Below are 144179 nucleotides of genomic sequence, written 5' to 3'. Positions count from 1 at the left end.
ATATTGTCACCACTATTTTGCCAACTATGGGACAATATGTATCCTATTTTTAGCATAATACTTGATTAAAACTGGCCATGGTTAAAACATAACAGTAACAGTACATTTATGTCAGGCCATTTCAGTGTTTTTCCTTGGGGAAAAAATGTTTAACCCAACTGGTCATTGAACCACCTTTTCCAATCATATTAAATAGAACATAATTTATGATTAATTGAGCCATCAATGAATTTTTGTGAAGGAAAGTGAGTGCTCTCATATTTGTATACATTGTATTGAAAGTGTTATTTACATAGTAACTGTTTTAGCAGTAAGTCACAAGTAAATAATTAATTAAATTAATTAATTTGTCTACTGGAATGTGATGAATGGGATGAACTTTTTTAGGTCCCATGTACTCAGCACAAACTGGAAGTTGTGTCTGTCTGTCTGTCTGTCTGTCTGTCTGTCTGTCTGTCTGTCTGTCTGTCTGTCTGTCTGTCTGTCTGTCTGTCTGTCTGTCTGTCTGTCTGTCTGTCTGTCTGTCTGTCTGTCTGTCTGTCTGTCTGTCTGTCTGTCTGTCTGTCTGTCTGTCTGTCTGTATGCCTATCTACTGTATGTCTGTCTCTGTTTATATGTGTATATTTCTGTGTATATGTCTATCTAGGAATGTGTTGGTCTATCTGGGAATATTGTACAGTAACACTGAAAATATACTTATTATACTACAGTACACATACTACAGTATAGTATGTTCAGTAAAACACAGAAAAATATGTTGCATATGAAACTGAATCATGGCAAATAATAGTGTGCAAATTCTTTTACAGTTTCAGGTGACCAAACACAAGAAAAGTCGCTCTTGGCAAAAGTCCAGTCATTTGAAACGTTCAAACGAGAGAAAACATCAACTGCTTTCCGGAAAATATCATCCAAAAGCAAGAAGAAGAAATATGATGATGAAAAAGAACAAGTCAGTATTAATGTTGGTATCATGTATTTTGATCAGAAAAAGTGTGAGCTGAGACCAAAGTGGGGAAAACGGTTACCACTGAAGATAGAGAGTAATGCATCTTATCATTCAGTTCTGGAACATGGGCTGAATAAATGGAAAGCCTTCAGAAAAAGTGACATACAGGAAGATGGTGTGTATTTACTATTATTAGAAGATGGGTCACAGGCTACCTTCATACCAAGTCATGAAGGGAAGGAATTCTTTACTGATTGTCGTTATAGGGAGGAGCTTGGGAAGAGTTATCAGAGAATTTGCTTGTATCTTTGCACAGAAGAAGATTACAATGTTTCCGTGGGATTGTGTGATATTGCTGAGAAAAATAGTGAAAGTGAATCAGAAGACCAACAGATGCCACAAGTGGTTGAAACTACAAACATTATTAAGAGTGGTATGAAAAACGGAAGGCCACACTTTATTAGAACTGAAGAAGAAACCAGTTGCCATACACTTGAGTCTGAAAATATTCCTAAACCAACAACGTCAGAAAGTGAAAGGGGTATCAAGTCATTATGTGTGGAATATGCGAATGCAAATGATCCTAGGCCCTCTGGCACCAGTGCTGAACAGAATGCTGATGGTGTATATGCTGCCTTATTCGATGATCAAATTGCTTGTTGCTTATCTGATACTGAAGAAGATTTCCCACGGTCTCCAAAATTGGTTGAAGACATACCCCTTGAAGATATATTGAGTAATTTAGCCGAGCAAATCAAACATGATGCAATATCCAAGTTTAACATTTCCAGAAACCAGCTCTTTGAATGTGTTAAAAGAGGTCTTAAGCGGAAATCGTTCAATCCACTCAACAAAATTTCTGTAAAATTCACAGATGATGAAGGTTGTTCTGAAGGTGCCGTTGATGAAGGTGGGCCAGTGTGAGAAATGTTGACTTTAGCAATAGATCATATCATTGGTTCTCATCTGGTTGATGGTGATACAAATGCCAGGTTTCTTTCCTGTATCAGCAATGCTGTGGATGAAAATGAATACTATTTTTCTGGTCAACTTGTTGCATTGTCCATGGTTCACGGGGGTCCATCACCCCACTGTTTTGCAGACCATTTTTATAATGTGCTGGTGTCTGGAACAGAGTCAGTGAGGCCAACTTTAGAGGATCTTCCTGAGAGTTGTTCTGTAAAACAGGATTTGATTAAATTGAAGAGCGTTAAAGTAGAAGAAGCCAATGGTGTTGTTACTGGCAGTCTTGAAAATCTTGTGGAACTTGCTGGTACTTGGAAATACATTCAAAATGAGGATGACAAAGCGAAAATGATTCAAGACACTATTAAATGGTTTCTTTATGGAAGAACCAAAACAGCTCTAGATCAATTCAAGACTGGCCTTGCGACACTAGGTGTTCTATCAGCAATGCAAGATTATCCTTCTGTCTTCAAACCAGCATTCTGTCATAAAGTCAAACCTCTCACAGCTGAGATGTTCACAGAGAAGGTTACAGTTACAAGAAGTGAAAAAGGCTCGAATGCATACAACCTAGAAAGTAAAGTATTGGCCCATTGGGCAGATCTTTTACAAGATGTGGAAGAAGGTGATTCTCAGTTGACCCTGGCACAGATTCTTACATTGTATGTTCAGCACAGGGTGCAGTGAGTTTGTCTTTGGTGTCCAATTGCAATTGCAGTTTCTCCATGAGAAGGAAGAAGATAACAAGCAGTCATCATTTCCAAAGGCCAATACTTGTGCAGGTATTCTCAGCTTACCTGTAGTTCACCATACATATGCTGAATTCAAACATGCTATGGAGTTTGGTATTGCAAATGCTAAGGGTTTTGGCTATGCATAATATGTTTGAATTACATGATACTTTTATTCATTGTTGGTATTGATATTCAGTATTTACATATAATCTCAAGATATTTTCTATTTGTTTTATGCCAGCAGACACAAGTGATTACCACAGAGTTTGTATCAATCCAAGCTGCAGACGAGGGTTTATGCTACTCCAGCGGTAATCATGAGTGTCTGCTGACATCAAACAAAGAAAAAATATCAAGAGATTATATATTTATTACATGCATTTTCCTACAATCAGAAAAAATGAAACAATTGTTTGTTAAATTGTGATCTATTGCCGAAATAACTTTGGATACAAAGGTATCACTCCAAGACATTTGTATGTGTTCCATTTCATGTGATCGCCCAGTTGAAGTGTGTCATTTCTGCTTGGTCGATAAATTAATATTCCACAAAATAAATGCATTAATACATTTGTTTGTTGATAGTGACAATTAGTGTGTTGCATTTTGTGGTTGTTCGGCAATAGTCAAACCTGGAAGCTAGACAAAACTTTTTAGTGTCACTACCAGTAAAAGACGTTTGACCTCTGATGTGGAACAGGTTGGATAAAAAAAGCTGTATTACCCCTACGTCACAGCTAGGGGATACACACGTTATGCTTGTGATAATGTTGCCTGCATATCCATGAGTATATTAATTCCATGCTAAGTCAGCATTGATGGTCTAAAACTAGGCTCTGCAACAACGATGATATAAGGAAACACTTAAGACACAACAACAACAGTGTTTGCTCAGCTTGCAATGGACTACCATGATGAGTTTTTCTGGATGGAGGATGGCAAACAGGTCAATTGTTAGAACTTTTTAGGTTGCATAAATAGGAACAATAAGCTTGGCTATGCTTAATAGTGAAATTGATCTGAATATGGGCGAGGCACTGTCAAGGCTGTTATTCTATTGTTGATAAGCAATAATTGTACATTTTGCTGTTCTTTTGTTAAAAGATGTTAAAAGTTTGAGTTAAGTATACCTCCTGAATTGTAATTGAACCTTTGTCTTTATCATCAGTGTACCTGAGCATATCCCTAGCTATTGGTCCGCTTGTCTGATTAGAATTTTGTGAAAGACCATGGATGATTTACATAATAATTAATGTCTGCATACTCTTTATGTATGGACTAAAATCAGTTTGCAGTTGTACTGCATCATTGACTAGTGCTTATCTGTCTGAACCTCTATCTCAAAACCTAGTTTTATTGCAATAACTATGTACCTTGTCTTCATAAGTAATACAAAATGCACTTCACAAAATGCAACTTTCAAGCAATCAAATCACGTGGTGATAATGTTTACATATTTCAGCAACACACAGGAGCACATAAAGTGTGTCGTGGTACGACTGTAAGAAGGATATTTGTCATACTATTATCTTTTGTTATGTAATAGTAATTGTGGTTACATCATTTGTAAATTTTGGAACACATGTTTTTCCAGCAATGTCGTAAAGCATGTGTGTCTCGTAAGTCTCATTTGAACAGTCATACATTATGAAAAACGAAGTACAAACGCATATATGATACTTGGGTATTTTTTATTGAGTCAGGTAATATAATCTGTGCAAACAAACGTACTTCAAGATTATTTTCGTTTTTCATACATCACATTCATATACAGTTTATGTGGTATTGTTTAAAATAGTGTTCCACTTGCTTTTGAATGAGAGTGAGATAACATTAAACATATGCATTGCACAAAGTGGCTTAATGTTTAAACCCAGCTCGGCAACTTCTACTTAAATATATAGTTTTAAGCTGAAAATGTGAGATTGTATATTAAAACTCTACATACACGAAGACTAGGTGACGTTACGTAATTGTTAATACAAATTCAGATTACTCAGGAGTGATTGTTCAGTAGAAGTGAGATTTTGTTTCTTAACTTAATTTGTTCACAGAACTGCTATATTCATATGTCACAAGTTGAAGTAGTTAGGAACAAATTCTGAAATAAAGGTTGTACGATTTTAACTTGGTATTGTCTCTTACTAATAGGGCAGTTATTATTCTCAAGTCTGTCAGAACTGGCAATAAAGCTGACAAAGTTACATCGGTGTAAATATCAATTTCAAAACAATATGAATTATATTTGACAATCATAAATATTCGGTATACTGAACAGAATGTATAAACAAATTTTGTATCAGCAACTCGTAATAACGACTTGGAACTTGAAATGAGGACTATTAAACTCGTAACAACGACTATTAAACTCGTAACAACGACTATTAAACTCGTAACAACGACTATTAAACTCGTAACAACGACTATTAAACTCGCAATGACTTTCAAACGACTATTGAGACTCGTTATTACGACTTTAAAACTAGTAATAACGACTTTATTTCGAGTTTGAAAGTCGTTATTACGAGTCACAAATTTGCGAGATTCATAGTCGTTATTATGAGTTTGAAAGTCGTTATTACGAGTTTGAAAGACGTAATAACGAGTTTCATAGTCGTAATAACGAGTTTCACATAAATTTGTATGAATATCCCTAACAAGCCTTTGTAGTATACCTAGGTCGATACTTGCAGTAGCAATACTGCTGAAGCGAATATATTTCTGACCGTGTATGTTTTAAATACGTGACACTACACTTCGTTGTTTGCACTGTGAATTAAATTGTCATACAATTCCAGTGCTCCTTTCCAGTCATTAGGTTTTTCTAGATTACACTCGTTTACCACATACTGGAAATATTCCTGGTATTCATTGCTGTCCTCTACGTCAATTATTTGGGTATTTGCAAATTCAATCTCATTATCAGGAACAGGTAGTAACAAATGTTCTACTCCCAAATGATACTCTGGCAAATAATATAGTGAATCAGGTCGGCCGCACACAGTATCATGCCTGGATCTTCTGATGTAGTGAGTGTTCCAGTGATGTAATACATGATCTAAATCAGTTTGTAACAATCCTGCAAAGCAAAACCACAAACATTCTTTATGCAACGTGCTACTTGTTTCTAAACGTCGCTGGGCCTCCATGTCCTTAAATAAATTGATCCACCACGTAGACCGATTGCGTCTGAGGAATGACCACCACCCCTCAATTCTTTGATTTCGTTGTGATGTGACGTACCTATGTGAATCTATGTCATCACGGAAGAAACAATGAATTGCTGCCATTGTGCCATTTTCGGTGCCAAGATCACTGTCTAGTTGTATGGGACATCCACCAAACTTCTGAACGGCATTCACATAATACCTGGCAATATTGTCTGGGAATTATTGGAACGTGTTACATGCAACCATAGAATCTTTCTACTGAACCCGTCTATGCATCCATGTATAGGGAAACCAAATGGCTTCAATTTATCGTAACCATTGACGTGCCAAGAATAGTTGGGTCCAGGCGAAATGTATACTCTTCTTTTCAGACGGTGTGCTTTTCGCATCTCAGTCCCTTCTGGGTCCAACTCACGTAACAGTTCCTGTACAACGATTCTAGGAACTCGGATACCCTGCAATTGAAGCGTATGCCAAATAGTTCGGTATCCTCCTATACAGCTAACAGTCGTATAATGGTTTCCCTTATAAGATTAATATCATAATCCGGGGTTCTCCTCTTCAATCCGTATTGTCGGAGTCTTCTCAGTAGTGTACTTCTACTTATATGGACGTTATAATATTTAGAGAGAAATCGAAGGATTTCGTCATATTGGTAACCACTGAAGAAGAAGTATCTTATCAAGCTCTCCTCGTCAATCTCATCACAAATCTCGTCACCAGTGGGACTCATGTTACCTGTGTTTGCTACAGCCATAACGATACTATGTTTGAGATGTACTTGCTAGAAAATGGCTGCCCGATCAGGGAATCATGGGATACATTGATTGCTTCCGTTGTGTTTTTAAGAAAATTAAGTTTTGTTGTGAGAAATTAAATTTGTGTTCTGATGATTTAAAAAAGTTGTTGCGAGAAATAAAAGTTGTGTTGTGAGAAATTAAATTTGTGTTGCGAGAAAATAAAATTGTGTGGTGTAAATTAAAGTTGTGTTGTGAGAAATTAAAGTTGTGAGAAATTAAATTTGTGTTGTGAAAATTAAAGTTGTGTTGTGAAAATTAAATTTGTGTTGTTGGACATTAAAATTAATGTGACACTTGTGGGCCACCGTAGAATGGTACCTCGATAACATTTGTGGCATATTGCTGACTTCATGAAAGTTGTCATGAAACCTCGTGCTTTACATAAGAATCTTAGAATAGTCCATGCTTAATAAAATGCGTCATCTTATTTCAACATATTAGAAAACGGGGAATCATTCATATGCGTATTTCATTACACCAGCTCATCACATTTCTCTTGGTAATTTATATAAGTAGTCGGAATAATTCAATAGCGTATCAGTCGTGTGAAGCACGTGTGGAATCTTGGGTAAAAGGCATTGATAACGTCACTCATCGAACACGACGCAAAGCGGCAACTTTGAGAATTTCACATTCAACATGGATTAGATAATTCATGTGATATACTGAAAGTTGTTATAGCAATGTTGTATACAAGGGGCATGTAAATAACACCGAATACATGGCACTATGTTAAGGTAGCAGCAGACTTAAAACCTGTGGATGCTACAAATTCTACTAGGACAACCTATACAAATACGGTAGTGTATAATAATAATAATAATAATAATAATAATAATAACAATAATAATAATAACTTTATTGACACTATTCATTTTGAATAGAACATAGTCAAACACTATTCTAAGAAAAAGAAAAAAAAAAGAAGAGATGAAAATGGTTTAGAAAATGGCACTTCCGTTAATATAAACTGCCAGTTCTATATGTATGTTGCCCATAATATATATAAACTTTGCTTCATTATCTAACAATTTGAAATCATGATTTGAGGTTTGTGCTGATTGAAATAACCTCATTCTTGCTTCTTTGTGTTGTGGACAATCAATCAGAAAGTGAAATTCATCCTCAACTTTATTAGTACCACACCTTTCACACATTCTATCATCCGCTTTTGTTTTGGGTCTTGTATGACGTCCTTTCTCTATCATTAAATTATGATCACTAATTCTGAGTTTGCATATATATTTTCTATAAATTGGATTTTTAATTTTTGTCAAGTACTGCTCTGTTTCAAATCCTTTCTTGAATTTACGTAAGTTCTTAATTTATTATTTTCCTCAGATTTAGATTTTTCTGAATTAATTGCACTTCTCCACAAATCTACATAACTGGCTTCTATTTGATCACTTATGTGATGTGTGATAGGTATTTTTGATGTTAAAAACCTTTCACTTAGGTAACCGGGATTCGGTCGTTCCCCACGCTGGACTCACAAAAAACACACACAAACTCCATTCATGTTCCAAACGATTCTCCGCCAAGTTCCTGGTTTTCACCCGAGACAGCATTAAATCACTCTTTATTTCTTGTCACTCCTTAACCAATTACAATCAGTATAAGAGACTCCAAGGCCTTTCCTTCCAACAAACAACCAATCACATGAAAGTTTTACACATCATAATCAATTAATTACTCGTCAAGCTGTCTAGAGAAAACCACTATTATATTGTCAACACTAACTAATATTTATGGGGTAATAGTCTTGCAATAACATAATTGAATAATCAAGAATTGAGCGACATTAAAGACAAGAAGATGAAAAAGAACGACTTGGACTAACGCGATGAAAGAGAAGAGATGCTTAGACTTTGAATTAGAACTTTAGCTATCTGTGTATTGCTTAGAGAACTGCTCACTGGACACTGTAACAGACACTGTGTAACTCAAGACGTTGATCTCTTTTTTCCAGAATCCCAACACTATTGTTCAGTATGTAATGTATTGCTTGCTTTTCCCATCGTTTTTTTGAACATTTTTTTGTGGTGTTGAATTGTATGTTACGTAGGCGCCCAGATCTTTCTTTTAAACTGATATTTAGTGACGTGCGAGGTCCTTTATAACGATTTAAGAGCATTTCAGTGGACAAGTAATTGCAACACAGTGTTATGAGTTTTGTGAAGTTTTATGGTGTTTTAATGAGTTTATGAGTACGGGATATGATGGGAGGAATGATGCCCCACGTGTTTTTAAGAGTTTTGAGATTTGTCGATGTACAGAGATATCGACGTTATAAGAGTTGTTTTTGTTTACGTGTTGTTTCGGAATACTTCTGACGCTTTTTGAGTTGAGAGCACCTTTGTAACGTTTTTAAATGTCTTTTTGAAATGAGAGTATGGTGCGCCCATATACTTATTGTTTGATATCGCACGCTTTTGTTCATGATTGACAGGATTATATGTAACTTAGTAATGTCTATCGTCTAGCTTTTCCCTGTCTTTTTTGCCAGAGGAGTAATGTGTTATGATAGCTTTGTCTTTGCATTCCGTTTCCACGCCGTTTGACTTTTGTTTAGATTAACGACTTGCGAGTTCAGTTGAAGTTTATTAGCGTAGATGACAGGAGTTTGATTAATAGCTTGTTTATTCATTGTTTATTAGTTACCGCTTTGCAATGCTTTAACGGAGAGACGCATTCCTGCTAACCACGTGATCATGCTGTCGACTGCAGTGATTGGCTGATCGCTTGGTTACACTGCCACGCCTTCGCCACTATGTGTGTTTATTGTATTTACGATCATGTTAACGCCCTCTTTTGTTCGCTTTACATTTTGCTACGCATGCTCTGTTCTCTCGTTGTGTTTTCCCCGCCATGTTGGTTCTGTTTTCCCGTTGAGAAATAAACGGAGTTACTCGCTCATTAGCGCTCCAACTGAAGTGTCTGGTTGTAGTCCAAGCTCTGTATACAACAGGTCTGTGTCCATACTGGCGCTTAGTTTTATTGACCTTTTGATATAGAGTTTGTAACCTTAGTAACGGCGAACCGTTTTGAGAAAAGTGAGTCGATTGGTAGCCTTTCCCTTGTTTTTTGAAAATATAACCATTGTATTTAGACTTTATAATCAGTTTATTAATCAGTGTGTTTTATTCTTTTGATTTATACCTGTTATTAGTATTGTATTTAACCCGTATGACGACAAGTAGACGACGGTATCTTTGATTTATGAACGTGTTATTCCAGGAGGCATGGTTCAGTTTGAGTGAAGGGATGTGTGATGAATTTGTTTTCCCGTATCTGTTGACCGACTTATTTAGTTGATTACTGGCGAATTGCTGTGTTATGTCTGTCATCGTTTAGGCCCATTTGAGGTTCTGGACGGAACTTGGCTCAGTGATTAGCAACTAATTACGAGATAACCGTCGCTATTCGGACTACTATTTCTGACAGTTAGTATTCGCAGTTATTAATGTAGTGAACGATTAATCAAAAGATATGACGTGTTCAGACTTAGTGTGATTGGCTGTATGATTGAAGGTTATGCCTTAGAGTCTTTTAACTGCTTTGTAATTGGTTAAGGTTTTGAAAATGAATAAAGTTGTTTTAGTTGGTCTTGGCGAATACACCAGGACAGACGCAGTTCAGTCCTGGAGAGTCTTGGGGCGAGTCTTGGAGAGTCTAAGGCAGTCTAAGGGCAGTCTTGGGCGAGTCTTGGGTCAGCCTTGCGATATTCTTGGGGACTTTTCCCCCAGGGCGCTGTGTCTTATAGAGTGCTCGACTGACCGACTAAGACGAGAGTTGAAACGTATGTTAAGACTTCAAAAGTGTCCTTGACTTCAAAAGTGTCCCAGAGCATAAATGCAGTAAGATAGGGGGTTATGCTCAGTGTGTATCCCATGTGACGATGTAGTCAGTCAGCATAGTGAAATGACAGCAAAGCTAGCAGACACTAAACACCGAAGAGATATATAGTTTATTATATAAATATTAGTTTATATATAAATGATATATACATATATTCGTTGTGTGTGTCTTATTTGACTGTAAAGCTTAAGTATCCCGTATCTCAAGGGGACGCGATATAGAGCCGAGACGAAATTCCCCCCTGACACGTGTGGAGAACCCCAGAGGCCGAAGAATTTCCCCAGTCATACTTATTGTGACGTTAAATGCGAGGGGGCCTTTATGGGGCTACACCGTATTCAGGATCGGGGAGCTTGTCTTTAATACCGGTCTAATAGTCTTTGTCTTTGGTAGCGTGCTTATCTTATAAGTCTCCTCCCTCTCAGCTCGTCCGCTGTCACAGGGTGGGGATCGTTTGGTAAATGTATATCACCACAACTGAGACTGTGCAAAGAAATATACCAGTAACGATTATAACAAATCAACACAACACAATATATACGGTTTCCTGTACTTTAATAAACAAATAACAGGGATGCTGGTCACTGGAACCAGCAAGGAGGGGAATACACTGTAAAATAAAATAAATTAGAGACTTGATCGATGCTGCAGGGAACACTCCACTCTCCATTGGACAGCAATGTGCAATGTTGCGTTCCTTCGTATCTGGCACACTGTCGAAGCAGCTGCACTACAATTTAAACTTGTGTTCTGTGTCCAGGGAGTATCGGCAACTGCACTGCTATCTGCTGCTACTGGTAGCACTGGTACAACAGGAGTAGTTCAGGCAGTGACCTTCAGTGGTTCCTGTTGATCAGCAGGAACCACTACACAGCGTGTCTACATATGTACCCTTGTATAGGGTACAGCTCACTGGAGTAAGGAATCAGCATCACAAGATGTTACAGGATCAAGTCAGGTCACCTTCCTGACTAAAGATTTTCCCTTATGTCTCAACTTAAATACCCTAGCTAATTTATGGCCATGCAAATAATAAAATGTATATAACGAAATGATTGGTTATCTCGAAATAGCCGACAAATCAGTGTACAGAGGATGCCAATTTTGGTAGTGGAATAAACCACTCCTAATCCAAGCTCTACCAATTTAAAGTAGGAGACTCGGGTCAATGATGTCATATCTATTTTCATTGCCAACAACACTGGGTTCAGCACATTCCAAGGTATTTCACAATCACCATGTCACTGTCTGAGACATACCATTATGCCACAGGGAGAGACAGGATGTATGTATCTCAACTTCTGCTGACAACACAATCCAGTGACTGTATCAGCAGTCTTAAAAATAATCATGTGCAATGGGTTGTTGCAAAGTATCCAAACATGTGCGCTTTTATTTCACACAGCCAGGGCTCTGTACTTTTCACTTACAATTTATGTCACAATATTTTATACCAATATCTGACCATCATTTTTTTTAATGAAAACTGAGATTGGGTATGGTGTGTCATTGGGGCCAAAATTAAAATCGTAGTACATTGAAACATGACAATTTTAATTTAAAATATGAGAAATGAATGTTAAAATATGAGAAATTAAATTTAAAATCTGAAAAATTAAACTCAAAATATGAGACATGAATGTTAAAATATGAGAACTTAAATTTAAATAATGAGGAATTAAATTAAAAATATGAGGAATGAATGGTAAAATATGAGAATTTAAATTTAAAATTATGAGAAACTTATGAACATTAATTACGTTAAAACGGCAATTTTAATTTATATTTTAACATCGCTAGTTTGAACGTAGCGGATTTGAACATAGCGAATTTGAACATAACGAATTTGAACATGAAAAGTTGGTGGCGCCCTCATGCACATATATGCAAATACGCGATGGAAACCAAACTTGATCATGGCGGCTGACAATCCTTCGAACGTGCTACTGAAAGCCACAGAAGTACTACAAAAAGCTGCTGGCAGCGTAGTCAAACTACTTGAAGACGAGGAACGATCCTCACGTAAGTTCGATGAGAAGTCTAATTCGATTTCAAGTCATTTAACAAAATCATCGTTCAACCGCGAGCCGAATTGCGTCGGCCATGCTGGCCACGCTGCACAAGAGTTTGTTGTGGACCTCTTCCCGTCTTTAGTGAAGCAGAGGGAACAACGTGCGAAGGGTAGAGGAAAACGTGGTCAAATTAATGGCAAGAGAAAACCAACTGGTTTATCCCCTTTTATGAACTTCGCGCATGTAAATACGTGGACGCATCGATTCTGTCTATTGAGCGGGGTTGAAAACGAATCGACGCCAACTATAAAAGAAAAGCAGCTATTACTAGAAAGCGGCATGGGTGAAAAAAAGATAACTTTCAAACGTAAGGACGGCGACTACGATTACCTTGTATCAGTTATTGAAAAAGAATTTCCCAAACTTAAGGACGGTGGAGGATTTACTCTATGGCGGTGTGGTGGCAGGAATTCTAAAGATTTGGTGCAAATTTACCTTCCAAATGAAGGTTACACTGTCAAGTATCTCAAAGAAGAGTCCGTTCTTGGATCGGCCGTATGTTATATAAAGCCTTTACAGAGAGATCTACCTTTCGACACTTGCAAAGACAAGACCTCTGAAGTCAAGGTGAGTGCAACATGTAGTTATCATTGTGTCTTGGGGTTGACCATTTGAAATTATAGGAGATGGCGGGAAGATTTGTTGAAAAAAGGTTACACCCATAAGGCATAATGCCTAGAATCTACTCACTATACTATACACTGCTCTAATGATGCATAGAATGTATGGTGTTCAACTCACTATACACTGCTCTAATAATGCATAGAATGTATGGTGTTCAACTCACTAAACACTGCTCTAATGATGCATAGAATGTATGGTGTTCAACTCACTATACACTGCTCTAATGATGCATAGAATGTATGGTGTTCAACTCACTATACACTGCTCTAATGATGCATAGAATGTATGGTGTTCAACTCACTATACACTGCTCTAATGATGCATAGAATTTATGGTGTTCAACTCACTATACACTGCTCTAATGATGCATAGAATGTATGGTGTTCTACTCACTATACACTGCTCTAATGATGCATAGAATGTATGGTGTTCAACTCACTATACACTGCTCTAATGATGCATAGAATGTATGGTGTTCAACTCACTATACACTGCTCTAATGATGCATAGAATGTATGGTGTTCAACTCACTATACACTGCTCTAATGATGCATAGAATGTATGGTGTTCAACTCACTATACACTGCTCTAATGATGCATAGAATGTATGGTGTTCTACTCACTATACACTGCTCTAATGATGCATAGAATGTATGGTGTTCTACTCACTATACACTGCTCTAATGATGCATAGAATGTATGGTGTTCAACTCACTATACACTGCTCTAATGATGCATAGAATGTACGGTGTTCAACTCACAATACACTGCTCTTATGATGCATAGAATATATGGTGTTCAACTCACTATACACTGCTCTAATGATGCATAGAATGTATGCAGTGTTCCACTTCCTTTATAAAAAAAATGTTTGTAGAATCTTCTGCATTGACTCAAAATTATGACTTGTCTGTTCTGCCACGCCCTCTATAGTCATCACCACATTTTCGTGATGATAAATATGCTAATGAGTAGCATGACTTGTCAACCAATAAGAAAAGCATCTTTTGCACAAATGCACGCCTACTTTCCTCATTTGAATGAAGTGTTCCACTTCTGTGTTCCATAATGATAACGTCACTGGATATCATGAATAATTATATGCAATGAATACGCCTCAGAATAAATAAGTCGTGGTAATTTGTGTCAAACCTTGATTTAAGACTAAGAGAGAAAAAATTATAAAATTGCCACTACTGGGCCTGTCTGGTCATACGTCTGCATTACTACATGTCTGAGCCATGCATAGTTGCATGAGTTGTAAATAGTTACATTCAATCCAAGTTAGCTGACTAGTTTATGAAATTGGCTGAAACTGTAGTTATATTCTGTCAACAGCAATCCTCAGGAGTGAAAATAAAGTGCATTTACTGTGCACAAACTGTTGCTATGAATAGTATTCAAGATCACCATAAAATATGCAACTTAGATATTTTAAGTGACACAGATGATGATGATGATGACGACGACCTCTGTGTTGTGAATACAAGTATGGCTCCTCCTACAAAAGTGTGTAAAATAAATGATGACCAGAAGGAAACAACTGAGAAGGAAGTAAGTTAATTATATGTGTGGTGTTGTCTACCATCTGTGTTGTCAGCACAAGTCTCCTGCTATACCACAACTATGCCTAGTTGATCCTTGGCCTAACCCATTCAAACTTGGTATTGACATTTCTCACTGTGGTTTCTGATATGCACTTCAGTTTGTTTTTGTAGTTTGATATCAAAGTGAATGGTTGATTGACTGATTGATTGTATTTCATGTGACTTTAGTCTTTAGTGTCTGTAACTGTTTCCTTGGCATGCTTTGACCAAGACTTAATTGTTTACATACATTGTATTCATATTGAAAGCTAGTTGTTCAACATATCAAACCCTGCCTTACAAGTTATTGGGTACTACCAAGTTAATTAAAATTGTTTTTATTTTGTATTTGCTTCAGTTCAACAATAAAGTTGATGCATTAATAAGTATCTTCAGTGGTAAAAAAACTAAAGACGAAATCCTAAGGTGTATGTGTTTCTGTAATGGTGATTCCAACGAAGCATATTATATGTTGCTTGATGAAGATAAACATACCAGTAAGTACTACTTTTAATTAATGCGTCATAGTTCTGTGTGTCTCTCCATGTGTCTGATGTAATTTATAGGACATACTTGGGCAGACACAGACATATGGCCGACATCATAGACATGTTAATTTGTTCTGACAGACTGTTGGCCATTTCGTTCTATTTTTCAACTGTATTCCCACTTTTCTCTGAGACACTTAACTGTTTTTGTTTGAATTTTGTACAAAGGTAACAAATCGTTATTAGAGTATGTATACTACAATATGCTATCAACTTTCCAGAATTCTGTATTTGTACATTGGCATATATTGACATTTATTACGGTGTGATGAAGATGACATTTTCTTATGTGTGTATATATTGACAGAAACAGGTTGTATTTAAATGATCCAATGTACATTTAATTTAGTGTTTACATGTGCTTTATATTACAGATACACTTCTAATACTAATAGGGCTTTTGCGATATATTTCTTCATTTTCAGGAGAGCCTCAGTCACCTGTACCTTCCAAAGACCATATGTCAACTGCTGAAACAAGTACATCTGTACATAATGATAGCATGCCTTCTACTAGTACAGCTACAACTACTCAACTCATAAAGAATTGCAAGGATTTCACCGCATTGCAGCATGTGGTAAAATCTATGGAGGTACAAGAAAAACTTTATGTTATTCGAGAAGAAATTGAGTTTGAATCTGCTAAACCACAGACCCTATATATAGAACGTGATATTTTGTTGCAAAAAAATATTGCATTCTTCAAAAAAAAAATCTGACTCTTCTTCGTCCAATAAGTGTGGTGTTTGAGAATGAAGATGCAGCAGATGCCGGTGGTCCTATCAGAGAGAATTTTTCGCTTTTATTTGAAAAATTCTTGGAAGCTAAATTAGATATGTTTATAACCACTGCAACTGGGTATTTACTACCAACCAACAACCAAAGAAATGTGTATGGGGGACTGTATGAAATTGTAGGTACTGCTGTAGCTGCAGCAGCCATGAATGAAGCATTATCACCTTTACCCTTGCATCCAGCTATGTGGACAAGATTCAGCTTCTATTGTAGAGGATCTTCAAGTTGATGATATTGTGGATGTCAAATTGCATGGTTTCATTCTCAAGGTAAGGATGATGCTGGTATTTCAATTGATGAAGACTAGATTGTGAGTAGTGTAGCTTACAAATTAGTGTTAGCAAATATTATTCCTAAATCTTTGTGCACTTAGCCTTGGATCCAGCCATTCAGTGGGCCTTCCCTGTGCACTCAAGAATGGCCTGGTTAATCACTACATGAATACGTAAACAGCACAGAATTCTGTGTCATCACTGATCGGCTATTTCCTCTAGTTCAGTACATCACCATGGGAACTCGCATGCTCGCACTGACCAAAGTCTCATGATAATAGACTGCATTTAGTCTATTGTGCACACAGAACATAATGTACGTTTTATAACTATATTGCGTATGTACAAATACAGTAATTGTAACTAAATGTACCATGAAATAACATTGTTTTCTTTCACAATTTTAGATTTTAGAATGCACTGCTCAGGACAGTCTGAATGAACTCCTTAATGATGACAGTTACCCAATTTATTATGTGGATATGTGTGGCTGGGACAATACCTGTCAGATCACAGTGAGTGATGTTAATTTGTCACTCTTGATCTCCTTTGTGATTTAGTAAATTGGAGGCAAGAATTGTTGTGTATATGACACCATTGATATATGGTATAGCTTGGCTGCATTTCTTTGTTGAATTCTGTAGCTATGAATCAAGCTATTGCTATCTGCAATGAATATTACCATGACAAATCTAAAATTTCAACCACATTTAAATAATTAATTATGAAAACTATCATGTTTTAAAACACTGTTGACAAAGTTAATGATTGTCTATCTTTGTCAACTTTACATTTTTGACTTAAAAACTATCAGCTGTATGGTTTCATATTCACTACAGATGTATCTTTGGTGGTTCTGTTCATTTTGTGACTGGTCAAATTTTCAAAGTAAAAATGCTTAAAAAAAATTCAAAAACAGATTACGGCAATGTTTAGCACAATAGGAAAGACTTGCAATTTATATTATGAGTTGGTATAATACATTTCATCTGTTTAAACATTATAAAATCTGTTAACACTTTCAATACTCAATTACATGTATGTTTGAAAATAATACAGCGAAATCAATAGGTCGGGCTGATTTCAGAAATAATGGAAGGTTAGCTGCGGTTCCGTAGCGCTTTGGTGCGACATACAATCTAATTTTGCCCTACCAATTTCATTCGGACGTCTTGTTTTTATTTTTGTTGTTGTATGTCGAACATGGGCCGGCCAGTGTCTGTCACGTAAATAATGCGGTCGGCAACATAGGGCTATTATTCCACAGCTAATGGAAGGTGAGACAATGTTAGCGAATCGATCGAAAAATACTATAATTTGTGTAACATTCTTACCGGGCATTCTTAGCATTGAGATCGAGTTACAAGACCGAAAGTTACTTTAGTTACTTTTTCACTTTAATTCAATTCAGAAATTTCGATGAAAATAAATAGTCATTTTGTGTCGTCATAAACGTCAACATGCGGGTTTGCATGATGAGCACGGGAGATTACTTCATAATAATATTGATTGGCATAGAGTTTTTTTCTGAGAAATTTCCCGTGAAAATTTATTCACAGACTTGTGTTCTAGGCAGTGAACTTTTGAATGATGACTATTTTCCCCACTATTAACAATGTGAGCTTATCATGAATATGTTTAATTAATACTGAGTTATTCAAATAAAGGTTCTGGTGTCTACATTTTATATTTTGTTGTGATGTTTTGTTGTACCATCATAAATGGTACATTTTGTGGAGCAGACTGCCTAATTTGATGTCATGAAATTACACACAAAATTAGAGCTCAGGTTGCACTAGCAAGCACCATTTTCAGCATGCTGTTCTTGTTTTTAGCTAACGACAGAGGGGACACCTCCCTCTCCTTCTCTCTTCCCCGTTGTGCTCGGTCGCGGGAAAATGCTCCGCAGTTTCCAGACAAAGTTTACTAATACTTTTTTTTCTTGATTAGTAAATTTACTATTACCTAGCAAATTCCAGAGAGAGCCCAGAGGTAGTATGACATGGTTGGTTAATGACATTCTTGACCTATCAGGTTAAAGCGACAATAGATGTGACTGTTAATTATTTTTCTCTAACTTTTATTAGTTCTGTTCAAACGAAGTTAGAATCTGGGACTTATATTCAGTCTCTCTGCCCGCCCTGAGTCGTATTTCAAAACCCTGTTGACCAAGTCTGTTCATGGGAAATATGCACATGCAGTGGTTTACTGATTCAATACAAGATGGCTGACTGGCCATTATACATGTTAGATACATGGATATATGTCTACAACGATTCAGATCAAAAATGGCCAACTGGCAGCCATCTTGTTGTATCATGGACTTCTGTTGTCGTTTTCATTCAAATTTGTTATATACATTGTACATTTTAGATTACATGTCCATTACAATTTGCTTTACAATCGGATCAAAGATGGCCGTCTGGAGACCATCTTGCTTTTTGATCATACTACAATATCTCCAAGGCTTATGGACCATGTTCATTCATATTTGGCATATACATAATACATATTAGAATACATATCCATATCAGTTTGTTTCATAATCAGATGAAAGATGGCCGTCTTGTGGCCATTCTGCTTTTTAGCTTCGCTGTCGACTTTGTCGAGCGGAGCTTATCATATGAGTGATTGCCGTCGTCCGTGTCAATGTTTTACTTTTTCGACTTCTTCTTGAAAACTACAAGCCTGAATGTTTTGATACTTAGTGTATATGTACCTTAGATAGACCTCTCTTAGGTTTGTTCATTTCATGATGATATATTCAATTCTCTAATTTTGATGAATATTTTTGTCATTTTTCGTAAAAAGTGATATTTTCAACTTCTTGTTAAAAACTGCAATTCCGATTGCTTTGATATTACATATATAGGTACTACATGTGGACCTCTCTCAGATTTGTTCATTTTGTAATGATATCTTTAATTCTCTAATTTTGGTGAATATTTTTGGTAAAAAGTTATATTTTTGAATTCTTGTTGAAAACAAGTCCGATTGCTTTGATACTATACATATTAATCATTTTCTAATGATATCTTCAGTTCTTTAATTGAAATGTGCATTGCTAACATAGGAGCTATCTCAGCTGACAGGTTGCTTGTTGACCATTCTACTATATCTCCAAGGCTTCCACATTTCCCCTATTTTCAATGGGGACTATGTCATTAATAAAAATGGTCAAATCTCATGGATTCTGGTACAAGATGACAACTTACTCAGGCCCTGGGCGGAATCATGTCAAATACATTAACATCTTGGGAGGCTAAACCTCTCTTATACTGTCTGTCATTTTATGTGTCCCTTCCCATAAAAGTATGTGTTGTGCATTCTAGGATTTCAACAATTGCAACTACTTTTGTCCATGTAATGGTATCTAAAATAATATTTTGGTGGGATTTGGTCATCTCTTATGTGATTATATTTAAACAAAAAATATTCAAAATCAAAGCTATTGCCACTTTAAAATACATCAAGAAGAGTCAACTTGTGCCTAAGCAAACATGGTGGATCTCACCTTTGTATGAAAACATTGGTTCATGATAAAACTAAGTTAAAGTTCACATATAATCCAAAGCACACCAATGAAATAACATTTTTTTTGTTTACTTTTAGATGGTAAATCGCCATGAACTAGTAGTGTATATGATGCAGCACTACCTTGTTGGACAAAGGGAAGAATCAGTTTTACCGATTAGTAAAGGATTATCACGGGAAGGATTCCTATCATGTTTCACAAAGAAATGTATGAAGTCTTTGATGCATATACACAGTGTGACATCTAAAAAGCTAAAAGAAATGCTCGTCAACCAAATCACTACACTCAAAAAGACACATACTGGAAATGATGTGTATTATCGTACAGTTGTATATTTTGATCAACTGCTGAGTGAAATAGGTAGGTAAATTATGCCTGTCTTTAACCTTTTCATCACCAGTTCCCTCTTTACATCATAAATCCACAAAATAGTCCTGTTTTTATAGTCTGCACTTTTCTTCAGAAGATTAGGACAAAAATAGCCAATTTTTTTTTTTAGTAAAAACTGAAAATTGATTCAAATTTTATCTATTGGTTTCAAAATTAAGGTTCATTTCCAGAAATATTGAAGAATACAATGTATGAGAAAAAAGTGAAGAAAATTTAGGCGAGAAAGTCTGGTGGTGAAATGGTTAATACGGTTCTAATCAATGTACCAAAACAATCCAGTGGCATCCAGGCATCAAGGAGTTTTTCATACCCTAGTTCTTTAGATCCAGCTTAAACAAAATCCTATAACGAGACTTTCTATCTATGTGTCAGTTCACATCTGTATTTTTGATATGCCTGGAATGATCACTTTCAAACCACACATATACATCATACCTCTTGGGATGTACCTGGTATACGTCTTCAAGATGACTGAATGGTGGCCATTTTGTCGCCTGAAATATTTTAAAAGTATTCCTGTCATTCCAGAAGCAGATCTGTCGTGTATGCATGAACTTGGTTACATGCATTGAATATAATAGTACCTTGGTGAATGCCATTTTGTTTTTAGATCAGATTTTAATGAATGCTGTTTCAGAGACATGTGTCCTGACATTTATCATGAGATGTATGTGCACTTTAGTGAAAACTACATTGCACTTAAAATAGACAAGGAGTGTGTCATGTCACGACTTGTATAGCAACTATTGTTATTCTTTTTGAGGTGGATTCTGTGCATATCTGCCCTAGTGCATGGTCAGACATCATCATGGACTGATTTTGTGTACAACATTTCAAAGTGGCATCAACTGTTCTCAGGCATGCTTGGGTCAATTTCATTCATACTTTGTTTGAACATCATAATTGTTTTCTTATGGACAGAACCAGATTTTCAATCTTGTAGTTTTTAAAATCACTTACAATCGGGCATTTCAAAATGTCTGGATTCACATCTTGCACAAGTGCTATCTCATTTTCAAAATCACAAGTATGAAATGTTAACCAAAAGGACTGCCGTGCATAGCTTTATATCACATTGTTTTTATGCTTTTCTCAGTATTCTATGACAAATTTTGTTTAAAATTGGTACAAATGTAAGACATTGTCTTGACAACTTTACCTATATCAGTTATGTTCTTGGTGAAATAGATGACAATTTTTTGTTAAAAATCATGCATATTGATTATCTAATTTTTCACTAGCCAGTTTCTAACATCCCCAAAAAATCAGATTTAAATTTAACTTGTTGCATAGGTTCACTGGATTAAATGTACAATCTTCTGTGAGTATTATAAACATTATGAATAATGTGATCCAGATTCATTTGCATCTCAAACAGCAAACCAATATTAGTCGTCAAGCTTGTTTGAAAGAATAATCTTAATTTTTAAATATGCCTCCAATACACTCAGCACACAGGAGTACTTCCTAAGCTTACTTTGATTTTTTTTTCAGGTGACCAAGAAGCAGAAGATATAGTGAGATTTTCTACAGGAGCACTAAGTATCCTGCCTAACAGACCTGCAATTGAAGTGTTAGTGAATAAATCTGTTGTTGAAACATCACCCATTGCACAAACATGCAATTGTACATTAACACTACCTTCAACCTATACTCATTTCACATATTTCAAGAAGAATGTAATAGAACGCATTCAAAATGCATTAAATCATTTTGGAATGCCATAGCCTCATGCAGCCACAAGTAAAACTTCCCATTAAAAACCTCTGTAACTTTATATATTGTAGTATGTTACACATTTGCAGAGATTACAGTGGGTGCTCAATTAAACTGATCACGAAAACCACCATCTCCCGATCAGTTTCCCTTGTAATGTTTTCCAATTTTCACTTTATGGTATGTTGAGAAGGAAAATCCAATTATGAATGGTAGATATGGTTGTATATTGTGAGATGTTTGGAATGGTCTCGTTCATATTCAAATTACAACCATTACTGTGGACTTGGCCTGTAAACTGATACAGATTTAAATAACGTTGCCAATGGTTTCCTGTGGGTATTTCTAAGTGGTGGACTACCTTCCTATCTTTTTCTGTTTTGTTATTTTTAAATGTTAATAACCAATATGTGAGGTTTGCCAAGACAGGTTTACAACTGTAGACAACAAATACAATTTATAGGCAATGCGTAACTAGTCATAAAAATGCAGCTCAGATTAAAAAATGATGGATAGAACCAGTTTCAAGTGTGAATTTGGATTAAAAATATAGCCTGATTGTATATTGATGGTGAATTATTAGATCCTACATTTTATTTCCAAAAGTTTGAAGAACCCCCATCAAATACAATGGAAATTTCAATAAAGCAAATAAGTGTCAAGACAAAATTACATTACACTATAGTTGGCCAACAGTTATTAGTGTTGTAAGGGCAATTGATAGTGATATTCATGATCAGTTTATATTGACATGTGCCATATAGTTACTTGAGCCTAAGAAATAAATGCCTGGCAGGTATGTTAAATCATGTTTGATATGGGTCCAATGTGACATGTACAACGCTTTTCACAAAATATGACTGTTGCATAATACAGTGAAATATATTGATGTAAAACAAATCTTAGTTGATGTGACTAAGAAAGTACATCAGGGGTTCCCTGTAGCTTTAATAAAAACAGTACAACAGAATGTATTGATACAACAAATAATGAAGAGGTTATGTTTTGACAGTGGTATGTCAATGCGTATTGAGTCGTTTCTTTGACATTTTTGTTGAGTTTCATACAAAGCTTGAGAATTAGGTCATTAATGAGACATGATCTGATAAAGAACATTTTATAGTTCAATGTTATTAAAGTTTCAGTGATCGAGGGGTAAAATACATGATTGTCCAGTGGGGTAACCACTCTGAAAAACATGTCAATTTGTTTCACGATCTGATTCAAGATGGCCGAATGGTGGCCATTTTTGTGATAAAAATCAAGCATTTCTCGGCTGTTTACAGATGGATTTTGTTCAAACTTGATATATATGTTAGACATTATAGGACCTTGATGCACATCATTTTGTTTTACAATCTGATTCAAGATGGCCGACTGGCGGCCATTTTGTTTTAATGAATGTGGTTCTTGTGCCATATGTCTGACTTGCTTTCACTGATTATGTTCAAATTTTAAATATTCATTATACATCATGTCATATACCAATATATTGGTTTGACGATCCTTTTCAAAGTGGCCAAATGGTGGCTATTTTTGTGCTAGAAAAATCCTCAAATATCAAGCATTTCTTGCATTTATGAATGGATTTTGTTCAAACTTAAAACATACATTAGACATTACAGGTTCCTGATGCACGTCATTTTATTTTTCAGATTGGATTCGAAACAGCTGACTGGCGGCCATTTTGTTTTAATGATTGGGCTTCGAGAGCCATATCTCTTAAATGCTTTGACTGATTATATTCAAATTTTATATATTCGTTATACATCATGTTATATATACATGTATGTATACATGTATTCAAAATGGCTGATTTTGAATGCTGTTCCAGAGCAATATCTCTCAATATGGACAAGTACTTGTTTGACGATCAGATACAAATGTCAATCATGTCAATGTTAAAAAAAATCATATTCCTGACATGGTTATATTCCAGCTATATTACTATAAACAAAACTATATATCTTAAATTTGATAACTAATGGGGACTGTGCCATGCATGGCTTGTTTTTGTTTGTTTGCCTTACTACATTGGACTATGCAATATTGTCAGATTTCAAGTTGTTCCCAATGGGAAACTGTTTGCCCCTTGACAAAAGTTGTCCGGTTCGATTGCCGGTTCAAAAAGTGTTTACTATTAAAAACTGTTAAATTTCTAGCCATGTTTAATAAACCATACATTGTGTGGGTTAGTTGAAGGCTAATGTTGGTATTGTTTACTAAGTTACTGGCATTTGTCACTTCAAGCATATAATTACTGTTTTGTTCAGTGTTTTCGTATAATAAAAAGAAAATCACAATTTGCGTTTTGATTGTAATTACCTGAGTGAGTGTGACAAAATGTGTAATTGAATTTTGAACAGTACATGCATTCCAGGTTAGTAAGTTTAGTGACCACCCAAATACATCTATACATGAAAGGGGTGCCAAATTTTGATCAAGATCTGAAGCTAATAGAAAATCTGTTTAATTCAAAGTTATCAAATCAAAAACAATACAAAAAGCATGACGTTGCATCCACATTTTGAAATGAAAATTGTACTAAAAAATATGTATTCTGTATTTGAGGAACAGTTCATTCGTCAAATGAAAATTCGCAGGAATTTGTTTCAGCTATTAGAACAGAATGATAGAGCTTTTATAATACTAATTTAAAAACAAAGATTGCAGTGTTTGAAGATGTAGATTCTCAGGAGACAACAGTACTGTCGAATTCTCTCTCCACTGGATGCCTATTTGCATACAAAGCAGAGCTTGCAACATAATAGCTATTCATAGAGGGCGTTTTTTTAGCTCCGCTGTTAGTCGAGAGGAGCTTATCACATGAGTGATTGTCAACTTTTTACATTTTTGAACTTCTTGAAAACTACAATTGTTATTGCTTTGATACTTGGTGTATATGTACCTTGGGCAGACCTCTCAGATTTGTTCATTTCGTAATGTTATCTTCGAATCTAATTTTGATGAATATTTTTGGTAAAAAGTGATATTTTCGACTTCCTGTTGAGAACCACAAGTCTGATTGCTTTGATACTATACATATAGGTTCCTCAGGTAGACCTCTCTTGGATTTGTTCATTTCGTGATGATATCTTCAATTATCAAATAAATATTTTTGGTAAAGAGTGATTAAATGTGCATTGCTAGCAACGGAGCTATCTCAGCCGACAGGCTGCTTGTTACTTTTCGTATAATACAGTAGTCACACAATGAATATAATATTTGTTTATATTTGTCTCAGTGAATCATTAATTTTTGACAGACACCTGTACAAAATACTTGGACAAAAGCCAGCTGAGATTTTCTGGTATCTTGCATGTTTTATGAATCTATTCACGTCTGAATGCAGCACATTTTTTCTGAGATGAGGCATTTGTTTGTATAGTAAAATATGTGAATTACTTTTAATAAAGCTGGAAATTATGTCCCTTAAAATAATTAAACAAATTAGGCACCAATGTTTTTGTAAGATATTTACATCCTTTAAGGACATTTTGTAGACTGATTCCCCACTGTGGGTTCAACCCCAAAACTTGTTTGTATTCAAAATTAATTATGACAATGCATATTCATATTGAAACAAACTATGATAAAGGGAATAATATTATATAACAAAAGGCAAGGTCACCAGAGTTCAACTATGTTGTTCATATTTATTTGGTGGACGATGGTAAAGGATTTCACAGTTCAGATTCAAGAAGTATTTGTAATGATTCTTGGTACAAGTCTGCTCCAAAACAGCAACTATGATCAAGCAGATTTATTCTTGATTTCAGTTCAGCCATCTGTTCTTCAGTAATACCGCACTCAAGCTCTGGTACCTCAATGCAGCTCTCGTCACTAGGAGCTGGCGACGGACCATCATAATCAGTTCCGTAATTTGTAAGCTCTGCCTAGAAAGTAATACAGTTTTATGAGTTCAAATATCATAGTGCACATGCACCAAAATTGCATTTAATGTAAGCATGCTTTCGGATAAAAGTAGTAGTATGAAAAGTATGAGGTTATTAAGAGAATAGTAGTATTGTATTGATCAACGCGTAGTGGAGGTCAATTCATTATCCTACTGTCAAGAGTACAAACTTTACAGTAAACCTTCCAACTTGCGCTTCTTCAACTGAAGTTAACTACGGGAAGTGTTTGAATGTAGCATAAATGATGCACAATTACCAAATGAGGAAGATATCCATAACACATTATACGGATGGGAAAATACTATTGTTTTTTATGTCAGATGTAAAATTTATTATGAACAAAATTATGATTTAATATAATACCTGATTTTTGAAGTCAAATATTTCTTCCGCTTCTGTAGTCCCGGAATTTCTAATTTTGAGTAAGCCAGATATCCAAAGCTGATTGGGTGATAGGTTTTGCTCTGCTGTTCGGATAGGATGATTGTCCCAGCTCTCGGCAAACAATTCTAAGTGCCTATTAATTCTTGGAATGTAGACAAAGTGAAGACAAAACATATGGATATCATTGTTTATATCAAGAAGACCTCTATCTTCAAGTGTGTAGAAGGTGTTGTAGAATAAATAGATGCTGCCACAAAACACATCCCGCCATAGGCGTTCAATACGCTGATTATGCGTACTCTTTCCAGTAATATGGCTCCCTCTTCCTGGTCCTCGATAAGGATGTGAGATCATGTATCTTGCAACTTCAACATTCTCAAGGCCTTGATCTGACCGTACACGAGATGGCAGCCCATTTTCTGCTACTGCTGATTTAAAAGCCTCACATACAGTTATGGCTCGGTTGTTACTACTACATTGTAGATACATTATTTTACGTGAGTAGCCATCAATTCCACCATGCACCACCAATTTCCATCTGAAAAAGCAAACATCAAAATTTGTGGGGAGTAGAGTAGCCTAGTACACCTAGTACATAGTGCTTGATGACAGGATAAACAACAGTCAAATGTAGATGCAAAAAACACAGTGTGGTTTATTGCTTAACAAACTGGCGTAGAAACACATGTTACACATAAACAATCAAACGTGAAAGAAAATGTGTAAGCTGGAAATACAAATGTAAATTACGCACGAGAAAAAAGATACAATAATGAGTAAAATGATTGGCTGAAATTAAATGATTCCCATTGGTCCAAAATTACTCAGGAGAATCCTTTGTACGAAAAGATAAACAAATTACTACAATAACTGAATATTAAACGAATACAAATATATTCTATGAAGCTCTGACAAAATTAGCTTGGAAATGATAGCGTCTAATTGAACATGGTGAAAACAAGTAGTACTAATGATTGCTTGTTTTGATTAGCAGGTGGAAAGCAGCAGATCCAGCAGTTTGGTATGAGGAGACTGTGTATACAAGTAGCTCTCTAGAAGATGCACAAAATATTTAACCAAATCGTACACGGGCTATGGTAATGAATCTACATTAACATACCAGTTGCCACAATACTTGGATTTACAATCAATTTCCCCTAATACATAAATCTCGCACAAGTATGAAAACCGCATATGGTTTGATTCACGTATGATTCATGATACACATGTACCTATAATTTACACAAATGTTTATATATAGCAATTTTTTGTAGGAAAAATAGGGATCAACCTATTTCTTATTATTAATTATTATTGTTAAATTATAGGCATTTCAATTGCAGTATCAATATTACGCGACTCAAACCATACGCTATCTTTACACTCTAACTCTACCTATGATAGGAATTGTACTTTTAAAAATTGTCTATAACTTAAATTTGTTATGCAAATGTAATGTATGTAATTGAGATTATTGAGATACATGTTTTCTTCTATTTAATCAGTATTGATGTCAATATCTACTTTTTATTGCTGTTCTTTTAAATTGGTATTTACTTAGCAATCACTCTTCTATCTCGTGTGCATATTAGATTGCTTATACTGACAATAATCCCATAACATTTTGATGTTTGCAATTTAAACATGTGATTATACAACCCAAGCCTAAATTGCACAAAGCATTGTATGGTCGTCGCGGAGTTGAATAAATTTCAAGTGACCTCAGCAATACCCCCACAGGGTCAACTCTGTGCATACTCCTCCTCAACCTTCGTTGTTGAAGCCTTACTCCCTTGTTTATCAGAAAACCTGTCATTCTTCGGTATCCACAATTTGGAAAGTCTTTCAGTACACTATCAACCAAACCATCAAGCTCAGTGTCAGTTATGGTGGAATATGTGTCTCTAGTACGAATATCAATTCTCTCATGCGTTTCTTCACAGTTCTGGTACTCACACCAATTAACTCTCCTATATATTTCGTAGAAAAACCTGAATCAACCAAGTAACGCAACTGTTCTTGGCTTATCAAGTATGGCGGTCTCCCTCTAGTATTTGACAAAGGACGAGTTTCAACCATGTAACCTTCGTAAATATCGCTGTATAATAATGCAAATAAATCCACTACAGCAATTACATTATCCAACACGCCTGTAAAACCTTCAATGCCGGCATCGATCATGTGTCCATTAACAACGGAGCATAGACGTCTTAGACTTTCAAGTCTAAAATAGATACTACCAGTGTCACATGGTGTATCGTGGATGGTGGCTGTTCGCAAAGATGATAATATGCTATCAATTGATGAGCTTGCACACCGAAGAACATATGATACGGAACCGTGTTCAGCCATTTTATTTTCTTTGGTATGAGGTCAAAGGTTAATATTTGCACATAAGTGCACAAGAGCGCCACCAACTTTTCATGTTCAAATTTACCATGTTCAAACTGCCGATGTTAAAATATAAATTAAAATTGTCGTTTTAACGTAATTAATGTTCATAAGTTTCTCATAATTTTAAATTTAAATTCTCATATTTTACCATTCATTCCTCATATTTTTAATTTAATTCCTCATTATTTAAATTTAAGTTCTCATATTTTAACATTCATGTCTCATATTTTGAGTTTAATTTTTCAGATTTTAAATTTAATTTCTCATATTTTAACATTCATTTCTCATATTTTAAATTAAAATTGTCATGTTTCAATGTATTACGATTTTAATTTTGGCCCCAATGACACACCATAATTGGGTATCTGCCCAATTCTCCACGAACTTCTAGATTTGATGCTGACTGGTTAACTTGTAGAAGCATTTTAAACAATTTCAAATTTAATTTTTTAGCTCCGCTGTTTACTTTGTCGAGCGGAGCTTATCATATGAGTGATTGTCCGTCGTCCGTGTCAATGTTTTACTTTTTAGACTTCTTCTTGAAAACTACAAGCCTGAATGCTTTGATACTTGGTGTATATGTACCTTGGGTAGACCTCTCTCAGATTTGTGCATTTTATGATGATATCTTCAATTCTCTAATTTTGGTGAATATTTTTGTCATTTTTGGTAAAAAGTGATATTTTTGACTTCTTGTTGAAAACCACAAGTCTGATTGCTTTTATATTACATATATAGGTACTACATGTGGACCTCTTTCAGATTTGTTGATGTCGTGGTGATATCTTCAATTATCTAATTTTGATGATTATTTTTGGTGAAAAGTGATATTTTTGAATTCTTATTGAAAACAGTGAGTCCTGTTGCTTTGATACTATACATATTGTTCATTTTCTAATGATATCTTCTGTTCTTTATTTGCAATGTGCATTGCTAAAAGCTAACAGCTATCTCAGCCAACAGGCTGCCTGTCTATGTATGTTTTATCTGTATACTTCTCTGAACCCCATATTTCACATCCATAAGTTAGTATTGGTCTTATTATATGGTCAAAAATGTTGATCCAAGTTGCTATGTTGATATTTGTTGATGTGCTATTTATTTTTTGATATAGTTAAATGCTTTTTTTATATAAATGTTCTTTTGCTAGATCAAACTTTCCACTTGGTTTAAATTCTATTCCTAAATATTTATAATTTTGAACTATATCTAGTTCTTCATTTTCATAACAAACACTATACTTATGATTTATTAATTTGCCATTTTTATTAAAAATTATAATTTTTGTTTTAGATTCCACATACTGCAGTAGGATGCCAACTTATTGAAACAATTTTGAAAACCTGCTTCAGTTTCTGACACAAAGGCCTGAGAAATATCTAATCCATTCCTCTACTGTAATAATATCTCTAATGCTATTATTTGTTGGTAATGTGTATAACTCTGTTATTGTTTTCCAAAATTTTGATGGATCTGTTTTTTCTACCTGATCCAACTCGTTTAAAAGGTTCTCCTTATATAATCTTTTTTCAGTCTGATTATTTTTTTATAATCTTTCTTCAGTTGAAAAAATCTGGCTCTAGCATATGGGTCTTATGGGTATTTACATAAAAGATTAGCCATTCTTTTAAATTCTCTTTTCATAATATAGCATGGCTTATCAAACCATTTCTCGCTTTGTTTTTACTTTGTTGGTTTTTTACTGATTTTTAATTTATTCGAGCAAGTCTTAAGTGACATATCTGCAGCATTGCAGATGATGTTACTTAATCCTTGCACAGCATCATTTATAGTCCCTGCCTTATAATTTTTCTGTTGAGTATGACTCCCACAGATATCTTTCAGGCATTGGATCTAACTCTGTATCAGTGCTATCACTTTCAAACTCTTGTTGTATAGAAATTGAAAATGATATTGGACAATGGTCTGATAACTGGGATATTGAATGCACTTTTAGAAACTTAAATAGTCTTGTTACAATTAGATAGTCAACTAAACTTGAACCATTATAGGAGTGACTGTAAAATTACCATACAAGTCACCAATTTTTCACCCATTAATTATTTTCATATCTGTTGATAAACAAAGGTCAATTAATTTATGTCCATAGGAATTTATATTTGTATCTTTTGTTCAGTCTGTTCGTCGTATTATCAATTTCATAATAATTTGGATGTGGTATATGCTCCACTGTGTCATTCACAATAAAATCCTCCAGTTTTCCTGTTCGTGCATTCAAATCTCCCATAAGAATTACATCTCCATTAATTGAATGATTTGTTATTTCTTTCTCCAATTCTTCAATGATATTATTTGTTTTGTTTTTGAAAATAGACTAGTTTTCTGGTGGTAAATATGCCACATAGATATAAATATAATTTTCCAAATTGAAGAACTTGTTATCTAACTTAACCCTTATAACATCATTAATGGTGGTATGCAGCTTTGAAATTCCACTTTTAAACCTATGTTTGAAAAACAGTGCAACACCACCAGAATTTCGCCTTGCTGCTTTACTTCTATTTTTATCATTACGAATATAACTAAACTCTGCTAAAGAAAAATCGTCTACTGCATCGAACCATGTTTCTTCTAATGCTACAAAATCATAGGGATCAATAGTGTTCATAAAATCACTATGGTGGAACTTTTGTTTAATACCTTGAATGTTCCATGTCATAAATGACAAGACCATTGTTCAGGTTTTTTCTCACATTATTTCTTGCTATGCACATTAAATTTCTGATTTAGCTCTACCTGTTACGTTACATTTGCTGCCTTTTCTCTAAAAAACCTCTAAATATAACTTCTTAAAAAGTCAATTAATGTATGCGCTAACTAACCATCATAGTTTTTTAAAGTGCCATATCTAGGTTTCTGGTACGTGGGTTGCTGTTCAATTCCCTCTGGTTGTCTGTATTGTTGGTTATTGTGTTGATTTCCTCTGTTGTCATCTCTGTAAGAACGTTAACTGCGTGTGTGTCGGTAGATGGGTCTGTTCCGTGTATCATTCTCTCTCATCAATCCGGGTTTTCCATTATTCATTGACCTCTTTATATCTGCTACTGTAAAATCTGTATTAGAAGCCGCGGCTTCTATTAAAATGGTACAATGCAACAGAGGGGATGCGGCTTCTATTAGAGCATGTACACATATGAGAAATGATGAATTTTTTATTCTAAATTATTCAAAAAGAATGGGTGCGACTTCTATTAGGGATGCGGCTTCTAATACAGATTTTACGGTACTAGCAATTTGACTCCAACGGCATTAATATGTATCCCATCTTCAGCAAATAACTGTTTGCTGAGTGATAATTTATGATGGGCAATAAATACACAGCCTTCTTTGTGACAGAATTCTTTTATTTCTTTGTTTATGCACTTGACACTTTGTCAACTAAAAATTGGCATTCCAGCACAGCAGCCAATCAGCGACGGCCTAACGCTTAGATGACAATTTCGGTTTCAAATACCCCGGCTTAGTGTTCTATGTTTTTCGCGTAATTAGGTGTTCGTATGCAAGGGATTTTTCCACACAAAAACGACGAATTCGGCCGAATTTTGTTATCGGTTGGCTTAATATAACCCCAACGGACCGTATTTTTGTGAAAGATTGGTATTTTTGTCCTGATTTGTAGGAATCTGAAAAACGCGTTTCACAACTTGTCTCTTATTTAGTTTTATGCGTCATTCAAGATGGCGGCCCCATATAGTAAATATCGCATTTATTTTATTATATCAGATGTGCGCCAGCTGACTGTGGCTGTACGCTCTACTACAGCGACCCGATCAGTGTGGAAGCGTGTACACTGAGCTTGGTTGTCATTTTGGGAATGAGAAAGTTGGATATATTTGATCACGTGCATAATGTTCACACCCAAAGGTCGCCGCAGAGGGTGCTTAGCCCTGGGCTAAGCGTTCGCACACACTTCTTTGCCCGTGCTAAGGGTCTAGACCGCGTCTTAAATTCGGATCAGATTTAACCCGTACTTAGCATTCCTTAGCCCGTGCTAAGCGTTCACGCACGTTTGCCTAGCACGGGCTAAGGCATTTGACCTCTTAGCCCATGCTAAGGAGCTGTACGTGAACGCAACTATTGTGAGCTGTATTAAAATCCCATTATTAATTGTTCAGAATTGATGTGTTACAATTTTAGGGGGGTGGGGTAAAAAAAAATATTCATTTGGCTTTTCTGAGACAATTTTTAACTTGTTAAACATATAATGCGATGTGCACTTGTAAACAATTATTACCTGTCCCTGTATCAACTTTGAACAAAACTGGATGATGCATATCTGAGAAAAAGCTTGTTTTTTTTTTAGATTTTTAAGGAAAAAAATGGCCTCCAAACCGTAAAAATGTTTTCAATCTAACAGGTCATGAATGACACTGCCTTCACTTGTTGTCATTTGAAAGTTGCAACATATAATTTGTCCAGTTTTTGGCATGGACATAAATTGGCAAACATGATTTCTATGGCATTTTCAAGTTTGTAGCACTCTCCATCCTGGTCTCAGGAAGAACACCAGAGAGCAACAAACAAGTACAACAGGTAAAATGACATGTAAGTATGCAAATCACATCTGCAAATATGTTAAAGAGTCAGTGTTGTGTCTGTTTGGATAAACTTACTTGTACAACTGTATTCCTAATACAAGGAAACTGTCAATCACAGAACTGTTCCAGTGAAAAACTTCTGATATTTTAGACAGTAACAGGGCAAAGATACTGTTTGTCATACAAGTACTAGCACCAGATGAGGAACTAAGAAACTGCAATGATCCTTGGTGTACATTACGTGTGTCAACAACTTTACTTCCCATGTACTTCATATGTACAGATCTACATGTAGTTTGTGGCCCTAAATAAGGACAAGAATACTGCTCATATGACAATGATACAAATAAAGTGCAAGAATCCAGAAAAATATTATCTAGTTTTTATTTTCATACATTAATATTAACAAATCGTGTGAAATTGAACTTTTATTTACAGAGAAACACATATTTATGCTTTGGTTGACAGCACTTCTCAAAGTAAAAAAAAGAGGACCTGCGAAACTTTATACAATTGTCAGACATGCAGCGAATAGTATGCTTTTGTAATATATGCAATTCCAGTGGCTTTGCTTTCTGAGAAAAAAAGTCTGGCTCTGCACCTGAAAAAAACAAAAAAAAACATTTAGTCAAAAGTAAGCAGATGTTGTAGCATATGTGCTCCCATTAGCTGTTAAATTTAATTAAAAAAGTTATTTGTGCATCGTCTTTTCAGTATGAAAACATATTACTTAATATATTTATACCAGCCAGAAAGAAATTGCATTAGGAATATAAATGGACAACAATTGATGCAATGTCTAGCAATATACTGTTTGAAAGGCCGCAAGATGTAATGAAATAGAAAACCAATCACTACTCGAGTTGAACTGGCTGGGAAACTGCACAATACATACAAAAATGTAAGCAAATGATATATGAGCAGCTCCACCAAATTTAAAAATATTCTTTCCATAGTTATAACTCTAATGTGAATGTGATTTTCCACTCCTTAGCAATACTAGTTTGTGTATTGTATTGTACTATCAGGGGGAAAATCTTCTCTCTGGGTTCTCCACACTTGTCAGGGGGGACTCTCGTCTCGTCTCTATATCTCGTCCCCTTGAGGTACGGGATCAGGAAAGTCACTTAAGCTTTACAGTCAAATAAAACACACACAACGAAATACGTTTCAACTTTCGTCTTAGTCAATCAGTCGAGCACTCTATAAGACACAACGCCCTGGGGAAAAGTCCCCAAGACTATCGCAAGGCTGACCCAAGACTCTCCAGGACTCTCCAAGAGTGCGTCTCTCGTGGTGTACTCGCCAAGACCAACTCAAAACTCTCTTTATTCATTTTCAAAACTCTAACCAATTACAATACAGTTTTAAGACTCTAAGGCGTGGCCTTCAATCATAAAGCCAATCACACTAAGTACTGAATACGTCATATCTTTTGATTAATCGTTCACTACATTGATAACTACGAATACCAACTGTCAGAATTAATAGTCCAAATAGCGACGGTTATCTCGTAATTAGTTCCAAATCACTGAGCCAAGTTCCGTCCAAAACTTCATATGGCCTAAACGGTGCCACACATAACACAGCCATTCAGCTAGTAATCAGCTAATTAAGTCGATTAACAGATACGCAAAAACAATTTCATCATAGTACTGTATCATACAAGTTTATTGTAATTCTGAATGTGTTTGTAATATTATTTAGCTTTATTTAGGATTCTGTTTAGTTGGTTAACTTTACTGTATCTTAATGTAGTTTATTTTATTTTTATACGACCATAGAACAACTCACTGTAGTTTGTTTTAATGTTGAATAAATATCATAATATTATTATTATTATTATTAAAATCAGTCACAGTACAATAGTGACGTATTGCGCGAAATTGTTGCAAGGACAATACTTTTCTCGATTTGCGTGCCATCGTGCGTCGATAAAAAATGCACGGAATGGTCGGCAGTATCGATCAAGTTCATCTACTAGTGTGACCTTCATGGCTGACGAAAAGCAAGATGCCGTATAATCTTTTAAATAGGCGTCAAGGAGGAGTGAAAGGCCTTATTTTGGTTCTACAATGGGCGTCATGAAATGTTGGAAAATTACAGGCAATCAAAAAAACTGTTCACATGACAATAAAAAATATTCACTATATTTAATATGCATTATTTTTTTGTTAGTAGCAAATGATCATGGTACGGTAACTTACTTGTTTTCGAAGTGTTGCAATTGTTGATTAGTACTCAGTGGTGATTAGTTTTATTGTAAGCAAATGATTTCGATTACATGCTAACGCTACATGCCATACGATATCCGCCATGTTATCCATGCTGACGAGGTTAGTTGTGTTTATTGACCAGATAGGTCAAGTCGCTAATCAACCAATCAAAATGCTGGATGGTTCTCATGTGCTCAAATTACCATAAACATTTAAATATGTTAATGACAGTTCAACGACCTCATGGTGAAAGCGACACGGAAGATATTTACCGATGTTTTAGTGCGATCTTTTGGCTTTGTTTTTCATGGGAAAAAAGGCATGATTTTTTGTAATCTGCCTGATTTAGAAAAATGACTAAACGTACCTTCCCAAATAACAATGTACCGGGTGGAATTTTTCGGGAAAAAAAATAAACGTACCGGTACGTTTATTTGGGACAAGTAGCGTTCTGGGCAAGCTCTCCGAGTAGCGACATATTTTTAACTTCGCATTGGCGTGATCAGTGGATAAACCAACAGTTTCAATGAGTACATGCCAACCCAACTAAACTTGAGGATGCATCTCGTAGAACAATAGCTGTGGAAATCATAAACAAATATAAATGTTGCGGAAATCTTGAACTGTCAGAAATGACAGTTACTTGTAGAGCTATGTCTTTCACGCTACATGTGCAATAGCGGCCATGTTTATATTACCAATGTTTGGCTAAGGTATTACATGACAGAAAAATTTGTTATTGTGCTTTTTTTCTATTTCAACTATTGAAAACGTGGTGAAAAGTCCTTTTTGAAAACTTTCAGTCAAGCATATTACATGTGAATTGTCAATCGCTCCTCAGGTTTTCTGCCATTTTTTTCTTGCTACAGTCAAATTAACTGTCACAGGAGCGGGGTTAGCCATGATGAGGGAAATAATCAAAGATATTATAGTCGGGGAAAATAAACTACATCAACTATAAGTTCGCGCCATTAACCGGAAGTAGAACTTGAACATCCGGGTACTTTTATTATATCCAACTGTAGGTGGCGCTAGACTGCACCTGTATCCTCGGGGGCGGAGTTACGTCACCAGACGTTCCACGTTGCTACGACGCGCACCACTGTACATGCATTTCTATGGGCTCTGTGCGCGCTGCTGAGGAACGCCGGTCGAGCCGGTGAAAATTCGAGAAAACAACACAAACTCAACTTTGAAGTAATCCTGAACAACCAAATTTATATATGTTACACACGTAGGGCTAATCTTGTTACACTGTTCAGAGGAGTCTCAACAATCATCCCAAAGTACCGTTTTTCTGCGAGTTTTGGGCCTTTGTTTTCACCGCCGAGGGTTGCCAGGCGGTGAAAATGCCCGGATGTCCGCCCCCGAGGATACAGAGTTCTTAAAGCACAATACAATTTAGATCACAGCTACATTCTAACATTAACTACAACTTTACATAAGAGTAAGATCATTTCTATTTGTCTTATTTCTTAGCGTGAATGCATTTCGATACACATAGGACAAGCTGGTGTTCAAATTGGAAATGCATGCTGGGAGTTGTACTGTTTAGAACATGGAATCCAACCAGATGGCAAGATGACAAGTGATAAACCAATCAGTGGGGACGATGATTCCTTCAACACTTTCTTCGTTGAAACAGTAGCTGGCAAGCATGTGCCAAGAACTGTGTTTGTTGATCTTGAACCCTCGGTTGTAGGTAGGTAAAACTACAATACAGTCATTGTCTTAGTCACTGTTCTATCAAACACAACACATTACTCAGTCACTGTGTTATCAAACACAACACATTACGCAGTCACTGTGTTATCAAACACAACACATTATACAGTCACTGTGTTATCACACATAACACATTACACAGTCACTGTGTTATCAAACACAACACATTATACAGTCACTGTGTTATCAAACACAACACATTATACAGTCACTGTGTTATAACACATAACACATTACACAGTCACTGTGTTATCAAACACAACACATTACACAGTCACTGTGTTATCAAACACAACACATTACACAGTCACTGTGTTATCAAACACAACACATTACACAGTCACTGTGTTATCAAACACAACACATTATACAGTCACTGTGTTATCAAACACACCACATTACACAGTCACTGTGTTTTCAAATACAACACATTACACAGTCACTGTGTTATCAAACACAACACATTACACAGTCACTGTGTTATCAAACACAACACATTACACAGTCACTGTGTTATCAAACACACCACATTATACAGTAACTGTGTTATCAAACACAACACATTATACAGTCACTGTGTTATGAAACACAACACATTACACAGTCACTGTGTTATCAAACACAACACATTGCACAGTCACTGTGTTATCAAACACACCACATTATACAGTCACTGTGTTATCAAACATAACACATTACACAGTCACTGTGTTATCAAACACAACACATTACACAGTCACTGTGTTATCAAACACAACACATTACACAGTCACTGTGTTATCAAACACAACACATTACACAGTCACTGTGTTATCAAACACAACACATTACACAGTCACTGTGTTATCAAACACAACACATTATACAGTCACTGTGTTATCAAACACACCACATTATACAGTCACTGTGTTATCAAACACACCACATTACACAGTCACTGTGTTATCAAACACAACACATTACACAGTCACTGTGTTATCAAACACAACACATTACACAGTCACTGTGTTATCAAACACAACACATTACACAGTCACTGTGTTATCAAACACAACACATTACACAGTCACTGTTTTATCAAACACAACATATTACACAGTCACTGTGTTATCAAACACAACACATTACACAGTCACTGTGTTATCAAACTCAACATATTACACAGTCATTGTGTTATCAAACACAACACATTATATAGTCACTGTGTTATCAAACACAACACATTACACAGTCACTGTGTTATCAAACACAACACATTACACAGTTACTGTGTTATCAAACACAACACATTACACAGTCACTGTGTTATTAAACACAACACATTATACAGTCACTGTGTTATCAAACACAACACATTACACAGTCACTGTGTTATCAAACACACCACATTACACAGTCACTGTGTTTTCAAATACAACACATTACACAGTCACTGTGTTATCAAACACAACACATTACACAGTCACTGTGTTATCAAACACAACACATTACACAGTCACTGTGTTATCAAACACACCACATTATACAGTAACTGTGTTATCAAACACAACACATTATACAGTCACTGTGTTATGAAACACAACACATTACACAGTCACTGTGTTATCAAACACAACACATTGCACAGTCACTGTGTTATCAAACACACCACATTATACAGTCACTGTGTTATCAAACATAACACATTACACAGTCACTGTGTTATCAAACACAACACATTACACAGTCACTGTGTTATCAAACACAACACATTACACAGTCACTGTGTTATCAAACACAACACATTACACAGTCACTGTGTTATCAAACACAACACATTACACAGTCACTGTGTTATCAAACACAACACATTATACAGTCACTGTGTTATCAAACACACCACATTATACAGTCACTGTGTTATCAAACACACCACATTACACAGTCACTGTGTTATCAAACACAACACATTACACAGTCACTGTGTTATCAAACACAACACATTACACAGTCACTGTGTTATCAAACACAACACATTACACAGTCACTGTGTTATCAAACACAACACATTACACAGTCACTGTTTTATCAAACACAACATATTACACAGTCACTGTGTTATCAAACACAACACATTACACAGTCACTGTGTTATCAAACTCAACATATTACACAGTCATTGTGTTATCAAACACAACACATTATATAGTCACTGTGTTATCAAACACAACACATTACACAGTCACTGTGTTATCAAACACAACACATTACACAGTTACTGTGTTATCAAACACAACACATTACACAGTCACTGTGTTATTAAACACAACACATTATACAGTCACTGTGTTATCAAACACAACACATTACACAGTCACTGTGTTATCAAACACAACACATTATACAGTCACTGTGTTATCAAACACAACACATTATACAGTCACTGTGTTATCAAACACAACACATTACACAGTCACTGTGTTATCAAACACAACACATTACACAGTCACTGTGTTATCAAAAACAACACATTACACAGTCACTGTGTTATCAAACACAACATATTACACATCACTGTGTTATCAAACACAACACATTACACAGTCACTGTGTTATCAAACACAACACATTACACAGTCACTGTGTTATCAAACACAGCACATTGCACAGTCACTGTGTTATAAAACACAACATATTACACATCACTGTGTTATCAAACAAAACACATTACACAGTCACTGTGTTATCAAACACAGCACATTACACAGTCACTGTGTTATCAAACAGAACATATTACACATCACTGTGTTATCAAACACAACACATTATACAGTCACTGTGTTATCAAACACAACACATTACACAGTCACTGTGTTATCAAACACAACACATTACACAGTCACTGTGTTATCAAACACAACACATTACACAGTCACTGTGTTATCAAACACAACACATTACACAGTCACTGTGTTATAAAACACAACACATTACACAGTCACTGTGTTATCAAACACAGCACATTGCACAGTCACTGTGTTATAAAACACAACATATTACACATCACTGTGTTATCAAACAAAACACATTACACAGTCACTGTGTTATCAAACACAGCACATTACACAGTCACTGTGTTATCAAACAGAACATATTACACATCACTGTGTTATCAAACACAACACATTATACAGTCACTGTGTTATCAAACAACACATTACACAGTCACTGTGTTATCAAACACAACACATTACACAGTCACTGTGTTATCAAAAACAACACATTACACAGTCACTGTGTTATCAAACACAACATATTACACATCACTGTGTTATCAAACACAACACATTACACAGTCACTGTGTTATCAAACACAACACATTACACAGTCACTGTGTTATCAAACACAGCACATTGCACAGTCACTGTGTTATAAAACACAACACATTACACAGTCACTGTGTTATCAAACACAACACATTACACAGTCACTGTGTTATCAAACACAACACATTACACAGTCACTGTGTTATCAAACACAACACATTACACAGTCACTGTGTTATCAAACACACCACATTATACAGTCACTTTGTTATCAAACACAACACATTATACAGTCACTGTGTTATCAAACACAGCACATTACACAGTCACTGTGTTATCAAACACAACACATTACACAGTCACTTTGTTATCAAACACAACACATTACACAGTCACTGTGTTATCAAACACAACACATTACACAGTCACTGTGTTATCAAACACAACACATTATACAGTCACTGTGTTATCAAACACAACACATTATACAGTCACTGTGTTATCAAACACAACACATTACACAGTCACTGTGTTATCAAACACAACACAACACATTACACAGTCACTGTGTTATCAAACACAACACATTACACAGTCACTGTGTTATCAACACAACACATTACACAGTCACTGTGTTATCAAACACAACACATTACACAGTCACTGTGTTATCAAACACAACATATTACACATCACTGTGTTATCAAACAAAACACATTACACAGTCACTGTGTTATCAAACACAGCACATTACACAGTCACTGTGTTATCAAACAAAACACATTAGACAGTCACTGTGTTATCAAACACAACACATTACACAGTCACTGTGTTATCAAACACACCACATTGCACAGTCACTGTGTTATCAAACACAACACATTATACAGTCACTGTGTTATCAAACACACCACATTGCACAGTCACTGTGTTATCAAACACAACACATTACACAGTCACTGTGTTATCAAACACAACATATTACACATCACTGTGTTATCAAACAAAACACATTACACAGTCACTGTGTTATCAAACACAGCACACTACACAGTCACTGTGTTATCAAACAGAACATATTACACATCACTGTGTTATCAAACACAACACATTATACAGTCACTGTGTTATCAAACACAACACATTACACAGTCACTGTGTTATCAAACACAACACATTACACAGTCACTGTGTTATCAAACACAACACATGACACAGTTTACTGTTTTATCAAACACAACACATTATACAGTCACTGTATTATACAGTCACTGTGTTATCAAACACAACTCATTACACAGTCACTGTGTTATCAAACACAACACATTACACAGTCACTGTGTCATCAAACACAACACATTACACAGTCACTGTGTTATCAAACACAACACATTGCACAGTGACTGTTTTATAAAATATGGTACAACACATTACACAGTCACTGTGTTATGAAACACAACACATTACACAGTCACTGTGTTATCAAACACAACACATTATACAGTCACTGTGTTATCAAACATAACACATTACACAGTGACTGTTTTATCAAATACAACACATTACACAGTCACTGTGTAATTAAACACAACACATTATACAGTCACTGTGTTATCAAACACAACACATTACACAGTCACTGTGTTATCAAACACAACACATTGCACAGTCACTGTGTTATCAAACACAACACATTACACAGTCACTGTGTTATCAAACACAACACATTGCACAGTCACTGTGTTATCAAACACAACACATTATACAGTCACTGTGTTATCAAACACAACACATTACACAGTCACTGTGTTATCAAACACAACACATTATACAGTCACTGTGTTATCAAACACAACACATTATACAGTCACTGTGTTATCAAACACACTACATTACACAGTCACTGTGTTATCAAACACAACACATTACACAGTCACTGTGTTATCAAACACAACACAACACATTACACAGTCACTGTGTTATCAAACACAACACATTACACAGTCACTGTGTTATCAAACACAACACATTACACAGTCACTGTGTTATCAAACACAACACATTACACAGTCACTGTGTTATCAAACACAACACAACACATTACACAGTCACTGTGTTATCAAACACAACACATTACACAGTCACTGTGTTATCAAACACAACACATTACACAGTCACTGTGTTATCAAACACAACACATTACACAGTCACTGTGTTATCAAACACAACACATTACACAGTCACTGTGTTATCAAACACAACACATTACACAGTCACTGTGTTATCAAACACAACACATTATACAGTCACTGTGTTATCAAACACACTACATTATACAGTCACTGTGTTATCAAACACAACACATTATACAGTCACTGTGTTATCAAACACAACACATTATACAGTCACTGTGTTATCAAACACAACACATTACACAGTCACTGTGTTATCAAACACAACACAACACATTACACAGTCACTGTGTTATCAAACACAACACATTACACAGTCACTGTGTTATCAACACAACACATTACACAGTCACTGTGTTATCAAACACAACACATTACACAGTCACTGTGTTATCAAACACAACATATTACACATCACTGTGTTATCAAACAAAACACATTACACAGTCACTGTGTTATCAAACACAGCACATTACACAGTCACTGTGTTATCAAACAAAACACATTAGACAGTCACTGTGTTATCAAACACAACACATTACACAGTCACTGTGTTATCAAACACACCACATTGCACAGTCACTGTGTTATCAAACACAACACATTATACAGTCACTGTGTTATCAAACACACCACATTGCACAGTCACTGTGTTATCAAACACAACATATTACACATCACTGTGTTATCAAACAAAACACATTACACAGTCACTGTGTTATCAAACACAGCACACTACACAGTCACTGTGTTATCAAACAGAACATATTACACATCACTGTGTTATCAAACACAACACATTATACAGTCACTGTGTTATCAAACACAACACATTACACAGTCACTGTGTTATCAAACACAACACATTACACAGTCACTGTGTTATCAAACACAACACATGACACAGTTTACTGTTTTATCAAACACAACACATTATACAGTCACTGTATTATACAGTCACTGTGTTATCAAACACAACTCATTACACAGTCACTGTGTTATCAAACACAACACATTACACAGTCACTGTGTCATCAAACACAACACATTATACAGTCACTGTGTTATCAAACACAACACATTACACAGTCATTGTGTTATCAAACACAAGACATTACACAGTCACTGTGTTATCAAACACGACACATTACACAGTCACTGTGTTATCAAACACAACACATTACACAGTCACTGTGTTATCAAACACAACACATTACACAGTCACTGTGTTATCAAACACAACACATTACACAGTCACTATGCTACCAAACACAACACATTACACAGTCACTGTGTTATCAAACACAACACATTATACAGTCACTGTGTTATCAAACACAACACATTACACAGCCACTGTTTTATCAAAAACAACACATTACACAGTCACTGTGTTATCAAACACAGCACATTGCACAGTCACTGTGTTATCAAACAAAACACATTACACAGTCACTGTTTTATCAAACACACCACATTATACAGTCACTGTGTTATCAAACACAACACATTACACAGTCACTGTGTTATCAAACACAACACATTGCACAGTGACTGTTTTATAAAATATGGTACAACACATTACACAGTCACTGTGTTATGAAACACAACACATTACACAGTCACTGTGTTATCAAACACAACACATTATACAGTCACTGTGTTATCAAACATAACACATTACACAGTGACTGTTTTATCAAATACAACACATTACACAGTCACTGTGTAATTAAACACAACACATTATACAGTCACTGTGTTATCAAACACAACACATTACACAGTCACTGTGTTATCAAACACAACACAACACATTACACAGTCACTGTGTTATCAAACACAACACATTACACAGTCACTGTGTTATCAAACACAACTCATTACACAGTCACTGTGTTATCAAACACAACACATTACACAGTCACTGTGTCATCAAACACAACACATTATACAGTCACTGTGTTATCAAACACAACACATTACACAGTCATTGTGTTATCAAACACAACACATTACACAGTCACTGTGTTATCAAACACGACACATTACACAGTCACTGTGTTATCAAACACAACACATTACACAGTCACTGTGTTATCAAACACAACACATTACACAGTCACTGTGTTATCAAACACAACACATTACACAGTCACTATGCTACCAAACACAACACATTACACAGTCACTGTGTTATCAAACACAACACATTATACAGTCACTGTGTTATCAAACACAACACATTACACAGCCACTGTGTTATCAAAAACAACACATTACACAGTCACTGTGTTATCAAACAAAACACATTACACAGTCACTGTGTTATCAAACACACCACATTATACAGTCACTGTGTTATCAAACACAACACATTACACAGTCACTGTGTTATCAAACACAACACATTGCACAGTGACTGTTTTATAAAATATGGTACAACACATTACACAGTCACTGTGTTATTAAACACTACACATTACACAGTCACTGTGTTATCAAACACAACACATTATACAGTCACTGTGTTATCAAACATAACACATTACACAGTGACTGTTTTATCAAATACAACACATTACACAGTCACTGTGTTATTAAACACAACACATTATACAGTCACTGTGTTATCAAACACAACACATTACACAGTCACTGTGTTATCAAACACAACACAACACATTACACAGTCACTGTGTTATCAAACACAACACATTACACAGTCACTGTGTTATCAAACACAACACATTATACAGTCACTGTGTTATCACACATATCACATTACACAGTCACTGTGTTATCAAACACACCACATTACACAGTCACTGTGTTATCAAACACAACACATTATACAGTCACTGTGTTATCAAACGCACCACATTACACAGTCACTGTGTTATCAAACACACCACATTACACAGTCACTGTGTTATCAAACACAACACATTACACAGTCACTGTGTTATCAAACACAACACATTATACAGTCACTGTGTTATCAAACACACCACATTATACAGTCACTGTGTTATCAAACACAACACATTACACAGTCACTGTGTTATCAAACACAACACATTACACAGTCACTGTGTTATCAAACACAACACATTACACAGTCACTGTGTTATCAAACACAACACATTACAGTCACTGTGTTATCAAACACAACACATTACACAGTCACTGTGTTATCAAACACAACACATTACACAGTCACTGTGTTATCAAACACAACACAACACATTACACAGTCACTGTGTTATCAAACACAACACATTACACAGTCACTGTGTTATCAAACACAACTCATTACACAGTCACTGTGTTATCAAACACAACACATTACACAGTCACTGTGTCATCAAACACAACACATTATACAGTCACTGTGTTATCAAACACAACACATTACACAGTCATTGTGTTATCAAACACAACACATTACACAGTCACTGTGTTATCAAACACGACACATTACACAGTCACTGTGTTATCAAACACAACACATTACACAGTCACTGTGTTATCAAACACAACACATTACACAGTCACTGTGTTATCAAACACAACACATTACACAGTCACTATGCTACCAAACACAACACATTACACAGTCACTGTGTTATCAAACACAACACATTATACAGTCACTGTGTTATCAAACACAACACATTACACAGCCACTGTGTTATCAAAAACAACACATTACACAGTCACTGTGTTATCAAACAAAACACATTACACAGTCACTGTGTTATCAAACACACCACATTATACAGTCACTGTGTTATCAAACACAACACATTACACAGTCACTGTGTTATCAAACACAACACATTGCACAGTGACTGTTTTATAAAATATGGTACAACACATTACACAGTCACTGTGTTATTAAACACTACACATTACACAGTCACTGTGTTATCAAACACAACACATTATACAGTCACTGTGTTATCAAACATAACACATTACACAGTGACTGTTTTATCAAATACAACACATTACACAGTCACTGTGTTATTAAACACAACACATTATACAGTCACTGTGTTATCAAACACAACACATTACACAGTCACTGTGTTATCAAACACAACACAACACATTACACAGTCACTGTGTTATCAAACACAACACATTATACAGTCACTGTGTTATCACACATATCACATTACACAGTCACTGTGTTATCAAACACACCACATTACACAGTCACTGTGTTATCAAACACAACACATTATACAGTCACTGTGTTATCAAACGCACCACATTACACAGTCACTGTGTTATCAAACACACCACATTACACAGTCACTGTGTTATCAAACACAACACATTACACAGTCACTGTGTTATCAAACACAACACATTATACAGTCACTGTGTTATCAAACACACCACATTATACAGTCACTGTGTTATCAAACACAACACATTACACAGTCACTGTGTTATCAAACACAACACATTATACAGTCACTGTGTTATCAAACACAACACATTACACAGTCACTGTGTTATCAAACATAACACATTACACAGTCATTGTGTTATCAAACACAACACATTACACAGTCACTGTGTTATCAAACACAACACATTACACAGTCATTGTGTTATCAAACACAACACATTACACAGTCACTGTGTTATCAAACACAACACATTACACAGTCACTGTGTTATCAAACACAACACATTACACAGTCACTGTGTTATCAAACACAACACATTACACAGTCACTGTGTTATCAAACACAACACATTACACAGTCACTGTGTTATCAAACACAACACATTACACAGTCACTGTGTTATCAAACACAACACATTACACAGTCACTGTGTTATCAAACACAACACATTATACAGTCACTGTGTTATCAAACACACTACATTATACAGTCACTGTGTTATCAAACACAACACATTATACAGTCACTGTGTTATCAAACACAACACATTACACAGTCACTGTGTTATCAAACACAACACATTACACAGTCACTGTGTTATCAAACACAACACATTACACAGTCACTGTGTTATCAAACACAACACATTACACAGTCACTGTGTTATCAAACACAACACATTACACAGTCACTGTGTTATCAAACACAACACATTATACAGTCACTGTGTTATCAAACACACTACATTATACAGTCACTGTGTTATCAAACACACCACATTACACAGTCACTGTGTTATCAAACATAACACATTACACAGTCATTGTGTTATCAAACACAACACATTACACAGTCACTGTGTTATCAAACACAACACATTACACAGTCACTGTGTTATCAAACACAACACATTACACAGTCACTGTGTTATCAAACACAACACATTACACAGTCACTGTGTTATCAAACACAACACATTACACAGTCACTGTGTTATCAAACACAACACATTATACAGTCACTGTGTTATCAAACACACTACATTATACAGTCACTGTGTTATCAAACACAACACATTATACAGTCACTGTGTTATCAAACACAACACATTATACAGTCACTGTGTTATCAAACACAACACATTACACAGTCACTGTGTTATCAAACACAACACATTACACAGTCACTGTGTTATCAAACACAACACATTATACAGTCACTGTGTTATCAAACACAACACATTATACAGTCACTGTGTTATCACACATAACACATTACACAGTCACTGTGTTATAACACATAACACATTACACAGTCACTGTGTTATCAAACACAACACATTACACAGTCACTGTGTTATCAAACACAACACATTACACAGTCACTGTGTTATCAAACACAACACATTACACAGTCACTGTGTTATCAAACACAACACATTACACAGTCACTGTGTTATCAAACACAACACATTATACAGTCACTGTGTTATCAAACACACCACATTATACAGTCACTGTGTTATCAAACACACCACATTATACAGTCACTGTGTTATCAAACACACCACATTATACAGTCACTGTGTTATCAAACACACCACATTACACAGTCACTGTGTTATCAAACACAACACATTACACAGTCACTGTGTTATCACACATAACACATTACACAGTCACTGTGTTATCAAACACAACACATTACACAGTCACTGTGTTATCAAACACAACACATTACACAGTCACTGTGTTATCACACATAACACATTACACAGTCACTGTGTTATCAAACACAACACATTACACAGTCACTGTGTTATCAAACACAACACATTACACAGTCACTGTGTTATCAAACACAACACATTACACAGTCACTGTGTTATCAAACACAACACATTACACAGTCACTGTGTTATCAAACACAACACATTATACAGTCACTGTGTTATCAAACACACCACATTATACAGTCACTGTGTTATCAAACACACCACATTATACAGTCACTGTGTTATCAAACACACCACATTATACAGTCACTGTGTTATCAAACACACCACATTACACAGTCACTGTGTTATCAAACACAACACATTACACAGTCACTGTGTTATCAAACACAACACATTACACAGTCACTGTGTTATCAAACACAACACATTACACAGTCACTGTGTTATCAAACACAACATATTACACAGTCACTGTGTTATCAAACACAACACATTACACAGTCACTGTTTTATCAAACACAACATATTACACAGTCACTGTGTTATCAAACACAACACATTACACAGTCACTGTGTTATCAAACTCAACATATTACACAGTCATTGTGTTATCAAACACAACACATTATACAGTCACTGTGTTATCAAACACAACACATTACACAGTCACTGTGTTATCAAACACAACACATTACACAGTTACTGTGTTATCAAACACAACACATTACACAGTCACTGTGTTATTAAACACAACACATTATACAGTCACTGTGTTATCAAACACAACACATTACACAGTCACTGTGTTATCAAACACAACACATTATACAGTCACTGTGTTATCAAACACAACACATTATACAGTCACTGTGTTATCAAACACAACACATTATACAGTCACTGTGTTATCAAACACAACACATTAAACAGTCACTGTGTTATCAAAAACAACACATTACACAGTCACTGTGTTATCAAACACAGCACATTGCACAGTCACTGTGTTATAAAACACAACATATTACACAGTCACTGTGTTATCAAACACAACACATTGCACAGTGACTGTGTTATCAAACACAACACATTACACAGTCACTGTGTTATCAAACATAACACATTACACAGTCACTGTGTTATCAAACACAACACATTACACAGTCACTGTGTTATCAAACAAAACACATTACACAGTCACTGTGTTATCAAACACAGCACATTATACAGTCACTGTGTTATCAAACACAACACATTACACAGTCACTGTGTTATCAAACACACCACATTACACAGTCACTGTGTTATCAAACACAACACATTATACAGTCACTGTGTTATCAAACACAACACATTAGACAGTCACTGTGTTATCAAACACAACACATTATACAGTCACTGTGTTATCAAACACAACACATTACACCGCCACTGTGTTATCAAAAACAACACATTACACAGTCACTGTGTTATCAAACACAACACATTACACAGTCACTGTGTTATCAAACACAACACATTACACAGTCACTGTGTTATCAAACACAACACATTACACAGTCACTGTGTTATCAAACACAACACATTATACAGTCACTGTGTTATCAAACACACTACATTATACAGTCACTGTGTTATCAAACACAACACATTATACAGTCACTGTGTTATCAAACACAACACATTATACAGTCACTGTGTTATCAAACACAACACATTACACAGTCACTGTGTTATCAAACACAACACAACACATTACACAGTCACTGTGTTATCAAACACAACACATTACACAGTCACTGTGTTATCAACACAACACATTACACAGTCACTGTGTTATCAAACACAACACATTACACAGTAACTGTGTTATCAAACACAACACATTATACAGTCACTGTGTTATCAAACACAACACATTACACAGCCACTGTGTTATCAAAAACAACACATTACACAGTCACTGTGTTATCAAACACATCACATTGCACAGTCACTGTGTTATCAAACGCAACATATTACACATCACTGTGTGTAAACTGAGAACAGACTTCTCAAGGTAGAGTGAACCAAGTGAGTATTGGTCACCAGATCCGGGAGGAGAATAACACACTGGAGAGGAGCACTTGTAGCCAAGGTGTTTATTGCTCAACTGCTAGGCCTGGAACTGAGTCTAAATACTCACGAGATGTTCCATACAATGTATCAATATCATTATGCAAATAACTAAACTAAACGTCATAGCCTCAAATCATTACACTGTGTTATCAAACACAACACATTATACAGTCACTGTGTTATCAAACACAACACATTACACAGTCACTGTGTTATCAAACACAGCACATTGCACAGTCACTGTGTTATCAAACACAACACATTACACAGTCACTGTGTTATCAAACACACCACATTACACAGTCACTGTGTTATCAAACACACTACATTATACAGTCACTGTGTTATCAAACACAACATATTGCACATCACTGCGTTATCAAACACAACACATGACACAGTTTACTGTGTTATCAAACACACCACATTATACAGTCACTGTGTTATCAAACACAACTCATTACACAGCCACTGTGTTATCAAACACAACACATTACACAGTCACTGTGTCATCAAACACAACACATTATACAGTCACTGTGTTATCAAACACAACACATTACACAGTCACTGTGTTATCAAACACAACACATTATACAGTCACTGTGTTATCAAACACAACACATTATACAGTCACTGTGTTATCAAACACAACACATTACACAGTCACTGTGTTATCAAGGACAACACATTACACAGTCACTGTGTTATCAAACACAACACATTACACAGTCACTGTGTTATCAAGGACAACACATTACACAGTCACTGTGTTATCAAACACACCACATTACACAGTCACTGTGTTATCAAACACACTACATTATACAGTCACTGTGTTATCAAACACAACATATTGCACATCACTGCGTTATCAAACACAACACATGACACAGTTTACTGTGTTATCAAACACACCACATTATACAGTCACTGTGTTATCAAACACAACTCATTACACAGTCACTGTGTTATCAAACACAACACATTACACAGTCACTGTGTCATCAAACACAACACATTAGACAGTCACTGTGTTATCAAACACAACACATTATACAGTCACTGTGTTATCAAACACAACACATTACACCGCCACTGTGTTATCAAAAACAACACATTACACAGTCACTGTGTTATCAAACACAGCACATTGCACAGTCACTGTGTTATCAAACACAACACATTAGACAGTCACTGTGTTATCAAACACAACACATTATACAGTCACTGTGTTATCAAACACAACACATTACACCGCCACTGTGTTATCAAAAACAACACATTACACAGTCACTGTGTTATCAAACACAGCACATTAGACAGTCACTGTGTTATCAAACACAACACATTATACAGTCACTGTGTTATCAAACACAACACATTACACCGCCACTGTGTTATCAAAAACAACACATTACACAGTCACTGTGTTATCAAACACAGCACATTGCACAGTCACTGTGTTATCAAACAAAACACATTAGACAGTCACTGTGTTATCAAACACAGCACATTAGACAGTCACTGTGTTATCAAACACAGCACATTAGACAGTCACTGTGTTATCAAACACAACACATTATACAGTCACTGTGTTATCAAACACAACACATTACACCGCCACTGTGTTATCAAAAACAACACATTATACAGTCACTGTGTTATCAAACACAACACATTACACCGCCACTGTGTTATCAAAAACAACACATTACACAGTCACTGTGTTATCAAACACAGCACATTAGACAGTCACTGTGTTATCAAACACAACACATTATACAGTCACTGTGTTATCAAACACAACACATTACACCGCCACTGTGTTATCAAAAACAACACATTACACAGTCACTGTGTTATCAAACACAGCACATTGCACAGTCACTGTGTTATCAAACACAACATATTACACATCACTGTGTTATCAAACAAAACACATTATACAGTCACTGTGTTATCAAACACAGCACATTACACAGTCACTGTGTTATCAAAAACAACACATTACACAGTCACTGTGTTATCAAACACAGCACATTGCACAGTCACTGTGTTATCAAACACAACATATTACACATCACTGTGTTATCAAACACAACACATTACACAGTCACTGTGTTATCAAACTCAGCACATTACACAGTCACTGTGTTATCAAACAGAACATATTACACATCACTGTGTTATCAAACACAACACATTATACAGTCACTGTGTTATCAAACACACCACATTACACAGTCACTGTGTTATCAAACACAACACATTACACAGTCACTGTGTTATCAAACACAACACATTATACAGTCACTGTGTTATCAAACACAACACATTATACAGTCACTGTGTTATCAAACACACCACATTATACAGTCACTGTGTTATCAAACACAACACATTACACAGTCACTGTGTTATCAAACACAACACATTACACAGTCACTGTGTTATCAAACATAACACATTATACAGTCACTGTGTTATCAAACACAACACATTACACAGTCACTGTGTTATCAAACACAACACATTACACAGTCACTGTGTTATCAAACACAACACATTACACAGTCACTGTGTTATTAAACACAACACATTACACAGTCACTGTGTTATCAAACACAACACATTACACAGTCACTGTGTTATCAAACACAACACATTACACAGTCACTGTGTTATCAAACACAACACATTACACAGTCACTGTGTTATCAAACACAACACATTACACAGTTACTGTGTTATCAAACACAACATATTACACAGTCACTGTGTTATTAAACACAACACATTACACAGTCACTGTGTTATCAAACACAACACATTACACAGTCACTGTGTTATCAAACACAACACATTACACAGTCACTGTGTTATCAAACACAACACATTGCACAGTCACTGTGTTATCAAACACAACACATTATACAGTCACTGTGTTATCAAACACAACACATTACACAGTTACTGTGTTATCAAACACAACACATTACACAGTCACTGTGTTATCAAACACAACACATTACACATCACTGTGTTATCAAACACAACACATTACACAGTCACTGTGTTATCAAACACAACACATTACACAGTCACTGTGTTATCAAACACACCACATTATACAGTCACTGTGTTATCAAACACAACACATTACACAGTCACTGTGTTATTAAACACAACACATTACACAGTCACTGTGTTATCAAACACAACACATTACACAGTCACTGTGTTATCAAACACACCACATTATACAGTCACTGTGTTATCAAACACAACACATTACACAGTCACTGTGTTATTAAACACAACATATTACACATCACTGTGTTATCAAACACAACACATTGCACAGTCACTGTGTTATCAAACACACCACATTATACAGTCACTGTGTTATCAAACATAACACATTACACAGTCACTGTGTTATCAAACACAACACATTACACAGTCACTGTGTTATCAAACACAACACATTACACAGTCACTGTGTTATCAAACACAACACATTACACAGTCACTGTGTTATTAAACACAACACATTACACAGTCACTGTGTTATCAAACACAACACATTATACAGTCACTGTGTTATCAAACACACTACATTATACAGTCACTGTGTTATCAAACACAACACATTATACAGTCACTGTGTTATCAAACACAACACATTACACAGTCACTGTGTTATCAAACACAACACATTACACAGTCACTGTGTTATCAAACACAACACATTACACAGTCACTGTGTTATCAAACACAACACATTACACAGTCACTGTGTTATCAAACACACTACATTATACAGTCACTGTGTTATCAAACACAACACATTATACAGTCACTGTGTTATCAAACACAACACATTATACAGTCACTGTGTTATCAAACACAACACATTACACAGTCACTGTGTTATCAAACACAACACAACACATTACACAGTCACTGTGTTATCAAACACAACACATTACACAGTCACTGTGTTATCAACACAACACATTACACAGTCACTGTGTTATCAAACACAACACATTACACAGTCACTGTGTTATCAAACACAACACATTACACAGTCACTGTGTTATCAAACACAACACATTATACAGTCACTGTGTTATCAAACACACTACATTATACAGTCACTGTGTTATCAAACACAACACATTATACAGTCACTGTGTTATCAAACACAACACATTATACAGTCACTGTGTTATCAAACACAACACATTACACAGTCACTGTGTTATCAAACACAACACATTACACAGTCACTGTGTTATCAAACACAACACATTACACAGTCACTGTGTTATCAAACACAACACATTATACAGTCACTGTGTTATCAAACACACTACATTATACAGTCACTGTGTTATCAAACACAACACATTATACAGTCACTGTGTTATCAAACACAACACATTATACAGTCACTGTGTTATCAAACACAACACATTACACAGTCACTGTGTTATCAAACACAACACAACACATTACACAGTCACTGTGTTATCAAACACAACACATTACACAGTCACTGTGTTATCAACACAACACATTACACAGCCACTGTGTTATCAACACAACACATTACACAGCCACTGTGTTATCAAAAACAACACATTACACAGTCACTGTGTTATCAAACACAACACATTATACAGTCACTGTGTTATCAAACACAACAAATTACACAGCCACTGTGTTATCAAAAACAACACATTACACAGTCACTGTGTTATCAAACACAACACATTATACAGTCACTGTGTTATCAAAAACAACACATTACACAGTCACTGTGTTATCAAACACAACACATTATACAGTCACTGTGTTATCAAACACAACACATTACACAGCCACTGTGTTATCAAAAACAACACATTACACAGTCACTGTGTTATCAAACACAGCACATTACACAGTCACTGTGTTATCAAACACACCACATTACACAGTCACTGTGTTATCAAACACAACACATTATACAGTCACTGTGTTATCAAACACAGCACATTACACAGTCACTGTGTTATCAAACACAGCACATTGCACAGTCACTGTGTTATCAAACGCAACATATTACACATCACTGTGTTATCAAACAAAACAAATTACACAGTCACTGTGTTATCAAACACAGCACATTACACAGTCACTGTGTTATCAAACAGAACATATTACACACCACTGTGTGTAAACTGAGAACAGACTTCTCAAGGTAGAGTGAACCAAGTGAGTATTGGTCACCAGATCCGGGAGGAGAATAACACACTGGAGAGGAGCACTTGTAGCCAAGGTGTTTATTGCTCAACTGCTAGGCCTGGAACTGAGTCTAAATACTCACGAGATGTTCCATACAATGTATCAATATCATTATGCAAATAACTAAACTAAACGTCATAGCCTCAAATCATTACACTGTGTTATGAAACACACCACATTGCACAGTCACTGTGTTATCAAACACAACATATTGCACATCACTGCGTTATCAAACACAACACATGACACAGTTTACTGTGTTATCAAACAACACATTACACAGTCACTGTGTTATCAAACACAACACATTATACAGTCACTGTGTTATCAAACACAACACATTACACAGTCACTGTGTTATCAAACACAACACATTACACAGTCACTGTGTTATCAAACACAACACATTACACAGTCACTGTGTTATCAAACACAACACATTACACAGTCACTGTGTTATCAAACACAACACATTACACAGTCACTGTGTTATCAAACACAACACATTACACAGTCACTATGCTACCAAACACAACACATTACACAGTCACTGTGTTATCAAACACAACACATTATACAGTCACTGTGTTATCAAACACAACACATTATACAGTCATGTGTTATCAAACACAACACATTAGACAGTCACTGTGTTATCAAGGACAACACATTACACAGTCACTGTGTTATCAAACACAACACATTATACAGTCATGTGTTATCAAACACAACACATTAGACAGTCACTGTGTTATCAAACACAACACATTATACAGTCATGTGTTATCAAACACAACACATTAGACAGTCACTGTGTTATCAAGGACAACACATTACACAGTCACTGTGTTATCAAACACAACACATTATACAGTCACTGTGTTATCAAACACAACACATTACACAGTCACTGTGTTATCAAACACAACACATTGCACAGTCACTGTGTTATCAAATACAACACATTACACTGTGACTGTGTTATCAAACACAACACATTAGACAGTCACTGTGTTATCAAACACAGCACATTAGACAGTCACTGTGTTATCAAACACAACACATTACAGAGTCACTGTGTTATCAAACACAACACATTACACAGTCACTGTGTTATCAAACACAACACATTACACAGTCACTGTGTTATCAAACACAACACATTACACAGTCACTGTGTTATCAAACACAGCACATTACACAGTCACTGTGTTATCAAAGACAACACATTACACAGTCACTGTGTTATCAAACACACCACATTAAACAGTCACTGTGTTATCAAACACAACACATTATACAGTCACTGTGTTATCAAACACAGCACATTACACAGTCACTGTGTTATCAAAGACAACACATTACACAGTCACTGTGTTATCAAACACACCACATTATACAGTCACTGTGTTATCAAATACAACACATTACACAGTCACTGTGTTATCAAACACAGCACATTACACAGTCACTGTGTTATCAAAGACAACACATTACACAGTCACTGTGTTATCAAACACACCACATTAAACAGTCACTGTGTTATCAAACACAACACATTACACAGTCACTGTGTTATCAAACACAACACATTACACAGTGACTGTGATATCAAACACAACACATTACACAGTCACTGTGTTATAAAACACACCACATTATACAGTCACTGTGTTATCAAACACAACACATTACACAGTGACTGTGATATCAAACACAACACATTACACAGTCACTGTGTTATCAAACACAACACATTACACAGTGACTGTGTTATCAAACACAACACATTATACAGTCACTGTGTTATCAAAGACAACACATTACACAGTCAATGTGTTATCAAACACAACACATTACACAGTCACTGTGTTATCAAACACAACACATTACACAGTCACTGTGTTATCAAACACAACACATTACACAGTGACTGTGTTATCAAACACAACACATTACACAGTCACTGTGTTATCAAAGACAACACATTACACAGTCACTGTTTTATCAAACACAACATATTACACAGTCACTGTGTTATCAAACACAACACATTACACAGTCACTGTGTTATCAAACACAACACATTACACAGTCACTGTGTTATCAAACACAACACATTACACAGTCACTGTGTTATCAAACACAACATATTACACAGTCACTGTGTTATCAAACACAACACATTACACAGTCACTGTGTTATCAAACACAACACATTACACAGTTACTGTGTTATCAAACACAACACATTACACAGTGACTGTGTTATCAAACACAACACATTATACAGTGACTGTGTTATCAAACACAACACATTATACAGTCACTGTGTTATCAAACACAACACATTACACAGCCACTGTGTTATCAAACACAACATATTACACAGTCACTGTGTTATCAAACACAACACACATTGGTTTGGAGTTATGAAATAAATATCATTTATACTCCCAATAAACGTTCCATTACTTTACATTACATTTTTAGATGAGACTCGTGTAGGGGTATATCGGCAGTTGTTTCACCCCGAACAGCTGGTTACTGGAAAGGAAGACGCCGCAAATAATTATGCACGTGGCAATTATACAGTGGGTAAAGAAATGATTGATCTTGCGCTGGACAGAATACGAAAAGTGGTGTGTATATGCATATAACTTCACTACACTATATTATCCTGCAACTTGTTTGCTTCTTCTGCATTTTCATGATGATGGTTCCATTTCATACATTCTATAAGTAATTCTTTGGAACATTTGTTCCATTAAGACGTAATGCTGATGTTAGTCTAACTTGATAGGGGCGTGCTATGAGCACTAGTTAGTCTAACTTGACAGGGGCGTGCTATGTGCACTAGTTAGTCTAACTTGACAGGGATGTGCTATGTGCACTAGTTAGTCTAACTTGACAGGGGCATGCTATGTGCACTAGTTAGTCTAACGTGACAGGGATGTGTTGTGTGCACTAGTTAGTCTAACTTGACAGGGATGTGTTGTGTGCACTAGTTAGTCTAACTTGACAGGGGTGTGTTGTGTGCACTTGTTAGTCTAACTTGACAGGGGCGTGCTATGTGCACTAGTTAGTCTAACTTGACAGGGGCATGCTATGTGCACTAGTTAGTCTAACTTGACAGGGGCGTGCTGTGTGCACTAGTTAGTCTAACTTGACAGGGGCGTGCTGTGTGCACTAGTTAGTCTAACTTGACAGGGGCGTGCTATGAGCACTAGTTAGTCTAACTTGACAGGGGCGTGGTATGTGCACTAGTTAGTCTAACTTGACAGGGGCGTGCTATGTGCACTAGTTAGTCTAACTTGACAGGGGCGTGTTGTGTGCACTAGTTAGTCTAACTTGACAGGGGCGTGCTATGTGCACTAGTTAGTCTAACTTGACAGGGGCGTGCTATGTGCACTAGTTAGTCTAACTTGACAGGGGCATGCTATGTGCACTAGTTAGTCTAACTTGACAGGGGCGTGCTATGTGCACTAGTTAGTCTAACATGACAGGGTCGTGCTGTGTGCACTAGTTAGTCTAACTTGACAGGGGCGTGTTGTGTGCACTAGTTAGTCTAACTTGACAGGGCGTGCTATGTGCACTAGTTAGTCTAACTTGACAGGGGCGTGCTATGTGCACTAGTTAGTCTAACTTGACAGGGGCGTGCTATGTGCACTAGTTAGTCTAACTTGACAGGGGCGTGTTGTGTGCACTAGTTAGTCTAACTTGACAGGGGCGTGCTATGTGCACTAGTTAGTCTAACTTGACAGGGGCGTGTTGTGTGCACTAGTTAGTCTAACTTGACAGGGGCGTGCTATGTGCACTAGTTAGTCTAACTTGACAGGGGCGTGCTGTGTGCACTAGTTAGTCTAACTTGACAGGGATGTGCTGTGTGCACTAGTTAGTCTAACTTGACAGGGGCGTGCTATGTGCACTAGTTAGTCTCACTTGGCAGGGGCGTGCTATGTGCCCTAGTTAGTCTAACTTGACAGGGATGTGTTGTGTGCACTAGTTAGTCTAACTTGACAGGGGCGTGCTATGTGCACTAGTTAGTCTAACTTGACAGGGATGTGTTGTGTGCACTAGTTAGTCTAACTTGACAGGGGCGTGCTGTGTGCACTAGTTAGTCTAACTTGACAGGGGCGTGCTGTGTGCACTAGTTAGTCTCACTTGGCAGGGGCGTGTTGTGTGCACTAGTTAGTCTAACTTGACAGGGGCGTGCTATGTGCACTAGTTAGTCTCACTTGGCAGGGGCGTGCTATGTGCCCTAGTTAGTCTAACTTGACAGGGATGTGTTGTGTGCACTAGTTAGTCTAACTTGACAGGGGCGTGCTATGTGCACTAGTTAATCTAACTTGACAGGGGCGTGCTATGTGCACTAGTTAGTCTAACTTGACAGGGGCATGCTATGTGCACTAGTTAGTCTAACTTGACAGGGGCGTGTTGTGTGCACTAGTTAGTCTCACTTGGCAGGGGCGTGCTATGTGTACTAGTTAGTCTAACTTGACAGGGATGTGTTGTGTGCACTAGTTAGTCTAACTTAACAGGGTCGTGCTGTGTGCACTAGTTAGTCTAACTTGACAGGGATGTGCTGTGTGCACTAGTTAGTCTTACTTAACAGGGGCGTGCTGTGTGCACTAGTTAGTCTAACTTGACAGGGGCATGCTATGTGCACTAGTTAGTCTAACTTGACAGGGGCGTGTTGTGTGCACTAGTTAGTCTCACTTGGCAGGGGCGTGCTATGTGTACTAGTTAGTCTAACTTGACAGGGATGTGTTGTGTGCACTAGTTAGTCTAACTTAACAGGGGCGTGCTGTGTGCACTAGTTAGTCTAACTTGACAGGGATGTGCTATGTGCACTAGTTAGTCTAACTTGGCAGGGGTGTACTACGTGCACTAGTTAGTCTAACTTGACAGGGGCGTGCTATGAGCACTAGTTAGTCTAACTTGACAGGGGCGTTCTATGTGCACTAGTTAGTCTAACCTGACAGGGGCGTGCTGTGTGCACTAGTTAGTCTAACTTGACAGGGGCGTGCTATGTGCACTAGTTAGTCTAACTTAACAGGGGCGTGCTGTGTGCACTAGTTAGTCAAACTTGACAGGGATGTGCTGTGTGCACTAGTTAGTCTAACTTAACAGGGGCGTGCTGTGTGTACTAGTTAGTCTAACTTGACAGGGATGTGTTGTGTGCACTAGTTAGTCTAACTTAACAGGGGCGTGCTGTGTGCACTAGTTAGTCTAACTTGACAGGGATGTGCTGTGTGCACTAGTTAGTCTAACTTAACATGGGCGTGCTGTGTGCACTAGTTAGTCTAACTTGACAGGGGCGTGCTATGTGCACTAGTTAGTCTAACGTGACAGGGGCGTACTACGTGCACTAGTTTGTCTAACCTGACAGGGGCATGCTATGTGCACTAGTTAGTCTAACTTGACAGGGGCGTGCTATGTGCACTAGTTAGTCTAACTTGACAGGGGCGTGCTATGTGCACTAGTTAGTCTAACTTGACAGGGGCATTCTATGTGCACTAGTTAGTCTAACCTAACAGGGGCGTGTTGTGTGCACTAGTTAGTGTAACTTGACAGGGACGTGTTGTGTGCACTAGTTAGTCTAACTTGACAGGGGCGTGCTATGTGCACTAGTTAGTCTAACTTGACAGGGGCGTGCTATGTGCACTAGTTAGTCTCACTTGGCAGGGGCGTGCTATGTGCACTAGTTAGTCTAACTTGGCAGGGGCGTACTACGTGCACTAGTTAATCTAACTTGACAGGGGCGTGCTATGTGCACTAGTTAGTCTAACTTGACAGGAGCGTGCTATGTGTGCTAGTTAGTCTAACTTGACAGGGGCGTGCTATGTGCACTAGTTAGTCTAACTTGACAGGGGCGTACTACGTGCACTAGTTAGTCTAACTTGACAGGGGCTTGCTATGTGCACTAGTTAATCTAACTTGACAGGGGCGTGCTATGTGCACTAGTTAATCTAACTTGACAGGGGCGTGCTATGTGCACTAGTTAGTCTAACTTGACAGGGGCGTGCTATGTGCACTAGTTGGTCTAACTTGACAGGGATGTGTTGTGTGCACTAGTTAGTCTAACTTGACATGGGCGTGCTATGTGCACTAGTTAGTCTCACTTGGCAGGGGCGTGTTGTGTGCACTAGTTAGTGTAACTTGACAGGGACGTGTTGTGTGCACTAGTTAGTCTAACTTGACAGGGGCGTGCTGTGTGCACTAGTTAGTCTAACTTGACAGGGGCGTGCTATGTGCACTAGTTAGTCTAACTTGACAGGGGCGTGCTATGTGCACTAGTTAGTCTAACTTGACAGGGGCGTACTATGTGCACTAGTTAGTCTAACTTAACAGGGGCGTGCTGTGTGCACTAGTTAGTCTAACTTGACAGGGATGTGCTGTGTGCACTAGTTAGTCTAACTTGACAGGGATGTGCTGTGTGCACTAGTTAGTCTAACTTAACAGGGGCGTGCTGTGTGCACTAGTTAGTCTAACTTGACAGGGATGTGCTGTGTGCACTAGTTAGTCTAACTTAACAGGGGCGTGCTGTGTGTACTAGTTAGTCTAACTTGACAGGGATGTGTTGTGTGCACTAGTTAGTCTAACTTGACAGGGATGTGCTGTGTGCACTAGTTAGTCTAACCTAACAGGGGCGTGCTGTGTGCACTAGTTAGTCTAACTTGACAGGGATGTGCTGTGTGCACTAGTTAGTCTAACTTGACAGGGGCGTGCTATGTGCACTAGTTAGTCTAACTTGACAGGGGCATTCTATGTGCACTAGTTAGTCTAACCTAACAGGGGCGTGCTGTGTGCACTAGTTAGTCTAACTTGACAGGGGCGTGCTATGTGCACTAGTTAGTCTAACTTGACAGGGGCATTCTATGTGCACTAGTTAGTCTAACCTAACAGGGGCGTGCTGTGTGCACTAGTTAGTCTAACTTGACAGGGGCGTGCTGTGTGCACTAGTTAGTCTAACTTGACAGGGATGTGCTGTGTGCACTAGTTAGTCTAACTTGACAGGGGCGTGCTATGTGCACTAGTTAGTCTCACTTGGCAGGGGCGTGCTATGTGCCCTAGTTAGTCTAACTTGACAGGGATGTGTTGTGTGCACTAGTTAGTCTAACTTGACAGGGGCGTGCTATGTGCACTAGTTAGTCTAACTTGACAGGGATGTGTTGTGTGCACTAGTTAGTCTAACTTGACAGGGGCGTGCTGTGTGCACTAGTTAGTCTAACTTGACAGGGGCGTGCTGTGTGCACTAGTTAGTCTCACTTGGCAGGGGCGTGTTGTGTGCACTAGTTAGTCTAACTTGACAGGGGCGTGCTATGTGCACTAGTTAGTCTCACTTGGCAGGGGCGTGCTATGTGCCCTAGTTAGTCTAACTTGACAGGGATGTGTTGTGTGCACTAGTTAGTCTAACTTGACAGGGGCGTGCTATGTGCACTAGTTAATCTAACTTGACAGGGGCGTGCTATGTGCACTAGTTAGTCTAACTTGACAGGGGCATGCTATGTGCACTAGTTAGTCTAACTTGACAGGGGCGTGTTGTGTGCACTAGTTAGTCTCACTTGGCAGGGGCGTGCTATGTGTACTAGTTAGTCTAACTTGACAGGGATGTGTTGTGTGCACTAGTTAGTCTAACTTAACAGGGTCGTGCTGTGTGCACTAGTTAGTCTAACTTGACAGGGATGTGCTGTGTGCACTAGTTAGTCTTACTTAACAGGGGCGTGCTGTGTGCACTAGTTAGTCTAACTTGACAGGGGCATGCTATGTGCACTAGTTAGTCTAACTTGACAGGGGCGTGTTGTGTGCACTAGTTAGTCTCACTTGGCAGGGGCGTGCTATGTGTACTAGTTAGTCTAACTTGACAGGGATGTGTTGTGTGCACTAGTTAGTCTAACTTAACAGGGGCGTGCTGTGTGCACTAGTTAGTCTAACTTGACAGGGATGTGCTATGTGCACTAGTTAGTCTAACTTGGCAGGGGTGTACTACGTGCACTAGTTAGTCTAACTTGACAGGGGCGTGCTATGAGCACTAGTTAGTCTAACTTGACAGGGGCGTTCTATGTGCACTAGTTAGTCTAACCTGACAGGGGCGTGCTGTGTGCACTAGTTAGTCTAACTTGACAGGGGCGTGCTATGTGCACTAGTTAGTCTAACTTAACAGGGGCGTGCTGTGTGCACTAGTTAGTCAAACTTGACAGGGATGTGCTGTGTGCACTAGTTAGTCTAACTTAACAGGGGCGTGCTGTGTGTACTAGTTAGTCTAACTTGACAGGGATGTGTTGTGTGCACTAGTTAGTCTAACTTAACAGGGGCGTGCTGTGTGCACTAGTTAGTCTAACTTGACAGGGATGTGCTGTGTGCACTAGTTAGTCTAACTTAACATGGGCGTGCTGTGTGCACTAGTTAGTCTAACTTGACAGGGGCGTGCTATGTGCACTAGTTAGTCTAACGTGACAGGGGCGTACTACGTGCACTAGTTTGTCTAACCTGACAGGGGCATGCTATGTGCACTAGTTAGTCTAACTTGACAGGGGCGTGCTATGTGCACTAGTTAGTCTAACTTGACAGGGGCGTGCTATGTGCACTAGTTAGTCTAACTTGACAGGGGCATTCTATGTGCACTAGTTAGTCTAACCTAACAGGGGCGTGTTGTGTGCACTAGTTAGTGTAACTTGACAGGGACGTGTTGTGTGCACTAGTTAGTCTAACTTGACAGGGGCGTGCTATGTGCACTAGTTAGTCTAACTTGACAGGGGCGTGCTATGTGCACTAGTTAGTCTCACTTGGCAGGGGCGTGCTATGTGCACTAGTTAGTCTAACTTGGCAGGGGCGTACTACGTGCACTAGTTAATCTAACTTGACAGGGGCGTGCTATGTGCACTAGTTAGTCTAACTTGACAGGAGCGTGCTATGTGTGCTAGTTAGTCTAACTTGACAGGGGCGTGCTATGTGCACTAGTTAGTCTAACTTGACAGGGGCGTACTACGTGCACTAGTTAGTCTAACTTGACAGGGGCTTGCTATGTGCACTAGTTAATCTAACTTGACAGGGGCGTGCTATGTGCACTAGTTAATCTAACTTGACAGGGGCGTGCTATGTGCACTAGTTAGTCTAACTTGACAGGGGCGTGCTATGTGCACTAGTTGGTCTAACTTGACAGGGATGTGTTGTGTGCACTAGTTAGTCTAACTTGACATGGGCGTGCTATGTGCACTAGTTAGTCTCACTTGGCAGGGGCGTGTTGTGTGCACTAGTTAGTGTAACTTGACAGGGACGTGTTGTGTGCACTAGTTAGTCTAACTTGACAGGGGCGTGCTGTGTGCACTAGTTAGTCTAACTTGACAGGGGCGTGCTATGTGCACTAGTTAGTCTAACTTGACAGGGGCGTGCTATGTGCACTAGTTAGTCTAACTTGACAGGGGCGTACTATGTGCACTAGTTAGTCTAACTTAACAGGGGCGTGCTGTGTGCACTAGTTAGTCTAACTTGACAGGGATGTGCTGTGTGCACTAGTTAGTCTAACTTGACAGGGATGTGCTGTGTGCACTAGTTAGTCTAACTTAACAGGGGCGTGCTGTGTGCACTAGTTAGTCTAACTTGACAGGGATGTGCTGTGTGCACTAGTTAGTCTAACTTAACAGGGGCGTGCTGTGTGTACTAGTTAGTCTAACTTGACAGGGATGTGTTGTGTGCACTAGTTAGTCTAACTTGACAGGGATGTGCTGTGTGCACTAGTTAGTCTAACCTAACAGGGGCGTGCTGTGTGCACTAGTTAGTCTAACTTGACAGGGATGTGCTGTGTGCACTAGTTAGTCTAACTTGACAGGGGCGTGCTATGTGCACTAGTTAGTCTAACTTGACAGGGGCATTCTATGTGCACTAGTTAGTCTAACCTAACAGGGGCGTGCTGTGTGCACTAGTTAGTCTAACTTGACAGGGGCGTGCTATGTGCACTAGTTAGTCTAACTTGACAGGGGCATTCTATGTGCACTAGTTAGTCTAACCTAACAGGGGCGTGCTGTGTGCACTAGTTAGTCTTACTTAACATGGGCGTGCTATGTGCACTAGTTAGTCTAACTTGACAGGGGCGTGCTATGTGCACTAGTTAGTCTAACTTGACAGGGGCGTACTACGTGCACTAGTTTGTCTAACCTGACAGGGGCATGCTATGTGCACTAGTTAGTCTAACTTGACAGGGGCGTGCTATGTGCACTAGTTAGTCTAACTTGACAGGGGCGTGCTATGTGCACTAGTTAGTCTAACTTGACAGGGGCATTCTATGTGCACTAGTTAGTCTAACCTAACAGGGGCGTGCTGTGTACACTAGTTAGTCTAACTTGACAGGGGCGTGCTATGTGCACTAGTTAGTCTCACTTGGCAGGGGCGTGCTATGTGCACTAGTTAGTCTAACTTGACAGGGGCGTGCTATGTGCACTAGTTAGTCTAACTTGGCAGGGGCGTACTACGTGCACTAGTTAATCTAACTTGACAGGGGCGTGCTATGTGCACTAGTTAGTCTAACTTGACAGGAGCGTGCTATGTGCGCTAGTTAGTCTAACTTGACAGGGGCGTGCTATGTGCACTAGTTAGTCTAACTTGACAGGGGCGTGCTATGTGCACTAGTTAGTCTAACTTAACAGGGGCGTACTACGTGCACTAGTTAGTCTAACTTGACAGGGGCGTGCTATGTGCACTAGTTAGTCTAACTTGACAGGGGCTTGCTATGTGCACTAGTTAATCTAACTTGACAGGGGCGTGCTATGTGCACTAGTTAATCTAACTTCACAGGGATGTGTTGTGTGCACTAGTTAGTCTAACTTGACAGGGGCATGCTATGTGCACTAGTTAGTCTAACTTGACAGGGGCTTGCTATGTGCACTAGTTAATCTAACTTGACAGGGGCGTGCTATGTGCACTAGTTAATCTAACTTGACAGGGGCGTGCTATGTGCACTAGTTAGTCTAACTTGACAGGGGCGTGCTATGTGCACTAGTTGGTCTAACTTGACAGGGATGTGTTGTGTGCACTAGTTAGTCTAACTTGACAGGGGCGTGCTATGTGCACTAGTTAGTCTAACTTGACAGGGGCATGCTATGTGCAATAGTTAGTCTAACTTGACAGGGGCGTACTGTGTGCACTAGTTAGTCTAACATGACAGGGTCGTGCTATGTGCACTAGTTAGTCTAACTTGACAGGGATGTGTTGTGTGCACTAGTTCGTCTAACTTGACAGGGGCGTGCTATGTGCACTAGTTAGTCTAACTTGACAGGGATGTGTTGTGTGCACTAGTTAGTCTAACTTGACAGGGGCATGCTATGTGCACTAGTTAGTCTAACTTGACAGGGGCGTACTGTGTGCACTAGTTATTCTAACTTGACAGGCACGTGTTGTGTGCACTAGTTAGTCTAACTTAACAGGGGCGTGCTGTGTGCACTAGTTAGTCTAACTTGACATGGATGTGTTGTGTGCACTAGTTGGTCTAACTTGACAGGGGCGTGCTATGTGCACTAGTTAGTCTCACTTGGCAGGGGCGTGCTATGTGCACTAGTTAGTCTAACATGACAGGGACGTGCTGTGTGCACTAGTTAGTCTAACTTGACAGGGGCGTGCTATGTGCACTAGTTAGTCTAACTTGGCAGGGGCGTACTACGTGCACTAGTTAGTCTAACTTGACAGGGGCGTGCTATGTGCACTAGTTAGTCTAACTTGGCAGGGGCGTGCTATGTGCACTAGTTAGTCTAACTTGACAGGGGCGTGCTATGTGCACTAGTTAGTCTAACTTGACAGGGGCATTCTATGTGCACTAGTTAGTCTAACCTAACAGGGGCGTGCTGTGTGCACTAGTTAGTCTAACTTGACAGGGGCGTGCTATGTGCACTAGTTAGTCTCACTTGGCAGGGGCGTGCTATGTGCACTAGTTAGTCTAATTTGGCAGGGGCGTACTACGTGCACTAGTTAATCTAACTTGACAGGGGTGTGCTATGTGCACTAGTTATTCTAACTTGACAGGAGCGTGCTATGTGTGCTAGTTAGTCTAACTTGACAGGGGCGTGCTATGTGCACTAGTTAGTCTAACTTGACAGGGGCGTACTACGTGCACTAGTTAGTCTAACTTGACAGGGGCTTGCTATGTGCACTAGTTAATCTAACTTGACAGGGGCGTGCTATGTGCACTAGTTAATCTAACTTGACAGGGGCGTGCTATGTGCACTAGTTAGTCTAACTTGACAGGGGCGTGCTATGTGCACTAGTTGGTCTAACTTGACAGGGATGTGTTGTGTGCACTAGTTAGTCTAACTTGACAGGGGCGTGCTATGTGCACTAGTTAGTCTCACTTGGCAGGGATGTGTTGTGTGCACTAGTTAGTCTAACTTGACAGGGGCATGCTATGTGCACTAGTTAGTCTAACTTGACAGGGGCTTGCTATGTGCACTAGTTAATCTAACTTGACAGGGGCGTGCTATGTGCACTAGTTAATCTAACTTGACAGGGGCGTGCTATGTGCACTAGTTAGTCTAACTTGACAGGGGCGTGCTATGTGCACTAGTTGGTCTAACTTGACAGGGGCGTGCTGTGTGCACTAGTTAGTCTAACTTGACAGGGGCGTGCTATGTGCACTAGTTAGTCTAACTTGACAGGGGCATGCTATGTGCAATAGTTAGTCTAACTTGACAGGGGCGTACTGTGTGCACTAGTTAGTCTAACATGACAGGGTCGTGCTATGTGCACTAGTTCGTCTAACTTGACAGGGATGTGTTGTGTGCACTAGTTCGTCTAACTTGACAGGGACGTGCTATGTGCACTAGTTAGTCTAACTTGACAGGGATGTGTTGTGTGCACTAGTTAGTCTAACTTGACAGGGGCATGCTATGTGCACTAGTTAGTCTAACTTGACAGGGGCGTACTGTGTGCACTAGTTATTCTAACTTGACAGGCACGTGTTGTGTGCACTAGTTAGTCTAACTTAACAGGGGCGTGCTGTGTGCACTAGTTAGTCTAACTTGACATGGATGTGTTGTGTGCACTAGTTGGTCTAACTTGACAGGGGCGTGCTATGTGCACTAGTTAGTCTCACTTGGCAGGGGCGTGCTATGTGCACTAGTTAGTCTAACATGACAGGGACGTGCTGTGTGCACTAGTTAGTCTAACTTGACAGGGGCGTGCTATGTGCACTAGTTAGTCTAACTTGGCAGGGGCGTACTACGTGCACTAGTTAGTCTAACTTGACAGGGGCGTGCTATGTGCACTAGTTAGTCTAACTTGGCAGGGGCGTGCTATGTGCACTAGTTAGTCTAACTTGACAGGGGCGTGCTATGTGCACTAGTTAGTCTAACTTGACAGGGGCATTCTATGTGCACTAGTTAGTCTAACCTAACAGGGGCGTACTGTGTGCACTAGTTAGTCTAACTTGACAGGGGCGTGCTATGTGCACTAGTTAGTCTCACTTGGCAGGGGCGTGCTATGTGCACTAGTTAGTCTAATTTGGCAGGGGCGTACTACGTGCACTAGTTAATCTAACTTGACAGGGGTGTGCTACGTGCACTAGTTATTCTAACTTGACAGGAGCGTGCTATGTGTGCTAGTTAGTCTAACTTGACAGGGGCGTGCTATGTGCACTAGTTAGTCTAACTTGACAGGGGCGTACTACGTGCACTAGTTAGTCTAACTTGACAGGGGCTTGCTATGTGCACTAGTTAATCTAACTTGACAGGGGCGTGCTATGTGCACTAGTTAATCTAACTTGACAGGGGCGTGCTATGTGCACTAGTTAGTCTAACTTGACAGGGGCGTGCTATGTGCACTAGTTGGTCTAACTTGACAGGGATGTGTTGTGTGCACTAGTTAGTCTAACTTGACAGGGGCGTGCTATGTGCACTAGTTAGTCTCACTTGGCAGGGGCGTGTTGTGTGCACTAGTTAGTGTAACTTGACAGGGACGTGTTGTGTGCACTAGTTAGTCTAACTTGACAGGGGCGTGCTGTGTGCACTAGTTAGTCTAACTTGACAGGGGCGTGCTATGTGCACTAGTTAGTCTAACTTGACAGGGGCGTGCTATGTGCACTAGTTAGTCTAACTTGACAGGGGCGTACTATGTGCACTAGTTAGTCTAACTTAACAGGGGCGTGCTGTGTGCACTAGTTAGTCTAACTTGACAGGGATGTGCTGTGTGCACTAGTTAGTCTAACTTGACAGGGATGTGCTGTGTGCACTAGTTAGTCTAACTTAACAGGGGCGTGCTGTGTGCACTAGTTAGTCTAACTTGACAGGGGCATTCTATGTGCACTAGTTAGTCTAACCTAACAGGGGCGTGCTGTGTGCACTAGTTAGTCTAACTTGACAGGGGCGTGCTATGTGCACTAGTTAGTCTAACTTGACAGGGGCGTTCTATGTGCACTAGTTAGTCTAACCTAACAGGGGCGTGCTGTGTGCACTAGTTAGTCTTACTTAACATGGGCGTGCTATGTGCACTAGTTAGTCTAACTTGACAGGGGCGTGCTATGTGCACTAGTTAGTCTAACTTGACAGGGGCGTACTACGTGCACTAGTTTGTCTAACCTGACAGGGGCATGCTATGTGCACTAGTTAGTCTAACTTGACAGGGGCGTGCTATGTGCACTAGTTAGTCTAACTTGACAGGGGCGTGCTATGTGCACTAGTTAGTCTAACTTGACAGGGGCATTCTATGTGCACTAGTTAGTCTAACCTAACAGGGGTGTGCTGTGTGCACTAGTTAGTCTAACTTGACAGGGGCGTGCTATGTGCACTAGTTAGTCTCACTTGGCAGGGGCGTGCTATGTGCACTAGTTAGTCTAACTTGACAGGGGCGTGCTATGTGCACTAGTTAGTCTAACTTGGCAGGGGCGTACTACGTGCACTAGTTAATCTAACTTGACAGGGGCGTGCTATGTGCACTAGTTAGTCTAACTTGACAGGAGCGTGCTATGTGCGCTAGTTAGTCTAACTTGACAGGGGCGTGCTATGTGCACTAGTTAGTCTAACTTGACAGGGGCGTGCTATGTGCACTAGTTAGTCTAACTTAACAGGGGCGTACTACGTGCACTAGTTAGTCTAACTTGACAGGGGCGTGCTATGTGCACTAGTTAGTCTAACTTGACAGGGGCTTGCTATGTGCACTAGTTAATCTAACTTGACAGGGGCGTGCTATGTGCACTAGTTAATCTAACTTCACAGGGATGTGTTGTGTGCACTAGTTAGTCTAACTTGACAGGGGCATGCTATGTGCACTAGTTAGTCTAACTTGACAGGGGCTTGCTATGTGCACTAGTTAATCTAACTTGACAGGGGCGTGCTATGTGCACTAGTTAATCTAACTTGACAGGGGCGTGCTATGTGCACTAGTTAGTCTAACTTGACAGGGGCGTGCTATGTGCACTAGTTGGTCTAACTTGACAGGGATGTGTTGTGTGCACTAGTTAGTCTAACTTGACAGGGGCGTGCTATGTGCACTAGTTAGTCTAACTTGACAGGGGCATGCTATGTGCAATAGTTAGTCTAACTTGACAGGGGCGTACTGTGTGCACTAGTTAGTCTAACATGACAGGGTCGTGCTATGTGCACTAGTTCGTCTAACTTGACAGGGATGTGTTGTGTGCACTAGTTCGTCTAACTTGACAGGGGCGTGCTATGTGCACTAGTTAGTCTAACTTGACAGGGATGTGTTGTGTGCACTAGTTAGTCTAACTTGACAGGGGCATGCTATGTGCACTAGTTAGTCTAACTTGACAGGGGCGTACTGTGTGCACTAGTTATTCTAACTTGACAGGCACGTGTTGTGTGCACTAGTTAGTCTAACTTAACAGGGGCGTGCTGTGTGCACTAGTTAGTCTAACTTGACATGGATGTGTTGTGTGCACTAGTTGGTCTAACTTGACAGGGGCGTGCTATGTGCACTAGTTAGTCTCACTTGGCAGGGGCGTGCTATGTGCACTAGTTAGTCTAACATGACAGGGACGTGCTGTGTGCACTTGTTAGTCTAACTTGACAGGGGCGTGCTATGTGCACTAGTTAGTCTAACTTGGCAGGGGCGTACTACGTGCACTAGTTAGTCTAACTTGACAGGGGCGTGCTATGTGCACTAGTTAGTCTAACTTGGCAGGGGCGTGCTATGTGCACTAGTTAGTCTAACTTGACAGGGATATGTTCTGTGCACTAGTTAGTCTAACTTGACAGGGGCATGCTATGTGCACTAGTTAGTCTAACTTAACAGGGGCGTGCTGTGTGCACTAGTTAGTCTAACTTGACTGGGGCGTGCTATGTGCACTAGTTAGTGTAACTTGACAGGGGCGTGCTATGAGCACTAGTTAGTCTAACATGACAGGGATGTGTTGTGTGCACTAGTTAGTCTAACTTGACTGGGATGTGTTGTGTGCACTAGTTAGTCTAACTTGACAGGGACGTGCTGTGTGCACTAGTTAGTCTAACTTGACAGGGGCATGCTATGTGCACTAGTTAGTCTAACTTGACAGGGGCGTGCTATGTGCACTAGTTAGTCTAACTTCACAGGGGCGTGCTAAGTGCACTAGTTAATCTAACTTGACAGGGGCGTGCTATGTGCACTAGTTAGTCTCACTTGGCAGGGGCGTGCTATGTGCACTAGTTAGTCTAACATGACAGGGGCGTACTACGTGCACTAGTTAGTCTAACTTGACAGGGGCATGCTATGAGCACTAGTTAGTCTAACTTCACAGGGACGTGTTGTGTGCACTAGTTAGTCTAACTTGACAGGGATGTGTTGTGTGCACTAGTTAGTCTAACTTGACAGGGGCGTGCTGTGTGCACTAGTTAGTCTAACTTGACAGGGGCATGCTATGTGCACTAGTTAGTCTAACTTGACAGGGGCGTACTGTGTGCACTAGTTAGTCTAACTTGACAGGGGCGTACTACGTGCACTAGTTAGTCTAACTTGACAGGAGCGTGCTATGAGCACTAGTTAGTCTAACTTGACAGTTATGTGTTGTGTGCACTAGTTAGTCTAACTTGGCTGGGGCGTACTACGTGCACTAGTTAGTCTAACTTGACAGGAGCGTGCTATGAGCACTAGTTAGTCTAACTTCACAGGGACGTGTTGTGTGCACTAGTTAGTCTAACTTGACAGGGGCGTGCTATGTGCACTAGTTAGTCTAACTTGACAGGGGCGTACTACGTGCACTAGTTACTCTAACTTGACAGGAGCGTGCTATGAGCAGTAGTTAGTCTAACTTGACAGGGATGTGTTGTGTGCACTAGTTAGTCTAACTTGACAGGGGCGTGCTATGTGCACTAGTTAGTCTAACTTGACAGGGATGTGTTGTGTGCACTAGTTAGTCTAACTTGACAGGGGCGTGCTATGTGCACTAGTTAGTCTCACTTGGCAGGGGCGTGCTATGTGCACTAGTTAGTCTAACATGACAGGGGCGTACTACGTGCACTAGTTAGTCTAACTTGACAGGGGCGTGCTATGTGCACTAGTTAGTCTAACTTCACAGGGGCGTGCTAAGTGCACTAGTTAATCTAACTTGACAGGGGCGTGCTATGTGCACTAGTTAGTCTCACTTGGCAGGGGCGTGCTATGTGCACTAGTTAGTCTAACATGACAGGGGCGTACTACGTGCACTAGTTAGTCTAACTTGACAGGGGCATGCTATGAGCACTAGTTAGTCTAACTTCACAGGGACGTGTTGTGTGCACTAGTTAGTCTAACTTGACAGGGATGTGTTGTGTGCACTAGTTAGTCTAACTTGACAGGGGCGTGCTGTGTGCACTAGTTAGTCTAACTTGACAGGGGCATGCTATGTGCACTAGTTAGTCTAACTTGACAGGGGCGTACTGTGTGCACTAGTTAGTCTAACTTGACAGGGGCGTACTACGTGCACTAGTTAGTCTAACTTGACAGGAGCGTGCTATGAGCACTAGTTAGTCTAACTTGACAGTTATGTGTTGTGTGCACTAGTTAGTCTAACTTGACAGGGGCGTGCTGTGTGCACTAGTTAGTCTAATTTGGCAGGGGCGTACTACGTGCACTAGTTAATCTAACTTGACAGGGGTGTGCTATGTGCACTAGTTATTCTAACTTGACAGGAGCGTGCTATGTGTGCTAGTTAGTCTAACTTGACAGGGGCGTGCTATGTGCACTAGTTAGTCTAACTTGACAGGGGCGTACTACGTGCACTAGTTAGTCTAACTTGACAGGGGCTTGCTATGTGCACTAGTTAATCTAACTTGACAGGGGCGTGCTATGTGCACTAGTTAATCTAACTTGACAGGGGCGTGCTATGTGCACTAGTTAGTCTAACTTGACAGGGGCGTGCTATGTGCACTAGTTGGTCTAACTTGACAGGGATGTGTTGTGTGCACTAGTTAGTCTAACTTGACAGGGGCGTGCTATGTGCACTAGTTAGTCTCACTTGGCAGGGGCGTGTTGTGTGCACTAGTTAGTGTAACTTGACAGGGACGTGTTGTGTGCACTAGTTAGTCTAACTTGACAGGGGCGTGCTGTGTGCACTAGTTAGTCTAACTTGACAGGGGCGTGCTATGTGCACTAGTTAGTCTAACTTGACAGGGGCGTGCTATGTGCACTAGTTAGTCTAACTTGACAGGGGCGTACTATGTGCACTAGTTAGTCTAACTTAACAGGGGCGTGCTGTGTGCACTAGTTAGTCTAACTTGACAGGGATGTGCTGTGTGCACTAGTTAGTCTAACTTGACAGGGATGTGCTGTGTGCACTAGTTAGTCTAACTTAACAGGGGCGTGCTGTGTGCACTAGTTAGTCTAACTTGACAGGGATGTGCTGTGTGCACTAGTTAGTCTAACTTAACAGGGGCGTGCTGTGTGTACTAGTTAGTCTAACTTGACAGGGATGTGTTGTGTGCACTAGTTAGTCTAACTTGACAGGGATGTGCTGTGTGCACTAGTTAGTCTAACCTAACAGGGGCGTGCTGTGTGCACTATTTAGTCTAACTTGACAGGGATGTGCTGTGTGCACTAGTTAGTCTAACTTGACAGGGGCGTGCTATGTGCACTAGTTAGTCTAACTTGACATGGGCATTCTATGTGCACTAGTTAGTCTAACCTAACAGGGGCGTGCTGTGTGCACTAGTTAGTCTAACTTGACAGGGGCGTGCTATGTGCACTAGTTAGTCTAACTTGACAGGGGCGTTCTATGTGCACTAGTTAGTCTAACCTAACAGGGGCGTGCTGTGTGCACTAGTTAGTCTTACTTAACATGGGCGTGCTATGTGCACTAGTTAGTCTAACTTGACAGGGGCGTGCTATGTGCACTAGTTAGTCTAACTTGACAGGGGCGTACTACGTGCACTAGTTTGTCTAACCTGACAGGGGCATGCTATGTGCACTAGTTAGTCTAACTTGACAGGGGCGTGCTATGTGCACTAGTTAGTCTAACTTGACAGGGGCGTGCTATGTGCACTAGTTAGTCTAACTTGACAGGGGCATTCTATGTGCACTAGTTAGTCTAACCTAACAGGGGTGTGCTGTGTGCACTAGTTAGTCTAACTTGACAGGGGCGTGCTATGTGCACTAGTTAGTCTCACTTGGCAGGGGCGTGCTATGTGCACTAGTTAGTCTAACTTGACAGGGGCGTGCTATGTGCACTAGTTAGTCTAACTTGGCAGGGGCGTACTACGTGCACTAGTTAATCTAACTTGACAGGGGCGTGCTATGTGCACTAGTTAGTCTAACTTGACAGGAGCGTGCTATGTGCGCTAGTTAGTCTAACTTGACAGGGGCGTGCTATGTGCACTAGTTAGTCTAACTTGACAGGGGCGTGCTATGTGCACTAGTTAGTCTAACTTAACAGGGGCGTACTACGTGCACTAGTTAGTCTAACTTGACAGGGGCGTGCTATGTGCACTAGTTAGTCTAACTTGACAGGGGCTTGCTATGTGCACTAGTTAATCTAACTTGACAGGGGCGTGCTATGTGCACTAGTTAATCTAACTTCACAGGGATGTGTTGTGTGCACTAGTTAGTCTAACTTGACAGGGGCATGCTATGTGCACTAGTTAGTCTAACTTGACAGGGGCTTGCTATGTGCACTAGTTAATCTAACTTGACAGGGGCGTGCTATGTGCACTAGTTAATCTAACTTGACAGGGGCGTGCTATGTGCACTAGTTAGTCTAACTTGACAGGGGCGTGCTATGTGCACTAGTTGGTCTAACTTGACAGGGATGTGTTGTGTGCACTAGTTAGTCTAACTTGACAGGGGCGTGCTATGTGCACTAGTTAGTCTAACTTGACAGGGGCATGCTATGTGCAATAGTTAGTCTAACTTGACAGGGGCGTACTGTGTGCACTAGTTAGTCTAACATGACAGGGTCGTGCTATGTGCACTAGTTCGTCTAACTTGACAGGGATGTGTTGTGTGCACTAGTTCGTCTAACTTGACAGGGGCGTGCTATGTGCACTAGTTAGTCTAACTTGACAGGGATGTGTTGTGTGCACTAGTTAGTCTAACTTGACAGGGGCATGCTATGTGCACTAGTTAGTCTAACTTGACAGGGGCGTACTGTGTGCACTAGTTATTCTAACTTGACAGGCACGTGTTGTGTGCACTAGTTAGTCTAACTTAACAGGGGCGTGCTGTGTGCACTAGTTAGTCTAACTTGACATGGATGTGTTGTGTGCACTAGTTGGTCTAACTTGACAGGGGCGTGCTATGTGCACTAGTTAGTCTCACTTGGCAGGGGCGTGCTATGTGCACTAGTTAGTCTAACATGACAGGGACGTGCTGTGTGCACTAGTTAGTCTAACTTGACAGGGGCGTGCTATGTGCACTAGTTAGTCTAACTTGGCAGGGGCGTACTACGTGCACTAGTTAGTCTAACTTGACAGGGGCGTGCTATGTGCACTAGTTAGTCTAACTTGGCAGGGGCGTGCTATGTGCACTAGTTAGTCTAACTTGACAGGGATGTGTTCTGTGCACTAGTTAGTCTAACTTGACAGGGGCATGCTATGTGCACTAGTTAGTCTAACTTAACAGGGGCGTGCTGTGTGCACTAGTTAGTCTAACTTGACTGGGGCGTGCTATGTGCACTAGTTAGTGTAACTTGACAGGGGCGTGCTATGAGCACTAGTTAGTCTAACATGACAGGGATGTGTTGTGTGCACTAGTTAGTCTAACTTGACAGGGATGTGTTGTGTGCACTAGTTAGTCTAACTTGACAGGGACGTGCTGTGTGCACTAGTTAGTCTAACTTGACAGGGGCATGCTATGTGCACTAGTTAGTCTAACTTGACAGGGGCGTGCTATGTGCACTAGTTAGTCTAACTTCACAGGGGCGTGCTAAGTGCACTAGTTAATCTAACTTGACAGGGGCGTGCTATGTGCACTAGTTAGTCTCACTTGGCAGGGGCGTGCTATGTGCACTAGTTAGTCTAACATGACAGGGGCGTACTACGTGCACTAGTTAGTCTAACTTGACAGGGGCATGCTATGAGCACTAGTTAGTCTAACTTCACAGGGACGTGTTGTGTGCACTAGTTAGTCTAACTTGACAGGGATGTGTTGTGTGCACTAGTTAGTCTAACTTGACAGGGGCGTGCTGTGTGCACTAGTTAGTCTAACTTGACAGGGGCATGCTATGTGCACTAGTTAGTCTAACTTGACAGGGGCGTACTGTGTGCACTAGTTAGTCTAACTTGACAGGGGCGTACTACGTGCACTAGTTAGTCTAACTTGACAGGAGCGTGCTATGAGCACTAGTTAGTCTAACTTGACAGTTATGTGTTGTGTGCACTAGTTAGTCTAACTTGACAGGGGCGTGCTGTGTGCACTAGTTAGTCTAACTTGACAGGGGCATGCTATGTGCACTAGTTAGTCTAACTTGGCTGGGGCGTACTACGTGCACTAGTTAGTCTAACTTGACAGGAGTGTGCTATGAGCACTAGTTAGTCTAACTTCACAGGGACGTGTTGTGTGCACTAGTTAGTCTAACTTGACAGGGGCGTGCTATGTGCACTAGTTAGTCTAACTTGACAGGGGCGTACTACGTGCACTAGTTACTCTAACTTGACAGGAGCGTGCTATGAGCAGTAGTTAGTCTAACTTGACAGGGATGTGTTGTGTGCACTAGTTAGTCTAACTTGACAGGGGCGTGCTATGTGCACTAGTTAGTCTAACTTGACAGGGATGTGTTGTGTGCACTAGTTAGTCTAACTTGACAGGGGCGTGCTATGTGCACTAGTTAGTCTCACTTGGCAGGGGCGTGCTATGTGCACTAGTTAGTCTAACATGACAGGGGCGTACTACGTGCACTAGTTAGTCTAACTTGACAGGGGCGTGCTATGTGCACTAGTTAGTCTAACTTCACAGGGGCGTGCTAAGTGCACTAGTTAATCTAACTTGACAGGGGCGTGCTATGTGCACTAGTTAGTCTCACTTGGCAGGGGCGTGCTATGTGCACTAGTTAGTCTAACATGACAGGGGCGTACTACGTGCACTAGTTAGTCTAACTTGACAGGGGCATGCTATGAGCACTAGTTAGTCTAACTTCACAGGGACGTGTTGTGTGTACTAGTTAGTCTAACTTGACAGGGATGTGTTGTGTGCACTAGTTAGTCTAACTTGACAGGGGCGTGCTGTGTGCACTAGTTAGTCTAACTTGACAGGGGCATGCTATGTGCACTAGTTAGTCTAACTTGACAGGGGCGTACTGTGTGCACTAGTTAGTCTAACTTGACAGGGGCGTACTACGTGCACTAGTTAGTCTAACTTGACAGGAGCGTGCTATGAGCACTAGTTAGTCTAACTTGACAGTTATGTGTTGTGTGCACTAGTTAGTCTAACTTGACAGGGGCGTGCTGTGTGCACTAGTTAGTCTAATTTGGCAGGGGCGTACTACGTGCACTAGTTAATCTAACTTGACAGGGGTGTGCTATGTGCACTAGTTATTCTAACTTGACAGGAGCGTGCTATGTGTGCTAGTTAGTCTAACTTGACAGGGGCGTGCTATGTGCACTAGTTAGTCTAACTTGACAGGGGCGTACTACGTGCACTAGTTAGTCTAACTTGACAGGGGCTTGCTATGTGCACTAGTTAATCTAACTTGACAGGGGCGTGCTATGTGCACTAGTTAATCTAACTTGACAGGGGCGTGCTATGTGCACTAGTTAGTCTAACTTGACAGGGGCGTGCTATGTGCACTAGTTGGTCTAACTTGACAGGGATGTGTTGTGTGCACTAGTTAGTCTAACTTGACAGGGGCGTGCTATGTGCACTAGTTAGTCTCACTTGGCAGGGGCGTGTTGTGTGCACTAGTTAGTGTAACTTGACAGGGACGTGTTGTGTGCACTAGTTAGTCTAACTTGACAGGGGCGTGCTGTGTGCACTAGTTAGTCTAACTTGACAGGGGCGTGCTATGTGCACTAGTTAGTCTAACTTGACAGGGGCGTGCTATGTGCACTAGTTAGTCTAACTTGACAGGGGCGTACTATGTGCACTAGTTAGTCTAACTTAACAGGGGCGTGCTGTGTGCACTAGTTAGTCTAACTTGACAGGGATGTGCTGTGTGCACTAGTTAGTCTAACTTGACAGGGATGTGCTGTGTGCACTAGTTAGTCTAACTTAACAGGGGCGTGCTGTGTGCACTAGTTAGTCTAACTTGACAGGGATGTGCTGTGTGCACTAGTTAGTCTAACTTAACAGGGGCGTGCTGTGTGTACTAGTTAGTCTAACTTGACAGGGATGTGTTGTGTGCACTAGTTAGTCTAACTTGACAGGGATGTGCTGTGTGCACTAGTTAGTCTAACCTAACAGGGGCGTGCTGTGTGCACTATTTAGTCTAACTTGACAGGGATGTGCTGTGTGCACTAGTTAGTCTAACTTGACAGGGGCGTGCTATGTGCACTAGTTAGTCTAACTTGACAGGGGCATTCTATGTGCACTAGTTAGTCTAACCTAACAGGGGCGTGCTGTGTGCACTAGTTAGTCTAACTTGACAGGGGCGTGCTATGTGCACTAGTTAGTCTAACTTGACAGGGGCGTTCTATGTGCACTAGTTAGTCTAACCTAACAGGGGCGTGCTGTGTGCACTAGTTAGTCTTACTTAACATGGGCGTGCTATGTGCACTAGTTAGTCTAACTTGACAGGGGCGTGCTATGTGCACTAGTTAGTCTAACTTGACAGGGGCGTACTACATGCACTAGTTTGTCTAACCTGACAGGGGCATGCTATGTGCACTAGTTAGTCTAACTTGACAGGGGCGTGCTATGTGCACTAGTTAGTCTAACTTGACAGGGGCGTGCTATGTGCACTAGTTAGTCTAACTTGACAGGGGCATTCTATGTGCACTAGTTAGTCTAACCTAACAGGGGTGTGCTGTGTGCACTAGTTAGTCTAACTTGACAGGGGCGTGCTATGTGCACTAGTTAGTCTCACTTGGCAGGGGCGTGCTATGTGCACTAGTTAGTCTAACTTGACAGGGGCGTGCTATGTGCACTAGTTAGTCTAACTTGGCAGGGGCGTACTACGTGCACTAGTTAATCTAACTTGACAGGGGCGTGCTATGTGCACTAGTTAGTCTAACTTGACAGGAGCGTGCTATGTGCGCTAGTTAGTCTAACTTGACAGGGGCGTGCTATGTGCACTAGTTAGTCTAACTTGACAGGGGCGTGCTATGTGCACTAGTTAGTCTAACTTAACAGGGGCGTACTACGTGCACTAGTTAGTCTAACTTGACAGGGGCGTGCTATGTGCACTAGTTAGTCTAACTTGACAGGGGCTTGCTATGTGCACTAGTTAATCTAACTTGACAGGGGCGTGCTATGTGCACTAGTTAATCTAACTTCACAGGGATGTGTTGTGTGCACTAGTTAGTCTAACTTGACAGGGGCATGCTATGTGCACTAGTTAGTCTAACTTGACAGGGGCTTGCTATGTGCACTAGTTAATCTAACTTGACAGGGGCGTGCTATGTGCACTAGTTAATCTAACTTGACAGGGGCGTGCTATGTGCACTAGTTAGTCTAACTTGACAGGGGCGTGCTATGTGCACTAGTTGGTCTAACTTGACAGGGATGTGTTGTGTGCACTAGTTAGTCTAACTTGACAGGGGCGTGCTATGTGCACTAGTTAGTCTAACTTGACAGGGGCATGCTATGTGCAATAGTTAGTCTAACTTGACAGGGGCGTACTGTGTGCACTAGTTAGTCTAACATGACAGGGTCGTGCTATGTGCACTAGTTCGTCTAACTTGACAGGGATGTGTTGTGTGCACTAGTTCGTCTAACTTGACAGGGGCGTGCTATGTGCACTAGTTAGTCTAACTTGACAGGGATGTGTTGTGTGCACTAGTTAGTCTAACTTGACAGGGGCATGCTATGTGCACTAGTTAGTCTAACTTGACAGGGGCGTACTGTGTGCACTAGTTATTCTAACTTGACAGGCACGTGTTGTGTGCACTAGTTAGTCTAACTTAACAGGGGCGTGCTGTGTGCACTAGTTAGTCTAACTTGACATGGATGTGTTGTGTGCACTAGTTGGTCTAACTTGACAGGGGCGTGCTATGTGCACTAGTTAGTCTCACTTGGCAGGGGCGTGCTATGTGCACTAGTTAGTCTAACATGACAGGGACGTGCTGTGTGCACTAGTTAGTCTAACTTGACAGGGGCGTGCTATGTGCACTAGTTAGTCTAACTTGGCAGGGGCGTACTACGTGCACTAGTTAGTCTAACTTGACAGGGGCGTGCTATGTGCACTAGTTAGTCTAACTTGGCAGGGGCGTGCTATGTGCACTAGTTAGTCTAACTTGACAGGGATGTGTTCTGTGCACTAGTTAGTCTAACTTGACAGGGGCATGCTATGTGCACTAGTTAGTCTAACTTAACAGGGGCGTGCTGTGTGCACTAGTTAGTCTAACTTGACTGGGGCGTGCTATGTGCACTAGTTAGTGTAACTTGACAGGGGCGTGCTATGAGCACTAGTTAGTCTAACATGACAGGGATGTGTTGTGTGCACTAGTTAGTCTAACTTGACAGGGATGTGTTGTGTGCACTAGTTAGTCTAACTTGACAGGGACGTGCTGTGTGCACTAGTTAGTCTAACTTGACAGGGGCATGCTATGTGCACTAGTTAGTCTAACTTGACAGGGGCGTGCTATGTGCACTAGTTAATCTAACTTGACAGGGGCGTGCTATGTGCACTAGTTAGTCTAACTTGACAGGGGCGTGCTATGTGCACTAGTTGGTCTAACTTGACAGGGATGTGTTGTGTGCACTAGTTAGTCTAACTTGACAGGGGCGTGCTATGTGCACTAGTTAGTCTAACTTGACAGGGGCATGCTATGTGCAATAGTTAGTCTAACTTGACAGGGGCGTACTGTGTGCACTAGTTAGTCTAACATGACAGGGTCGTGCTATGTGCACTAGTTCGTCTAACTTGACAGGGATGTGTTGTGTGCACTAGTTCGTCTAACTTGACAGGGGCGTGCTATGTGCACTAGTTAGTCTAACTTGACAGGGATGTGTTGTGTGCACTAGTTAGTCTAACTTGACAGGGGCATGCTATGTGCACTAGTTAGTCTAACTTGACAGGGGCGTACTGTGTGCACTAGTTATTCTAACTTGACAGGCACGTGTTGTGTGCACTAGTTAGTCTAACTTAACAGGGGCGTGCTGTGTGCACTAGTTAGTCTAACTTGACATGGATGTGTTGTGTGCACTAGTTGGTCTAACTTGACAGGGGCGTGCTATGTGCACTAGTTAGTCTCACTTGGCAGGGGCGTGCTATGTGCACTAGTTAGTCTAACATGACAGGGACGTGCTGTGTGCACTAGTTAGTCTAACTTGACAGGGGCGTGCTATGTGCACTAGTTAGTCTAACTTGGCAGGGGCGTACTACGTGCACTAGTTAGTCTAACTTGACAGGGGCGTGCTATGTGCACTAGTTAGTCTAACTTGGCAGGGGCGTGCTATGTGCACTAGTTAGTCTAACTTGACAGGGATGTGTTCTGTGCACTAGTTAGTCTAACTTGACAGGGGCATGCTATGTGCACTAGTTAGTCTAACTTAACAGGGGCGTGCTGTGTGCACTAGTTAGTCTAACTTGACTGGGGCGTGCTATGTGCACTAGTTAGTGTAACTTGACAGGGGCGTGCTATGAGCACTAGTTAGTCTAACATGACAGGGATGTGTTGTGTGCACTAGTTAGTCTAACTTGACAGGGATGTGTTGTGTGCACTAGTTAGTCTAACTTGACAGGGACGTGCTGTGTGCACTAGTTAGTCTAACTTGACAGGGGCATGCTATGTGCACTAGTTAGTCTAACTTGACAGGGGCGTACTGTGTGCACTAGTTATTCTAACTTGACAGGCACGTGTTGTGTGCACTAGTTAGTCTAACTTAACAGGGGCGTGCTGTGTGCACTAGTTAGTCTAACTTGACATGGATGTGTTGTGTGCACTAGTTGGTCTAACTTGACAGGGGCGTGCTATGTGCACTAGTTAGTCTCACTTGGCAGGGGCGTGCTATGTGCACTAGTTAGTCTAACATGACAGGGACGTGCTGTGTGCACTAGTTAGTCTAACTTGACAGGGGCGTGCTATGTGCACTAGTTAGTCTAACTTGGCAGGGGCGTACTACGTGCACTAGTTAGTCTAACTTGACAGGGGCGTGCTATGTGCACTAGTTAGTCTAACTTGGCAGGGGCGTGCTATGTGCACTAGTTAGTCTAACTTGACAGGGATGTGTTCTGTGCACTAGTTAGTCTAACTTGACAGGGGCATGCTATGTGCACTAGTTAGTCTAACTTAACAGGGGCGTGCTGTGTGCACTAGTTAGTCTAACTTGACTGGGGCGTGCTATGTGCACTAGTTAGTGTAACTTGACAGGGGCGTGCTATGAGCACTAGTTAGTCTAACATGACAGGGATGTGTTGTGTGCACTAGTTAGTCTAACTTGACAGGGATGTGTTGTGTGCACTAGTTAGTCTAACTTGACAGGGACGTGCTGTGTGCACTAGTTAGTCTAACTTGACAGGGGCATGCTATGTGCACTAGTTAGTCTAACTTGACAGGGGCGTGCTATGTGCACTAGTTAGTCTAACTTCACAGGGGCGTGCTAAGTGCACTAGTTAATCTAACTTGACAGGGGCGTGCTATGTGCACTAGTTAGTCTCACTTGGCAGGGGCGTGCTATGTGCACTAGTTAGTCTAACATGACAGGGGCGTACTACGTGCACTAGTTAGTCTAACTTGACAGGGGCATGCTATGAGCACTAGTTAGTCTAACTTCACAGGGACGTGTTGTGTGCACTAGTTAGTCTAACTTGACAGGGATGTGTTGTGTGCACTAGTTAGTCTAACTTGACAGGGGCGTGCTGTGTGCACTAGTTAGTCTAACTTGACAGGGGCATGCTATGTGCACTAGTTAGTCTAACTTGACAGGGGCGTACTGTGTGCACTAGTTAGTCTAACTTGACAGGGGCGTACTACGTGCACTAGTTAGTCTAACTTGACAGGAGCGTGCTATGAGCACTAGTTAGTCTAACTTGACAGTTATGTGTTGTGTGCACTAGTTAGTCTAACTTGACAGGGGCGTGCTGTGTGCACTAGTTAGTCTAACTTGACAGGGGCATGCTATGTGCACTAGTTAGTCTAACTTGGCTGGGGCGTACTACGTGCACTAGTTAGTCTAACTTGACAGGAGCGTGCTATGAGCACTAGTTAGTCTAACTTCACAGGGACGTGTTGTGTGCACTAGTTAGTCTAACTTGACAGGGGCGTGCTATGTGCACTAGTTAGTCTAACTTGACAGGGGCGTACTACGTGCACTAGTTACTCTAACTTGACAGGAGCGTGCTATGAGCAGTAGTTAGTCTAACTTGACAGGGATGTGTTGTGTGCACTAGTTAGTCTAACTTGACAGGGGCGTGCTATGTGCACTAGTTAGTCTAACTTGACAGGGATGTGTTGTGTGCACTAGTTAGTCTAACTTGACAGGGGCGTGCTATGTGCACTAGTTAGTCTCACTTGGCAGGGGCGTGCTATGTGCACTAGTTAGTCTAACATGACAGGGGCGTACTACGTGCACTAGTTAGTCTAACTTGACAGGGGCGTGCTATGTGCACTAGTTAGTCTAACTTCACAGGGGCGTGCTAAGTGCACTAGTTAATCTAACTTGACAGGGGCGTGCTATGTGCACTAGTTAGTCTCACTTGGCAGGGGCGTGCTATGTGCACTAGTTAGTCTAACATGACAGGGGCGTACTACGTGCACTAGTTAGTCTAACTTGACAGGGGCATGCTATGAGCACTAGTTAGTCTAACTTCACAGGGACGTGTTGTGTGCACTAGTTAGTCTAACTTGACAGGGATGTGTTGTGTGCACTAGTTAGTCTAACTTGACAGGGGCGTGCTGTGTGCACTAGTTAGTCTAACTTGACAGGGGCATGCTATGTGCACTAGTTAGTCTAACTTGACAGGGGCGTACTGTGTGCACTAGTTAGTCTAACTTGACAGGGGCGTACTACGTGCACTAGTTAGTCTAACTTGACAGGAGCGTGCTATGAGCACTAGTTAGTCTAACTTGACAGTTATGTGTTGTGTGCACTAGTTAGTCTAACTTGACAGGGGCGTGCTGTGTGCACTAGTTAGTCTAACTTGACAGGGGCATGCTATGTGCACTAGTTAGTCTAACTTGGCTGGGGCGTACTACGTGCACTAGTTAGTCTAACTTGACAGGAGCGTGCTATGAGCACTAGTTAGTCTAACTTCACAGGGACGTGTTGTGTGCACTAGTTAGTCTAACTTGACAGGGGCGTGCTATGTGCACTAGTTAGTCTAACTTGACAGGGGCGTACTACGTGCACTAGTTACTCTAACTTGACAGGAGCGTGCTATGAGCAGTAGTTTGTCTAACTTGACAGGGATGTGTTGTGTGCACTAGTTAGTCTAACTTGACAGGGGCGTGCTATGTGCACTAGTTAGTCTAACTTGACAGGGATGTGTTGTGTGCACTAGTTAGTCTAACTTGACAGGGGCGTGCTATGTGCACTAGTTAGTCTCACTTGGCAGGGGCGTGCTACGTGCACTAGTTAGTCTAACATGACAGGGGCGTACTACGTGCACTAGTTAGTCTAACTTGACAGGGGCATGCTATGAGCACTAGTTAGTCTAACTTCACAGGGACGTGTTGTGTGCACTAGTTAGTCTAACTTGACAGGGATGTGTTGTGTGCACTAGTTAGTCTAACTTGACAGGGGCGTGCTGTGTGCACTAGTTAGTCTAACTTGACAGGGGCATGCTATGTGCACTAGTTAGTCTAACTTGACAGGGGCGTACTGTGTGCACTAGTTAGTCTAACTTGACAGGGGCGTACTACGTGCACTAGTTAGTCTAACTTGACAGGAGCGTGCTATGAGCACTAGTTAGTCTAACTTGACAGTTATGTGTTGTGTGCACTAGTTAGTCTAACTTGACAGGGATGTGTTGTGTGCACTAGTTAGTCTAACTTGACAGGGGCGTGCTATGTGCACTAGTTAGTCTCACTTGGCAGGGGCGTACTGTGTGCACTAGTTAGTCTAACTTGACAGGGGCGTACTACGTGCACTAGTTACTCTAACTTGACAGGAGCGTGCTATGAGCAGTAGTTAGTCTAACTTGACAGGGATGTGTTGTGTGCACTAGTTAGTCTAACTTGACAGGGGCGTGCTATGTGCACTAGTTAGTCTAACTTGACAGGGATGTGTTGTGTGCACTAGTTAGTCTAACTTGACAGGGGCGTGCTGTTTGCACTAGTTAATCTAACTTGACAGGGGCATGCTATGTGCACTAGTTAGTCTAACTTGACAGGGGTGTACTGTGTGCACTAGTTAGTCTAACTTGACAGGGACGTGCTGTGTGCACTAATTAGTCTAACTTGGCAGGGGCGTACTACGTGCACTAGTTAGTCTAACTTGACAGGGGCATGCTATGTGCACTAGTTAGTCTAACTTGACAGGTGCGTGCTATGAGCACTAGTTAGTCTAACTTGACAGCGGCATGCTATGTGCACTAGTTAGTCTAACTTGACAGGGATGTGTTGTGTGCACTAGTTAGTCTAACTTGACAGGGGCGTACTGTGTGCACTAGTTTGTCTAACTTGACAGGGGCATGCTATGTGCACTAGTTAGTCTAACTTGACAGGGGCGTGCTATGTGCACTAGTTAGTCTAACTTCACAGGGGCGTGCTAAGTGCACTAGTTAATCTAACTTGACAGGGGCGTGCTATGTGCACTAGTTAGTCTCACTTGGCAGGGGCGTGCTATGTGCACTAGTTAGTCTAACATGACAGGGTCGTGCTATGTGCACTAGTTAGTCTAACTTGACAGGGATGTGTTGTGTGCACTAGTTAGTCTAACTTGACAGGGACGTGCTGTGTGCACTAGTTAGTCTAACTTGGCAGGGGCGTACTACGTGCACTAGTTAGTCTAACTTGACAGGGGCGTGCTATGAGCACTAGTTAGTCTAACTTGACAGGGGCATGCTATGTGCACTAGTTAGTCTAACTTGACAGGGATGTGTTGTGTGCACTAGTTAGTCTAACTTGACAGGGGCGTGCTATGAGCACTAGTTAGTCTAACTTCACAGGGGCGTGCTAAGTGCACTAGTTAATCTAACTTGACAGGGGTGTGCTATGTGCACTAGTTAGTCTAACTTGGCAGGGGCGTACTATGTGCACTAGTTAGTCTAACTTGACAGGGACGTGTTGTGTGCACTAGTTAGTCTAACTTGACAGGGATGTGTTGTGTGCACTAGTTAGTCTAACTTGACAGGGGCGTTCTATGTGCACTAGTTAGTCTCACTTGGCAGGGGCGTGCTATATGCACTAGTTAGTCTAACTTGACAGGGGCGTGCTGTGTGCACTAGTTAGTCTAACTTCACAGGGGCGTGCTAAGTGCACTAGTTAATCTAACTTGACAGGGGTGTGCTATGTGCACTAGTTAGTCTAACTTGGCAGGGGCGTACTATGTGCACTAGTTAGTCTAACTTGACAGGGACGTGTTGTGTGCACTAGTTAGTCTAACTTGACAGGGATGTGTTGTGTGCACTAGTTAGTCTAACTTGACAGGGGCGTTCTATGTGCACTAGTTAGTCTCACTTGGCAGGGGCGTGCTATGTGCACTAGTTAGTCTAACTTGACAGGGATGTGTTGTGTGCACTAGTTGTCTAACTTGACAGGGGCATGCTATGTGCACTAGTTAGTCTAACTTAACAGGGGCGTGCTGTGTGCACTAGTTAGTCTAACTTGACTGGGACGTGCTATGTGCACTAGTTAGTCTAACTTGACAGTGGCGTGCTATGAGCACTAGTTAGTCTAACATGACAGGGATGTGTTGTGTGCACTAGTTAGTCTAACTTGACAAGGATGTGTTGTGTGCACTAGTTAGTCTAACTTGACAGGGACGTGCTGTGTGCACTAGTTAGTCTAACTTGACTGGGGCATGCTATGTGCACTAGTTAGTCTAACTTGACAGGGGCGTGCTATGTGCACTAGTTAGTCTAACTTCACAGGGGCGTGCTAAGTGCACTAGTTAATCTAACTTGACAGGGGCGTGCTATGTGCACTAGTTAGTCTCACTTGGCAGGGGCGTGCTATAAGCACTAGTTAGTCTAACATGACAGGGTCGTGCTATGTGCACTAGTTAGTCTAACTTGACAGGGATGTGTTGTGTGCACTAGTTAGTCTAACTTGACAGGGACGTGCTGTGTGCACTAGTTAGTCTAACTTGGCAGGGGCGTACTACGTGCACTAGTTAGTCTAACTTGACAGGGGCGTGCTATGAGCACTAGTTAGTCTAACTTGACAGGGGCATGCTATGTGCACTAGTTATTCTAACTTGACAGGGATGTGTTGTGTGCACTAGTTAGTCTAACTTGACAGGGGTGTGTTGTGTGCACGAGTTAGTCTAACTTGACAGGGGCGTGCTATGTGCACTAGTTAGTCTAACATGACAGGGTCGTGTTATGTGCACTAGTTAGTCTAACTTGACAGGGATGTGTTGTGTGCACTAGTTAGTCTAACTTGACAGGGGCGTGCTATGAGCACTAGTTAGTCTAACTTCACAGGGGCGTGCTAAGTGCACTAGTTAATCTAACTTGACAGGGGTGTGCTATGTGCACTAGTTAGTCTAACTTGGCAGGGGCGTACTATGTGCACTAGTTAGTCTAACTTGACAGGGACGTGTTGTGTGCACTAGTTAGTCTAACTTGGCAGGGGCGTACTATGTGCACTAGTTAGTCTAACTTGACAGGGGCGTGCTGTGTGCACTATTTAGTCTAACTTGACAGGGGCGTGCTATGTGCACTAGTTAGTCTAACTTGACAGGGGCGTGCTGTGTGCACTAGTTAGTCTAACTTGACAGGGGCGTGCTATGTGCACTAGTTAGTCTAACTTGACAGGGACGTGCTGTGTGCACTAATTAGTCTAACTTTTCAGGGGCATACTACGTGCACTAGTTAGTCTAACTTGACATGGACGTGTTGTGTGCACTAGTTAGTCTAACTTGGCAGGGGCGTACTACGTGCACTAGTTAATCTAACTTGACAGGGTCGTGTTATGTGCACTAGTTAGTCTAACTTGACAGGGATGTGTTGTGTGCACTAGTTAGTCTAACTTGACAGGGGCGTGCTATGAGCACTAGTTAGTCTAACTTCACAGGGGCGTGCTAAGTGCACTAGTTAATCTAACTTGACAGGGGTGTGCTATGTGCACTAGTTAGTCTAACTTGGCAGGGGCGTACTATGTGCACTAGTTAGTCTAACTTGACAGGGACGTGTTGTGTGCACTAGTTAGTCTAATTTGACAGGGGCGTGCTGTGTGCACTATTTAGTCTAACTTGACAGGGACGTGCTATGTGCACTAGTTAGTCTAACTTGACAGGGGCGTGCTGTGTGCACTAGTTAGTCTAATTTGACAGGGACGTGTTGTGTGCACTAGTTAGTCTAACTTGGCAGGGGCGTACTACGTGCACTAGTTAGTCTAACTTGACAGGGGCGTGCTATGTGCACTAGTTAGTCTAACTTGACAGGGGCGTGTTGTGTGCACTAGTTAGTCTAACTTGACAGGGGCATGCTATGTGCACTAGTTAGTCTAACTTGACAGGGGCATGCTATGTGCACTAGTTAGTCTAACTTGACAGGGATGTGTTGTGTGCACTAGTTAGTCTAACTTGACAGGGGCGTGCTATGTGCACTAGTTAGTCTAACTTGACAGGGGCGTGCTATGTGCACTAGTTAGTCTAACTTGACAGGGGCGTGCTATGTGCACTAGTTAGTCTAACTTGACAGGGGCGTGCTATGTGCCCTAGTTAGTCTAACTTGACAGGGGCGTACTATGTGCACTAGTTAGTCTAACTTGACAGGGGCGTGCTGTGTGCACTAGTTAGTCTAACTTGACAGGGGCGTACTGTGTGCACTAGTTAGTCTAACTTGACAGGGACGTGTTGTGTGCACTAGTTAGTCTAACTTGGCAGGGGCGTACTACGTGCACTAGTTAGTCTAACTTGACAGGGGCGTGCTACGTGCACTAGTTAGTCTAACTTGACAGGGGCGTGTTGTGTGCACTAGTTAGTCTAACTTGACAGGGGCATGCTATGTGCACTAGTTAGTCTAACTTGACAGGGGCGTGCTATGTGCACTAGTTAGTCTAACTTGACAGGGATGTGTTGTGTGCACTAGTTAGTCTAACTTGACAGGGGCGTGCTATGTGCACTAGTTAGTCTAACTTGACAGGGGCGTGCTATGTGCACTAGTTAGTCTAACTTGACAGGGGCGTGCTATGTGCACTAGTTAGTCTAACTTGACAGGGGCGTGCTATGTGCACTAGTTAGTCTAACTTGACAGGGGCGTACTATGTGCACTAGTTAGTCTAACTTGACAGGGGCGTGCTGTGTGGACTAGTTAGTCTAACTTGACAGGGGCGTACTGTGTGCACTAGTTAGTCTAACTTGACAGGGACGTGTTGTGTGCACTAGTTAGTCTAACTTAACATGGGCGTGCTGTGTGCACTAGTTAGTCTAACTTGACAGGGGCGTGCTATGTGCACTAGTTAGTCTAACTTGACAGGGATGTGTTGTGTGCACTGGTTAGTCTAACATGACAGGGGCGTGCTATGTGCACTAGTTAGTCTAATTTGACAGGGACGTGCTGTGTGCACTAGTTAGTCTAACTTGGCAGGGGCGTACTACGTGCACTAGTTAGTCTAACCTAACAGGGGCGTGCTGTGTGCACTAGTTAGTCTAACTTGACAGGGATGTGTTGTGTGCACTAGTTAGTCTAACCTGACAGGGGCGTGCTGTGTGCACTAGTTAGTCTAACTTGACAGGGGCGTGCTATGTGCACTAGTTAGTCTAACTTGACAGGGGCGTGCTATGTGCACTAGTTAGTCTAACTTGACAGGGGCGTGCTATGTGCACTAGTTAGTCTAACTTGACAGGGGCGTACTATGTGCACTAGTTAGTCTAACTTGACAGGGGCGTGCTGTGTGCACTAGTTAGTCTAACTTGACAGGGGCGTACTGTGTGCACTAGTTAGTCTAACTTGACAGGGACGTGTTGTGTGCACTAGTTAGTCTAACTTGGCAGGGGCGTACTACGTGCACTAGTTAGTCTAACTTGACAGGGGCGTGCTATGTGCACTAGTTAGTCTAACTTGACAGGGGCGTGTTGTGTGCACTAGTTAGTCTAACTTGACAGGGGCATGCTATGTGCACTAGTTAGTCTAACTTGACAGGGGCGTGCTATGTGCACTAGTTAGTCTAACTTGACAGGGATGTGTTGTGTGCACTAGTTAGTCTAACTTGACAGGGGCGTGCTATGTGCACTAGTTAGTCTAACTTGACAGGGGCGTGCTATGTGCACTAGTTAGTCTAACTTGACAGGGGCGTACTATGTGCACTAGTTAGTCTAACTTGACAGGGGCGTGCTGTGTGCACTAGTTAGTCTAACTTGACAGGGGCGTACTGTGTGCACTAGTTAGTCTAACTTGACAGGGACGTGTTGTGTGCACTAGTTAGTCTAACTTAACATGGGCGTGCTGTGTGCACTAGTTAGTCTAACTTGACAGGGGCGTGCTATGTGCACTAGTTAGTCTAACTTGACAGGGGCGTGCTATGTGCACTAGTTAGTCTAACTTGACAGGGGCGTGCTGTGTGCACTAGTTAGTCTAACTTGGCAGGGATGTGTTGTGTGCACTAGTTAGTCTAACTTGACAGGGGTGTGCTATGAGCACTAGTTAGTCTAACCTGACAGGGGCGTGCTGTGTGCACTAGTTAGTCTAACTTGACAGGGGCATGCTATGTGCACTAGTTAGTCTAACTTGACAGGGATGTGTTGTGTGCACTAGTTAGTCTAACATGACAGGGTCGTGCTATGTGCACTAGTTAGTCTAACTTGACAGGGGCGTGCTATGAGCACTAGTTAGTCTAACTTGACAGGGTCGTGCTATGTGCACTAGTTAGTCTAACTTGACAGGGATGTGTTGTGTGCACTAGTTAGTCTAACTTGACAGGGGCGTGCTACATGCACTAGCTAATCTAACTTGACAGGGGCGTGCTATGTGCACTAGTTAGTCTAACTTGACAGGGACGTGCTGTGTGCACTAATTAGTCTAACTTTTCAGGGGCGTACTACGTGCACTAGTTAGTCTAACTTGACAGGGACGTGTTGTGTGCACTAGTTAGTCTAACTTGGCAGGGGCGTACTACGTGCACTAGTTAGTCTAACTTGACAGGGGCGTGCTATGTGCACTAGTTAGTCTAACTTGACAGGGATGTGTTGTGTGCACTAGTTTGTCTAACTTGACAGGGGCGTGCTATGTGCACTAGTTTGTCTAACTTGACAGGGGCGTGCTATGTGCACTAGTTTGTCTAACTTGACAGGGGCGTGCTATGTGCACTAGTTAGTCTAACTTGACAGGGGCGTGCTATGTGCACTAGTTAGTCTAACATGACAGGGATGTGCTGTGTGCACTAGTTAGTCTAACTTGACAGGGATGTGCTGTGTGCACTAGTTAGTCTAACTTGACAGGGGCGTGCTATGTGCACTAGTTAGTCTAACTTGACAGGGGCATGCTATGTGCACTCGTTAGTCTAACTTGACAGGGGCGTACTGTGTGCACTAGTTAGTCTAACTTGACAGGCACGTGTTGTGTGCACTAGTTAGTCTAACTTAACATGGGCGTGCTGTGTGCACTAGTTAGTCTAACTTGACAGGGACGTGTTGTGTGCACTAGTTAGTCTAACTTGGCAGGGGCGTACTACGTGCACTAGTTAGTCTAACTTGACAGGGGCGTGCTACGTGCACTAGTTAGTCTAACTTGACAGGGGCGTGTTGTGTGCACTAGTTAGTCTAACTTGACAGGGGCATGCTATGTGCACTAGTTAGTCTAACTTGACAGGGGCGTGCTATGTGCACTAGTTAGTCTAACTTGACAGGGATGTGTTGTGTGCACTAGTTAGTCTAACTTGACAGGGGCGTGCTATGTGCACTAGTTAGTCTAACTTGACAGGGGCGTGCTATGTGCACTAGTTAGTCTAACTTGACAGGGGCGTGCTATGTGCACTAGTTAGTCTAACTTGACAGGGGCGTGCTATGTGCACTAGTTAGTCTAACTTGACAGGGGCGTACTATGTGCACTAGTTAGTCTAACTTGACAGGGGCGTGCTGTGTGGACTAGTTAGTCTAACTTGACAGGGGCGTACTGTGTGCACTAGTTAGTCTAACTTGACAGGGACGTGTTGTGTGCACTAGTTAGTCTAACTTAACATGGGCGTGCTGTGTGCACTAGTTAGTCTAACTTGACAGGGGCGTGCTATGTGCACTAGTTAGTCTAACTTGACAGGGATGTGTTGTGTGCACTGGTTAGTCTAACATGACAGGGGCGTGCTATGTGCACTAGTTAGTCTAATTTGACAGGGACGTGCTGTGTGCACTAGTTAGTCTAACTTGGCAGGGGCGTACTACGTGCACTAGTTAGTCTAACCTAACAGGGGCGTGCTGTGTGCACTAGTTAGTCTAACTTGACAGGGATGTGTTGTGTGCACTAGTTAGTCTAACCTGACAGGGGCGTGCTGTGTGCACTAGTTAGTCTAACTTGACAGGGGCGTGCTATGTGCACTAGTTAGTCTAACTTGACAGGGGCGTGCTATGTGCACTAGTTAGTCTAACTTGACAGGGGCGTGCTATGTGCACTAGTTAGTCTAACTTGACAGGGGCGTACTATGTGCACTAGTTAGTCTAACTTGACAGGGGCGTGCTGTGTGCACTAGTTAGTCTAACTTGACAGGGGCGTACTGTGTGCACTAGTTAGTCTAACTTGACAGGGACGTGTTGTGTGCACTAGTTAGTCTAACTTGGCAGGGGCGTACTACGTGCACTAGTTAGTCTAACTTGACAGGGGCGTGCTATGTGCACTAGTTAGTCTAACTTGACAGGGGCGTGTTGTGTGCACTAGTTAGTCTAACTTGACAGGGGCATGCTATGTGCACTAGTTAGTCTAACTTGACAGGGGCGTGCTATGTGCACTAGTTAGTCTAACTTGACAGGGATGTGTTGTGTGCACTAGTTAGTCTAACTTGACAGGGGCGTGCTATGTGCACTAGTTAGTCTAACTTGACAGGGGCGTGCTATGTGCACTAGTTAGTCTAACTTGACAGGGGCGTACTATGTGCACTAGTTAGTCTAACTTGACAGGGGCGTGCTGTGTGCACTAGTTAGTCTAACTTGACAGGGGCGTACTGTGTGCACTAGTTAGTCTAACTTGACAGGGACGTGTTGTGTGCACTAGTTAGTCTAACTTAACATGGGCGTGCTGTGTGCACTAGTTAGTCTAACTTGACAGGGGCGTGCTATGTGCACTAGTTAGTCTAACTTGACAGGGGCGTGCTATGTGCACTAGTTAGTCTAACTTGACAGGGGCGTGCTGTGTGCACTAGTTAGTCTAACTTGGCAGGGATGTGTTGTGTGCACTAGTTAGTCTAACTTGACAGGGGTGTGCTATGAGCACTAGTTAGTCTAACCTGACAGGGGCGTGCTGTGTGCACTAGTTAGTCTAACTTGACAGGGGCATGCTATGTGCACTAGTTAGTCTAACTTTTCAGGGGCGTACTACGTGCACTAGTTAGTCTAACTTGACAGGGACGTGTTGTGTGCACTAGTTAGTCTAACTTGGCAGGGGCGTACTACGTGCACTAGTTAGTCTAACTTGACAGGGGCGTGCTATGTGCACTAGTTAGTCTAACTTGACAGGGATGTGTTGTGTGCACTAGTTTGTCTAACTTGACAGGGGCGTGCTATGTGCACTAGTTTGTCTAACTTGACAGGGGCGTGCTATGTGCACTAGTTTGTCTAACTTGACAGGGGCGTGCTATGTGCACTAGTTAGTCTAACTTGACAGGGGCGTGCTATGTGCACTAGTTAGTCTAACATGACAGGGATGTGCTGTGTGCACTATTTAGTCTAACTTGACAGGGATGTGCTGTGTGCACTAGTTAGTCTAACTTGACAGGGGCGTGCTATGTGCACTAGTTAGTCTAACTTGACAGGGGCATGCTATGTGCACTCGTTAGTCTAACTTGACAGGGGCGTACTGTGTGCACTAGTTAGTCTAACTTGACAGGCACGTGTTGTGTGCACTAGTTAGTCTAACTTAACATGGGCGTGCTGTGTGCACTAGTTAGTCTAACATGACAGGGATGTGCTGTGTGCACTAGTTAGTCTAACTTGTCAGGGATGTGTTGTGTGCACTAGTTAGTCTAACTTGACAGGGACGTGCTGTGTGCACTAGTTAGTCTAACTTGGCAGGGGCGTACTACGTGCACTAGTTAGTCTAACTTGACAGGGGCATGCTATGTGCACTAGTTAGTCTAACTTGACAGGGGCGTGCTATGTGCACTAGTTAGTCTAACTTGACAGGGATGTGTTATGTGCACTAGTTAGTCTAACTTGACAGGGATGTGTTATGTGCACTAGTTAGTCTAACTTGACAGGGGCGTGCTGTGTGCACTAGTTAGTCTAACTTGACAGGGGCGTGCTTTGTGCACTAGTTAGTCTAACTTGACAGGGATGTGTTGTGTGCACTAGTTAGTCTAACTTGACAGGGGCGTGCTATGTGCACTAGTTAGTCTAACTTGACAGGGGCGTGCTATGTGCACTAGTTAGTCTCACTTGGCAGGGGCGTGCTATGTGCACTAGTTAGTCTAACTTGACAGGGATGTGTTGTGTGCACTAGTTAGTCTAACATGACACGGTCGTGCTATGTGCACTAGTTAGTCTAACTTGACAGGGGCGTGCTATGTGCACTAGTTAGTCTAACTTGACAGGGATGTGTTGTGTGCACTAGTTAGTCTAACTTGACAGGGGCGTGCTACATGCACTAGCTAATCTAACTTGACAGGGGCGTGCTATGTGCACTAGTTAGTCTAACTTGACAGGGACGTGCTATGTGCACTAGTTAGTCTAACTTGACAGGGGCATGCTATGTGCACTCGTTAGTCTAACTTGACAGGGGCGTACTGTGTGCACTAGTTAGTCTAACTTGACAGGCACGTGTTGTGTGCACTAGTTAGTCTAACTTAACATGGGCGTGCTGTGTGCACTAGTTAGTCTAACTTGACAGGGGCATGCTATGTGCACTAGTTAGTCTAACTTGACAGGGGCGTGCTGTGTGCACTAGTTAGTCTAACTTGACAGGGGCGTGCTATGTGCACTAGTTAGTCTAACTTGACAGGGATGTGTTGTGTGCACTAGTTAGTCTAACTTGACAGGGGCGTGCTATGTGCACTAGTTAGTCTAACTTGACAGGGGCGTGCTATGTGCACTAGTTTGTCTCACTTGGCAGGGGCGTGCTATGTGTACTAGTTAGTCTAACTTGACAGGGATGTGTTGTGTGCACTAGTTAGTCTAACATGACACGGTCGTGCTATGTGCACTAGTTAGTCTAACTTGACAGGGGCGTGCTATGTGCACTAGTTAGTCTAACTTGACAGGGATGTGTTGTGTGCACTAGTTAGTCTAACTTGACAGGGGCGTGCTACATGCACTAGCTAATCTAACTTGACAGGGGCGTGCTATGTGCACTAGTTAGTCTAACTTGACAGGGACGTGCTGTGTGCACTAATTAGTCTAACTTTTCAGGGGCGTACTACGTGCACTAGTTAGTCTAACTTGACAGGGACGTGTTGTGTGCACTAGTTAGTCTAACTTGGCAGGGGCGTACTACGTGCACTAGTTAGTCTAACTTGACAGGGGCGTGCTATGTGCACTAGTTAGTCTAACTTGACAGGGATGTGTTGTGTGCACTAGTTTGTCTAACTTGACAGGGGCGTGCTATGTGCACTAGTTTGTCTAACTTGACAGGGGCGTGCTATGTGCACTAGTTAGTCTAACTTGACAGGGGCGTGCTATGTGCACTAGTTAGTCTAACTTGACAGGGGCGTGCTATGTGCACTAGTTAGTCTAACTTGACAGGGATGTGTTGTGTGCACTAGTTTGTCTAACTTGACAGGGGCGTGCTATGTGCACTAGTTTGTCTAACTTGACAGGGGCGTGCTATGTGCACTAGTTAGTCTAACTTGACAGGGGCGTGCTATGTGCACTAGTTAGTCTAACTTGACAGGGGCGTGCTATGTGCACTAGTTAGTCTAACTTGACAGGGGCGTGCTATGTGCACTAGTTAATCTAACATGACAGGGATGTGCTGTGTGCACTAGTTAGTCTAACTTGACAGGGATGTGCTGTGTGCACTAGTTAGTCTAACTTGACAGGGGCGTGCTATGTGCACTAGTTAGTCTAACTTGACAGGGGCATGCTATGTGCACTCGTTAGTCTAACTTGACAGGGGCGTACTGTGTGCACTAGTTAGTCTAACTTGACAGGCACGTGTTGTGTGCACTAGTTAGTCTAACTTAACATGGGCGTGCTGTGTGCACTAGTTAGTCTAACTTGACAGGGGCATGCTATGTGCACTAGTTAGTCTAACTTGACAGGGGCGTGCTGTGTGCACTAGTTAGTCTAACTTGACAGGGGCATGCTATGTGCACTAGTTAGTCTAACTTGACAGGGGCGTGCTATGTGCACTAGTTTGTCTCACTTGGCAGGGGCGTGCTATGTGTACTAGTTAGTCTAACTTGACAGGGATGTGTTGTGTGCACTAGTTAGTCTAACTTGACAGGGGCGTGCTACATGCACTAGCTAATCTAACTTGACAGGGGCGTGCTATGTGCACTAGTTAGTCTAACTTGACAGGGACGTGCTGTGTGCACTAATTAGTCTAACTTGGCAGGGGCGTACTACGTGCACTAGTTAGTCTAACTTGACAGGGGCGTGCTATGTGCACTAGTTAGTCTAACTTGACAGGGATGTGTTGTGTGCACTAGTTTGTCTAACTTGACAGGGGCGTGCTATGTGCACTAGTTTGTCTAACTTGACAGGGGCGTGCTATGTGCACTAGTTAGTCTAACTTGACAGGGGCGTGCTATGTGCACTAGTTAGTCTAACTTGACAGGGGCGTGCTATGTGCACTAGTTAGTCTAACTTGACAGGGGCGTGCTATGTGCACTAGTTAGTCTAACATGACAGGGATGTGCTGTGTGCACTAGTTAGTCTAACTTGACAGGGATGTGCTGTGTGCACTAGTTAGTCTAACTTGACAGGGGCGTGCTATGTGCACTAGTTAGTCTAACTTGACAGGGGCATGCTATGTGCACTCGTTAGTCTAACTTGACAGGGGCGTACTGTGTGCACTAGTTAGTCTAACTTGACAGGCACGTGTTGTGTGCACTAGTTAGTCTAACTTAACATGGGCGTGCTGTGTGCACTAGTTAGTCTAACTTGACAGGGGCATGCTATGTGCACTAGTTAGTCTAACTTGACAGGGGCGTGCTGTGTGCACTAGTTAGTCTAACTTGGCAGGGATGTGTTGTGTGCACTAGTTAGTCTAACTAGACAGGGGCGTGCTATGAGCACTAGTTAGTCTAACCTGACAGGGGCGTGCTGTGTGCACTAGTTAGTCTAACTTGACAGGGGCATGCTATGTGCACTAGTTAGTCTAACTTGACAGGGATGTGTTGTGTGCATTAGTTAGTCTAACTTGGCAGGGGCGTGCTGTGTGCACTAGTTAGTCTAACTTGACAGGGATGTGTTATGTGCACTAGATAGTCTAACTTGACAGGGGCGTGCTATGTGCACTAGTTAGTCTAACATGACAGGGTCGTGCTGTGTGCACTAGTTAGTCTAACTTGACAGGGATGTGTTGTGTGCACTAGTTAGTCTAACATGACAGGGTCGTGCTATGTGCACTAGTTAGTCTAACTTGACAGGGGCGTGCTATGAGCACTAGTTATTCTAACTTGACAGGGTCGTGATGTGTGCACTAGTTAGTCTAACTTGACAGGGATGTGTTGTGTGCACTAGTTAGTCTAACATGACAGGGTCGTGCTATGTGCACTAGTTAGTCTAACTTGACAGGGGCGTGCTATGTGCACTAGTTAGTCTAACTTGACAGGGATGTGTTGTGTGCACTAGTTAGTCTAACTTGACAGGGGCGTGCTACATGCACTAGCTAATCTAACTTGACAGGGGCGTGCTATGTGCACTAGTTAGTCTAACTTGACAGGGACGTGCTGTGTGCACTAATTAGTCTAACTTTTCAGGGGCGTACTACGTGCACTAGTTAGTCTAACTTGACAGGGACGTGTTGTGTGCACTAGTTAGTCTAACTTGGCAGGGGCGTACGACGTGCACTAGTTAGTCTAACTTGACAGGGGCGTGCTATGTGCACTAGTTAGTCTAACTTGACAGGGATGTGCTGTATGCACTAGTTAGTCTAACTTGACAGGGATGTGCTGTGTGCACTAGTTAGTCTAACTTGACAGGGGCGTGCTATGTGCACTAGTTAGTCTAACTTGACAGGGGCATGCTATGTGCACTCGTTAGTCTAACTTGACAGGGGCGTACTGTGTGCACTAGTTAGTCTAACTTGACAGGCACGTGTTGTGTGCACTAGTTAGTCTAACTTAACATGGGCGTGCTGTGTGCACTAGTTAGTCTAACTTGACAGGGGCGTGCTATGTGCACTAGTTAGTCTAACTTGACAGGGACGTGCTGTGTGCAATAGTTACTCTAACTTGGCAGGGGCGTACTACGTGCACTAGTTAGTCTAACTTGACAGGGGCATGCTATGTGCACTAGTTAGTCTAACTTGACAGGGGCGTGCTATGTGCACTAGTTAGTCTAACTTGACAGGGATGTGTTATGTGCACTAGTTAGTCTAACTTGACAGGGATGTGTTATGTGCACTAGTTACTCTAACTTGACAGGGGCGTGCTGTGTGCACTAGTTAGTCTAACTTGACAGGGGCGTGCTATGTGCACTAGTTAGTATAACTTGACAGGGATGTGTTGTGTGCACTAGTTAGTCTAACTTGACAGGGGCGTGCTATGTGCACTAGTTAGTCTAACTTGACAGGGGTGTGCTATGTGCACTAGTTAGTCTCACTTGGCAGGGGCGTGCTATGTGCACTAGTTAGTCTAACTTGACAGGGATGTGTTGTGTGCACTAGTCTAACATGACAGGGTCGTGCTCTGTGCACTAGTTAGTCTAACTTGACAGGGACGTGCTATGTGCACTAGTTAGTCTAACTTGACAGGGATGTGTTGTGTGCACTAGTTAGTCTAACTTGACAGGGGCGTGCTACATGCACTAGCTAATCTAACTTGACAGGGGCGTGCTATGTGCACTAGTTAGTCTAACTTGACAGGGACGTGCTGTGTGCACTAATTAGTCTAACTTTTCAGGGGCGTACTACGTGCACTAGTTAGTCTAACTTGACAGGGGCGTGCTATGTGCACTAGTTAGTCTAACTTGACAGGGACGTGTTGTGTGCACTAGTTAGTCTAACTTGGCAGGGGCGTACTACGTGCACTAGTTAGTCTAACTTGACAGGGGCGTGCTATGTGCACTAGTTAGTCTAACTTGACAGGGATGTGTTGTGTGCACTAGTTTGTCTAACTTGACAGGGGCGTGCTATGTGCACTAGTTTGTCTAACTTGACAGGGGCGTGCTATGTGCACTAGTTAGTCTAACTTGACTGGGGCGTGCTATGTGCACTAGTTAGTCTAACTTGACAGGGGCGTGCTATGTGCACTAGTTAGTCTAACTTGACAGGGGCGTGCTATGTGCACTAGTTAGTCTAACATGACAGGGATGTGCTGTGTGCACTAGTTAGTCTAACTTGACAGGGATGTGCTGTGTGCACTAGTTAGTCTAACTTGACAGGGGCGTGCTATGTGCACTAGTTAGTCTAACTTAACATGGGCGTGCTGTGTGCACTAGTTAGTCTAACTTGACAGGGGCGTGCTATGTGCACTAGTTAGTCTAACATGACAGGGATGTGCTGTGTGCACTAGTTAGTCTAACTTGTCGGGGATGTGTTGTGTGCACTAGTTAGTCTAACTTGACAGGGATGTGCTGTGTGCACTAGTTAGTCTAACTTGACAGGGACGTGCTGTGTGCACTAGTTAGTCTAACTTGGCAGGGGCGTACTACGTGCACTAGTTAGTCTAACTTGACAGGGGCATGCTATGTGCACTAGTTAGTCTAACTTGACAGGGATGTGTTATGTGCACTAGTTAGTCTAACTTGACAGGGATGTGTTATGTGCACTAGTTAGTCTAACTTGACAGGGGCGTGCTATGTGCACTAGTTAGTCTAACTTGACAGGGATGTGTTATGTGCACTAGTTAGTCTAACTTGACAGGGATGTGTTATGTGCACTAGTTAGTCTAACTTGACAGGGGCGTGCTGTGTGCACTAGTTAGTCTAACTTGACAGGGGCGTGCTATGTGCACTAGTTAGTCTAACTTGACAGGGATGTGTTGTGTGCACTAGTTAGTCTAACTTGACAGGGGCGTGCTATGTGCACTAGTTAGTCTAACTTGACAGGGGCGTGCTATGTGCACTAGTTAGTCTCACTTGGCAGGGGCGTGCTATGTGCACTAGTTAGTCTAACTTGACAGGGTCGTGCTATGTGCACTAGTTAGTCTAACTTGACAGGGATGTGTTGTGTGCACTAGTTAGTCTAACTTGACAGGGATGTGTTGTGTGCACTAGTTAGTCTAACTTAACATGGGCGTGCTGTGTGCACTAGTTAGTCTAACTTGACAGGGGCGTGCTATGTGCACTAGTTAGTCTCACTTGGCAGGGGCGTGCTATGTGCACTAGTTAGTCTAACTTGACAGGGTCGTGCTATGTGCACTAGTTAGTCTAACTTGACAGGGATGTGTTGTGTGCACTAGTTAGTCTAACTTGACAGGGACGTGCTATGTGCACTAGTTAGTCTAACTTGACAGGGACATGCTGTGTGCACTAGTTAGTCTAACTTGACAGGGGCGTGCTATGTGCACTAGTTAGTCTAACTTGACAGGGATGTGTTGTGTGCACTAGTTAGTCTAACTTGACAGGGGCGTGCTATGTGCACTAGTTAGTCTAACTTGACAGGGGCGTGCTATGTGCACTAGTTAGTCTCACTTGGCAGGGGCGTGCTATGTGCACTAGTTAGTCTAACTTGACAGGGTCGTGCTATGTGCACTAGTTAGTCTAACTTAACATGGGCGTGCTGTGTGCACTAGTTAGTCTAACATGACAGGGATGTGCTGTGTGCACTAGTTAGTCTAACTTGTCAGGGATGTGTTGTGTGCACTAGTTAGTCTAACTTGACAGGGACGTGCTGTGTGCACTAGTTAGTCTAACTTGGCAGGGGCGTACTACGTGCACTAGTTAGTCTAACTTGACAGGGGCATGCTATGTGCACTAGTTAGTCTAACTTGACAGGGGCGTGCTATGTGCACTAGTTAGTCTAACTTGACAGGGATGTGTTATGTGCACTAGTTAGTCTAACTTGACAGGGATGTGTTATGTGCACTAGTTAGTCTAACTTGACAGGGGCGTGCTGTGTGCACTAGTTAGTCTAACTTGACAGGGGCGTGCTTTGTGCACTAGTTAGTCTAACTTGACAGGGATGTGTTGTGTGCACTAGTTAGTCTAACTTGACAGGGGCGTGCTATGTGCACTAGTTAGTCTAACTTGACAGGGGCGTGCTATGTGCACTAGTTAGTCTCACTTGGCAGGGGCGTGCTATGTGCACTAGTTAGTCTAACTTGACAGGGATGTGTTGTGTGCACTAGTTAGTCTAACATGACACGGTCGTGCTATGTGCACTAGTTAGTCTAACTTGACAGGGGCATGCTATGTGCACTAGTTAGTCTAACTTGACAGGGATGTGTTGTGTGCACTAGTTAGTCTAACTTGACAGGGGCGTGCTACATGCACTAGCTAATCTAACTTGACAGGGGCGTGCTATGTGCACTAGTTAGTCTAACTTGACAGGGACGTGCTGTGTGCACTAATTAGTCTAACTTTTCAGGGGCATACTACGTGCACTAGTTAGTCTAACTTGACAGGGACGTGTTGTGTGCACTAGTTAGTCTAACTTGGCAGGGGCGTACTACGTGCACTAGTTAGTCTAACTTGACAGGGGCGTGCTATGTGCACTAGTTAGTCTAACTTGACAGGGATGTGTTGTGTGCACTAGTTTGTCTAACTTGACAGGGGCGTGCTATGTGCACTAGTTAGTCTAACTTGACAGGGGCGTGCTATGTGCACTAGTTAGTCTAACTTGACAGGGGCGTGCTATGTGCACTAGTTAGTCTAACTTGACAGGGGCGTGCTATGTGCACTAGTTAGTCTAACATGACAGGGATGTGCTGTGTGCACTAGTTAGTCTAACTTGACAGGGATGTGCTGTGTGCACTAGTTAGTCTAACTTGACAGGGGCGTGCTATGTGCACTAGTTAGTCTAACTTGACAGGGGCATGCTATGTGCACTCGTTAGTCTAACTTGACAGGGGCGTACTGTGTGCACTAGTTAGTCTAACTTGACAGGCACGTGTTGTGTGCACTAGTTAGTCTAACTTAACATGGGCGTGCTGTGTGCACTAGTTAGTCTAACTTGACAGGGGCATGCTATGTGCACTAGTTAGTCTAACTTGACAGGGGCGTGCTGTGTGCACTAGTTAGTCTAACTTGACAGGGGCGTGCTATGTGCACTAGTTAGTCTAACTTGACAGGGATGTGTTGTGTGCACTAGTTAGTCTAACTTGACAGGGGCGTGCTATGTGCACTAGTTAGTCTAACTTGACAGGGGCGTGCTATGTGCACTAGTTTGTCTCACTTGGCAGGGGCGTGCTATGTGTACTAGTTAGTCTAACTTGACAGGGATGTGTTGTGTGCACTAGTTAGTCTAACATGACACGGTCGTGCTATGTGCACTAGTTAGTCTAACTTGACAGGGGCGTGCTATGTGCACTAGTTAGTCTAACTTGACAGGGATGTGTTGTGTGCACTAGTTAGTCTAACTTGACAGGGGCGTGCTACATGCACTAGCTAATCTAACTTGACAGGGGCGTGCTATGTGCACTAGTTAGTCTAACTTGACAGGGACGTGCTGTGTGCACTAATTAGTCTAACTTTTCAGGGGCGTACTACGTGCACTAGTTAGTCTAACTTGACAGGGACGTGTTGTGTGCACTAGTTAGTCTAACTTGGCAGGGGCGTACTACGTGCACTAGTTAGTCTAACTTGACAGGGGCGTGCTATGTGCACTAGTTAGTCTAACTTGACAGGGATGTGTTGTGTGCACTAGTTTGTCTAACTTGACAGGGGCGTGCTATGTGCACTAGTTTGTCTAACTTGACAGGGGCGTGCTATGTGCACTAGTTAGTCTAACTTGACAGGGGCGTGCTATGTGCACTAGTTAGTCTAACTTGACAGGGGCGTGCTATGTGCACTAGTTAGTCTAACTTGACAGGGATGTGTTGTGTGCACTAGTTTGTCTAACTTGACAGGGGCGTGCTATGTGCACTAGTTTGTCTAACTTGACAGGGGCGTGCTATGTGCACTAGTTAGTCTAACTTGACAGGGGCGTGCTATGTGCACTAGTTAGTCTAACTTGACAGGGGCGTGCTATGTGCACTAGTTAGTCTAACTTGACAGGGGCGTGCTATGTGCACTAGTTAATCTAACATGACAGGGATGTGCTGTGTGCACTAGTTAGTCTAACTTGACAGGGATGTGCTGTGTGCACTAGTTAGTCTAACTTGACAGGGGCGTGCTATGTGCACTAGTTAGTCTAACTTGACAGGGGCATGCTATGTGCACTCGTTAGTCTAACTTGACAGGGGCGTACTGTGTGCACTAGTTAGTCTAACTTGACAGGCACGTGTTGTGTGCACTAGTTAGTCTAACTTAACATGGGCGTGCTGTGTGCACTAGTTAGTCTAACTTGACAGGGGCATGCTATGTGCACTAGTTAGTCTAACTTGACAGGGGCGTGCTGTGTGCACTAGTTAGTCTAACTTGACAGGGGCATGCTATGTGCACTAGTTAGTCTAACTTGACAGGGGCGTGCTATGTGCACTAGTTAGTCTAACTTGACAGGGGCGTGCTATGTGCACTAGTTTGTCTCACTTGGCAGGGGCGTGCTATGTGTACTAGTTAGTCTAACTTGACAGGGATGTGTTGTGTGCACTAGTTAGTCTAACTTGACAGGGGCGTGCTACATGCACTAGCTAATCTAACTTGACAGGGGCGTGCTATGTGCACTAGTTAGTCTAACTTGACAGGGACGTGCTGTGTGCACTAATTAGTCTAACTTGGCAGGGGCGTACTACGTGCACTAGTTAGTCTAACTTGACAGGGGCGTGCTATGTGCACTAGTTAGTCTAACTTGACAGGGATGTGTTGTGTGCACTAGTTTGTCTAACTTGACAGGGGCGTGCTATGTGCACTAGTTTGTCTAACTTGACAGGGGCGTGCTATGTGCACTAGTTAGTCTAACTTGACAGGGGCGTGCTATGTGCACTAGTTAGTCTAACTTGACAGGGGCGTGCTATGTGCACTAGTTAGTCTAACTTGACAGGGGCGTGCTATGTGCACTAGTTAGTCTAACATGACAGGGATGTGCTGTGTGCACTAGTTAGTCTAACTTGACAGGGATGTGCTGTGTGCACTAGTTAGTCTAACTTGACAGGGGCGTGCTATGTGCACTAGTTAGTCTAACTTGACAGGGGCATGCTATGTGCACTCGTTAGTCTAACTTGACAGGGGCGTACTGTGTGCACTAGTTAGTCTAACTTGACAGGCACGTGTTGTGTGCACTAGTTAGTCTAACTTAACATGGGCGTGCTGTGTGCACTAGTTAGTCTAACTTGACAGGGGCATGCTATGTGCACTAGTTAGTCTAACTTGACAGGGGCGTGCTGTGTGCACTAGTTAGTCTAACTTGGCAGGGATGTGTTGTGTGCACTAGTTAGTCTAACTAGACAGGGGCGTGCTATGAGCACTAGTTAGTCTAACCTGACAGGGGCGTGCTGTGTGCACTAGTTAGTCTAACTTGACAGGGGCATGCTATGTGCACTAGTTAGTCTAACTTGACAGGGATGTGTTGTGTGCATTAGTTAGTCTAACTTGGCAGGGGCGTGCTGTGTGCACTAGTTAGTCTAACTTGACAGGGATGTGTTATGTGCACTAGATAGTCTAACTTGACAGGGGCGTGCTATGTGCACTAGTTAGTCTAACATGACAGGGTCGTGCTGTGTGCACTAGTTAGTCTAACTTGACAGGGATGTGTTGTGTGCACTAGTTAGTCTAACATGACAGGGTCGTGCTATGTGCACTAGTTAGTCTAACTTGACAGGGGCGTGCTATGAGCACTAGTTATTCTAACTTGACAGGGTCGTGCTGTGTGCACTAGTTAGTCTAACTTGACAGGGATGTGTTGTGTGCACTAGTTAGTCTAACATGACAGGGTCGTGCTATGTGCACTAGTTAGTCTAACTTGACAGGGGCGTGCTATGTGCACTAGTTAGTCTAACTTGACAGGGATGTGTTGTGTGCACTAGTTAGTCTAACTTGACAGGGGCGTGCTACATGCACTAGCTAATCTAACTTGACAGGGGCGTGCTATGTGCACTAGTTAGTCTAACTTGACAGGGACGTGCTGTGTGCACTAATTAGTCTAACTTTTCAGGGGCGTACTACGTGCACTAGTTAGTCTAACTTGACAGGGACGTGTTGTGTGCACTAGTTAGTCTAACTTGGCAGGGGCGTACGACGTGCACTAGTTAGTCTAACTTGACAGGGGCGTGCTATGTGCACTAGTTAGTCTAACTTGACAGGGATGTGCTGTATGCACTAGTTAGTCTAACTTGACAGGGATGTGCTGTGTGCACTAGTTAGTCTAACTTGACAGGGGCGTGCTATGTGCACTAGTTAGTCTAACTTGACAGGGGCATGCTATGTGCACTCGTTAGTCTAACTTGACAGGGGCGTACTGTGTGCACTAGTTAGTCTAACTTGACAGGCACGTGTTGTGTGCACTAGTTAGTCTAACTTAACATGGGCGTGCTGTGTGCACTAGTTAGTCTAACTTGACAGGGGCGTGCTATGTGCACTAGTTAGTCTAACTTGACAGGGACGTGCTGTGTGCAATAGTTACTCTAACTTGGCAGGGGCGTACTACGTGCACTAGTTAGTCTAACTTGACAGGGGCATGCTATGTGCACTAGTTAGTCTAACTTGACAGGGGCGTGCTATGTGCACTAGTTAGTCTAACTTGACAGGGATGTGTTATGTGCACTAGTTAGTCTAACTTGACAGGGATGTGTTATGTGCACTAGTTACTCTAACTTGACAGGGGCGTGCTGTGTGCACTAGTTAGTCTAACTTGACAGGGGCGTGCTATGTGCACTAGTTAGTATAACTTGACAGGGATGTGTTGTGTGCACTAGTTAGTCTAACTTGACAGGGGCGTGCTATGTGCACTAGTTAGTCTAACTTGACAGGGGTGTGCTATGTGCACTAGTTAGTCTCACTTGGCAGGGGCGTGCTATGTGCACTAGTTAGTCTAACTTGACAGGGATGTGTTGTGTGCACTAGTCTAACATGACAGGGTCGTGCTCTGTGCACTAGTTAGTCTAACTTGACAGGGACGTGCTATGTGCACTAGTTAGTCTAACTTGACAGGGATGTGTTGTGTGCACTAGTTAGTCTAACTTGACAGGGGCGTGCTACATGCACTAGCTAATCTAACTTGACAGGGGCGTGCTATGTGCACTAGTTAGTCTAACTTGACAGGGACGTGCTGTGTGCACTAATTAGTCTAACTTTTCAGGGGCGTACTACGTGCACTAGTTAGTCTAACTTGACAGGGGCGTGCTATGTGCACTAGTTAGTCTAACTTGACAGGGACGTGTTGTGTGCACTAGTTAGTCTAACTTGGCAGGGGCGTACTACGTGCACTAGTTAGTCTAACTTGACAGGGGCGTGCTATGTGCACTAGTTAGTCTAACTTGACAGGGATGTGTTGTGTGCACTAGTTTGTCTAACTTGACAGGGGCGTGCTATGTGCACTAGTTTGTCTAACTTGACAGGGGCGTGCTATGTGCACTAGTTAGTCTAACTTGACTGGGGCGTGCTATGTGCACTAGTTAGTCTAACTTGACAGGGGCGTGCTATGTGCACTAGTTAGTCTAACTTGACAGGGGCGTGCTATGTGCACTAGTTAGTCTAACATGACAGGGATGTGCTGTGTGCACTAGTTAGTCTAACTTGACAGGGATGTGCTGTGTGCACTAGTTAGTCTAACTTGACAGGGGCGTGCTATGTGCACTAGTTAGTCTAACTTGACAGGGGCATGCTATGTGCACTCGTTAGTCTAACTTGACAGGGGCGTACTGTGTGCACTAGTTAGTCTAACTTGACAGGCACGTGTTGTGTGCACTAGTTAGTCTAACTTAACATGGGCGTGCTGTGTGCACTAGTTAGTCTAACTTGACAGGGGCGTGCTATGTGCACTAGTTAGTCTAACATGACAGGGATGTGCTGTGTGCACTAGTTAGTCTAACTTGTCGGGGATGTGTTGTGTGCACTAGTTAGTCTAACTTGACAGGGATGTGCTGTGTGCACTAGTTAGTCTAACTTGACAGGGACGTGCTGTGTGCACTAGTTAGTCTAACTTGGCAGGGGCGTACTACGTGCACTAGTTAGTCTAACTTGACAGGGGCATGCTATGTGCACTAGTTAGTCTAACTTGACAGGGATGTGTTATGTGCACTAGTTAGTCTAACTTGACAGGGATGTGTTATGTGCACTAGTTAGTCTAACTTGACAGGGGCGTGCTATGTGCACTAGTTAGTCTAACTTGACAGGGATGTGTTATGTGCACTAGTTAGTCTAACTTGACAGGGATGTGTTATGTGCACTAGTTAGTCTAACTTGACAGGGGCGTGCTGTGTGCACTAGTTAGTCTAACTTGACAGGGGCGTGCTATGTGCACTAGTTAGTCTAACTTGACAGGGATGTGTTGTGTGCACTAGTTAGTCTAACTTGACAGGGGCGTGCTATGTGCACTAGTTAGTCTAACTTGACAGGGGCGTGCTATGTGCACTAGTTAGTCTCACTTGGCAGGGGCGTGCTATGTGCACTAGTTAGTCTAACTTGACAGGGTCGTGCTATGTGCACTAGTTAGTCTAACTTGACAGGGATGTGTTGTGTGCACTAGTTAGTCTAACTTGACAGGGATGTGTTGTGTGCACTAGTTAGTCTAACTTAACATGGGCGTGCTGTGTGCACTAGTTAGTCTAACTTGACAGGGGCGTGCTATGTGCACTAGTTAGTCTCACTTGGCAGGGGCGTGCTATGTGCACTAGTTAGTCTAACTTGACAGGGTCGTGCTATGTGCACTAGTTAGTCTAACTTGACAGGGATGTGTTGTGTGCACTAGTTAGTCTAACTTGACAGGGACGTGCTATGTGCACTAGTTAGTCTAACTTGACAGGGACATGCTGTGTGCACTAGTTAGTCTAACTTGACAGGGGCGTGCTATGTGCACTAGTTAGTCTAACTTGACAGGGATGTGTTGTGTGCACTAGTTAGTCTAACTTGACAGGGGCGTGCTATGTGCACTAGTTAGTCTAACTTGACAGGGGCGTGCTATGTGCACTAGTTAGTCTCACTTGGCAGGGGCGTGCTATGTGCACTAGTTAGTCTAACTTGACAGGGTCGTGCTATGTGCACTAGTTAGTCTAACTTGACAGGGATGTGTTGTGTGCACTAGTTAGTCTAACTTGACAGGGACGTGCTATGTGCACTAGTTAGTCTAACTTTTCAGGGGCGTACTACGTGCACTAGTTAGTCTAACTTGACAGGGACGTGTTGTGTGCACTAGTTAGTCTAACTTGGCAGGGGCGTACTACGTGCACTAGTTAGTCTAACTTGACAGGGATGTGTTGTGTGCACTAGTTTGTCTAACTTGACAGGGGCGTGCTATGTGCACTAGTTAGTCTCACTTGGCAGGGGCGTGCTATGTGCACTAGTTAGTCTAACTTGACAGGGTCGTGCTATGTGCACTAGTTAGTCTAACTTGACAGGGATGTGCTGTGTGCACTAGTTAGTCTAACTTGACAGGGACGTGCTGTGTGCACTAGTTAGTCTAACTTGGCAGGGGCGTACTACGTGCACTAGTTAGTCTAACTTGACAGGGGCATGCTATGTGCACTAGTTAGTCTAACTTGACAGGGATGTGTTATGTGCACTAGTTAGTCTAACTTGACAGGGATGTGTTATGTGCACTAGTTAGTCTAACTTGACAGGGGCGTGCTATGTGCACTACTTAGTCTAACTTGACAGGGATGTGTTATGTGCACTAGTTAGTCTAACTTGACAGGGATGTGTTATGTGCACTAGTTAGTCTAACTTGACAGGGGCGTGCTGTGTGCACTAGTTAGTCTAACTTGACAGGGGCGTGCTATGTGCACTAGTTAGTCTAACTTGACAGGGATGTGTTGTGTGCACTAGTTAGTCTAACTTGACAGGGGCGTGCTATGTGCACTAGTTAGTCTAACTTGACAGGGGCGTGCTATGTGCACTAGTTAGTCTCACTTGGCAGGGGCGTGCTATGTGCACTAGTTAGTCTAACTTGACAGGGTCGTGCTATGTGCACTAGTTAGTCTAACTTGACAGGGATGTGTTGTGTGCACTAGTTAGTCTAACTTGACAGGGATGTGTTGTGTGCACTAGTTAGTCTAACTTAACATGGGCGTGCTGTGTGCACTAGTTAGTCTAACTTGACAGGGGCGTGCTATGTGCACTAGTTAGTCTCACTTGGCAGGGGCGTGCTATGTGCACTAGTTAGTCTAACTTGACAGGGTCGTGCTATGTGCACTAGTTAGTCTAACTTGACAGGGATGTGTTGTGTGCACTAGTTAGTCTAACTTGACAGGGACGTGCTATGTGCACTAGTTAGTCTAACTTGACAGGGACATGCTGTGTGCACTAGTTAGTCTAACTTGACAGGGGCGTGCTATGTGCACTAGTTAGTCTAACTTGACAGGGATGTGTTGTGTGCACTAGTTAGTCTAACTTGACAGGGGCGTGCTATGTGCACTAGTTAGTCTAACTTGACAGGGGCGTGCTATGTGCACTAGTTAGTCTCACTTGGCAGGGGCGTGCTATGTGCACTAGTTAGTCTAACTTGACAGGGTCGTGCTATGTGCACTAGTTAGTCTAACTTGACAGGGATGTGTTGTGTGCACTAGTTAGTCTAACTTGACAGGGACGTGCTATGTGCACTAGTTAGTCTAACTTTTCAGGGGCGTACTACGTGCACTAGTTAGTCTAACTTGACAGGGACGTGTTGTGTGCACTAGTTAGTCTAACTTGGCAGGGGCGTACTACGTGCACTAGTTAGTCTAACTTGACAGGGATGTGTTGTGTGCACTAGTTTGTCTAACTTGACAGGGGCGTGCTATGTGCACTAGTTAGTCTCACTTGGCAGGGGCGTGCTATGTGCACTAGTTAGTCTAACTTGACAGGGTCGTGCTATGTGCACTAGTTAGTCTAACTTGACAGGGATGTGTTGTGTGCACTAGTTAGTCTAACTTGACAGGGACGTGCTATGTGCACTAGTTAGTCTAACTTGACAGGGACATGCTGTGTGCACTAGTTAGTCTAACTTGACAGGGGTGTGCTATGTGCACTAGTTAATCTAACTTGACAGGGGCGTGCTATGTGCACTAGTTAGTCTAACTTGACAGGGGCGTGCTGTGTGCACTAGTTAGTCTAACTTGACAGGGGCGTGCTATGTGCACTAGTTAGTCTCACTTGGCAGGGGCGTGCTATGTGCACTAGTTAGTCTAACTTGACAGGGTCGTGCTATGTGCACTAGTTAGTCTAACTTGACAGGGATGTGTTGTGTGCACTAGTTAGTCTAACTTGACAGGGACGTGCTATGTGCACTAGTTAGTCTAACTTGACAGGGACGTGCTGTGTGCACTAGTTAGTCTAACTTGACAGGGGCGTGCTATGTGCACTAGTTAGTCTAACTTGACAGGGATGTGTTGTGTGCACTAGTTAGTCTAACTTGACAGGGGCGTGCTATGTGCACTAGTTAGTCTAACTTGACAGGGGCGTGCTATGTGCACTAGTTAGTCTCACTTGGCAGGGGCGTGCTATGTGCACTAGTTAGTCTAACTTGACAGGGGCGTGCTATGTGCACTAGTTAGTCTAACATGACAGGGATGTGCTGTGTGCACTAGTTAGTCTAACTTGTCAGGGATGTGTTGTGTGCACTAGTTAGTCTAACTTGACAGGGATGTGTTGTGTGCACTAGTTAGTCTAACTTAACATGGGCGTGCTGTGTGCACTAGGTAGTCTAACTTGACAGGGACGTGCTGTGTGCACTAGTTAGTCTAACTTGGCAGGGATGTGTTGTTTGCACTAGTTAGTCTAACTTGACAGGGGCGTACTACGTGCACTAGTTAGTCTAACTTGACAGGGATGTGTTGTGTGCACTAGTTAGTCTAACTTGACAGGGATGTGTTATGTGCACTAGTTAGTCTAACTTGACGGGGATGTGTTATGTGCACTAGTTAGTCTAACTTGACAGGGGCGTGCTATGTGCACTAGTTAGTCTAACATGACAGGGATGTGCTGTGTGCACTAGTTAGTCTAACTTGTCAGGGATGTGTTGTGTGCACTAGTTAGTCTAACTTGACAGGGATGTGTTGTGTGCACTAGTTAGTCTAACTTAACATGGGCGTGCTGTGTGCACTAGTTAGCCTAACTTGACAGGGACGTGCTGTGTGCACTAGTTAGTCTAACTTGACAGGGATGTGTTGTGTGCACTAGTTAGTCTAACTTGACAGGGGCGTGCTATGTGCACTAGTTAGTCTCACTTGGCAGGGGTGTGCTATGTGCACTAGTTAGTCTAACTTGACAGGGTCGTGCTATGTGCACTAGTTAGTCTAACTTGACAGGGATGTGTTGTGTGCACTAGTTAGTCTAACTTGGCAGGGATGTGTTGTGTGCACTAGTTAGTCTAACTTAACATGGGCGTGCTGTGTGCACTAGTTAGTCTAACTTGACAGGGACGTGCTGTGTGCACTAGTTAGTCTACCTTGACAGGGATGTGTTGTGTGCACTAGTTAGTCTAACTTGACAGGGGCGTGCTATGTGCACTAGTTAGTCTAACTTGACAGGGGCGTGCTATGTGCACTAGTTAGTCTCACTTGGCAGGGGCGTGCTATGTGCACTAGTTTGTCTCACTTGACAGGGTCGTGCTATGTGCACTAGTTAGTCTAACTTGACAGGGATGTGTTGTGTGCACTAGTTAGTCTAACTTGACAGGGACGTGCTATGTGCACTAGTTAGTCTAACTTGACAGGGACGTGCTGTGTGCACTAGTTAGTCTAACTTGTCAGGGGCGTGCTATGTGCACTAGTTAGTCTAACTTGACAGGGATGTGTTGTGTGCACTAGTTAGTCTAACTTAACATGGGCGTGCTGTGTGCACTAGTTAGTCTAACTTGACAGGGGCGTGCTATGTGCACTAGTTAGTCTCACTTGGCAGGGGCGTGCTATGTGCACTAGTTAGTCTAACTTGACAGGGTCGTGCTATGTGCACTAGTTAGTCTAACTTGACAGGGATGTGTTATGTGCACTAGTTAGTCTAACTTGACAGGGACGTGCTATGTGCACTAGTTAGTCTAACTTGACAGGGACGTGCTGTGTGCACTAGTTAGTCTAACTTGACAGGGGCGTGCTATGTGCACTAGTTAGTCTAACTTGACAGGGATGTGTTGTGTGCACTAGTTAGTCTAACTTAACATGGGCGTGCTGTGTGCACTAGTTAGTCTAACTTGACAGGGGCGTGCTATGTGCACTAGTTAGTCTCACTTGGCAGGGGCGTGCTATGTGCACTAGTTAGTCTAACTTGACAGGGTCGTGCTATGTGCACTAGTTAGTCTAACTTGACAGGGATGTGTTGTGTGCACTAGTTAGTCTAACTTGACAGGGACGTGCTATGTGCACTAGTTAGTCTAACTTGACAGGGACGTGCTGTGTGCACTAGTTAGTCTAACTTGACAGGGGTGTGCTATGTGCACTAGTTAATCTAACTTGACAGGGGCGTGCTATGTGCACTAGTTAGTCTAACTTGACAGGGGCGTGCTGTGTGCACTAGTTAGTCTAACTTGACAGGGGCGTGCTATGTGCACTAGTTAGTCTAACTTGACAGGGGCGTGCTATGTGCACTAGTTAGTCTCACTTGGCAGGGGCGTGCTATGTGCACTAGTTAGTCTAACTTGACAGGGTCGTGCTATGTGCACTAGTTAGTCTAACTTGACAGGGATGTGTTGTGTGCACTAGTTAGTCTAACTTGACAGGGGCGTGCTATGTGCACTAGTTAGTCTAACTTGACAGGGGCGTGCTATGTGAACTAGTTAGTCTCACTTGGCAGGGGCGTGCTATGTGCACTAGTTAGTCTCACTTGACAGGGTCGTGCTATGTGCACTAGTTAGTCTAACTTGACAGGGATGTGTTGTGTGCACTAGTTAGTCTAACTTGACAGGGACGTGCTATGTGCACTAGTTAGTCTAACTTGACAGGGACGTGCTGTGTGCACTAGTTAGTCTAACTTGACAGGGGCGTGCTATGTGCACTAGTTAGTCTAACTTGACAGGGATGTGTTGTGTGCACTAGTTAGTCTAACTTAACATGGGCGTGCTGTGTGCACTAGTTAGTCTAACTTGACAGGGACGTGCTGTGTGCACTAGTTAGCCTAACTTGACAGGGATGTGTTGTGTGCACTAGTTAGTCTAACTTGACAGGGGCGTGCTATGTGCACTAGTTAGTCTAACTTGACAGGGGCGTGCTATGTGCACTAGTTAGTCTCACTTGGCAGGGGCGTGCTATGTGCACTAGTTAGTCTAACTTGACAGGGTCGTGCTATGTGCACTAGTTAGTCTAACTTGACAGGGATGTGTTGTGTGCACTAGTTAGTCTAACTTGACAGGGATGTGTTGTGTGCACTAGTTAGTCTAACTTGACAGGGACGTGCTGTGTGCACTAGTTAGTCTAACTTGACAGGGACGTGCTGTGTGCACTAGTTAGTCTACCTTGACAGGGATGTGTTGTGTGCACTAGTTAGTCTAACTTGACAGGGGCGTGCTATGTGCACTAGTTAGTCTAACTTGACAGGGGCGTGCTATGTGCACTAGTTAGTCTCACTTGGCAGGGGCGTGCTATGTGCACTAGTTAGTCTCACTTGACAGGGTCGTGCTATGTGCACTAGTTAGTCTAACTTGACAGGGATGTGTTGTGTGCACTAGTTAGTCTAACTTGACAGGGACGTGCTATGTGCACTAGTTAGTCTAACTTGACAGGGACGTGCTGTGTGCACTAGTTAGTCTAACTTGACAGGGGCGTGCTATGTGCACTAGTTAGTCTAACTTGACAGGGATGTGTTGTGTGCACTAGTTAGTCTAACTTGACAGGGGCGTGCTATGTGCACTAGTTAGTCTAACTTGACAGGGGCGTGCTATGTGCACTAGTTAGTCTCACTTGGCAGGGGCGTGCTATGTGCACTAGTTAGTCTAACTTGACAGGGGCGTGCTATGTGCACTAGTTAGTCTAACTTGACAGGGATGTGTTGTGTGCACTAGTTAGTCTAACTTGACAGGGACGTGCTATGTGCACTAGTTAGTCTAACTTGACAGGGACGTGCTGTGTGCACTAGTTAGTCTAACTTGACAGGGGTGTGCTATGTGCACTAGTTAATCTAACTTGACAGGGGCGTACTATGTGCACTAGTTAGTCTAACTTGACAGGGGCGTGCTGTGTGCACTAGTTAGTCTAACTTGACAGGGGCGTGCTATGTGCACTAGTTAGTCTAACTTGACAGGGGCGTGCTATGTGCACTAGTTAGTCTCACTTGGCAGGGGCGTGCTATGTGCACTAGTTAGTCTAACTTGACAGGGGCGTGCTGTGTGCACTAGTTAGTCTAACTTGACAGGGGCGTGCTATGTGCACTAGTTAGTCTCACTTGGCAGGGGCGTGCTATGTGCACTAGTTAGTCTAACTTGACAGGGTCGTGCTATGTGCACTAGTTAGTCTAACTTGACAGGGATGTGTTGTGTGCACTAGTTAGTCTAACTTGACAGGGATGTGTTGTGTGCACTAGTTAGTCTAACTTAACATGGGCGTGCTGTGTGCACTAGTTAGTCTAACTTGACAGGGGCGTGCTATGTGCACTAGTTAGTCTCACTTGGCAGGGGCGTGCTATGTGCACTAGTTAGTCTAACTTGACAGGGTCGTGCTATGTGCACTAGTTAGTCTAACTTGACAGGGATGTGTTGTGTGCACTAGTTAGTCTAACTTGACAGGGACGTGCTATGTGCACTAGTTAGTCTAACTTGACAGGGACATGCTGTGTGCACTAGTTAGTCTAACTTGACAGGGGCGTGCTATGTGCACTAGTTAGTCTAACTTGACAGGGTCGTGCTATGTGCACTAGTTAGTCTAACTTGACAGGGATGTGTTGTGTGCACTAGTTAGTCTAACTTGACAGGGGCGTGCTATGTGCACTAGTTAGTCTAACTTGACAGGGGCGTGCTATGTGCACTAGTTAGTCTCACTTGGCAGGGGCGTGCTATGTGCACTAGTTAGTCTAACTTGACAGGGTCGTGCTATGTGCACTAGTTAGTCTAACTTGACAGGGATGTGTTGTGTGCACTAGTTAGTCTAACTTGACAGGGACGTGCTATGTGCACTAGTTAGTCTAACTTTTCAGGGGCGTACTACGTGCACTAGTTAGTCTAACTTGACAGGGACGTGTTGTGTGCACTAGTTAGTCTAACTTGGCAGGGGCGTACTACGTGCACTAGTTAGTCTAACTTGACAGGGATGTGTTGTGTGCACTAGTTTGTCTAACTTGACAGGGGCGTGCTATGTGCACTAGTTAGTCTCACTTGGCAGGGGCGTGCTATGTGCACTAGTTAGTCTAACTTGACAGGGTCGTGCTGTGTGCACTAGTTAGTCTAACTTGACAGGAATGTGTTGTGTGCACTAGTTAGTCTAACTTGACAGGGACGTGCTATGTGCACTAGTTAGTCTAACTTGACAGGGACATGCTGTGTGCACTAGTTAGTCTAACTTGACAGGGGTGTGCTATGTGCACTAGTTAATCTAACTTGACAGGGGCGTGCTATGTGCACTAGTTAGTCTAACTTGACAGGGGCGTGCTGTGTGCACTAGTTAGTCTAACTTGACAGGGGCGTGCTATGTGCACTAGTTAGTCTCACTTGGCAGGGGCGTGCTATGTGCACTAGTTAGTCTAACTTGACAGGGTCGTGCTATGTGCACTAGTTAGTCTAACTTGACAGGGATGTGTTGTGTGCACTAGTTAGTCTAACTTGACAGGGACGTGCTATGTGCACTAGTTAGTCTAACTTGACAGGGACGTGCTGTGTGCACTAGTTAGTCTAACTTGACAGGGGCGTGCTATGTGCACTAGTTAGTCTAACTTGACAGGGATGTGTTGTGTGCACTAGTTAGTCTAACTTGACAGGGGCGTGCTATGTGCACTAGTTAGTCTAACTTGACAGGGGCGTGCTATGTGCACTAGTTAGTCTCACTTGGCAGGGGCGTGCTATGTGCACTAGTTAGTCTAACTTGACAGGGGCGTGCTATGTGCACTAGTTAGTCTAACATGACAGGGATGTGCTGTGTGCACTAGTTAGTCTAACTTGTCAGGGATGTGTTGTGTGCACTAGTTAGTCTAACTTGACAGGGATGTGTTGTGTGCACTAGTTAGTCTAACTTAACATGGGCGTGCTGTGTGCACTAGTTAGTCTAACTTGACATGGACGTGCTGTGTGCACTAGTTAGTCTAACTTGGCAGGGATGTGTTGTTTGCACTAGTTAGTCTAACTTGACAGGGGCGTACTACGTGCACTAGTTAGTCTAACTTGACAGGGATGTGTTGTGTGCACTAGTTAGTCTAACTTGACAGGGATGTGTTATGTGCACTAGTTAGTCTAACTTGACAGGGATGTGTTATGTGCACTAGTTAGTCTAACTTGACAGGGGCGTGCTATGTGCACTAGTTAGTCTAACATGACAGGGATGTGCTGTGTGCACTAGTTAGTCTAACTTGTCAGGGATGTGTTGTGTGCACTAGTTAGTCTAACTTGACAGGGATGTGTTGTGTGCACTAGTTAGTCTAACTTAACATGGGCGTGCTGTGTGCACTAGTTAGTCTAACTTGACAGGGACGTGCTGTGTGCACTAGTTAGTCTAACTTGGCAGGGATGTGTTGTTTGCACTAGTTAGTCTAACTTGACAGGGGCGTACTACGTGCACTAGTTAGTCTAACTTGACAGGGATGTGTTGTGTGCACTAGTTAGTCTAACTTGACAGGGATGTGTTATGTGCACTAGTTAGTCTAACTTGACAGGGATGTGTTATGTGCACTAGTTAGTCTAACTTGACAGGGGCGTGCTATGTGCACTAGTTAGTCTAACATGACAGGGATGTGCTGTGTGCACTAGTTAGTCTAACTTGTCAGGGATGTGTTGTGTGCACTAGTTAGTCTAACTTGACAGGGATGTGTTATGTGCACTAGTTAGTCTAACTTAACATGGGCGTGCTGTGTGCACTAGTTAGTCTAACTTGACAGGGACGTGCTGTGTGCACTAGTTAGTCTAACTTGACAGGGATGTGTTGTGTGCACTAGTTAGTCTAACTTGACAGGGGCGTGCTATGTGCACTAGTTAGTCTAACTTGACAGGGGCGTGCTATGTGCACTAGTTAGTCTCACTTGGCAGGGGCGTGCTATGTGCACTAGTTAGTCTAACTTGACAGGGTCGTGCTATGTGCACTAGTTAGTCTAACTTGACAGGGATGTGTTGTGTGCACTAGTTAGTCTAACTTGACAGGGATGTGTTGTGTGCACTAGTTAGTCTAACTTAACATGGGCGTGCTGTGTGCACTAGTTAGTCTAACTTGACAGGGACGTGCTGTGTGCACTAGTTAGTCTACCTTGACAGGGATGTGTTGTGTGCACTAGTTAGTCTAACTTGACAGGGGCGTGCTATGTGCACTAGTTAGTCTAACTTGACAGGGGCGTGCTATGTGCACTAGTTAGTCTCACTTGGCAGGGGCGTGCTATGTGCACTAGTTAGTCTCACTTGACAGGGTCGTGCTATGTGCACTAGTTAGTCTAACTTGACAGGGATGTGTTGTGTGCACTAGTTAGTCTAACTTGACAGGGACGTGCTATGTGCACTAGTTAGTCTAACTTGACAGGGACGTGCTGTGTGCACTAGTTAGTCTAACTTGACAGGGGCGTGCTATGTGCACTAGTTAGTCTAACTTGACAGGGATGTGTTGTGTGCACTAGTTAGTCTAACTTAACATGGGCGTGCTGTGTGCACTAGTTAGTCTAACTTGACAGGGGCGTGCTATGTGCACTAGTTAGTCTCACTTGGCAGGGGCGTGCTATGTGCACTAGTTAGTCTAACTTGACAGGGTCGTGCTATGTGCACTAGTTAGTCTAACTTGACAGGGATGTGTTGTGTGCACTAGTTAGTCTAACTTGACAGGGACGTGCTATGTGCACTAGTTAGTCTAACTTGACAGGGACGTGCTGTGTGCACTAGTTAGTCTAACTTGACAGGGGCGTGCTATGTGCACTAGTTAGTCTAACTTGACAGGGATGTGTTGTGTGCACTAGTTAGTCTAACTTAACATGGGCGTGCTGTGTGCACTAGTTAGTCTAACTTGACAGGGGCGTGCTATGTGCACTAGTTAGTCTCACTTGGCAGGGGCGTGCTATGTGCACTAGTTAGTCTAACTTGACAGGGTCGTGCTATGTGCACTAGTTAGTCTAACTTGACAGGGATGTGTTGTGTGCACTAGTTAGTCTAACTTGACAGGGACGTGCTATGTGCACTAGTTAGTCTAACTTGACAGGGACGTGCTATGTGCACTAGTTAGTCTAACTTGACAGGGACGTGCTGTGTGCACTAGTTAGTCTAACTTGACAGGGGTGTGCTATGTGCACCAGTTAATCTAACTTGACAGGGGCGTGCTATGTGCACTAGTTAGTCTAACTTGACAGGGGCGTGCTGTGTGCACTAGTTAGTCTAACTTGACAGGGGCGTGCTATGTGCACTAGTTAGTCTAACTTGACAGGGGCGTGCTATGTGCACTAGTTAGTCTCACTTGGCAGGGGCGTGCTATGTGCACTAGTTAGTCTAACTTGACAGGGTCGTGCTATGTGCACTAGTTAGTCTAACTTGACAGGGATGTGTTGTGTGCACTAGTTAGTCTAACTTGACAGGGGTGTGCTATGTGCACTAGTTAGTCTAACTTGACAGGGGCGTGCTATGTGCACTAGTTAGTCTCACTTGGCAGGGGCGTGCTATGTGCACTAGTTAGTCTAACTTGACAGGGACGTGCTGTGTGCACTAGTTAGTCTAACTTGACATGGGCGTGCTATGTGCACTAGTTAGTCTAACTTGACAGGGATGTGTTGTGTGCACTAGTTAGTCTAACTTGACAGGGGCGTGCTATGTGCACTAGTTAGTCTAACTTGACAGGGGCGTGCTATGTGCACTAGTTAGTCTCACTTGGCAGGGGCGTGCTATGTGCACTAGTTAGTCTAACTTGACAGGGATGTGTTGTGTGCACTAGTTAGTCTAACTTGACAGGGGCGTGCTATGTGCACTAGTTAGTCTAACATGACAGGGATGTGCTGTGTGCACTAGTTAGTCTAACTTGTCAGGGATGTGTTGTGTGCACTAGTTAGTCTAACTTGACAGGGATGTGTTGTGTGCACTAGTTAGTCTAACTTAACATGGGCGTGCTGTGTGCACTAGTTAGTCTAACTTGACAGGGACGTGCTGTGTGCACTAGTTAGTCTAACTTGGCAGGGATGTGTTGTTTGCACTAGTTAGTCTAACTTGACAGGGGCGTACTACGTGCACTAGTTAGTCTAACTTGACAGGGATGTGTTGTGTGCACTAGTTAGTCTAACTTGACAGGGATGTGTTATGTGCACTAGTTAGTCTAACTTGACAGGGATGTGTTATGTGCACTAGTTAGTCTAACTTGACAGGGGCGTGCTATGTGCACTAGTTAGTCTAACATGACAGGGATGTGCTGTGTGCACTAGTTAGTCTAACTTGTCAGGGATGTGTTGTGTGCACTAGTTAGTCTAACTTGACAGGGATGTGTTGTGTGCACTAGTTAGTCTAACTTAACATGGGCGTGCTGTGTGCACTAGTTAGTCTAACTTGACAGGGACGTGCTGTGTGCACTAGTTAGTCTAACTTGACAGGGATGTGTTGTGTGCACTAGTTAGTCTAACTTGACAGGGGCGTGCTATGTGCACTAGTTAGTCTATCTTGACAGGGGCGTGCTATGTGCACTAGTTAGTCTCACTTGACAGGGGCGTGCTATGTGCACTAGTTAGTCTCACTTGGCAGGGGCGTGCTATGTGCACTAGTTAGTCTAACTTGACAGGGTCGTGCTATGTGCACTAGTTAGTCTAACTTGACAGGGATGTGTTGTGTGCACTAGTTAGTCTAACTTGACAGGGATGTGTTGTGTGCACTAGTTAGTCTAACTTAACATGGGCGTGCTGTGTGCACTAGTTAGTCTAACTTGACAGGGACGTGCTGTGTGCACTAGTTAGTCTACCTTGACAGGGATGTGTTGTGTGCACTAGTTAGTCTAACTTGACAGGGGCGTGCTATGTGCACTAGTTAGTCTAACTTGACAGGGGCGTGCTATGTGCACTAGTTAGTCTCACTTGGCAGGGGCGTGCTATGTGCACTAGTTAGTCTCACTTGACAGGGTCGTGCTATGTGCACTAGTTAGTCTAACTTGACAGGGATGTGTTGTGTGCACTAGTTAGTCTAACTTGACAGGGACGTGCTATGTGCACTAGTTAGTCTAACTTGACAGGGACGTGCTGTGTGCACTAGTTAGTCTAACTTGACAGGGGCGTGCTATGTGCACTAGTTAGTCTAACTTGACAGGGATGTGTTGTGTGCACTAGTTAGTCTAACTTAACATGGGCGTGCTGTGTGCACTAGTTAGTCTAACTTGACAGGGTCGTGCTATGTGCACTAGTTAGTCTAACTTGACAGGGATGTGTTGTGTGCACTAGTTAGTCTAACTTGACAGGGACGTGCTATGTGCACTAGTTAGTCTAACTTGACAGGGACGTGCTATGTGCACTAGTTAGTCTAACTTGACAGGGACGTGCTGTGTGCACTAGTTAGTCTAACTTGACAGGGGTGTGCTATGTGCACTAGTTAATCTAACTTGACAGGGGCGTGCTATGTGCACTAGTTAGTCTAACTTGACAGGGGCGTGCTGTGTGCACTAGTTAGTCTAACTTGACAGGGGCGTGCTATGTGCACTAGTTAGTCTAACTTGACAGGGGCGTGCTATGTGCACTAGTTAGTCTCACTTGGCAGGGGCGTGCTATGTGCACTAGTTAGTCTAACTTGACAGGGTCGTGCTATGTGCACTAGTTAGTCTAACTTGACAGGGATGTGTTGTGTGCACTAGTTAGTCTAACTTGACAGGGGCGTGCTATGTGCACTAGTTAGTCTAACTTGACAGGGGCGTGCTATGTGCACTAGTTAGTCTCACTTGGCAGGGGCGTGCTATGTGCACTAGTTAGTCTCACTTGACAGGGTCGTGCTATGTGCACTAGTTAGTCTAACTTGACAGGGATGTGTTGTGTGCACTAGTTAGTCTAACTTGACAGGGACGTGCTATGTGCACTAGTTAGTCTAACTTGACAGGGACGTGCTGTGTGCACTAGTTAGTCTAACTTGACAGGGGCGTGCTATGTGCACTAGTTAGTCTAACTTGACAGGGATGTGTTGTGTGCACTAGTTAGTCTAACTTAACATGGGCGTGCTGTGTGCACTAGTTAGTCTAACTTGACAGGGACGTGCTGTGTGCACTAGTTAGTCTAACTTGACAGGGATGTGTTGTGTGCACTAGTTAGTCTAACTTGACAGGGGCGTGCTATGTGCACTAGTTAGTCTAACTTGACAGGGGCGTGCTATGTGCACTAGTTAGTCTCACTTGGCAGGGGCGTGCTATGTGCACTAGTTAGTCTAACTTGACAGGGTCGTGCTATGTGCACTAGTTAGTCTAACTTGACAGGGATGTGTTGTGTGCACTAGTTAGTCTAACTTGACAGGGATGTGTTGTGTGCACTAGTTAGTCTAACTTAACATGGGCGTGCTGTGTGCACTAGTTAGTCTAACTTGACAGGGACGTGCTGTGTGCACTAGTTAGTCTACCTTGACAGGGATGTGTTGTGTGCACTAGTTAGTCTAACATGACAGGGGCGTGCTATGTGCACTAGTTAGTCTAACTTGACAGGGGCGTGCTATGTGCACTAGTTAGTCTCACTTGGCAGGGGCGTGCTATGTGCACTAGTTAGTCTCACTTGACAGGGTCGTGCTATGTGCACTAGTTAGTCTAACTTGACAGGGATGTGTTGTGTGCACTAGTTAGTCTAACTTGACAGGGACGTGCTATGTGCACTAGTTAGTCTAACTTGACAGGGACGTGCTGTGTGCACTAGTTAGTCTAACTTGACAGGGGCGTGCTATGTGCACTAGTTAGTCTAACTTGACAGGGATGTGTTGTGTGCACTAGTTAGTCTAACTTGACAGGGGCGTGCTATGTGCACTAGTTAGTCTAACTTGACAGGGGCGTGCTATGTGCACTAGTTAGTCTCACTTGGCAGGGGCGTGCTATGTGCACTAGTTAGTCTAACTTGACAGGGTCGTGCTATGTGCACTAGTTAGTCTAACTTGACAGGGATGTGTTGTGTGCACTAGTTAGTCTCACTTGACAGGGTCGTGCTATGTGCACTAGTTAGTCTAACTTGACAGGGATGTGTTGTGTGCACTAGTTAGTCTAACTTGACAGGGACGTGCTATGTGCACTAGTTAGTCTAACTTGACAGGGACGTGCTGTGTGCACTAGTTAGTCTAACTTGACAGGGGCGTGCTATGTGCACTAGTTAGTCTAACTTGACAGGGATGTGTTGTGTGCACTAGTTAGTCTAACTTAACATGGGCGTGCTGTGTGCACTAGTTAGTCTAACTTGACAGGGGCGTGCTATGTGCACTAGTTAGTCTCACTTGGCAGGGGCGTGCTATGTGCACTAGTTAGTCTAACTTGACAGGGTCGTGCTATGTGCACTAGTTAGTCTAACTTGACAGGGATGTGTTGTGTGCACTAGTTAGTCTAACTTGACAGGGACGTGCTATGTGCACTAGTTAGTCTAACTTGACAGGGACGTGCTGTGTGCACTAGTTAGTCTAACTTGACAGGGGCGTGCTATGTGCACTAGTTAGTCTAACTTGACAGGGATGTGTTGTGTGCACTAGTTAGTCTAACTTAACATGGGCGTGCTGTGTGTACTAGTTAGTCTAACTTGACAGGGGCGTGCTATGTGCACTAGTTAGTCTCACTTGGCAGGGGCGTGCTATGTGCACTAGTTAGTCTAACTTGACAGGGTCGTGCTATGTGCACTAGTTAGTCTAACTTGACAGGGATGTGTTGTGTGCACTAGTTAGTCTAACTTGACAGGGACGTGCTATGTGCACTAGTTAGTCTAACTTGACAGGGGCGTGCTATGTGCACTAGTTAGTCTAACTTGACAGGGGCGTGCTGTGTGCACTAGTTAGTCTAACTTGACAGGGGCGTGCTATGTGCACTAGTTAGTCTAACTTGACAGGGGCGTGCTATGTGCACTAGTTAGTCTCACTTGGCAGGGGCGTGCTATGTGCACTAGTTAGTCTAACTTGACAGGGGCGTGCTGTGTGCACTAGTTAGTCTAACTTGACAGGGATGTGTTGTGTGCACTAGTTAGTCTAACTTGACAGGGGCGTGCTATGTGCACTAGTTAGTCTAACTTGACAGGGGCGTGCTATGTGCACTAGTTAGTCTCACTTGGCAGGGGCGTGCTATGTGCACTAGTTAGTCTCACTTGACAGGGTCGTGCTATGTGCACTAGTTAGTCTAACTTGACAGGGATGTGTTGTGTGCACTAGTTAGTCTAACTTGACAGGGACGTGCTATGTGCACTAGTTAGTCTAACTTGACAGGGACGTGCTGTGTGCACTAGTTAGTCTAACTTGACAGGGGCGTGCTATGTGCACTAGTTAGTCTAACTTGACAGGGATGTGTTGTGTGCACTAGTTAGTCTAACTTAACATGGGCGTGCTGTGTGCACTAGTTAGTCTAACTTGACAGGGACGTGCTGTGTGCACTAGTTAGTCTAACTTGACAGGGATGTGTTGTGTGCACTAGTTAGTCTAACTTGACAGGGGCGTGCTATGTGCACTAGTTAGTCTAACTTGACAGGGGCGTGCTATGTGCACTAGTTAGTCTCACTTGGCAGGGGCGTGCTATGTGCACTAGTTAGTCTAACTTGACAGGGTCGTGCTATGTGCACTAGTTAGTCTAACTTGACAGGGATGTGTTGTGTGCACTAGTTAGTCTAACTTGACAGGGACGTGCTGTGTGCACTAGTTAGTCTAACTTGACAGGGGCGTGCTATGTGCACTAGTTAGTCTAACTTGACAGGGATGTGTTGTGTGCACTAGTTAGTCTAACTTGACAGGGGCGTGCTATGTGCACTAGTTAGTCTAACTTAACATGGGCGTGCTGTGTGCACTAGTTAGTCTAACTTGACAGGGACGTGCTGTGTGCACTAGTTAGTCTACCTTGACAGGGATGTGTTGTGTGCACTAGTTAGTCTAACTTGACAGGGGCGTGCTATGTGCACTAGTTAGTCTAACTTGACAGGGGCGTGCTATGTGCACTAGTTAGTCTCACTTGGCAGGGGCGTGCTATGTGCACTAGTTAGTCTCACTTGACAGGGTCGTGCTATGTGCACTAGTTAGTCTAACTTGACAGGGATGTGTTGTGTGCACTAGTTAGTCTAACTTGACAGGGACGTGCTATGTGCACTAGTTAGTCTAACTTGACAGGGACGTGCTGTGTGCACTAGTTAGTCTAACTTGACAGGGGCGTGCTATGTGCACTAGTTAGTCTAACTTGACAGGGATGTGTTGTGTGCACTAGTTAGTCTAACTTGACAGGGGCGTGCTATGTGCACTAGTTAGTCTAACTTGACAGGGGCGTGCTATGTGCACTAGTTAGTCTCACTTGGCAGGGGCGTGCTATGTGCACTAGTTAGTCTAACTTGACAGGGTCGTGCTATGTGCACTAGTTAGTCTAACTTGACAGGGATGTGTTGTGTGCACTAGTTAGTCTAACTTGACAGGGACGTGCTATGTGCACTAGTTAGTCTAACTTGACAGGGACGTGCTGTGTGCACTAGTTAGTCTAACTTGACAGGGGCGTGCTATGTGCACTAGTTAGTCTAACTTGACAGGGATGTGTTGTGTGCACTAGTTAGTCTAACTTAACATGGGCGTGCTGTGTGTACTAGTTAGTCTAACTTGACAGGGGCGTGCTATGTGCACTAGTTAGTCTCACTTGGCAGGGGCGTGCTATGTGCACTAGTTAGTCTAACTTGACAGGGTCGTGCTATGTGCACTAGTTAGTCTAACTTGACAGGGATGTGTTGTGTGCACTAGTTAGTCTAACTTGACAGGGACGTGCTATGTGCACTAGTTAGTCTAACTTGACAGGGACGTGCTATGTGCACTAGTTAGTCTAACTTGACAGGGACGTGCTGTGTGCACTAGTTAGTCTAACTTGACAGGGGTGTGCTATGTGCACTAGTTAATCTAACTTGACAGGGGCGTGCTATGTGCACTAGTTAGTCTAACTTGACAGGGGCGTGCTATGTGCACTAGTTAGTCTAACTTGACAGGGGCGTGCTGTGTGCACTAGTTAGTCTAACTTGACAGGGGCGTGCTATGTGCACTAGTTAGTCTCACTTGGCAGGGGCGTGCTATGTGCACTAGTTAGTCTAACTTGACAGGGGCGTGCTGTGTGCACTAGTTAGTCTAACTTGACAGGGATGTGTTGTGTGCACTAGTTAGTCTAACTTGACAGGGGCGTGCTATGTGCACTAGTTAGTCTAACTTGACAGGGGCGTGCTATGTGCACTAGTTAGTCTCACTTGGCAGGGGCGTGCTATGTGCACTAGTTAGTCTCACTTGACAGGGTCGTGCTATGTGCACTAGTTAGTCTAACTTGACAGGGATGTGTTGTGTGCACTAGTTAGTCTAACTTGACAGGGACGTGCTATGTGCACTAGTTAGTCTAACTTGACAGGGACGTGCTGTGTGCACTAGTTAGTCTAACTTGACAGGGGCGTGCTATGTGCACTAGTTAGTCTAACTTGACAGGGATGTGTTGTGTGCACTAGTTAGTCTAACTTAACATGGGCGTGCTGTGTGCACTAGTTAGTCTAACTTGACAGGGACGTGCTGTGTGCACTAGTTAGTCTAACTTGACAGGGATGTGTTGTGTGCACTAGTTAGTCTAACTTGACAGGGGCGTGCTATGTGCACTAGTTAGTCTAACTTGACAGGGGCGTGCTATGTGCACTAGTTAGTCTCACTTGGCAGGGGCGTGCTATGTGCACTAGTTAGTCTAACTTGACAGGGTCGTGCTATGTGCACTAGTTAGTCTAACTTGACAGGGATGTGTTGTGTGCACTAGTTAGTCTAACTTGACAGGGACGTGCTGTGTGCACTAGTTAGTCTAACTTGACAGGGGCGTGCTATGTGCACTAGTTAGTCTAACTTGACAGGGATGTGTTGTGTGCACTAGTTAGTCTAACTTAACATGGGCGTGCTGTGTGTACTAGTTAGTCTAACTTGACAGGGGCGTGCTATGTGCACTAGTTAGTCTCACTTGGCAGGGACGTGCTATGTGCACTAGTTAGTCTAACTTGACAGGGTCGTGCTATGTGCACTAGTTAGTCTAACTTGACAGGGATGTGTTGTGTGCACTAGTTAGTCTAACTTGACAGGGACGTGCTATGTGCACTAGTTAGTCTAACTTGACAGGGACGTGCTATGTGCACTAGTTAGTCTAACTTGACAGGGACGTGCTGTGTGCACTAGTTAGTCTAACTTGACAGGGGTGTGCTATGTGCACTAGTTAATCTAACTTGACAGGGGCGTGCTATGTGCACTAGTTAGTCTAACTTGACAGGGGCGTGCTGTGTGCACTAGTTAGTCTAACTTGACAGGGGCGTGCTATGTGCACTAGTTAGTCTAACTTGACAGGGGCGTGCTATGTGCACTAGTTAGTCTCACTTGGCAGGGGCGTGCTATGTGCACTAGTTAGTCTAACTTGACAGGGGCGTGCTGTGTGCACTAGTTAGTCTAACTTGACAGGGATGTGTTGTGTGCACTAGTTAGTCTAACTTGACAGGGGCGTGCTATGTGCACTAGTTAGTCTAACTTGACAGGGGCGTGCTATGTGCACTAGTTAGTCTCACTTGGCAGGGGCGTGCTATGTGCACTAGTTAGTCTCACTTGACAGGGTCGTGCTATGTGCACTAGTTAGTCTAACTTGACAGGGATGTGTTGTGTGCACTAGTTAGTCTAACTTGACAGGGACGTGCTATGTGCACTAGTTAGTCTAACTTGACAGGGACGTGCTGTGTGCACTAGTTAGTCTAACTTGACAGGGGCGTGCTATGTGCACTAGTTAGTCTAACTTGACAGGGATGTGTTGTGTGCACTAGTTAGTCTAACTTAACATGGGCGTGCTGTGTGCACTAGTTAGTCTAACTTGACAGGGACGTGCTGTGTGCACTAGTTAGTCTAACTTGACAGGGATGTGTTGTGTGCACTAGTTAGTCTAACTTGACAGGGGCGTGCTATGTGCACTAGTTAGTCTAACTTGACAGGGGCGTGCTATGTGCACTAGTTAGTCTCACTTGGCAGGGGCGTGCTATGTGCACTAGTTAGTCTAACTTGACAGGGTCGTGCTATGTGCACTAGTTAGTCTAACTTGACAGGGATGTGTTGTGTGCACTAGTTAGTCTAACTTGACAGGGATGTGTTGTGTGCACTAGTTAGTCTAACTTAACATGGGCGTGCTGTGTGCACTAGTTAGTCTAACTTGACAGGGACGTGCTGTGTGCACTAGTTAGTCTACCTTGACAGGGATGTGTTGTGTGCACTAGTTAGTCTAACTTGACAGGGGCGTGCTATGTGCACTAGTTAGTCTAACTTGACAGGGGCGTGCTATGTGCACTAGTTAGTCTCACTTGGCAGGGGCGTGCTATGTGCACTAGTTAGTCTCACTTGACAGGGTCGTGCTATGTGCACTAGTTAGTCTAACTTGACAGGGATGTGTTGTGTGCACTAGTTAGTCTAACTTGACAGGGACGTGCTATGTGCACTAGTTAGTCTAACTTGACAGGGACGTGCTGTGTGCACTAGTTAGTCTAACTTGACAGGGGCGTGCTATGTGCACTAGTTAGTCTATCTTGACAGGGATGTGTTGTGTGCACTAGTTAGTCTAACTTGACAGGGGCGTGCTATGTGCACTAGTTAGTCTACCTTGACAGGGGCGTGCTATGTGCACTAGTTAGTCTCACTTGGCAGGGGCGTGCTATGTGCACTAGTTAGTCTAACTTGACAGGGTCGTGCTATGTGCACTAGTTAGTCTAACTTGACAGGGATGTGTTGTGTGCACTAGTTAGTCTAACTTGACAGGGACGTGCTATGTGCACTAGTTAGTCTAACTTGACAGGGACGTGCTGTGTGCACTAGTTAGTCTAACTTGACAGGGGTGTGCTATGTGCACTAGTTAATCTAACTTGACAGGGGCGTGCTATGTGCACTAGTTAGTCTAACTTGACAGGGGCGTGCTGTGTGCACTAGTTAGTCTAACTTGACAGGGGCGTGCTATGTGCACTAGTTAGTCTAACTTGACAGGGGCGTGCTATGTGCACTAGTTAGTCTCACTTGGCAGGGGCGTGCTATGTGCACTAGTTAGTCTAACTTGACAGGGTCGTGCTATGTGCACTAGTTAGTCTAACTTGACAGGGATGTGTTGTGTGCACTAGTTAGTCTAACTTGACAGGGACGTGCTATGTGCACTAGTTAGTCTAACTTGACAGGGACGTGCTGTGTGCACTAGTTAGTCTAACTTGACAGGGGCGTGCTATGTGCACTAGTTAGTCTAACTTGACAGGGATGTGTTGTGTGCACTAGTTAGTCTAACTTGACAGGGGCGTGCTATGTGCACTAGTTAGTCTAACTTGACAGGGGCGTGCTATGTGCACTAGTTAGTCTCACTTGGCAGGGGCGTGCTATGTGCACTAGTTAGTCTCACTTGGCAGGGGCGTGCTATGTGCACTAGTTAGTCTAACTTGACAGGGTCGTGCTATGTGCACTAGTTAGTCTAACTTGACAGGGACGTGCTGTGTGCACTAGTTAGTCTAACTTGACAGGGACGTGCTGTGTGCACTAGTTAGTCTAACTTGACAGGGGTGTGCTATGTGCACTAGTTAATCTAACTTGACAGGGGCGTGCTATGTGCACTAGTTAGTCTAACTTGACAGGGATGTGTTGTGTGCACTAGTTAGTCTAACTTGACAGGGCCGTGCTATGTGCACTCGTTAGTCTAATTTGAAAGGGATGTCAAGTTATTATTATTCTATAATTTTGCCTCATTTACGTGTAAAGCTATACAAGGATGACCATTGTGTACTACCCTTTGTATAATTTTGATTGAGCCTCTTCTTCAGAAAATCTGAATATATATAAACATTTAAGGTTCATTGTTCCTTGGAGCATGCCCCGATGACATTGTGTTCCTCATTACAGCTGAGAAGAAGTTTGCTAAACTTTCTCGTTGGTTAAACATGCATGAACGAACGTATAATAAAAGAGTGAGCTATGTAATGTGTTGGATTAGATAATCAGAAGGACAGTGGGCAGATGGCACAATAATAAATAAATAATTAATGTTTGTAAATAACGAAAAGTATATGAAGAAAACAAAGAATGTTAAACTGATGAGTTCGCTTTGCCGCAAAAAATGTTGTCGGAGTAATTTCTAAATCATTTATCTGTGAAACATTGTAATTGAAAGATGCAATATTTGTTAATCGCTTTATTCATTTCGTTTCATACAAGTTCAATAATACTGTATTCTGACTTATACATTGTTGCAAAATACGGATTCTAAAGGGAGACGACGACATGGTTGCGAACGTTGTAGAAACCATCGCTGTGTGTTCTTTTGTTTCAATTTTTATATTCATCCAATTAGATGCTTTCCCACTAATTTTCTTACACGGCCAAACATTTATCGATGTATATCAAGGGCATACTGCCAGTTCTGTATCATTCTTACAATTATTATTGTACTCATCCATCTGATAGTGTCACTAAGGCTCAAACACTGGTGTCCCCAGGGCGTCACTGTGTTTTATAGCATGTGGGTAAATTGTGCATCTTCCTACAAGTATAACTAATATGTGCATTGCATATATCAAAAGTTGTCTGTACAGAAATACTGCGAGTTAGAATTTCACCCACTATTGTTCAACAAAGCGGTAGTCCCTTTAATATGTACATCAATCAATATATCATCATCGCTAGCTTTTGACCACCGCTGTCATCATCGTCCGTCAACAATTACAGTCATCTTTTTCTTGAAATCTGTCAGCTCTGACTTTTAATTCTTGATATTTTTAGATAATTTAGATGGATTGTCAGATTTGTTCATTTCGTAAAAATATCTTCAGTTTTCCATTTTTAGCAAATATTTTTGTCATTGATTTTTGAATTAGCAGTTAAATTGCTTTGATAATTGGTATGTACGCGTACTTACCATGGATGGGCCTCTATACGGTTCGTAAGAAGATAACAATTGTAATTGTTGTTGTATGGCAAGATCATTGTGGCAACTATAAGTGAGCCACCTCTTTCACACACAAAGTTTATCACAACACATGCCTTCACATTGCACTTGCCATATATCAGTTACATATCATGTCAAACATAATATGTGTTATTTCTGCTAACAATGAAATAAGTATTCATGATTATTAGTCATGATTTATTTGTTTATGATTCATTCCCAGGCTGACCAGTGTATGGGTTTACAAGGTTTCCTGATCTTTCATAGTTTTGGTGGCGGTACGGGGTCTGGATTTGCTTCATTATTGATGGAACGGCTGTCAGTTGATTACGGAAAAAAATCAAAATTAGAATTCGCCATCTATCCGGCGCCGGAAGTTGCTACAGCTGTAGTGGAGCCATACAATGCGGTGCTGACAACACATGCAACACTAGAACACAGTGATTGTGCTTTTCTTGTTGACAATGAAGCGATATTCAATATATGCCGTAGGAGCTTGGACATTGAACGACCAACCTATATCAACCTAAATCGCCTTGTTGCCCAAGTAGTATCATCTACCACTGCATCATTAAGGTTCGATGGCGCCCTCAACATAGATTTGATTGAGTTTCAGACAAATCTGGTTCCATATCCCAGAATTCATTTTCCCATGATGACATACGCGCCTGTAATATCAGCAGAAAGGGCTTATCATGAGCAGTTGTCCGTGGCTGAGATCACCAATGCCTGCTTTGAACCAGCCAATCAGATGGTGAAATGCGATCCTCGTCACGGCAAGTACATGGCATGCTGTATGTTATACCGTGGTGATGTTGTACCAAAAGACGTCAATGCTGCCATCTCTACGATTAAGACAAAACGTACTATACAGTTCGTTGATTGGTGTCCAACTGGTTTCAAAGTTGGCATCAACTACCAGCCACCGGCCACTGTCCCAGGTGGAGATATGGCTAAAGTACCGCGGGCTGTTTGTATGATGAGTAATACAACAGCTATTGCCGAGGCCTGGGCTCGACTAGATCATAAATTCGATTTAATGTATGCTAAGCGTGCTTTTGTCCACTGGTATGTCGGTGAGGGAATGGAAGAAGGGGAATTCTCAGAGGCCCGTGAAGATCTAGCGGCATTGGAGAAAGATTATGACGAGGTTGGAGTTGACTCTGTCGACGATGAACAAGAAGAAAATGATTTAGAATATTAATATTATTCGGATAAATTTATTAGAATAAGAAATTACATTAGTTCAATATAGTGCAGTAAGGTATAACGTGAATTACTGTTAATAGAGGGACGGTAAGGCGGATAGCTGGTACAAGTTACAGGAAATAAAAGCGGCATTTTACGTGTTTACAAGCAAATAAAATGAAAGTTTCGTTTACAGTCAAAAATAGGTTTTTACACTTTACAGATAAAGCAAATTTCTAATTACATTTTTACAATATTTTTGATAATTTTGTGTTTAAGAATCTAAATTGGAAATTGCGTACCAATTACATTTAATTTAGAAAATGCTATATACGCTTACAAAAAATAATATCTGTACAAATTACGGCCGAATAAAATATTACATTTTACACCATGTCCATGTTTACGAATTTACGTTGTTTTATTTATTTAAATTACATAAATAAAACAATTGATCACAGCTTACGAAAATACCCCTTGCCGATCCTCTTAATAATGTGTATATGTAGTGTAACGTGAATTACTGTGGGTTACGTATTCATGTACTTTAGACTAATTAGTATCTGTCTTTGTAAGCAGTAATCTACAATCTTCCTGCATGAACATCGTAATGTTCACGAGACTTGGCTCAGGAAAGAGAGTAGTTTGCTTTTGGGCATAGGAGTTTTTAGAAGGGGTGTATGGCTTTGTTTTGTAGATCATTGTTGGAACCTGGATTTTACACATTTACTGATACCTGTATTTTGTCTAGAGATGTATAGCAGATACATATTTACTGCATATTGTCAATATAGATAAAGATAATAATTATGCACATATTATGGACACATCATGTACTTCAAACATGGCTGATCACGTGAGCTAGTTAATTATGCGTACATCTAGTTTCCTGTGATCTACTGCAGATAATATCTGAATATCTAAATTGCAGAGAATGATTATGCGTACATCTAGTTTCCTGTGATCTACTGCAGATAATATCTGAATATCTAAATTGCAGAGAATGATTATGCGTACATCTAGTTTCCTGTGATCTACTGCAGATAATATCTGAATATCTAAATTGCAGAGAATGATTATGCTTACATCTAGTTTCCTGTGATCTACTGCAGATAATATCTGAATATCTAAATTGCAGAGAATAATTATGCGTACATCTAGTTTCCTGTGATCTATTGCAGATATGTGAATATCTAAATTGCAGAGAAGTAATACATTTACTCATTTGCCTATGGATAAAGATATGTGGATGAAATATTTTATGTTCATTCGATTACATTCATTATGCACACCAGTTGCCAAATTAGGTCATTGCATTGGAAGTACTGCAGGCTAGCAAATATAACTGCAACATTTCCAAATTCCATTCGTACATTGTGTGTAGTGTACCAAATTAATTTTGAATGATGTGTAAACTAAATTCGCTGAATAATTAAACAATTTGATCTTTTCTCAAAATTACCGAATTATTCTATACCATCCATACAATGAGAGCAAATAAAGAGACACACAGAAGTGTTGACAGGTAAAACAGGAATATAATGCTTGCAACATGGCAACGGATAAAGGCATGACAACTGTACCCGGTAAAAAGAAGCCAAACAAGAAAGATCCGCCAAAATGTGAAGGAATATACAAGTCAGTGTTTTAAGTCCAATTACCTCTTCAATTACCTTTGCACGAATATATGCCGATGTGTTCAGGCGATGTCAAGATGACTATTCCGCGTAAAGGAAATGCATGTGTGAGGATGTGTGCATGTCTTGAGCCTTGACAGCCTCTAATGCTGCATACGATTGGAAGGCGAATAAGGCCCCGCCCCGCTCCGACGAAAACTGTCCCAAATCGAAACCTTATGCAGTGTGAATGAATGGTAGACTAATAGTTGCAGCACTCTTGGTACAGAATTTAGTAGAAGTATGACTGAATATAGAAGTAGTGTTACGTTTTTAATTAATGCTCTCATCAAATCCACAACCAAAATACCGAATTCCCATTAAACTGAACCATCGCGAAATGTCATCATTGGTGCGTTACGATGATTATTTTCTGAAAATAGCGGGCCGATGATTGCCGAGTCAAGTAAAGCTGGTCAAGTACACTTCGGCAGGAGCCGAACCATCGTTTCCAAAATATCACAATCTCGTTTTCGTTAGAGCCCAGATCTGACTATGTATGTGCCGAGATTCGTGTGCGAAAACGTTCAGGACGTTCCGAACTATACCGCTATAACACGTTTTGGGACGATATCCTTGAATTCGGGTTTGCTACAGTTGAAAAAGTATTCAGATTTTTTTAATTCGGCGAGAAAGTCTAAGTGACACTAATAATCACAATTCTGAAATAAAAAACATACAATACCAAAATATTTTCACACAAAAATACGTCTAACATTGACGAACAAGGTATACGGTGTCCAATATTTGTGCGGCATCTTAACGTCAGATTGTCTAAATTGCAGTATGCTATTTGCATGGACGTATATTTTTTGATAAAATTCGATAACGTTGTTTAATGCTAAACTCGATTTATTATTATTTGGAAGCGTTTTTAAAAAAAAACTGATTGGCACATATACGAACATCTATTTAGCATAATTACCTTCTTGATGCAATTGCATGTGCGAGTATGAGAGAGAGAGTATGCCCGGGATATGCTCAGATTCACTGACTGTTGCCGTTTATGACAGCGCCACTGTCGTGCTTATGTATACAGATAGTATTCACTGATATATTTTTTTCCACGAAACAGCTGCTATATTTTAGCAACGACGTTCGATCGCGGCATATTTATTTTTGTAGGGCAAGCCCAATTTTCTATAGATATTTTACACATGAAACATGTTCAACGCGTGTGACGTCATTAGCTACAGTTCTTGACACTGGTCTAGAAATAGTGCGCGGCCAATGACCTAACGTGTGGTCTATGTTCTTCGTTTTAAAGATTAGAGTGGGGTTTTCTTTTAACAGAAGAACGAAGAATATACATATTATGATTAAACAGTATGAACGATGATTGCATGTAAATGTATTAAACAGTATGAACGATGATTGCATGTAAATGTATTAAACAGTATGAACGATGACTGCATGTAAATTTATTAAACAGTATGAACGATGATTGCATGTAAATGTATTAAACAGTATGAAAGATGATTGCATGTAAATGTAATAAACAGTATGAAAGATGATTGCATGTAAATGTAATAAACAGTATGAACGATGATTGCATGTAAATGTAATAAACAGTATGAACGATGACTGCATGTAAATGTATTAAACAGTATGAACGATGATTGCATGTAAATGTGTCAAGAGGTCTATATATATGTTTGTATTAAATCTGAAAGAATTCATACGAAGCGAATGGGAATGCCAAACGGTGATTCGTATAACTTAAACTATATAGATCACACTTGTTGTGGGTTCTTTTCACGGGCCATAAAGGCATTGGAAATCATTAAGATGGTTATCGTTACAAGACGACAATGATCTCAGGCCAATAACAATTGGACATCTAAGAACCATAGAGAATTTATAAATAAGGGAACGAACACATTCATCATACACGCACAGCACTAAATGACACCAAATTTGAATTAACTGCAATGTGCGTACGCACACTTTAATACAAAGAGCAAAAGTTTGACAGTAAATACACAAATAGCTTCACAAAATCTGCTAATTAAATATTACTGCATTGCCTAAATATTTTAGACGGTTCCGATAACGTAACCGCGGTCGAAATATGCAGGTAAGGCAAGGGGAAACTGAAACCTGGCTGTTTGTGCGTGTAAGGCAGATGTACTATACCGGACGTAACGATGTCGAACTGCAGCAACAAACGTGGCGACAAACTTCAGATGCCTTGGTTTCCAGGGGTGGCTCACATCACGAGGACGCTGTACAGTACTATAGCTGACACCAGGACGACCAGAGAGTGAATTCTCAATCCGGAGTTCAATGGTGACGTTATCTGTGTTATACCGTACTTCTGGTGGATCGTCCAACACGCCAACCAAGGCACGCTTTCTTGTTCAATTTATTGTGCCCCATATGTAAATCAAGATGACACCCCTTTGTTTACACTGCTCATTTCTAATTGGTCGAAACCAGAAGAATTGCGAGAAACTACCACATCAGGTGCGACAGGAATGTCATGCAAACTGACAGAAATGCAAAACCGAGTTTGTTGACCCGGCTAACCAAATTCACCAAAGTTTATTGACCTCAAATTCATTCTGATTCTCGGGAATCAAGTCTTCGGTACCATAGTATTTGGAGACAAATCTCACCCCAGGTAAATTCTTTGTCGTCCAATCAGGCTGCTCCCCTTGCGAAGAATGTAACAATTCGTGCATGCAATATATGTATTAAGTATTTCTTTATTTCTCCACCTATAACAAGTAACAAAGTATTCCCCTTTCTATGTAAATCATGTATGCATTTAAAAGCTTATAAGCCTAACAGGGAGGGCGTAATACTTGGAAATGAATTAAACTTTGGATTCCTGACAAAATGTATTAAACAGTATGAACGATGATTGCATGTAAATGTAATAAACAGTATGAACGATGATTGCATGTAAATGTATTAAACAGTATGAACGATGATTGCATGTAAATGTATTAAACAGTATGAACGATGATTGCATGTAAATGTATTAAACAGTATGAACGATGATTGCATGTAAATGTAATAAACAGTATGGACGATGATTGCATGTAAATGTAATAAACAGTATGAACGATGATTGCATGTAGATGTATTAAACAGTATGAACGATGATTGAATGTAAATGTAATAAACAGTATGGACGATTATTGCATGTAAATGTAATAAACAGTATGAACGATGATTGCATGTAAATGTATTAAATAGTATGAATGATATTTGCATGTAAATGTAATAAACAGTATGAACGATGATTGCATGTAAATGTAATAAACAGTATGAACGATGATTGCATGTAAATGTATTAAACAGTATGAACGATGATTGCATGTAAATGTATTAAACAGTATGAACGATGATTGCATGTAAATGTAATAAACAGTATGAACGATGATTGCATGTAAATGTAATAAACAGTATGAAGGATGATTGCATGTAAATGTATTAAACAGTATGAACGATGATTGCATGTAAATGTATTAAACAGTATGAACGATGATTGCATGTAAATGTAATAAACAGTATGAACGATGATTGCATGTAAATGTATTAAACAGTATGAACGATTAGCATGTAAATGTAATAAAGAGTATGAACGATGATTGCATGTAAATGTAATAAAGAGTATGAACGATGATTGCATGTAAATGTAATAAACAGTATGAACGATGATTGCATGTAAATGTAATAAACAGTATGAACGATGATTGTATGTAAATGTATTAAACAGTATGAACGATTATTGCATGTAAATGTATTAAACAGTATGAACGATGATTGCATGTAAATGTAATAAACAGTATGAACGATGATTGCATGTAAATGTATGAAACAGTATGAACGATGATTGCATGTAAATGTAATAAACAGTATGAACGATGATTGCATGCAAATGTATTAAACAGTATGAACGATGATTGCATGTAAATTTATTAAACAGTATGAACGATGATTGCATGTAAATGTAATAAACAGTATGAAGGATGATTGCATGTAAATGTAATAAACAGTATGAACGATGATTGCATGTAAATGTATTAAACAGTATGAACGATGATTGCATGTAAATGTATTAAACAGTATGAACGATGATTGCATGTAAATGTAATAAACAGTATGAACGATGATTGCATGTAAATGTAATAAACAGTATGAAGGATGATTGCATGTAAATGTATTAAACAGTATGAAGGATGATTGCATGTAAATGTATTAAACAGTATGAACGATGATTGCATGTAAATGTAATAAACAGTATGAACGATGATTGCATGTAAATGTAATAAACAGTATGAAGGATGATTGCATGTAAATGTATTAAACAGTATGAACGATGATTGCATGTAAATGTATTAAACAGTATGAACGATGATTGCATGTAAATGTAATAAACAGTATGAACGATGATTGCATGTAAATGTATTAAAGAGTATGAACGATTAGCATGTAAATGTAATAAAGAGTATGAACGATGATTGCATGTAAATGTAATAAACAGTATGAACGATGATTGCATATAAATGTAATAAACAGTATGAACGATGATTGCATGTAAATGTAATAAACAGTATGAACGATGATTGTATGTAAATGTATTAAACAGTATGAACGATTATTGCATGTAAATGTATTAAACAGTATGAACGATGATTGCATGTAAATGTAATACACAGTATGAACGATGATTGCATGTAAATGTATTAAACAGTATGAACGATGATTGCATGTAAATGTAATAAACAGTATGAACGATGATTGCATGCAAATGTATTAAACAGTATGAACGATGATTGCATGTAAATTTATTAAACAGTATGAACGATGATTGCATGTAAATGTAATAAACAGTATGAAGGAGGATTGCATGTAAATGTAATAAACAGTATGAACGATGATTGCATGTAAATGTATTAAACAGTATGAACGATGATTGCATGTAAATGTATTAAACAGTATGAACGATGATTGCATGTAAATGTAATAAACAGTATGAACGATGACTGCATGTAAATGTATTAAACAGTATGAACGATGATTGCATGTAAATGTATTAAACAGTATGAAGGATGATTGCATGTAAATGTAATAAACAGTATGAACGATTATTGCATGTAAATGTATTAAACAGTATGGACAATGACTGCATGTAAATGTATTAAACAGTATGAACGATGATTGCATGTAAATGTATTAAACAGTATGAAGGATGATTGCATGTAAATGTATTAAACAGTATGAACGATTATTGCATGTAAATGTATTAAACAGTATGAACGATGATTGCATGTAAATGTATTAAACAGTATGAACGATGATTGCATGTAAATGTATAAAACAGTATGAACGATGATTGCATGTAAATGTAATAAACAATATGAAGGATGATTGCATGTAAATGTATTAAACAGTATGAACGATGATTGCATGTAAATGTATTAAACAGTATGAACGATGATTGCATGTAAATGTATTAAACAGTATGAACGATGATTGCATGTAAATGTAATAAACAGTATGAACGATGATTGCATGTAAATGTAATAAACAGTATGAACGATTATTGCATGTAAATGTATTAAACAGTATGAACGATGATTGCATGTAAATGTATTAAACAGTATGAACGATGATTGCATGTAAATGTATTAAACAGTATGAACGATGATTGCATGTAAATTTATTAAACAGTATGAACGATGATTGCATGTAAATGTAATAAACAGTATGAAGGATGATTGCATGTAAATGTAATAAACAGTATGAACGATGATTGCATGTAAATGTATTAAACAGTATGAACGATTATTGCATGTAAATGTATTAAACAGTATGAACGATGATTGCATGTAAATGTATTAAACAGTATGAACGATGATTGCATGTAAATTTATTAAACAGTATGAACGATGATTGCATGTAAATGTAATAAACAGTATGAAGGATGATTGCATGTAAATGTAATAAACAGTATGAACGATGATTGCATGTAAATGTATTAAACAGTATGAACGAAGATTGCATGTAAATGTATTAAACAGTATGAACGATGATTGCATGTAAATTTATTAAACAGTATGAACGATGATTGCATGTAAATGTAATAAACAGTATGAAGGATGATTGCATGTAAATGTAATAAACAGTATGAACGATGATTGCATGTAAATGTATTAAACAGTATGAACGATGATTGCATGTAGATGTATTAAACAGTATGAACGATGATTGCATGTAAATTTATTAAACAGTATGAACGATGATTGCATGTAAATGTAATAAACAGTATGAAGGATGATTGCATGTAAATGTATTAAACAGTATGAACGATGATTGCATGTAAATGTTTTAAACAGTATGAACGATGATTGCATGTAAATGTATTAAACAGTATGAACGATGATTGCATGTAAATTTATTAAACAGTATGAACGATGATTGCATGTAAATGTAATAAACAGTATGAAGGATGATTGCATGTAAATGTATTAAACAGTATGAACGATGATTGCATGTAAATGTATTAAACAGTATGAACGATGATTGCATGTAAATGTATTAAACAATATGAACGATGATTGCATGTAAATGTAATAAACAGTATGAACGATGATTGCATGTAAATTTAATAAACAGTATGAAGGATGATTGCATGTAAATGTATTAAACAGTATGAAGGATGATTGCATGTAAATGTAATAAACAGTATGAACGATTATTGCATGTAAATGTATTAAACAGTATGAACGATGACTGCATGTAAATGTATTAAACAGTATGAAGGATGATTGCATGTAAATGTAATAAACAGTATGAACGATGACTGCATGTAAATGTATTAAACAGTATGAACGATGATTGCATGTAAATGTATTAAACAGTATGAAGGATGATTGCATGTAAATGTAATAAACAGTATGAACGATTATTGCATGTAAATGTATTAAACAGTATGGACGATGACTGCATGTAAATGTATTAAACAGTATGAACGATGATTGCATGTAAATGTATTAAACAGTATGAAGGATGATTGCATGTAAATGTATTAAACAGTATGAACGATTATTGCATGTAAATGTATTAAACAGTATGGACGATGATTGCATGTAAATGTATTAAACAGTATGAACGATGATTGCATGTAAATGTATAAAACAGTATGAACGATGATTGCATGTAAATTTAATAAACAGTATGAACGATTATTGCATGTAAATGTATTAAATAGTATGAACGATGATTGCATGTAAATGTATTAAACAGTATGAACGATGATTGCATGTAAATGTAATAAACAGTATGAAGGATGATTGCATGTAAATGTATTAAACAGTATGAACGATGATTGCATGTAAATGTATTAAACAGTATGAACGATGATTGCATGTAAATGTATTAAACAGTATGAACGATGATTGCATGTAAATGTAATAAACAGTATGAACGATGATTGCATGTAAATGTAATAAACAGTATGAAGGATGATTGCATGTAAATGTATTAAACAGTATGAAGGATGATTGCATATAAATGTAATAAACAGTATGAACGATTATTGCATGTAAATGTATTAAACAGTATGAACGATGACTGCATGTAAATGTATTAAACAGTATGAAGGATGATTGCATGTAAATGTATTAAACAGTATGGACGATGACTGCATGTAAATGTATTAAACAGTATGAACGATGATTGCATGTAAATGTATTAAACAGTATGAACGATGATTGCATGTAAATGTATTAAACAGTATGAACGATGATTGCATGTAAATGTAATAAACATTATGAACGATGACTGCATGTAAATGTATTAAACAGTATGAAGGATGATTGCATGTAAATGTAATAAACAGTATGAACGATTATTGCATGTAAATGTATTAAACAGTATGAACGATGACTGCATGTAAATGTAATAAACAGTATGAACGATGACTGCATGTAAATGTAATAAACAGTATGAACGATGATTGCATGTAAATGTAATAAACAGTATGAAGGATGATTGCATGTAAATGTATTAAACAGTATGAACGATGATTGCATGTAAATGTATTAAACAGTATGAACGATGATTGCATGTAAATGTAATAAACAGTATGAAGGATGATTGCATGTAAATGTATTAAACAGTATGAACGATTATTGCATGTAAATGTATTAAACAGTATGAACGATGATTGCATGTAAATGTATTAAACAGTATGAACGATGATTGCATGTGAATGTATTAAACAGTATGAACAATGATTGCATGTAAATATATTAAACAGTATGAACGATGACTGCATGTAAATGTATTAAACAGTATGAACGATGATTGCATGTAAATGTAATAAACAGTATGAACGATTATTGCATGTAAATGTATTAAACAGTATGAACGATGAATGCATGTAAATGTAATAAACAGTATGAACGATGATTGCATGTAAATGTATTAAACAGTATCAACAATGATTGCATGTAAATTTATTAAACTGTATGAACGATGATTGCATGTAAATGTAATAAACAGTATGAACGATTATTGCATGTAAATGTATTAAACAGTATGAACGATGATTGCATGTAAATTTATTAAACAGTATGAACGATGATTGCATGTAAATGTATTAAACAGTATGAACGATTATTGCATGTAAATGTATTAAACAGTATGAACGATGATTGCATGTAAATGTAATAAACAGTATGAACGATGATTGCATGTAAATGTATTAAACAGTATGAACGATGATTGCATGTAAATGTAATAAACAGTATGAACGATGATTG

The 144179-nt window shown here is 41.3% G+C and overlaps 3 protein-coding genes and 1 long non-coding RNA gene across 4 annotated transcripts in view; 3 read left to right on the top strand and 1 right to left on the bottom strand.

The window, feature by feature from the left end:
- LOC144360317 (uncharacterized) overlaps nt 1-1873 on the top strand; it is a 3588-nt gene extending 1715 nt beyond the window's left edge. Inside the window, exon 2 of the mRNA XM_085505356.1 lies at nt 816-1873. Within this exon, the coding sequence (XP_085361482.1) occupies nt 816-1873 (1058 nt within the window). The remainder of the gene's footprint in view (nt 1-815) is intronic.
- A 3-nt stretch (nt 1874-1876) lies between these two features.
- On the top strand, nt 1877-2602 carry LOC146737177 (G2/M phase-specific E3 ubiquitin-protein ligase-like). Its single transcript, XM_085505355.1, has one exon. The coding sequence runs from the start codon at nt 1877-1879 to the stop codon at nt 2600-2602; it is 726 nt and encodes a 241-aa protein (XP_085361481.1).
- A 31026-nt stretch (nt 2603-33628) lies between these two features.
- Nucleotides 33629-35622, bottom strand: LOC146737176 (uncharacterized). The gene is made up of 2 exons (XR_014930981.1): nt 35476-35622; nt 33629-33869 (listed from the first exon to the last, which is right to left on the bottom strand). It is a non-coding gene; the product is annotated as an uncharacterized LOC146737176 (long non-coding RNA).
- A 1346-nt stretch (nt 35623-36968) lies between these two features.
- LOC100376878 (tubulin alpha-1 chain-like) lies at nt 36969-135181 on the top strand. The gene is made up of 3 exons (XM_085505538.1): nt 36969-37186; nt 58779-58927; nt 132759-135181. The coding sequence occupies exons 1-3, from the start codon at nt 37066-37068 to the stop codon at nt 133737-133739; spliced, it is 1251 nt and encodes a 416-aa protein (XP_085361664.1). The 5' UTR covers nt 36969-37065; the 3' UTR covers nt 133740-135181.
- Nucleotides 135182-144179: the final 8998 nt, after the last annotated feature.

The sequence above is a fragment of the Saccoglossus kowalevskii genome, chromosome 11, assembly GCF_978046115.1.
Source record: "Saccoglossus kowalevskii chromosome 11, keSacKowa6.1, whole genome shotgun sequence".
In the NCBI taxonomy this organism is placed as follows: domain Eukaryota; kingdom Metazoa; phylum Hemichordata; class Enteropneusta; family Harrimaniidae; genus Saccoglossus; species Saccoglossus kowalevskii.
This window is presented reverse-complemented; position numbering and strand designations above follow the sequence as displayed.

Bases quoted from the DNA above. Each gene is read 5' to 3' on its own strand.
- LOC146737177 (XM_085505355.1), top strand. From the start codon at position 1,877: ATGTTGACTTTAGCAATAGATCATATCATTGGTTCTCATCTGGTTGAT.
- LOC100376878 (XM_085505538.1), top strand. From the start codon at position 37,066: ATGACAAGTGATAAACCAATCAGTGGGGACGATGATTCCTTCAACACT. The intron at 37,187-58,778 runs GTAGGTAAAACT...TTACATTTTTAG, and splicing joins TCTTGAACCCTCGGTTGTAG to ATGAGACTCGTGTAGGGGTA. The intron at 58,928-132,758 runs GTGTGTATATGC...ATTCATTCCCAG, and splicing joins TGGACAGAATACGAAAAGTG to GCTGACCAGTGTATGGGTTT.